The sequence below is a fragment of the Lactuca saligna genome, chromosome 2 (assembly GCF_052625555.1).
Source record: "Lactuca saligna cultivar CGN05327 chromosome 2, ASM5262555v1, whole genome shotgun sequence".
NCBI lineage: Eukaryota > Viridiplantae > Streptophyta > Magnoliopsida > Asterales > Asteraceae > Lactuca > Lactuca saligna.
The window spans coordinates 117,724,437-117,868,615 of record NC_136418.1 but is presented as its reverse complement, the minus strand read 5'-3'; the positions used below and the strand labels follow the sequence as shown (position 1 = coordinate 117,868,615).

Here is a 144,179-nt window from a genome sequence, read left to right as displayed (position 1 = left end):
GAGTTGGGGGCGGTGGTTTTCGCTCTCAAGATTTGGCGGCATTACCTCTACGGGGTTCGTTGTACCATCTACACGGACCACAAGAGTTTGAGGTACCTCATGGATCAGCCGAATCTGAACATGAGGCAGCGTCGGTGGTTGGACGTGGTAAAGGATTATGATTGCGAGATCCTTTACCACCCGGGGAAGGCCAATGTGGTGGCCGATGCGCTTAGCCGCAAGGCGGCACCGATCAGGGATGTTTGCATGAGGATGACCATGGTGACTCCTCGGTTGGAGCAGATTCGGGAGGCTCAATGGGAGGCCATCAAGGAGGAGCATCGGAAGAGCGAGTGTGTGGTGGGTCAGGTTTCCTCCATCGATTATGATAGCCGAGGGCTATTGACACTACACCGAAGGGTGTGGGTGCCATATCACGGAGGCGTGCGCCAGATCTTGATGGAGGAGGCGCATAAATCCTGATTCTCTATTCATCTAGAGGCGACGAAGATGTATAGGGATATTCGTCTAGATTATTGGTGGCCCTGCATGAAGCGGGATGTGGCTTGGTATGTCGAGCGGTGCTTGACCTGCAGGAAGGTCAAGGCCGAACATCAGAGACCGCATGGAAAGATGCAGCCGTTGGACATCCCGTTGTGGAAATGGGAAGATATCACGATGAATTTTATCACGAAGCTTCCCAGGACCGTGCGTGGAGTAGATTCGATTTGGGTCATCGTAGATCGATTGACCAAGAGTGCTCATTTTATTCTGATTCAGGAGAGCATTTCGGCCGAGAAATTGGCCGACATTTATATTAGGGAGATTGTGGAGCGGCACGGGGTGTCAGTATCTGTTATCTCAGACATGGATGTGTGTTTTACTTCCAGGTTTTGGAAGAGGTTTCATGACGAGTTGGGTACTCGTTTGCATTTTAGCACCGCCTTTCACCCGCAGACAGATGGTCAGAGCGAGTAGACCATCCAGACTCTAGAGGATATGTTGAGGGCGTGCATGCTAGATGATGTGTGTAAATTCAACTAGTTTTATCCCTACTTTTTATTAGTAATTTGAGCACACAAAAGCAGTGAACCTGTCTTTAAGTGGTATAGATTGATAAGTAAGGTATCGAACTCAGGGAACGGGCAATTAAACTAATAGCTAATTTTCACTAAAACAAATAATAAAAGCAAAGGGTTTTTCTCTAGTTTTGCAAGACTAGAAACTTAGACAAACTAAATTAACTAATTAACTAAAGCAACAACTATTCACCAAATTTGATAAAGATGTTTTTATTTAGGTTCAACCAATTCACTCCTATGGGTTAAGTTAAGGTGGATTAATTGCTATTGGTTACCAATGATAATAGTTAGGTTCATATTCATTACTCCTAACCCTTAGACAATTAACTAATTTAAGCGTTGATCAAGTGTTTAAACTAATTAATTCCCTAGATTAATTATTTGGATTAAATAAGATTTGTAATGGTTAATTAAGTTATCAATTCAATTAACCTCTTGTTGATGGTTTCTCAAACAAGCTCACACATTAATCTTCCTATTTTCTTATTAATCTTAGTTTCATACTCATTACTTCCAAGCATACGTTTTAGCATTCACATAGACATATGAGGTTAACAATTAAGTGATGTTCATGCAACCTAATTGCCTTCCAATTAACAGAAAATAGTAGTGATTAATACATAAGGTTCTTTAACAAACTTGATTTAATAAATCACCAATAGACAATTAAACAAGAATTAATAATTAAACCATAGGAGTTCTTTGGTATTCCCCAAACAGAAACAAAAATGAGTTTAGCTCATAGTTGCAGTAGAAACAAACACAAAAACAAAGTTTATGAAAGCAAACATGTTTAATTCCTAAGTCTAAGTGGTAGAATTAACCTAATTGCTTGAATTCTTCCAACTCTTGAAGCTTAGGGTTCCTTAGCGCCTTCTGAACCTTCTAGTCGCAGCTAATCCTTCAAAAATCGCCAGGAATAATGTCCCGTGGGATAAGGATTCGTCTTTTAAAGATATCCCGAAACAGAGGGTACTCGGCGAGTAGCAGAATCAACTCGCCGAGTAGGTCCATACTTATCCGTCTTGAATTAGCAGTCGTATTTATCTTCTGGCATATCGTCGTGTACTCGCCGAGTAGGGTCGATCTACTCGCCGAGTAGGTCCTTCATTCACTCTTTAATCTTCACTTGCTTTCCCTTTTCTCCTTTTTGCTTCCAAGCATATCTTTTGGACTGAAAACACAATTCAAAGCATTTTAAGTACCTTTTGTCCACATTATTCTCATAATTAACCAAAAATAACTAAGAATATATGTTAAATAATTAACTAATTATGCACATATCAAAATACCCCACACTTGACTTTTGCTTGCCCCCAAGCAAAACTAAATTTTAAACACATTAAAATCACATTAATAACTCCAATCCGACCCAGCCATTATGCCAAGACCGCAACGCATGCATTTGTGTCTAAAATTCCTAAAACCCCCCCATACTTCAAATACTCACAATCCTCATAAACATTCGCCCACTCACCCCGAACTATGCTCATTTTATGCAACCCTCCGAATCCATCCTCAGAAAATCTCTTTACCCTCAAGGTATTTTTAATTGAGCAACCCAAGCATACATAATCTAGAATTACAACTTTTCGACACCACTATGGAATTCTTTGAATTCTTCACTTTCTTGATAATTTGATCTTGGATATCTTTGAATTCACCAACTTGTATTGACTTTTGGTATCTTCAACTTTTTGGATTTCTTGGAATTTTGATCTTCAGATCTTCACTTCATTTGCTCCAAAATTCCTATAACTTTTCTAGCAATTCTTTTTTTTTTTCATGTATTTCTCATTTTTTTTTTCACTCAAATCCCTACATGCTTAAGCAGGGGCGCTCAATCTCAACCTTTATTGGCTAATGATAAAAACTTTCCTGGATACATTTCAGGTTTAGGCTGCTAAACATATTGCATCCCTCAGGCTGAGCAAGGTCGTGTTTTTGTCTCATGATTTCACTGAAATAAGGAAGCCACAAATGCACTAGAATGTGTATAGGCTCAACTAAACATTTGGGTTCTCATGCAATTATTAACACAATTCTAATATGGAATCCTAATTTTTACCAAAATTTTCTAATTTAAGACCTAAGCATTTTTGGTATGCAACAAATTTAAAAATTAGCCTAAATTAAGATTCTAAGAGTTCTAAGATGTGACTAACCCCCTACACCACACTTATTTTATGCAATGCCCTCATCGCATATTATAACAACTAAAAAATGCAAATAGAGAGAAAGTTGGAACAAACTCCCCTGGGGTAGCAGCCGCTAGGTTGACACTCTCTTCTTCAACTCCTTCTTCTAGTGACTTTAACCATGGGAACAGCTCATCCTTGGCACGGGCGTCATACGTCTCGTGTGGTTGATAGCTCGAAAACTCTAAGGGAAAAAGGGTTGTTGCACAATCCTCAGTAGTAATTCATAAAGAATGTATGAATGGCGCAGAAAAAAGTAGCCAGAACAAATCAGAAACTCCTCCTGCAGCAGGCTACTCGGCGAGTAGGTGATCAAACTCGGCGAGTAGAACTCGTTGGCAAAGTAGTTCGTGCAGAAGCAGATGTACTCGCCGAGTAGTATTAGTGCACTCGGCGAGTAGAGCGTATAGTTCCAGAATTTTTTTTTGAACCGCTGTCTCTCTTTACTCTAGTGTTGACATGGAAATATAAATGTACTCTCCCGTGAACTTCCTAAACAGCAACACTGTAATAAACTCTCGATTCATACGGACTCGATCCTAGGAACAAGACTCCATAAGCACTCATAAAGATTCTCATTCCTCTCTTGACCATTCCTAAATAGCATGCTTCCTAGCTTCAATACCTGAAAAGAAAACTAAAAGTAACACTAATATTCCAACCACATAGCCAAATTCAACATGTCCACAATTGTCTTAAAACAAGCATCATAATCAAACAAAACAAAAGCAAATAAAATCTTCATTCTTCCTCTTCCATCCCGGCTCCTCCAGCTCCACTACCTCCTTCTCCACCCCTTCTGCGCATCCTTTCGTCCCAATCCATAATGTAAGGATAGCCGGGTCCCGATCGCGGGTCAATATGCATTTGTTGGAAAAGATAGTCGAAGGATTGATTGGTGTAATTAACCCCTCGCCTTATATCATCCAAGTAGCGTCGATACTCCACTTGGTTCCATCCCTTGTTATCCTCCACCGGAATAACCGGTGGGTCTTCTCGTACCCGCTCGTATCTCGGCCTAACCCGCCTTCTCGGCTCCTCGGGGACCGCCGGCTCATCCTCATTCGGGATAGTAAAAGAATCACCAAAATTTTCAACTATCCGAGCCCTCCTATAAAGTGCAGTGTTGAACGAAGGAGGGTGGATAATCGTTAGCATTTGAGCTTGCGGCAATTCCAAGATCCCAAATGATCTCGCAAGCCGAGTAATGAACATACCCCCATTGATCTTCGAGTTTATTTTCTCCTTAACCGCTCCCTCCGCAAGAAATTTAGCAATGCAATATGGGAGGTTGCAGAAGACATCGGGAGTGATTATACTCCACAAGTAAAAGATATCAAGGGTGGGAACTTTATCCCCATCCTTCCGCATGTTGATCGTGCTTGCAACGAACCGGTGAATGAGTCGATGGATTGGAGAATGGATATGACCTTCTTGAGCAGTGGAAGGTATATAGACCCGGTTAGCAATTGTACTCCACCATGTCGACGCCACCACCCCCTCGGGAAGTTCTTTGTGGGTATTCTCCAAGAAGGCTTCAAAGTATTCCGTCATCGACATGTCTTGATCGTAGATGCCCAACCGCTAAGAGAACTCAACCATGCTGCATTGTCGCAGCTCTCCTCCCAAAGAAAACGAGATCGTGTTTGGATTGTAATACTCACTACCACCTCGGAATGAAATGGTAGCAAAGAATTTCCAACACAACTCCGCGTATACTGGCTCTTGGATTTTAAACAATTGCAACCAACCATCACAAGTGATGTTGGCATAACCCAAGTTACAATCTTTCACCAAATATGGAGTAAGTTCCTCTTCCAAGCCGACATTGCCCATCCATCCCCAATCCACTGCAGTGGGCAGGTGGATTTCTTTCTGTCGCAGCGCTTCCAACCTGTTTAGGGCTCGAGTTTTGGAGGATTTGGAGGTGATTTGTTGAAAGGCTAATCATGGCATATCACCATGGCCTCCTCCACGTGATGACTGTCCTCTCCTTGCCATGCTATCTGCATAAACATACCAAAAACACAGCAACAAACAACACCCCATAATTAAAAACAGGAAATTTTTTTATCTTTTTGGGACCTACTCGCCGAGTAGTATGAACATTCTGACAGATCAAGATCGGATCTGTGTAATCTGTGTAATAGTCCAATTTGTTCATAGGGTTTTGTTGTAATTGTTTATCTAACCATAGATCTTGAAGAAATTACTCCAAATAACCTCTAATTCATGAGTAAATCAAAGCCCTAAAAATTGCGAAAAACTCCCCAAATCCGAAATCATAACAATTATGGGGAGATATGTGATAAAGATTGGACCTTTCATAAAATTAAAGGGTAAAGATGTTACCTTGTTGCTTGAATGAAGAGAAAGAAGAAGAAAATTGAAGAGATCTTGAAGAACCCTTGAGATGCGGCTGAGAGGATATGCTCGACGAGTGTGGAGATGAAATGATGAATAATAATAATTTTTACAGGTTTTAATTTACTGGATTTGAACCGGCTACCCGCCGAGTAGACACGCGTGTTATCGACTTTTGGCTGTAAGTGAACATTTACTTGCCGAGTATAGTCGATATACTCGCCGAGTAGATGTCTCAGGTTGAAATTTTTTTTAAATTTGCCAATTTTACTATATGAATTCCTTTGTTTAGCCTTTCCACCCCACACTCACAGTATAGCTTGTCCTCAAGCACTTAGAGAAGTAGAATAAATGAAGAAGAATGAAAAAAAAACAATATGAAAAATAAAGAAAAGGAAAGAAAATGCAAACGTGAAACTCGGGTTGCCTCCCGAGAAGCGCTTCTTTTGATGGAGTCATTAGCTGGACTCCGTCCCGTCTACGTGTTTGCGATTCCGCACAGTAGCAGCTCCTCCAATCCTTCATTTCGGGGGACTCCTTCTTCATATTTCTTCACTCTATGACCATTGACTTTAAATGGTGTGCCGTCTCTTGAGATCAATTCTATAGCCCCGTGAGGAAACACCGTCTTGACCAAAAAGGGACCATCCCACCTTGATTTGAGTTTGCCCAAGAAAAGTTTTAATCGGGAATTGAAAAGTAGTACTTTTTGGCCTTCATGGATGTCTTTGCTTTTGATTCTTTTATCATGCCATCTCTTGGTCTTTTCTTTATAGAGCCACGAACTAGAATAAGCCTCATTTCGAAGTTCTTCAAGGGCATTCATTTGCATTAGACGGTTGGTCTTCAATTCTTCCATGTCAAAGTTGCACCTCTTTAACGCCCAATATGCCTTATGCTCGATTTCAACCGGTAAATGGCATTGCTTTCCATAAACTAACCTATATGGTGTAGTACCAATAGGTGTTTTGAAAGCGGTACGAAATGCCCATAGCGCGTCATCCAATTTATCCGACCATTCCTTGCGGTTGCTTCCCACCGACTTCTCTAAAATACGCTTCAAGGCTCGATTGGTCACTTCCGTTTGTCCACTCGTTTGCGGGTGGTATGACGTGGAGAACTTATGGGTCACCCCATATTTTTTGAGCACCTTTTCCAATTGATCATTTGCAAAGTGTGTGCCACGGTCACTAATTAGGGCCTTCGGAACACCAAACCGGGAGAATAGTTTTTTTAAGAATCGTACCACTACCCGTCCGTCATTTGTAGGTAAAGCCTGCGCCTCTCCCCATTTCGAAACATAATCTACCGCCACTAGGATGTATTTGTTTCCTTTGGATGTGGGAAATGGTCCCATGAAGTCAATGCCCCACACGTCGAACACCTCACACACTTGAATGCTATGTTGTGGCATTTCATTACGGGATGAAATGTTTCCCACCCTTTGACAAGCATCGCATTCTTTGACATATTGGGCTGCATCTTTGAAGATTGTAGGCCAATAGAACCCAATGTCAAAGATCTTCTTTGTGGTATAATGTGCTCCATGATGTCCTCCCATGGGCCCGCTATGGCAGTGTTCTAGTATTCTTCGACTCTCCTTTCCGAACACACATCTTCTTATAATTCCATCCGCACAGCTTCGAAAGAGGTATGGGTCGTCCCAAAAGTAATATTTGATCTTCGCAAAGAATTTCTTCTTTTGCTAACTACTATAATCCTTCGGGACATAATTGGTAGCTAAATAGTTAGCTATGTCTGCGATCCATGGCTCCTCTCCCACGGACACCATAATGTATTCATCCGGAAAGTCGTCTCCATCCTTATCTTCTTGCAATTTCGGGTTCTCGAGCCTAGATAAATGATCGGCCGCTACGTTCTCCATTCCTTTCTTATCTCGTATCTCTATATCGAATTCTTGAAGAAGCAGCACCCATCGTATTAGTCTTGGCTTGGCATCCTGTTTGGAAAACAAATACTTGATAGCCGAGTGGTCAGTAAAAACAGTGGTTTTAGATAAAACCAAGTAAGGGCGAAACTTGTCAAAAGCGTAAACTACGGCTAACAGTTCTTTTTCAGTAGTAGTATAATTCTCTTGGGCAGGATTTAAGGTCTTGCTTGCATAATAGATGGGTTGAAAGTGCTTATCAACCCTTTGTCCAAGGACCGCTCCTAGTGTATAGTCACTAGCATCACACATGATCTCGAAGGGTAAGTTCCAATTTGGTGCTATAATGATTGGGGCATTAGTTAATTTTTCCTTTAGAAAGTCAAATGCCTCTAAACACTCTTTAGTAAAATTAAAGGGTGCATCTTTTAGTAATAATTGTGTTAGAGGTTTAGTGATTTTGGAAAAATCTTTTATAACACGCCGGTAAAAACCTGCGTGTCCCAAAAAACTTCTAATGCCCTTTACATTAGTTGGTGGGGGTAATTTGGCAATGGTGTATATCTTTGCCCGATCCACCTCAATTCCCTTTTTAGAGACTTTATGTCCCAAAACTATACCCTCCTTGACCATGAAGTGACACTTTTCCCAATTTAGGACCAAGTCGGTTTTCTCACATCTAGCAAGCATTGAGTCAAGATTTGTGAGGCAGTCATTGAAAGAAGATCCGAATACAGAAAAGTCATCCATAAAGACCTCCATGAATTTTTCCACCATATCATGGAATATGGCGGTCATGCACCTTTGAAATGTCGCAGGTGCATTGCATAGTCCAAATGGCATGCGTCTATAGGCGAAAGTCCCACTGGGGCATGTAAAGGTGGTCTTTTCTTGGTCCATTGGGTCTATGGGTATTTGGAAATACCCTGAAAACCCATCTAAAAAGCAATAGTAGCTATGGCCCGATAGTCTCTCTAACATTTGATCTATGAAAGGAAGGGGAAAATGGTCTTTGCGAGTGGCATCGTTTAGCTTTCGATAATCGATGCACACTCGCCAACCGGTTACCGTTCGCGTTGGAATTAACTCGTTCTTTTCGTTGGTAATGACCGTCATTCCTCCTTTCTTGGGCACCACTTGGACCGGACTCACCCATGGGCTATCGGAGATGGAGTAGATGATTCCTGCATCCAAAAGCTTGACCACCTCCTTCTTGACGACTTCTTGCATGTTCGGGTTTAATCGTCTTTGATGTTGCACCACCGGCCTTGCTCCTTCTTCTAAATTGATTTTGTGAGAGCAGTAGGATGGGCTTATTCCCTTGATGTCGGAGATGCTCCATGCGATGACTCTTTTCCTTTTCTTCAACACGCGTACAAGCTCCTCCTTTTCCATCTTGGATAGATCCGAGGCTATAATCACCGGCTTCTGATTTCCTTCTTCCAGAAAGGCATACTCCAGATGGTCAGGTAGTGTTTTGAGCTCCAATTTGTTGTGCATAGTGACGGACTCGCTGAGTGCAGGTTTGGTACTCGGCGAGTTGGTGGCAGCATTCATGACTTCTGGCTTTTCTTCAGATGTACTCGGCGAGTAGATCGGGTCTACTCGGCGAGTAGGGCTTTCAGCTTGGTTCTTTATTTCTTCATACTCCGCTTCTTCCAACAGTCTTTCAATCTCTAATAAGTCCTTTTCTGGATCAAATACTTCGTCCAAAGCTGCAAACTTGCTGGAATCTTCAGGTATGTCTTCTTCCAATAATTCGTCAAGCATGTCGATTGAGAAAGCCGTGTCATCACTACTCCTTGAGTACTTCATGGCTTGGTCTACCCCGAATGTCACTGAATCGTCCCCAACTCGCAATGTGAGCTTAGAATCTCTCATGTCTACGATAGCGCTAGCGGTGTTGAGGAAGGGTCTTCCAAGGATGATTGGCACTTGCGGATCCGCCTCCATGTCGAGAATGATGAAATCAGCCGGGAAGACAAATTTGTCTACTTTCACTAGCAAATCTTCACAAATGCCTCTTGGGAAAGTAACAGTCTTGTTTGCCAAATGAATTGCCATCCGAATTGGCCTTGGCTCCGGGAGGTCCAGCTTCTTAAAGAACGAGTATGGCATAAGGTTCACACTTGCTCCAGAATCAGCTAAGGCATGAATTGCAGCCAAGTTGCCAAATTGGCAAGGCAAAGTTAAGCTCCCCGGATCACCCTTCTTCTTTGGTAATTTGTTTAGCATTGCGGCGGAGCAATTCTCATTAAGTACTACCTTCTGCACTTCTTCGATCTTTCTTCTGTTAGTGAGGAGTTCCTTAAGGAACTTTGCATACTTGGGCATTTGCATGACGACTTCAATGAAAGGAATGTTGATTTGAAGAGTTTTAATATGATCTAGAAACATCTGATATTCCTCTTCCTGCTTCTCTTTCTTGGCTCGGGCTGGGTATGGCATTGGAGGCTGGTATGGTTTCAAGGGTGGTTGTTCATTTGTTTTAGCAGAGGTACTCGCCGAGTCCATCGGTCCTACTCGGCGAGTAGGACTCTCAGATTGTGAGTGTTGGTTTTCGACTTGCTCTTCCGTTCCTTCCTTATGTGAGTCCTTGGTTGCTTCAGTTCGAATGGGGGCCAGGGGAGTAATAATCTTCCCACTTCTTGTGGTAACAATATTTACTTGTGCACCTCGTGGGTTGTTCTCGGTTTTGCTAGGAAGCTCACCCGGTGACCTTTGGTTTAGTTGTTGAGCAAGTTGCCCAAGCTGCGTTTCTATGTTGTGGATGGATGCTTGCTGGTTCCTGAGCATTGTTCTTGTTTCTTGGATAGCAGCATCGTGGTCACTATGTCTTTTCTCGGAAGCGGCCACAAATTTAGTTAGCATTTCCTCCAAGCTTGGCTTCTTCTCTTGCACCGGCCCCTCCTTTTGGTAAAAGCCTCTCCCTTTTTGTCTGTACTTCTCCTCCTTGGCCTTCTTGTACTCTTCGTAAGGCAGCCACTCCTTCTTTTGTTTGCGCCAGTCCTCATCATACCGGTCACCGCTCGAATAACATACTTGTGCCTTTTTGTTGCCGTTCTCATCCAAATCGCAATCTCTAGTGAGGTGAGGTCCATTGCAATTTTCGCAACCCACCCGTATGGCATGGATAGTTTGATCCATTTTGTCCATTCTCCTATCCATGGTTTTTAACATAGCCATGACCGCGGATAGATCTTCAGTAGCAGCGTATGCGGCTCCCCTCGTGACATCATTCCTAGGGTTGTGGTATTCTTTAGAGTGTTTAGAGAATTCTTCAATCAATTCTTTAATCACCGGGGGTGGCTTCTTTGTAAGTGGGCCTTGTGAGTCTAGCAACTGCCGGGTCGTGACATTGACTCCATCATAAAAGATGGAAACTTCTTGCTGGCTGTTTAGATCATGGTGTGGGCAATTTTGTAGCAGACTTTTGTACCTCTCCCAGGCTTCATATAATGACTCTCCAGCTTGTTGTTCAAAGTTTGCAATGTCCTTCTTGAGTTTGGCTATCTTGGATGGTGGGAAAAAGTGATCAATAAATTCTTCCTTCATTCTGGCCCAAGTAGTGACTGACCCGGGGGGAAGTGATTTGAGCCAGTCTTTAGCAGCACCCTTGAAGGTTACCGGAAGCATCCGAAGTAGTTGAGTTTCGTGGGTTACATTTGGAATGTTGAAGTAATCAGCAACATCATTTACTTCATCCAAATGTTTGTAGGCATCTTCATGATCCTTCCCATAGAAAGGTATTTCCTTGAGTGAAGCTAGGATATGACCTTTTAGCTCGAAGGTGGCAGTTGCGGGAATTGCGGGTTGCACAAGTCCCGGGCCATGGTCGTCGCGCATCCTCTTCTTCCATTCTCCCATGGGAATTTCATCAATGTTAGCCATAGTGAATGCTAACTCTTCCTCCGATTCGGTTTCTTGTTCGTACGTTGCCTCCTCTTCTTCCTCGGTTTCGTATCCAATATCTTCTTGAATTGGCTCCTCAGTTATCAAGGAAGCGCTTGAAGCTTCTGATTTACTGCTCTTCTTTTTCCCAAAAAGAGTCTTCAAGTTGGACAATGGTGATTTCTTTGGTGTGCTTGAACTCTCCACGTCCTTCCCTTTGTTTCTTTTCAATGCGGATTCGGGGTCTTCAAACGGGGGTACCAGTGGTGTGTTTGCTCCTCTGGTCATGAAAGTCCTGAAATTGATCAAATAAAAACGTAAAAAGAACAAAAGGATTGTAAACAAATAAAAAAAATTTGCTAACTAAACTGTTACTCGCCGAGTAGGTGCGAGTGCACTCGGCGAGTATCAGTGATATTTCAAAAAAAAAAATTATAAGTTTTAACCTAACTAAAACAGATACTAAAACCTAATTATCAGTTACTAAATTGCAATAAATGAACTTTATGCAAGTAAACTCACACAAAGGATCGAAAAAATTAGGAATTAGCTTAATTATTTAGAACCGTTCCCCGGCAACGGCGCCAAAAACTTGATGTGTGTAAATTCAACTAGTTTTATCCCTACTTTTTATTAGTAATTTGAGCACACAAAAGCAGTGAACCTGTCTTTAAGTGGTATAGATTGATAAGTATGGTATCGAACTCAGGGAACGGGCAATTAAACTAATAGCTAATTTTCACTAAAACAAATAATAAAAGCAAAGGGTTTTTCTCTAGTTTTGCAAGACTAGAAACTTAGACAAACTAAATTAACTAATTAACTAAAGCAACAACTATTCACCAAATTTGATAAAGATGTTTCTATTTAGGTTCAACCAATTCACTCCTATGGTTATTTAAGTTAAGGTGGATTAATTGTTATTGGTTACCAATGATAATAGTTAGGTTCATATTCATTACTCCTAACCCTTAGACAATTAACTAATTTAAGCGTTGATCAAGTGTTTAAACTAATTAATTCCCTAGATTAATTATTTGGATTAAATAAGATTTGTAATGGTTAATTAAGTTATCAATTCAATTAACCTCTTGTTGATGGTTTCTCAAACAAGCTCACACATTAATCTTCCTATTTTCTTATTAATCTTAGTTTCATACTCATTACTTCCAAGCATACGTTTTAGCATTCACATAGACATATGAGGTTAACAATTAAGTGATGTTCATGCAACCTAATTGCCTTCCAATTAACAGAAAATAGTAGTGATTAATACATAAGGTTCTTTAACAAACTTGATTTAATAAATCACCAATAGACAATTAAACAAGAATTAATAATTAAACCATATGAGTTCTTTGGTATTCCCCAAACAGAAACAAAAACGAGTTTAGCTCATAGTTGCAGTAGAAACAAACACAAAAACAAAGTTTATGAAAGCAAACATGTTTAATTCCTAAGTCTAAGTGGTAGAATTAACCTAATTGCTTGAATTCTTCCAACTCTTGAAGCTTAGGGTTCCTTAGCGCCTTCTGAACCTTTTAGTCGCAGCTAATCCTTCAAAAATCGCCAGGAATAATGTCCCATGGGATAAGGATTCGTCTTTTAAAGATATCCCAAAACAGAGGGTACTCGGCGAGTAGCAGAATCAACTCGCCGAGTAGGTCCATACTTATCCGTCTTGAATTAGCAGTCGTATTTATCTTCTGGCATATCGTCGTGTACTCGCCGAGTAGGGTCGATCTACTCGCTGAGTAGGTCCTTCATTCACTCTTTAATCTTCACTTGTTTTCCCTTTTCTCCTTTTTGCCTCCAAGCATATCTTTTGGACTGAAAACACAATTCAAAGCATTTTAAGTACCTTTTGTCCACATTATTCTCATAATTAACCAAAAATAACTAAGAATATATGTTAAATAATTAACTAATTATGCACATATCACTAGACTTCGGTGGTAGCTGGGATACTTATCTTCCCTTGGTTGAGTTCTCGTACAACAACAGCTACCACGCGAGTATCGACCGCCCTCCATTCGACGGAAGGAGGTGCAGGACCCCAATTTGCTGGGGAGAGGTTGGTTAGAGAGTTATGGGGAGCACCGAAGTGGTGCTCAAGACTACCGAGAGGATTCAACAGGTTCGGAGCAGGCTGCAGACTGCGCAGAGTCGGCAGAAAAGTTACGCCGACAAGCGTCGATCAGACCTGGAGTTCCATGTCGGGGATATGGTTCTCTTAAAGGTGTCGCCTTGGAAAGGCGTCATTCGATTCAGGAAGCGGGGCAAGTTGGGCCCGAGATTTATTGGTCTATTCAGGATTGTAGCCCGGGTGGTCAAGGTGGCATATAGGCTGGATCTACCAGCCGGGCTCAGCCAGATCCACAGCACCTTCCATGTCTCCCAGTTGCGGAAGTGTCTCGTGGATGATTCAGCGGTGGTACCATTAGAGGATATACAAGTTGATTACAGCCTGAATTACATTGAGCGCCCAGTCGCAATCCTCGACCGGAAGTCGAAGGATCTGAGGAACAAGAGGGTGGAGTTAGTGAAGGTGCAGTGGCAGCACCGAAAGGGGTCCGAGTGGACTTGGGAGCCGGTGGAATAAATGATGGAGCATTACCCCGAGCTGTTTCAGGATCGAGCAGCAGACTTCGAGGACGAAGTCTAAAATAAGTGGGGGAGATTTGTAGCACCTGGTTCATGGTATGTATTCTTGATTATTAACTCTCCTTATGTATTGCATTTTAATCTTGGACTCGGCGAGTTGAAGGGTTAACTCGCCGAGTAGAAGCAGGTCTAGACACGGGATCAGTTCTGTCTACTCGGCGAGTAGGCCTGTGGGACTCGGCGAGTAGACCCTATTTGGACTAAAACCCTAACCCGGGTGTTTGCACCCTATTTAAACGATCTAACCCAGCCTCCATTTCCCCTAGCACTCCCAGAGGTTTGTAGAACGAAACCTTAGCCCTTTGTGTCCTTGTGGGTGATCTTTTTAGCATTGTAAAGGTGGTTTGGAGCTTGGGAGAAGAAGGAGAAGGTTGAGGAGTGCAAGAAGAGAAGAAGATCCGGAATCTACTTTGTGAGGGGCTTCTATTCAGGTAGAAAAGTTCCTACCTTAATCTTTAGTTCATTGAACCCCCTTCTTGTCCCTAAAAAGAGGTTTTAAGCCCTAAGAACCTATATTTCTATGTGTTTATGGTTAATGTTCTACAAGGACTTCGGATTTGGACCTTTAGGACATCCTAGTAGCATAAAGTCTCTGTGGTTGAGGTGATTGAGGTCCCTATTGAGTGTAGGACCTCTTAAAGAGCTTGGAATTGCATGTTTGAGCTCATTGGGCCGTGCATGCACGTAAAGTTTGCAACTTTACGTGGTAAACATGCCGTAGGACCATAGATCTATGGTTTTGAAGCATTGCATCTCTCAGATCCGGCCCACTTGGGAAATGGGTCGAGGAACTCGGCGAGTCCCAAAGTGGAACTCGGCGAGTTCTATGAAGATGGTCTTAGACTCGGCGAGTTGGATGAACAACTCGGCGAGTCCTATGAAGATTGCCTGGAGCTCGCCGAGTTGTTCTTCAAACTTGGCGAGTCGGTACTCGATTCGGCCCCATAGTCCCGAGTGGTGAGTCGAGGGTGACTCAGTGAGTGGGGAGAGGGACTTGGCAAGTAGGACCGGATTAGTAAGGGAAGGACTCGGCGAATTGCTCGCGGACTCAGCGAGTCCAGTCAACTGGAAGTTGACTTTGGCTTGGATTTCGACTTGGTTAAGGGTAAAAGGGTCATTTTACCCTAAGTACATCTAGCAGTGTTTGACTGATCGTTTTGTGGGAATTATAGTCGGAGGGCGTCCACAGCAACAGCAGTAGACAATCAGTTTCCGATCAGATCAGCAGCTACTTTGAGGTGAGTTACCTTCCAGTAGCAGTGGGTCTACGGCCACAATGCCGGCCCACCAGTAGGAGTTGTATGTAGATGATTGTCTCTGTGATATTCATCTAAGGGATTACTACTACCTGTGTTGTATTTATGTGCTAGTGGCAATAGGGGGAGATAGTCCCCAAGATATCCGGTCGGTAGGGCCGAAGGGTTAGTCATACACAGCCATGCTAGATAGATTCTGATGTTGTGATACATGTTATATGGTAGTAGTAGAGGGGAGAAATAGTTTCCTCAGTATCCGGTCGAGAGGACCGAAGGGGAGGCCAGCACCCAGATATGCTAGGCAGTATCCGGTTGAGATGATCGAAGGGGTAGGTCGGGCACCAAGATATGCCTGGTAATTTATGTATGTTATGTGATTATATGGTATGTGGTACGGTGGGGGAACTCACTAAGCTTCGTGCTTACAGTTTTCGGTTTTGGTTTCAGGTACCTCTTCAGCTAAGGGAAAGGAGTCGGCGCGGTAGCAGCATATCACACACACTCTTGTTGCCGCAGTTATGAGTTTATTCTAGGATTGATACTCTGATATTTTGGTTGATTACATGTTGTGGATTTTAAATTTGGGTTTTCGATGTGAAATAGTTTAATTTAACAATGTTTTAATTATTAGTGTTTTCTAAGTAAAGTTTTAAGAAAACAAAATTTTTGGACGTGAAAATTGGGTCGTTACAGTTCAACTTGTACGCATGCTTCACTGAGTAATCATCCAGTGATTATGGAATTTGGTTAAATGTCGATGGTCACCTTTTGATTTTGGGGTCAGTCAATGGTTTGATGGTCGATGATTGATGATGAACAAGTTTTGCTTAAGAATGAAATATAGTTTGATGACGAACTGGAAAACGAAGTTCTTGATTTTGGATGTTGATAATCGGGTTTGAGATGATATCGATTTGTGATGTTGACGACGTTTTTGATCGATTGTTGGGTAAGACCTGAGACTAACGAATCGATGGTTAGTTAGATTGAAGAACAGTGAAACTACCAAGTTTTGATCTAAAATTTGATATTAGAAGCATCGATTTCGTGTTTGTTGACGGTTTGAGTGATGAATCAGAGAATTAAAGGCTGGAATCATTGGTTTTGAGTTGAGAACATGATATGGATGTCGAAATCTAGTCTAATTTGAGTCTAATTTCGAATTTTGGTTGATATTGTGTTCTTGATTTCGACGATTTGTGTATTGATAGCAAAGGAAATAGTGATGAAAAAGCGAACGCTTGTTGGGTTGATGTGCAAAGTACTATATGTTGATGTCGATGATTTGGGAACAAACAGATGAAGCAATTGAAGTTTAATTTAGTTTGTTGGTGGTTAATGTCGTTTTCAAAGGGTGATGTACTAGAAATCGACAATTTTGTAAGTCGATTGAGAACGAACCATGAATGGGTTTACAGTCAATAGTTGATTGAACGTGAAAGTTTGAGTTTGGGTTTGTTGTTTTGTGATCGATTGTCAAGGGTCGATGTTCGAAGAATTGATATTTGGAATTGATGTGCGAAAATCTGATTTTGGGGTTGATCGATTCGAAGTATGCCTGATGAATTAGAGAAGAACTGTAAGAACGAAATGTCGATTCAGAGGTATTCAGAGGTTACTATTCATTAAGAGGCTTCGAATTCGTGTGTTTGGAAATATGATTTCATACGAAGAGGAGAGAGAAGGGAAATCTTCGTGTGTTTGGTTGGAAAAAAAAATTCGTGCGTGCCTGAAAATTTTCGTACGAAGCGTTGCCTGAGAGTTTCGTGCGTTAACTGTATACTCAATTTGGGAAGAAGAAAACAAATACAATTTCGAATTGGGTTCCTAATCTTTAAACGAAATGACACAAATGGTCCAACTTCGTCTTTGGAGTAAAAAGCTGTGAAAAAGGCAGGATTTATCTTTGAGTCCCTGAAGTTCGACATTCTGGCAGTTTATACCCAAATTTTGAAAATGAGTTCATAATGCTGAGAAATTGAGAATATTCATTTCTGGTCCCTACAGTTTGTGCGAATTTACGCTTTATGCCCAGTTTCGCAAATGGGCTAGAGTTTCGCATATTTGGTTGTTTTGGGCGCAACGGGTTCCTGCAGAATTCAGAAAGTGATGATCTTTACCCGGTTTTTGAAAAATCTTGCAACTTTCACCCAAAAAGTCAAAAATTTTCATAAATTGGAAATTTTTTGTGGCTTTTTCGTGATTGTTTTTCCGTGCACGTTTTTTGGTGATTCATTTTTGGTACACATCAAGGGGGGTATTGTGAAGACTATGCCTCGGGCACTTCTCACCCTTAGTGGGTTTTATAATCATTTTTTTATTATAAAAAGGGGGAGAATGATGGATATTCGAAGCTTCTCGGGTTTGTCGAATATTAATTTGCGGATTTGAAGATCGGTGTTACTTCGAGGGGGGTTTGGTCTTGATCGCGCTAGCTCGTTGGAGATTGAAGCCGAACATCCAGTCCTAACTTTGAGGGGGAGAATGTTAGGGTGCAAAGTCACTCTTGGATGTAGTGTTTTAGGCTTTCCCCTTTGTATGTGTAACTGGGTTGAGTCTTTCCTCTAAATAGGAAGCAAGTGACTCCCATTATGCAAGGAACCATTTGGAGTGCTAGACTAGGGAGTGAAATTGTGTACAAACCCATTTGTATATCCTTTCTAGATCTAATATGAGCTTACACAAAATTATTTACTCATGGTGTTCTTGGGTTTACATGATGATTCACTAGATCTTTCATATTCCGCACATGTCATCATAAACAACACCACTACAGACTATATGAGCCTCATCACATGTGATGGTAGTCAGGTAATAACTAATTGACATTACAAGGAGGCCTTCAACAGCCGAGGACCGGTCTGGGTGGAGTTAGAGATTTTCCCTAGGGTGAGCTTAGAATGGGAATGGCAGAGAATCAGCAGTAGTGAAAGGGACTTGGTGGAGTCAAGGCAGTCCTTGAGGAAGGTACGGATAGATGTGGAAGGTAGTATGGGCCCGTACTACTGAAAGCAGAGGATCTGTACCTAAATTGAGGAAGGTTGAGACAAGACTTCTGAACTTGTAGTGGATGTGATCCCTCGAGATGTATCGGTATCACTAACGGTTGGTATTATGTTTTGTAGAATGGTGGTACTACGACAGAGGCCAGTGGTTGGCAGTTCAGGAGAGGGATCGGGTTCGGGTTCAGGCTCCGAACTAGTGGATGAGAGGCTACACGAGTTCATCACATCTAAGATCACCAGAGGCATCCTTGAGTCGACCCCCATCATCTTCAGGTCGATCAAGGAAGGGATAGTCGAGCTGATGGAGGATCGCCTCAAGGCGTTCAGGAGTGATATGGCGTATGGGCAATCAGGATCGTGCACACTGTCCTTTAAGGACTTCAAGAGCAGTGGTGCACCAAATTTCCATGGGGCGAAGGACCCATTGTTGCCAGACGATGGATTGCGGACATTGAGTCCTCACAGTTGACCAACTTCTGCCCCGAGTGGTCGAAGGTACGATTTGCAGCAGGGTGTTTGAGGGACCGGACTAGGGATTGGTGGGAGTCGGTTGGTGACTCTCTAGGAGCATCGGTTGTCGAGGTTATGACATGGTCAGATTTTGTGACCCGGTTCCAAGCAGATTTTGCGCCAGCTGTAAAGCTTCAGCATCTGGCCAAGGAGTTTTTGGACATGAGACAGACTATGGAGACTGTGGCGGAGATCACAACCAAGTTCCGAGAGAAGGCATTGTTGGTGCCCCGGTATGCAGGAGATGGGGAAATGAGGAGGACCTGCTACCACGACATGCTACGGGATGATATTCGGGAGCATGTTAGTTTTTCAGCGTGCCCTACCCTGGATTCCATGATTGCCAGGGCAAGGGAGAGGGAGATCGATCTGGAGCATGTTCAGAAGAGGAAGATTGAGGAGGTTCAGACGACTGGGGCTTCGGGGAAGAAGCCCAAGGGATCAGATGGTAGGCCGAAAGGCCAGTCAGGACCGGGCCGCTGCAGGAAATGTGGCAAGCCACATGATGGGGCATGTAGATTGGGATCGTCGGGCTGTTAAAAGTACGGCAAGACGGGGCACTTCATCAGGGATTGTACTGCCCCTGCACCAATTGTTCAGACGTCTGAGTTGCTATGTTTCCACTGCAACCAGAGGGGCCACAAAAAGGCCAATTACCCCCAATTAACAGGAGTATCAACGCTAGTGAGGGCGCCAACTCTAGCGACCCTACGAATCACTGATGGTCGACAGGTCAGGGCAGAGGCTCCAGTGGTAAGGATTAGGGCATTCCAGTTGACTACCGAGGAGGCACGCGCGACACCTGATGTGGTGAGGGGTATGATTTCTTATCGTTATGCTTTTTATGATACGTTGTTGTGGTTTTGATATGTTATGTATGTGCTCTGTTTAGGATCGTTTCATGTGAACGGTATCCCAGTTCAGGTATTATTTGATTCGGGGCTACCCAATCATTTGTCTCTCTTGCGCTTAGCAAGAAGTTTCATGAGTCTTCGGGCATGTTGGATTGCCCTTTACAGGTAGAGATTGCAGATGACCGATCGGTGTGAGCATCGACGGTATTCTGAGATTGTGTGCTGAGATTATTCGAGAGCGTTATCTGGTATACCTAGTTCCTATTCCGTTGAGAGGAAACAAGGTGATTATAGGCATGGATTCGTCGAGCCCCAATGGGGCAATGATAGATTGCGCACAACAGTTGGTTCGGATCAGGACCCCAAGTGGGGGAGAGTTGGTAGTTCAGGGCGAGAGCCCACAACAAGGATCAGCGATATGTTCAGCAGCAAGAGCTAGGCGTCACCTTCAGCAGGGTTGTGCAGGATATGTCGCTCATGTTATAGACACCTGGGAGGCGGGTAAGGCGACAGCGGATGATGTGCCTGTAGTATGAGAGTTTGCGGACGTATTTCTTGAGGAGTTTCATGGGGTACCACCGGAGAGGCAGGTGGAGTTCAGGATTGACCTAGTCCATGGTGTGGCTCCGATAGCCAAGGCACCATATCGGTTGGCTCCTCCTGAGATGCAGGAGTTGTTTACGCAACTGCAGGAGCTGTTAGACAAGGGATTCATTAGACCGAGTAGTTCTCCCTAGGGAGCCCCGATTATGTTTTTGAGGAAGAAGGACAGGTCGCATCGGATGTGTATAGATTACCGGGAGCTGAACAAGGTAACAGTGAAGAATCGTTACCCACTCCCGATGATTGATGACTTCTTTGACCAGCTACAGGTAGCATCTTGGTTCTCCAAGATTGATCTACGTTCAGGATATCATTAGATGATGGCCAAAGAGGAGGATGTATAGAAGACTAAGTTTCGGACGCGCTACGACCACTACGAGTTTGTGGTGATGCCCTTTTGGCTCACCAATGCTCCTGCCATATTCATGGATCTCATGAACTGCATGTGTAGACCGATGTTAGACCGGTTTGTGATAGTGTTTATTGATGATATCTTGGTTTACTCCAAGACACAGGAGGAGCACGAGAAGCATCTGTGAGAGGTTCTAGAGACTTTGAGGAGGGAGAACTTGTATGCTAAGTTCTCCAAGTGTGAATTCTGGTTGTGCGAGGTGCAGTTCCTTGGGTATCTCGTCAACCATAACGGGATCTCAGTGGACCCGGCCAAGGTGGAGGCCGTGATGAGATGGGAGGTTCCGAAGTCTCCATCCGAGATTCGGAGTTTCCTAGGATTAGCCGGCTATTATCGTAGATTCATCTAGGATTTCTCCAAGATAGTCGTACCCCTGACCAGGTTAACAAGGAAGGCGGTGGTCTTTTGTTAGGGTCCTGAGCAGCAGGCGTTCGAGACACTGAGACAGAGATTGTGCGAGGCGCCAATCTTAGCTCTGCCAGAGGGCATGGAGGATTTTGTTGTGTATTGCGATGCGTCTATCTCAGGTTTGGGCACAGTATTGATGCAGAGAGGACATGTCATCGCCTATGTATCGAGGCAGCTGAAGCCTCACGATGCGAACTACCCGACGCACGATTTGGAGTTGGGGGTTATTGTATTCGCCCTCAAGATTTAGCGTCATTACTTCTATGGGGTTCATCGTACGATCTACATGGACCATAAGATTTTTAGGTACCTCATGGACCAGCCGAATCTAAACATGAGGCAACGTCGGTGGATGGACGTGGTAAAGGATTACGATTGTGAGATCCTTTATTACCTGGGTAAGGCCAATGTGGTGGCCGACGCGCTTAGCCGCAAGGTAGTGCTGATCAGGGATATCTTCCTGAGGATGACAGTGGTGACTCCGCTGTTGGAGTGGATTCGAGAGGCCCAACAGGAGGCTACGAAGGAGGAACATCGAAAGAGAGAGCGGATCGTAGGGCAGGTTTCCTCCTTCGACTATGACAACTGAGGATTACTGACACTACACCGTAGGGTGTGGGTGCCATACCACAAGGGTGTGTGCCAGGTTATGATGGAGGAGTCGCACAAATCTTGGTTCTTTATTCATCCCGGGGCGACGAAGATGTATAAGGATCTTCGTATGGACTATTGGTGGCCTTGCATGAAGTGGGATGTGGCATGGTTTGTGGAGCAGTGCTTGACCTACAGGAAGGTCAAGGCTGAGCATCAGAGACCTCACGACAAGATGCAGCTGTTGGATATTCCGCTGTGGAAATGGGAAGACATCACGATGGATTTTATCACCAAGCTTCCCAGGACCGCGCGGGAAGTGGATTCGATCTGGTTTATCATCGATCGATTGACCAAGAGCGCCCGTTTTATCCCGGTTCAGGAGAGCATCTCGGCCGAGAAGTTAGCTGACATCTATATCCGGGAGGTGGTGGCGTGACACGGTGTGCCAGTTTCTGTGATTTCAGACAGGAATGTGCGGTTCACTTCTAGGTTTTTGAGGAAGTTTCATGACGAGTTGGGTACTCGTCTACATTTTAGCACCGCCTTTAACCCGCAGACAGATGGTCAGAGCGAGCGGACCATACAGACCTGGAGGATATGCTGCGAACATGCGTATTAGATTTCGGAGGTAGCGGGGATGCCTACCTTCCATTGGCAGAGTTCTCCTATAACAATAGTTATCATGCGAGCATTGATCGTCCTCCCTTCAAGATGCTATATGGGAGGAAGTGCAGGACCCCGATATGTTGGGGTGAGGTTGGCCGAGGGTAATGGGGAGCACTGAGGTAATGCTCAAGACGACATAAAATATTTAGCAGGTCCGGGGCAGGCTTCAGATTGCTCAGAGTCGGCAGAAAAGCTATGTCGATAAGCACCGATCAGACCTGGAGTTCCAGGTCGGGGATATGGTTCTCCTGAAGGTGTCGCCATGGAAAGGCGTTATCCGATTCAAGAAGCGGGGCAAGTTAGGCCCCAGGTACATTGGACCGTTCAGGGTTATAGCCCGGGTGGGCAAGGTGGCGTATAGGTTGGATTTGACAGCCCAACTCGGTCAGATACACAACAATTTCCATGTTTCTCAGTTGCGGAAGTGCCTGGTGGACGCTTCAGCAGTGGTACCCTTGGAGGACATTCAGGTTGATGACAACCTGAACTACATTGAGCAACCGGTGGCAATCCTCGACCGGAAGTCGAAGGATTTGAGGAACAAAAGAGTGGAACTTGTGAAGGTGCAATGGCAACACCGGAAGGGGTCGGAGTGGACGTGGGAGCCGGCGGACAAGATGATGGAGCATTACCCCGAGCTGTTTCAGGATCGAGCAGCAGACTTCGAGGACGAAGTCTAAAATAAGTGGGGGAGATTTGTAGCACTTGGTTCTTGGTACGTATTCTCTTATTTATATTTTTTCATTTTGGGCCTTGGACTCAACGAGTTGAAGGACCAACTCGTCGAGTAGAAGCATGATGAGGTGTGGGGATTAAGCCGTGGACTCGATGAGTCGGGTCCCGGACTCGGCGAGTAGGCCCTGTCTGGACAAAAACCCTAACCTGAGGGTTTGCACCCTATTTAAACACCTTAACTCGACCTCCTTCGTCCCATTTGCTCCCAGAAGACCCCCGTAGCAAACCCTAGCCGTTATTGAAGCAATTTAAGGCATTTAGTGTGATTTTGGTGTTTTGTGTTCCAAGGAAGGAAGGAAAAGCTTGAAGGATCAAGAGGAGGCTAGAAGGATCCGAGTTTGAGCATCATTTGCAGTCTATAGAAGGTATAAAGTCTATACCTTGCTTGTTCTTTTGATAGATCCCATTTTGTGGAGTTTTAGGTAGGTCTGATAATCGTGTCGTGTTCGGGTTGGCGTGTCGCGGGTTGGCGGGTCAAAATATGCCAACCCAAACACGACCCATTTAAATATACATGTCACGGGTTGGCGGGTTTGGAACATAAACCCATATATGACCCACTAACCCGTTTATTTATACGGGATCACATGTTGGCGGGTTCGTGAGTCAGATTTGGGTTCGTGGGTTAGATTCCATAAATAAAATTGACAATTAAACATAAATAATATTTTGATGGTTGATGCAAATATATCTAAATTTTAGACAGTTAACTACTTAAGTCTTAAAGATCCAAATGAAAATCAAAAACATTCGTAGAAACATGTTCAAATAAAAAGTTAATACAAACATAGATAATACTTATTAAATATTAATACTTGATACATAAATACACTTAAAAATAAAAAATATATATCTTTTTAATTAAAAAGATAAACGGGTTGGCGGGTCAACCCGTTAATTTTTTGAGAAACCCATGTATGACCCGTTTAATAAACGGGTTGGTAGGTTGGCGGGTTGAAAAACTCAACCCAAACCCATTTATTTCGTGTCGTGTCGTGGGTCGTGTCGAGAATTGACAACCCTAGTTTTAGGGCTTTTCTAAGCCATTTTGGTCACCAACCATGATTGCAAGCATGGTGTGGAGTTGATGTTTCGGATCTAGGTCTTTAGAGGGGTTGCAAGGCAGAAAGGAATGGCTCTTGCACTCAAAGATGGCCCCATGCATTGTTAGAGCTTGTTTAAGGACCTTTTGAGCTCAAAGTCCCATGCAAGCACGTAAAGGTTGTAAATTTACGTGCTAGATCGACTGTAGAAGCATAGATCTATCTTTTGATCAAGGGTTGTACATCAGAAGTCGAAGATTTAGTGAATGGATGTGACCAACTCGACGAGTCCATTCTTGGACTCGGCGAGTCCAAGGTTTTTGTCCCATATCAGTTGAGGGCCATAAGGACCCAGTTGAGTGTGGAAAGGTTCTAGGGAGTCCCGGGGAGTGACCCAACGTTCTGGACTAAGCCATTGTTATGAAAGTTCATAGGACTCGGCGAGTGCATGAGCAGACTCGGTGAGTCCAAGACAATCTTCTTAAGGATGAAAATGAACTCGACGAGTTGTTCATACAACTCGGCGAGTCAAGGATAGGATCTGTTTATCACTTGAAGATGAACTTGACGAGTTGTTCATACAACTCGGCGAGTCAGATGAGGATTCAGTCGATGTTCATTTGGAAGGAAAAACTCGTCGAGTCATCGCCTAACTCGACGAGTAGAGACGAGTATAAGGACAAATGGAAGGATAGGGACTCAGAGAGTTGGCGAGCCAACTCGGCGAGTCAGGTCACTAGAAGTTGACTTTGACTTTGTTTTGGTCAAGGGTAAAATGGTCATTTTACCCTAAGAACAGTAGCAGTGTTTGACTAAGTGTTTTATGGGGATTATAGTCGGAGGATTTTCAGAGCAACAGCGACAGGAGTCAGAGGATTCCCGCACAAATCAACAGCTACTACGAGGTGAGTTACCTTCCAGTAGCGGTAGGTCTACGACCACAATGTCGGCCCACCAGTAGGAGTCGTATGATTAGATGATTGTCTTTGTGATATCATATAGGTTTGCTACTACCTGATATGTTATATGTTGGCACGATATGTTATATGTGATAGTAGTAGAGTTCGATTGTTAGGACTGAAGGGTAGGTCAGACACCCAGATATGTTTGATAATATGTGTTGATATGTTTATATGTTGGCATGATATGCTATATGTGATAGTGGTAGTAGGAAGGGAATAGTCCCCAAGTTCGGTTGTTAGGACCGAAGGGTAGTTCGGACACCCCATATATGTCTGATAATATGTTTATGTTATGATATATGTGATAGTAGCAGTAAGGGGTGGAATAGTCCCCGAGGGTCGGTTGTTAGGACCGACGGGTAGGTCAGCACCCCATAATGGCTTGACATGGGTAGGACGGCACCCCATAATGGCCGCATGGGTAGGACGGCACCCCATAATGGTCGCATGGGTTAGGTCGGGACCCCATAATGGTCGTACCGGGTAGGTCGGCCACCCAAGAATTGCCCGATAGTATGTATGCTATGTGATTGTATGGAATGTGGTACCATGGGGGAGCTCACTAAGCTTCGTGCTTATAGTTTACAATTTTGGTTTTAGGTACCTCTTCAGCGAAAGGGAAGGAGCTGGCGCGGTAGCGACACATCATACACACACTCTTTGTTTTCCGCATTATGAGTTATTATGGGATTTGTACTCTGACATTATTATGTTTTTACGATCCGGTTTTCAGATACGAGCCATGTTTTATTAAATGATGTGATCTGATGATATTTTGTTACAAATGTTTTGTAAATCACTTAATCAAAAATGAAATTTTTGGACATGAAAATTGGGTTGTTACATATGAGCTATTTCAGAAGCTTAGAATGTTAGATCTTAACATTTTTTGAGGTTTTGGGTGCATAAAAATGTCATCTTGATGGGGTTGGTTGAATCATTCATAAGTTGGGGTTCATATTATGGGTTTAGATGGATAAAAACAGGTTTTGGGTCCCATTAAGGCATACAAGGAGTAGAGTTGGCAACTTTATGGATTAAGACCTTATTTAGAGGTTAGATCTAAGTTTAGACGTTTTGGTATGAAGCATTAAGTGCTTAATGAAGGATTAGTCACTTGGTAAGTACACTGGTCGTACATACACGTACGCTCAATGTAGAGCATGGTGTCCCTGTCCCCAGGCTTAGTGAGTAGTAGTACATTGTGCATTAGAAAACAATACATGGGGCGTATGAGTTCAATACGTAGGGCGTACTCCTGAGATGCTTATTTCGGGCCTTTTGGGCCTTGTGTCTTTTGAGGTTTGGGCCATAGGTTGTAGGGTCAGTTATGAGAGGGGTAAAATGGTCTTTTACCCATTGGAAGGATAATATATAGCTTAGACCTTGGATTTTGGGAAATACCTTAAATATTGGTTATGGATAATTTGGTTGTGTTTAGTGTGAGGATTTCGGTGGCAGCAACTCGTGTATTTGGTTATCTTGGATCAAGGTGAGTCTCCTCATTGTACCCGTGGGTTGAAGGCACCAATGCCGGCCCACTCAGATTTGTTATGCTAGTTGTCTTTGTGAATCTTGCATGGTATGTTGGGCTAGACCCACTATATGATGAGCTAGGCCCATTTGTATGTTGGGCTAGGCCTATGGATCAGGAAGGGCTAGGCCTAATGTATGTTATGTAGGATGCTAGCTATTTTGAAAAGCTCACTAAACTTTGTGCTTACGGTTTTTATGGTTATGGTTTCAAGTACTTCTGGTTCGAAAGGGAAGTGCCCGACTTGATCGGAATGTATCCACCTATGTTTCTACAACTTTATGATTTTGGGATTGTACTCTGATAATTGTTTTTATTTTGAAATACTTTTGAATAATTAGGAAAAAAGATAATTGATGTTTCCGGTTGAATTAAAAATGAAAATTTATCTTATAATTTTGGATCGTTACATTAGTTGAAACATGATGTGTATTTGACTAAAAAAACGTATTTAGAAGGTATCCAATCGTCCCATTCATTTTCATTATATTTCTTTATATGTAAGGGTTATTTTTTTTTTTCAAAGTGCAATTTAGTTTCATCATTTAGTTTTTACTGTTTACTTTATAAATAATAAATCCATATAGTATTTGGTTCAAACTAGAGAGAACAATAACTATATAAATTAATAAATCCATATGGATCAATAAGTTAAGAATATTAGGTGTTTTTTTAATTGAATATCCGGTATACCCAATTTTTTTAAAACATACATGATACCCGACTTATTTAAATATCGGGTTACCCAATTACCCAAATTTATGAACACGATACCTACTTACCCGACCCGATCTACTCGAATTCAAAATGGGTTAGGATGGGTAATCGGGTATCGGGTATTTTCAACGGACCTAGTTGCGGTGCCGTATGACAATATGATTCAACTACATATATACTACGTCAAACATCAAAGAGTTTATGATATAAGTTTTGCTTCATAATCCACACACATTTAGTACAATATACGAGATAGAATACACTACAAGTTCAGTGGATTTTTTTGTTTTTTTATTTTTTAAATTCTAATGATACATAAGAATCAAAGTCCGATCATGATTACATTTTTTGTTGATTAATCATTAATATACACGTAAATGTATATCTTCTTTTTTGGCTTTTGTTTTAATTGTAGTTTATATATAAGCCTTGATTGAAAAGAAAATGCATATGCGTTAGTTTTGAATTTTGATGTTCACAGGAGAAGGAAGAGGAAAAAGAAACGAGACTAGAATAGTGAACATGAATTTTTTTATGTGATCCCACATCGGCAGAGGATAGAAAGTAACAGAGAGATGAGGTGTATAAAAGGAAAGCTAGACAATTGGATTACTTACTTACCTGGATGGGGTCAATGGTTGGTCAAGATGGATCATGGCCTAGAGTAGTGACTTTCATTGCACTTTGAAGGGGTGCTGCTTTAAGGTCGGCCCAAGTGGTCGAGCCTACATCATAATTTGTGTCAGTGGGGGCTTGCGTTCGCGCAGCCCCTGCCAAATTCATCAGTTCTAGTTTTCTTGTAAAGATTACTCCTGTGATGAGCTATTGTGTCTCGATCCTTTTCAATATCTTGGCATTAACAATTTTAATTTATAATAATGCATCTCAAATAAGCGACAATATTTTATTCAACATCACTTGACAAAAATGATAAAATGATAATTTACTTCTATTTAGATTAAATTCAGACGGTTGGCCCAAAAAAAGAAACAATCTTTTACGTTGACATAAGGGTAAAATAGTCATTACTTATTTAGCAGCACTTGTAGAGATAAAAGGGTAAAAAGGTAATTTCTTACTCGGTCCAAAGATAAAATCATTTTTAAATATATCACCATTTGCAAAGAGAAGGGTAAAGTGGTAATTTACTCTAATTCAACATACTATACACCGTAGAGAAAAGAGTAAAATGTTTTTTTTTTCTTTCATGTTCTAGAAACCTATAGTTTATGTGATTGGAGCGAAGAAGTGTATATGGATGTTTGCATACTTTCATGAATGCCTACAAGAGTAAAGGGAATGTAAGTGTACACGATATGATAACTTAAAACCACCCTAACACTTCGATAGCAATGGGAAAAAGACACTAATACCCCCGACAAATTGTATTTAATTTCCAATTGTATGTTTGTTGTGTTATTGTTTACAAATAAGTGAAACATGGATGCATCCTCCATTACAGGACACAACTGAGGTAGCCGAGCATTGATGGAAATCACATCCATGATGTTTATCTATTTAGGCTAGAGAAAAATACATAAAAACACAACATACTTTCACCATTTTATCAATCAGGGTTTTCATTTTTTTTAGTGATCAAACCTTTGCATTTCATTTGTCTTTTGTCTTATTCAAAAGTATTTGACATTCTTGTGTTATTAGTAGTAAACTCAAATGGTTCAATGTGTTTTAGCTGTAATCACAATCTCTTGTTGATAAATTATCAAACTTCAAGGAACCTGATACACATTCAACATCTAGTTTTGATAAAGATAGAAGTTCAATGTGTGTGTGATAAGTTGAAATCAAATAGTGTTCATTTTTATCATTAGACAACGATTACTGGCTTTTCCATAAAGTAAAATTCTCTTTTGTTTTGTTTCACACACAGGATAATAATTATTTATTCATTCAACAAAAATGATGTCTTCAAAGTAAAAGGTGTGAAAGATTACGAGAGCTCAGAATTGTATTTGGAATGGAATATGACTTTTAATGTAATCCCACATCGCCAGTAAGAAGAAAAAGAAAGGGAGAGTTAGCTGTATAAAATAAGCACGAGGCAAACGGATTGCTTACTTACCTGGATGGGGTCAATGGTTGGTCAAGATGGATCATGGCCTAGGTTAGTGACTTCCATTGCACTTCGGATGGGTGCTAGCTTAAGGTCGGCCCAAGTGGTCGAGTTGCCTATTATAAATGGCCACTATTTTGACCAAAAGGATATTAACCTCCCTCTTTCATAATCAATGATAGCACGATACACATGCCAATTTATCATTTTCTCTGTGTAATATTTAGTTATTTTACGTTGGTTTACTGTCGTTATAACCAACGAAGTTTTTAAAAAAAATTAAAAGATAATTGAATTGATTTCTGTACATTTTCTTATGACATGTTTAATAAAAGGAAGAAAACCTTTTATTAATATGTTACCATGTATAACCTAATGAAATATGAGGTGACATACATATTTTATGTCAAACCACATAAATAACACATGTGAGATGATATGTCATTGAAAACTTGAAGAACTATATACCACCACCATCATTGTCCATATATTCCAATCACCACCACCATCCACCGTCCAACTCGAGTAAATTTGGCAACCTTCGTCTCCTTTCTTCCGACAACCACCCTATTAGTATTTTTTGGCAACCTTGTCCCACATCCATTTTTGCTTTCTTGAATAAACCCCAATTCATAGCTATTATGAAATAATAGCTTTCCCATGAGCACTTCATGAACAATATTTTGACACTAAAATAACATACCACTAAAACTCATTCACCAATAGGTAGGATTCTTTCATTTACTCTCTTGGGACCATAATCCAATCAATTTGATTGAGTTAATTCAGACGAATCATACTCAAATTCAGACAATCACATTACTAAATAGATGTAGCTTATCAAGCTTAACATAATCATTTCGAATCAATTACATTACTAATACATATCAAGCTTGAACTAATGACATTATTAACATATGATCTTTTGGTCCACACATAACTTACACAAATCAAAGATAGAATAATCAAATTCAAGATAACTTATCAAAATCCAATCACATTAGCAAATTTCTATATAACTTAACACATGCTCTTTTTGTCCACATAAACTTATCAAACTTAACAAAATCCAACCATTATTAATAGCAAAATGTAAGCAATAACACAAACTATTTTTTGAAATAAACCCAAATGTCATTGTCTCATTCTTGATGGAGCCTTAACATCTCCAAAAGAAGAAAAAAAAAATCATCAATTGGATGTTGGAAAATTTTGTCCTATTTTCCGAAGAGTTTTCCCCACTCACACCATCCTTATAGTTTGCATCCACGATATCTCCGGTAGAAAACGTAGTCATCATAATTTGTGGAGGAATTGATTTGATTTGGTTGACCAACACAAACTCAAAACCCGAACACGACCCACATAATAAATGGGTTGACGGTTCAAAAAATTTCGATCCAAACTTGTTTATATTCTTGTCGTATTCTTGTGTCGATAATTGATACCCTAAATATAATCAAAACGTGATTAGTTATTTAGTATAATATAATTATATAAACTTTTGTACTAAATCCAAAAACCCACCCGACTCTAAAAGGGTCGTATCCACCCGGATCCGATCGTCCTCCCAAAGGAGGAACCTGCTGTAACTAAAACCCTAGCAAAACCTCAACTCTCTCCATTACATACACACTAAAACATGCACAGAACTGTTAGGCGAGCTGTTATAATCGGAAATGGTTTCGCCGGAGCTGAGAATCAGTGTGTTGGATTGGTTCGAGCTTTGGGTCTATCTCATCGGCTTTCTTTGTATGTAAGCGTTTATCATTCGTATGCTTCATTACTTCTGTTTTGAGCCCCAAAAAACGGAAAAAATTATCAATTTCGACTTCTCATGTTAATACAAGCTTCTGCATCATCGAGATCATTACATTTGTCAAGCCATTTTTGTCGATATGCATTCGCATCAAATGAGTTTGAACATGTTAACCATCGAATTGGCAGATTTCATAACCTATTTCGCGTTGTTAGTTGACATCATTACAAGAAGTTGTTAACACTTTGGACGCCGATTTGTTCTCATTGTTTGAACAGCGTGTTCGTAGGCCAAAAAATGGAATCAATAAGTGGCTCAATTTCCTCCCTGTTTCTACCCACAAAAGATTAGATCGATTGAAAAGCCAAATCTTTAATCCACAGTCAATTGTTTCTAGTCATGGGAAGAAATCAGTTGCAAGAACAGGTAGCAAACTCTAGATTTTGTTATATGTCTATAAATCACAATAAATAACAGATTCATCAAATGGGAAATTGCTTTCTTTCATATCAATAAGTTTCTGTAGATTATATTTTAGGGAACCAATGTCTTATGATCCTAATGTTTATAGATCAATCAGAAATCTTGGAAGCTGATGCTAACCTAATCGCAACCAATGCTATAGAGACTTTTGAAAAGTATTCTTTCTTTCTTTCTTTCTTCTTTGAGATCATATCAAAATATATCATCATTATTAAATTTAAAATCATGTTTTTAACATCAAATTTGTTTCTTTTTTTGATAGAAATGGTCCATTGTTGGTTGTTGCATCTGGGTGTGATACAATCTCTGTTGCAACTTCAATTAAACGGTTAGCTCCAGACCATGTTTTCACTATACAGGTTTGATTGTGCATCTTTTATTTGTAAATTGTAAAGCAAATTACTTTTTTTTACAATTTTGGTCCTTAATTTAGAATCTTGTAACGTTTTTGGTCCCTGTTCCAAACAAAACGTATAATTAGTTCATGCAATTTTGCTCCCCACTTCAAACAAGGACAAAAAACATTACAAAAACCTCAAATAAGGATCAAAATTGCAATAGAGAAAACCTTTTGGGACCAAAATTGAAAAATACCACATCTATGATTCTATTATTGTTATAGATACAACACCCAAGATCAAATCTAAATAGATTTGATTTGATAATTACACCTCATCATGATTATTATCCACTCACTCCTGAAGGAAAGAAACACATTCCATGGTTTCTTCATGGATTATTTACTCCCAATCAAGGAAAAAATGTGGTGAGTAACATTTTTTTCTTGAAACCCTCATCCTCACACATAATAAATAAATAATAAAACTTAAATTTTAATTCCAAATATTATATTCATATGCAAATGCAATCCTAGATGCTAACACTTGGAGCCCTTCATCAAGTTGATTCAGCTGCATTACAACATGCAGCCTCAACCTGGCATGATGAGCTGGCATTATTGTCTAGACCCTTGCTTGTGGTCAACATTGGAGGACCTATTCGTGAGTTTTAATCTTTTTATTTTTTGTAAAAAAAATAAAAAGATTATTTAATTGTTTTGTTACAGGTCATTGCAGATATGGTGGTGATCTTGCTAGAGAGTTAACAACATCATTAATGAATGTTCTTCCAAGTTGTGGGAGTGTTAGAATTTCATTTTCTAGAAGAACCCCACACCAGGTATATTTTTATGTATATATATTTTTTAATCGTATAATGTATACTAATTTTTTATTTTTTATATATGTATGAATAATTTTATTTTACCAAATTACAGGTGTCTGAGATGTTGGTAAAGGAATTTTGTAACCATCCTAAGGTTTATATCTGGGATGGGAAAGGTGGGAGTGGGACAAGGACTTGCTCTTGAATCTTGATATTTTGTTTTGTGAAAAAGATGTGAATGCCCTTTTCATATGTTTTTGTTGTGTTTGTGTAGATCCAAATCCACATATGGGACATTTAGCTTTGGCTGATGCTTTTCTCATCACTGCTGATTCAGTCAGCATGATAAGTGAGGCTTGCACTACTGGGTAAGTCTCTTAATTAAGGCAGAAGGGTAAAACGGTCATTTACTCTCGTTCAGTCCAAAAATGTCAATTTACTTGTAGACATAATGGAAAACTGGTAATATGCTTCTAAACAATATCACTTGTTGAAGGAAGGGTAAATGGTAATTTATTCATGCAGCATCACTTGTAGACAGAAGGGTAAAATGGTCGTTTACTCATCCAGTACAAAAATGTAATTTTTTATCCAGCATCATTTGTAGACAGTTGGGAAAACTGGTTATACACTTTTAAGCAATCGATTGTAGACATAAGGGTAAAATGGTCATTTACTCATGCAACATCATTTGTAGACATTAGGGTAAAATGGTAATTTACTCTCATGCAGCATCACTTGTGGGAAGAAGGGTAAAGTGGTCATTTACTCTCATTCAGTACAAAAATGTAGTTTTTTTATCCAGCATCACTTGTAGACAGAAGGGTAAAATGGTCATTTACTCTCATTCAGTCCAAAAATGTTTTTAATTTTTATTTTTAATCCATCATCACTTGTAGACATAAGGAAAGCTTGTAATACAATTACACTCCTAAGCAATATGAGCCAATATCACTTGTAGACAAAAGGGTAAAATGGTCATTTACTCTCATTCAGTACAAAAATGTAAAATTTTTTTCTATCCAACATCACTTGTAGACATAAGGGTAAAATGGTCATTTACACTCACTCATTCAGTCCAAAATTAAAATCTTTTTAATCCAGCAACACGTGTAGACATAAGGGAAAACCGGTAATACAATTACACTCCTAAGTCCTAAGCAATATCACTTGTAGACAGAAGGGTAAAATGGTAATTTACTCATTTTTCTTCTTTTACATTCCAGGAAGCCTGTTTATGTAATTGGAGCCGAGAGGTGTACATGGAAGTTTTCATATTTTCATAAATGTCTGCAAGAAAGAGGGATGGCAAGACCATTCACTGGTAAAGAGAACGTAAGTTGAAACACAATATGATCACTTAAATAGCAAATGGGCAAAAAGACATCAATACCCTCGATCAATTGTATTTTATTTTCATGGTGTTACTATTTACAGATAACTGAAACATGGATCTATCCTCCATTAAGAGACACATCAGAAGCAGCTGAGCATGTGATAAAAGCACTTGCTGAACGTGGCTGGAAATTGCATTCATAATGGAGCCAAAATTTTATATATTTTTATCGATTACATGTTATCAAATTATCTATAGCATAAATCATCAATAACAATTATAAAGGCTTACATTATTTGTTCTCTTGATTCAAGTTAATAATATATGTTAACTAATTTGATTAGAATACTTTGAAACTTCCTCTGGAGTGCTTAATTCTAAGTTGATCAACACTAAACCATTTTGGTTTATGGTTTTACTCGAAAGGATAATAAATCATTAACATATTGTATCAAACTCTTATTGAAATTCATCAATCATGACTGAGCTAAAGAACTCGTTGAATCACAATGAGTTAATGCTTGTCACCATATGATTACTGCTCTTTGTCAAACAAAAAAATAAACGATCTATTCGATAAGAAGTTAAAATTACATTACTGTCAATATTTCACATGTAAAAATATATTTCTTTGTTTTGTGTTTGATTTGTTATGTTTTCTGGCTTATAACGATAATCATAAAAGAAAATTTATGTTTGTTAGAGATGAACGACTTTTTTTTAAAGGAACCAATATGTGAAATGTTCAAAAATTTTGTCAATGCATTTTGATTGGTGTTTTGAAAGCAAAGGTATTGAAGGAAAAGAAATATTTTCTCTACATTGAAAATTGTAGGTAGAATGGTCAATTTACATGTACTTTGATGGAGGGATATGAATGTTAACCAGCCAAGGGACCAAAGCTAACGAAAATTGTAATTTTTCCCACCAAAAATAAGGACAAAACGGTTTATTGATGTTTGTGTAAAAGACGTGAATCCCGTTATTATGGTAAGGATATAAATTGTTGATGAACCGATTTGTAGGATATTCACTTAACTTTTGTTGGTTGAGTTCCCGGTTTGATTCGATATCCTCTATATACTTCCATTTATCATATTATGGTATATATCCATCTATACATACATGTGATGAGGAGCAGATGAAAATATACGTAATACATGCATACAATTCATGTGTAATGTTGATGTGGGATTTAGAGAGTATTCTTGAGATTAACTGAAAAACTTATCATGTTTTTCATATTTGAAAATCACAACAAACACATGTTCTTCGGATTTGGAAATCACAATGAACACGAGTATGTAATCAATCTTTTCTTGTTTAAGTTTTTTTTTAACAGATTCGAAAACCAATATCTAAAGTTCATGTTTCTACAATTTATGTTTTGGTTATTATAATAACCAACACCAAGTAGAAAGATCCAAATCACACATCGGGCTTCCACCATGGGTTCATGCTTTTGTGGTCGTTGTTGGTTTAGTCATCATGCTAAGTGAGGCTTGCACTACTAGGTAAGTTTATTGAGCCTCTTCAATATTCGGACATCATATATTCAATATATAACAGTTTCCATACAAACAATCATTCCTTATTCAACATCATTTGTAGACATAATATTAAAATGGTCATTAACTATCATTTAAGAAAAAATGCTGACCTTTATTTTGCATCATTTTGGCTTGTTTGGGGTTGTTTCCTTCCTTTTTCCTATAACGATAAAGTAGCTTTAGGGGAAATGATGTATGTTGAGATAAAGTGTCCTATATGCAATATTTGTTTTGTTTGTCTAGATAAAGTGTCATGTACATAAGGTTTCTTTATTTTAAGAACTAAACAGAGTATATGAATAAATCTAAATAAACATTTACCATTACATTCCAATAAAAATGAAATTTCACAATATTCATCAATTTTTACACGAGAAGTTAAGAGAAGAAAAAGAAAAACTAGGTAAAGGGTTTGTATCTTAATACATTAAGCATATTTTTTTTGCTTAACCCATTAAGTCATTATATCCATATTAAGTAAAAATAAACAACCATATATAATTGTTTTGTATTAACCCATTAAGTTCAATAATTAAAAAAAAAAAGAAACAAATTGTTATTCTCATTTTGGTCCAAAAAGAAACTCAATATTTTTATTCAACATCACTTGTAAATAGAATGGTAAAATGGTAATTTACTCTATTGTACACAATATACATAAATGTGAAATTGTCATTTACTTTTATTATTATTTTTTTTTTACTCTTTTGTCTTCTTGGAAGCTAATTTATGCCATTGGAGCATAGAGGTCTACACGGAAGTCGACATACTTATATAGATGTATTTAAGAAAGAGGGATGGTGTGATCATTCTCTCGCAAAGAGAATGTAAGTTTGCAACTATTTATGCATAAAGAAACACAATATGGTAACTTAAGACAAACATATCACTTCAATAGCAAACTCAAAAGACATAAGTATCCTCCATAAACTGTATATAATTTTCGAATTATGTTTGATAGCGTTAATGTTTACATCTAAGTGAAACATGGATGTGTCCTCTGTTACGGGACATAGTTTTATGGAAATTAAAAATTATAAAGGCTCACACACAAGAAAAACCATTTATACCCGTACTAAACCTACTAAGTTAATCCAAACATTTTTTTAGTTTATGATTTATTAACCGAATTTTTTTTAATCCGAATGAGGCAATCCAAACACTTTTTAACTTATAGTATTTTGTAACTATAAAAACAAATAATCACTTTTATCAAAAAGTGTGTATTAAGTTAAATAAGCAATCTCAAACACCACCTTACCCTTGCACTTTATTTGTCTTATTTAAATTTGTTGAATTACTTGTGCTTTTTTATAAAACTCAAATGGTAAGTGTATTACAATGTGTATGTGAGCCTTTATAATTTTTGTGATGAAAATTTGTTGTAAAAAAACTACTTATTCACACAATTTTTGAAAACTAGGCTAAAGTCTTAATTTTCATATTGTGTTAACTAAATATACACTAATCAAAGATCAAAGAGTCTATGCTACAAGTTCATGTCTCGTTCCATACTCATCTCATAGTACTTCAATGTCTCGATCCATACTCATCTCATAGTAGTTCATTGTTTTCTTTTGTATGGTTCCAATGATGTGTTGAAATTAGACTATGTTCATGCTTATCACAAGACAATTAGTGACCTCTCCAAATGAAAAAAAAAATAGAAAAAAGCTTATCGTTTCAAGAAAAAACTTAAAATTATAGTCCCTAACTAAGATACACACAATCTATCTTTATTTTGGCTTATATCACATTTTATAAAAGAAACCATTGTCACGCTAATCAAAGATAATAAACTTCTTATTGAATGAAAAAAAATATAAAGTATTAATGCATTTTGGCAAACTAATTGTAAATAAAGGTGTATGAAGGCAGAGAGGCTCACTTTGGTGTGATCCCACATCGCCAGAAAGAAGAAATAGAAAGAGCGAGTTAGCTGTATAAAAAGAGAATGAGGCTCTTGGAATAGATACTTACCTGGATGGGGTCAATGGTTGGTCAAGATGGATCATGGCCTAGAGTAGTGACTTTCATTGCACTTTGAAAGGGTGCTGCTTTAAGGTCGGCCCAAGTGGTCGAACCTACATCATAATTTGTGACAGAGGGGGCTTGCGTTCGCGCAGCCCTCCCCAATATCTTAGTTCAAAAATTAGCTTAACAGCTACTGGTTTTTACGTTTGATTTTTGCTTCTTTTGTTATTCTGTAATTGCTTACTTAATCCAACAGCTTATTATACTTTCCCTGTTGTTCTAATTCAAGTTGATAGTAACTTGAATATGCGTACATTGCAAAAAATCTTTCAGCACGACTCTTTTTATCTGTCTATGCTTAGTGTAAAATACTGCTATTACTTTCTTAATCAGTATGACTATTTGTGATTTAAGTGGACAAGTTTGGACTGATGTAGCAAAAATGTTCTATATAACCCATCAACATAATTTTTTTTTATTAGATAGGAGGGTTGTGGCCTAAAATGTACTTTTAAGTGTCTTATAGATAAAATATAGATTACATGAAAAAGAAATAATGTAATGAACTGAATTGTAATTTGTTCGTTTAGTAGTTCGAACCTGGTACAAATATGAAGAATGTAATGATTCTTCATTCTCTTTTGAGTTGTTTTGTTGGAGAGATTGTTGATGATATACCTTAAGGCAGACATAGATCCCCACCTAATTGTCGATCTAAAAAACCTTCTCCTACGATGTTGGTCCGCTTGAGATGACACTTGTTGTCGTGTTCAGACTAAATTCTCCTTCAAAGTTACAAGGATTTAGGAATGGGTGTGCAAGGTGTCGTCGATAGATGCAACCGGTGATGACCCGAGCGTGTAGGCAGGTAGACTCAGCGAAGGGCAGGAGTAAAGGGCATGAAATGGTGTCATTTGAGTAGTTGTGTGATATGCAGAATTGCACCAAAACTTAGCAAGGTGTGAATAACGACTCCAAGTCTTTAGTTCATCATTTATGAATCAATGAAGACAAAACTTGACCGAACAGTTGAAGCACCTCAGTTAGAACATCAGGTTGTTGGTGCTACGTACTCACCAGATTAGAAGAGCGTCGTGTCGAGGTTTTTTTTTTTTTTTTTTTAATTAATAAACTCGTTCTAGAATCGAGTCTAGATCCGAAATAAATGAACAATGCAACCCATAAAGTTGATAGATGTTAGAGAGGAACATGTGAACAAGCATCGATGCCATGTAATTGGGTTTTGAGATCGATGAAGTCACTAAATTAATTTAGTTAGATGATCAACAATGACCGACATTTGATCGAGGATGGGAAGAGGTTCTAGAAGGTCATAGGTTTTCTTGGATGAATATTTGACTTGTTGACACGTGGTAAATGCTTGAATGAAATCTGCAACATTAGACCGCATGCTCACCGGTAAAATGATGCAACTAAGGGTAAGGGGGTGTTTGGCTTAGCTTTTCATATGCCAAAAGAACTTTTAGTAAAAGATCAAACCCAAAAGATGTTTGGCAAAAGACTTTTAAAACCAACTTTTGGATTTTGAATAGAAGAAAAATCAACTTTTTGAAGAAGTCAGGAAAACCTGATTTTTTGTAACTTTTTGGAAAATGACTTTTGGCTTCTAAAAAGCTAAGCCAAACATCCCCTAAGAGTTACATAGTAGCATTGACTCTCGAATGGCCCTCAGTTGGGGTAGTATGATGCTTAATGACGATGCGATGGCGTAAGTCGTTGAGGGGCGGAGAAACAAGGTGATTTTGGTAGTAAACCATGTCGCTATGCCCCAGTCAACTCCTTTTGTGGAATAATAAGAATGAATGTTATCTAACCATGAGAAAGTGGTATAAGTAATGGTCATATAGTGGTAATGGAGTCGACTAAGGGTTTCGGTGACGCGTTCCGAAGCCATACTTGGTGGGATTGTCTCCGATTCCTTTCGTTTTGTCTTTGGGTGTTCACGTCTTTCCAAGAAGATTAGGCTGCATTTGGTTGTGGAAATTTTTTCAAGAAAAACGGAAATTTTGAAAACACGTTTGTTTCGTTAAGTTTTTCAAAGTTTTCTAAGAAAATAAAAATTTCCAGTTGAAATTGAATGTAAATTAGAAAAGTTATTTTATAGGTTTTCCAAAATTTTACAATTTCTAAAATGGAAAATGAAAACTCTACTGGTTCCAACCAAACATTTTTTCTAATTTTTTTATTAAAAACTGAAATTGAAAACTCAACTTTATTTTCTGAAAACATTTTCTTAGAAAATGAAAACAGTTTTTCACAACCAAACGCACCCTTAGTATCCCAAATCTCTAACCTCGTATTTTGTTTTGATGTCATAGTAGTTGGTATCATGTGTGTGATGTCGGTCAATGCACATGTTAAGATGTTCGGTTGCGTTTTTGGAGTTATAGAGTAATCCCCATGTTCTTAATCGGTCCAACATGTTAAGGTAGTTTCAGTAGTTGAAATCTCCCCAAGGTGGGAGTAGAACTGGTATGGATTAATGGAAGTCGAAAAATCCTGATGTTTTTTAACTATCACTAAATTGCAATGCCCATCTCTTATCTCTATATGTGCGACACGTCGATGGGTTTTTGACGTTTACCATAAACGAGACCGTTGACTATGGGTTTTTGGCAGAAATTGGTGGACCTTGGACCGGATCGGTTGAGGCCAGTTTGTCCAGGTATGGGTTTTCCGGTTCTTGTACTCGTTGGATCGATACAATTTTAGGTGCACATGATACAACTAGTTGAATCCCTACCAAAAGTTAGTTTACCTATTACGACATAGGGTTGAGTATTAGTTTACCTATTACGACCGGTTGAGGCCAGTTGTCCAGGTCTGGGTTTTCCGGTTCTTGTACTCGTTGGATCAATACAATTTTAGGTGCACATGATACAACTAGTTGAATCCTACCAAAAGTTAGTTTACCTATTACGACATAGGGTTGAGTATTTTGAACCGGACCGGACAGAACAGACTTTGCAGAAATTAGTGGACCTTGGACCATACTTGTTGAGGCCGGTCCAGGTCCGGTCTTCTCCGGAGTTCCAAATGCTCATCCCTAGGGTAGCGTGTCCCATTATATGTGTGTCGCGCCTAATCAACAATTTTGTTTCATTTTTTTATTTTGTGTCGTTTTTCTTATCGAGATGTTTTGTTCTGGTTTAAGGTGCTTGATTTAGTTGACGGGGTGTTTATTTTCCTTTGATCATTGCCTATTTCACTTAGATCACAGGTGGGTAAATCCTTTTTCCAACTTTGGTACATTGTCGAGAACTACAACTTTTTACAACAAATCGAATGATTCGAATTAGTCTTTTATGTTAGTGAATCGTTATGCTAGTGTTTATGTGCTAGAAATACGTTATCTTGCTGTGATATGAGCTTTAGGTTGTCATGCATGCTAGATGATATTTATGAAGATGTGTTATGATATGTGATATTGGATTCATGCTAGACGATTTGGTGGTTTCACCTCATCATGATTATTATCTACTCACTCCTGAAGGAAAGAGACATATTATTCCATGGTTTCTTTATGGATTAATTTCTCCCAATCAACCTCCTGCGAAAAAATGTGGTCAGTAACATTTTTTCTTGAAATCCTTATTCTCGCTCATAATAAATAATAACTTAAATTTTAATTCAAAATATTTTTTAATACACAATCCCAGAATCTAACACTTGGAGCCGTTCCTTCATCAAGTTGATTCATCTGCATTACAACATGCAGCCCCAACTCTGGCATGATGACATGGCTTTATTGTCCAGACCCTTGATTGTGGTCAACGTTGGAGGACCTATTCCTGAGTTTATTTTTCAAATTTCATTTTTAATCTTTTTATTTTTTGTAAAAAAAATAAAATGATTAATTAATTGTTTTATTATAGGTAACTGCAGATATGGTGGCGAGCTTGCTAGGGAGTCAACAACATCATTAATGAACGTTCCTCCAAGTTGTGGGAGTGTTAGAATTTCATTTTCTGGAAGAACCCCACACCAGGTATATTTTTATATATTCTTTTAATCATAATATTCTATTTTTTTAATATAAATAATATTTGACAAAATTACAGGTGTCTGAGATGTTGGTAAAGGAATTCCGTAAACGTCCTAAGGTTTATATCTGGGATGTAAAAGGTACCCCACTCCACTCCACTCCACTCCACTATCTATCTGTAGGCCCCACTGGTTAAACATGACATAACATAACATGTTTTACTTATTTTGTGTTTGATATACTGAGACGGGAAATGTGATTGATATCAGTAGGATAAAAATAGTAACTTTTGATCCAGTCCCACACAAAAAGGTGGGAGTGGGACAATGACTCTTGAATCTTGATGTTTGTTTTGTGAAAAAGACGTAAATATCCTTTTCATACATTGTTTGTGTTTGTGTAGATCCAAATCCACACATGGGACATTTAGCAATGGCTGATGCTTTTCTCATCACTGTTGATTCAGTCAGCATGATAAGTGAGGCCTGCACTGTCGGTAAATCTCTTAATTAAGGTCAAAGGGTAAAATGGTCATTTACTCTCATTCAGTCCAAAAATGTCATTCACTTGTAGACAGTATGGAAAACTGGTAACACACTCCTAAACAATATCACTTGTAGACAGAAGGGTAAAATGGTAATTAATCTCATGCAACATCACTTGTAGACAGAAGGGTAAAATGGTCGTTTACTCATCAAGTACAAAAATGTAATTTTTTTTTTATCCAGCATCAATTGTAGACAGATGGGAAAACCGGTTATACACTTTTAAGCAATCACTTGTTGACATAAGGGTAAAATGGTCATTTACTCATGCAACATCACTTGTAGACATAAGGGTAAAATGGTAATTTACTCTCATGCAGCATCACTTGTGGGAAGAAGGGTACAATGGTCATTTACTCTTATTCAGTACAAAAATGTAATTTTTGTTATCCAATATCACTTGTAGATAGAAGGGTAAAATGGTCATTTACCCTCATTCAGTCCAAAAATGATTTTTTTTTAAAAATTTTCAAATCCAGCATCACTTGTAGACATAAGGGTAACTGGTAATACAATTACCTCCTAAGCAATATCACTTGTAGACAGAAGGGTAAAATGGTCATTTACTCTCATTCAGTCCAAAAATGTCATGTTTTTTTTTAATCCAGCAACGCTTGTAGACATAAGGGAAAACCAGTAATACAATTACACTCCTAAGCAATATCACTTGTAGAGATAGAAGCGTAAAACGGTCATTTACTCATTTTTCTTCTTTTACATTCCAGGAAGCCTGTTTATGTAATTGGAGCGGAGAGGTGTACATGAAAGTTTGCATATTTTCATAAATGTCTGCAAGAAAGAGGGATGCTGAGACCATTCACTGGTAAAGAGAACGTAAGTTGAAACACAATATGATCACTTAAATAGCAAATGGGCAAAAGACATCAATACCCTCGATCAATTGTATTTTATTTTCATGGTGTTACTATTTACAGATAACTGAAACATGGATCTATCCTCCATTAAGAGACACATCAGAAGCAGCTGAGCATGTGATAAAAGCACTTGCTGAACGTGGCTGGAAATTGCATCCATAATGGAGCCAAAATTTTATATATTTTTATCGATTACATGTTATCAAATTATCTATAGCATAAATCATCAATAACAATTATAAAGGCTTGCATTATTTGTTCTCTTGATTCAAGTTAATATATGTTAACTAATTTGATTAGAATTCTGATGTATAATTATGAATTTATAACTAGAATACATTGGTTTTTTATTGAACTTTTAACAAAAATAATTTTAAACTCTTACATTTCATTTGTCCTATTCGAAAATAGTTAAATTGTTGGGTTTTTAGCACCCTCAAATGATTAGAGTGTGGAATGTGGATCTTTATGCCGGATCTCATATATATACTTTTTAGTTGTAATAACAAATTCATGATGACAAATGCTTGTCTGAGAATAACTCTTTAATCTTTATTATTCACACAAGTGTCTCTAATTAGGTACCAACATGTTATGGATTTGTATTGATTTTCTTGACTATAAGCAAATGGATATAATTCAATCGAAAGTTAAAAGTGAATAATCAAAGTGTTTTTATGTTTATCTCTACATGATTAATGATTTTTGTCAAACAAAAAAAAAAATTTATTAAGTAATAAAAATTTAAAAGATATTACAATCAGTAAATGGACATATAAATTTACTTCGCTTTGAGTTTGACTTTTGGCATATGTATGTTATATTTTATATATCAATCTTCATAAAAACATGGTGTTGTTTATAACTTATAAGATAATAAACTTTTTTTTTCCAAAACGACAGGTCATCTAAAAGTTTTACTCCAAGGATAATCAATTCATTGACATGTTGTATCAAACTCTTATGAAAGCTCATCAATCATGATGGAGCTGAAGAACTCCTTAGATCACAATGAGCTAATGCTTAGCTTATCACCAGATGATTACTGCTCTTTGTCAAACGAAAAAAATAAAATAAAATATATCTAAAAATAAGAAGTTCAAAATGACATTACAGTCAAATAGTTGACAGGTAAAAATATTATTTCGTTTCGAGTTTTATTTGTTGTGTTCTCTGGCTTATAACAATAATCATTAAAGAAGATTTTTCCTGTTTATTAGAGATGAATAATTTTTTTTAAAGGAACCAATATGTGAAATCTTTAAAAAATTTGTCAATGCATTTCGATTGATGCTTTCATCTTAAAAAGCAAAGAGTTTCTGCAAAAGGTGTTGAAGCAAAAGAGTTTCTGTGGAAATATCAAACATGCAAGTCTAATGTGATCCCACATCGCAAGAAAGAAGAAATAGAAAGGTAGGGGAAGTATTATAAAAACGAAACGAGGTCATTGGATTAGATACTTACCTGGATGGGGTCAATGGTTGGTCAAGATGGACCATGGCCTAGGTTAGTGACCTCCATTGCACTGAGGAGGGGTGCTAGCCTAAGGTCGGCCCAAGTGGTCGAGCCTACATCATAATTTGTGCCAGTGGGGGCTTGCGTTCGCGCAGCCCCTGCCCAATATCTTAGTTTTAAATTTTTGCTTAACAACTACTGGTTCTTTTGTAAATTTTGTAGTTTGAACCCGTTACAAATATGAAGAAGTATCTTAGTCTTCTTTAAATTGTTCTGTTTGACAAATTTTTATCTAAAAAACCTTCTCCTACAATGTTAGTCTGCTTGAGATGACATTTGTTGTCGTGTTCAGACTATTCTTCTTCAAAGTTACAAGGATTTAGGAATAGGTGCGTAAGGGGTCATCGATAGATGCAGCCGGTTATAACCTGAGTGTGTAGGCAGGTAGACTCAACGAAGGGCGGGCGTAAAAGGCATGAAATGGTGTCATTCGAGTAGTTGTGTGATATGAAGAAATGCACCAAAACTTAGCAAGGTGTGAGTAACGCTTTGGTTCATCATTTATGAATCAATGAAGATAAGACTTGACAAAATAGTTGAAGCACGTTGGTGATACGTTCGCACCAGATTAGAAGAGCGTCGTTATGAGGTTCTAGAAATGAGTCTAGATCCGAAATAATTGAACAATGCAACCCATAAAGTTGATAGATTTTGGAGAGGAACATCTGAACAAGCATCGATGCCATGTAATCGGGTTGTCAGGTGAAGTGACTAGATTTAGTTAGATGATCTACAATGACCCATATGGTTGTCTTCCTATGGTAGACGATGAAGTCGATAGTGATGTCATCCCATACCTATGATACCTTCAATTTCAATAATTCGTTGACGTACAACAAAAATAATAAAGTAAATTGCTAAAACTGTATAAAGGCAAAAATAACGTATAACTCAAATGAACATGGAACCATCAACAGTTATCATTTTGAACATTTTTCTTTCATCCGATTGTTTAGAATAAAGATAAATAAGTGAAATTAGAAGCAATAGGCACTAACTTTGATTCATATGTCCTTTTCATTCTCAATAAAAAATTAAAAATTTTAAAAATATAAGTTCAATCTTTTATAACAAAATTTGTCATGAAAAAGAAACCAATTTTCATCCTGCAATAATGAAGACTGTTGGAATAGTGTCTAAGGCTATAACTATATTCGGTGGTGCATGGTCCTTTTGGGTTGCCTTCACCATAGCAACTTGAAGGATGATTTGTTAAGAGAGAGTAAATATTATAAGGAATAATATTTAGCTATTTGATTAATATAAGTCATAAATTAATTGGTATTAATTTGGTGACTTAAAGAGATTAATTAAATAAAAGGGTATAAACTGTCAATTGTTTGATAGTTAGACTTTAGACTATAAATCCATTAGGATGGACTTTGGACGGTTTCTAAGAGCTTTAGGATAGCTCAAAATAGTCCATAAGGATATCTATGAATGGATTTGGATAGCCTTAAGTGAAGATTATCCAATTAGGGTTTAGGGTGAAACCCTTAAGGAGTCTAAAGGTATAAATAGGCCCTTGGGGTGTGGAATTCGTGTACAATCTTTCAGAACCTAAAGCAAGGAACCTCTGGCCGAATTCCATCCCCTCTCCTCTCTCCTAAATCATCTTGCTTGCTATTGGTGTTTGTAAGCCATTAGAGGAGTGACAATTGTGACTCTAGAAGCTCAAAGACAAGAAGATCAACAAGGAACTCAAAGGTATGATTCTGGATCTGTATTAATGTTATTGTTTAACCTAATTAGCCATTAGAAGTCTTGGATTCAAAAGCATGTTTGATAGAAAGCCTAGATCCAAGCAATAGGGTTTTGCATGCGCACATAGGAAAGTTCTTATGGTTAAAACCCAACAGTGGTATCAGAGCCTAGATTGGTTTTCTACAAATTGTTGCTTGAATAACTGAAACAAACCTGCAAAATTCGATTTTTTGGGTTTTGAGTCACTGACTCGTCGAGTTCCATGGTGGACTCGGCGAGTAGGCCTGACTCGGCGAGTCCCCTTGTGCACTCGGCGAGTCCAAGCGTCAGGAAGGGCCAGATTCGGGATTTATTTGTGTTTATCTTATCCAAACTTACCATAAACTAATTAGATCAATATGAATCCGTTTTTTTGATAAATATAAGTGTTATCTTGATCTAGTTAAAGGTAATTATCAACTAATTAAATATTTAGTTTCTTTATATGATAATTAATTAATTGTTTTAATTATTTTTTGGTAATTATCCTCAAAGAAATCAAAGATAAATCAAATAAAAATAATTAAGATATTAATTGTTAATTGAAATTGTTTGTTATTTGATCCTCCATGTTTTTTAAATGTTTAAAACCTACCCTATAGTTTTGAAATTTAAATTTATGATTAAAAGCTTTAATTTAGACAACTTAAATTTCAAACCCTAGATTTTGAAAAGTTTAAAATACAACCCTATATTTATATGATGTTATTAGAATAATATATATATGTATAACTAAATGCTAGTCTTACCGCTAGTAGGCCTCATTCACGAAGCCGATCTATAAGGTGGGTATAAGGTTGCGGCCTATAAAATGGCGCTTAATGGGTGTACACTCACACCCACCGCTTGCTTGATTGGTGGAGGGTCGTTAGCCGAACGGGTAGGATAGGGCAACCTCATCCTCTCATTAAAAGTATAATAAGAAATACGAAGTAACTAAATTTTTTTTAAATTTCCCAATCTTAGTTACTTTAGGAAAAGTGAATTGATGCAATTCCATGAAATTACACTTTGCACCTTGCTAAGATGTTAGTGGAGCGTGTGTGGTTTACCGGCACACTAATTGGTTCTAAGCGAAGGTGGCGAAGGGTGATTCATTGTTTATCATAGTTCGGTGGAGCGTGTGTGGTTTACCGGCACATCGAATAGGTGATCGTAACAATGAAGGCACCATGTAAATTTGCATGGTAATTCACACCCGCTTTGTGATCCTCGGCATCCCAGTCACAAACAAGAGGGGCATATCGAGATTTAAACATGCCATTGAATAGTTCAATGAATCTCATCCGAACCTAGGAATTCTCAAAAACACTTAGGACCAAAAGTTTAAGTTTTGTGATGGAGAATTAGTGAATCGTCATTCACTTACCTTCAATTTATTTGCATGTTGGATTACGGCATCCCTTTTCTAGTGTGTAAATGTTATTGTTGGATCCTAGCCCTAATTTTTCTTATTGGGTGATAATTAGGGATTCTTGTTCTAATCTATCCTTGTCCTTTCTATAGATGTCAAACGCAAACAACGCTGCTGCTAGTTCTTTCACGTTGATGAGCCTTTGCCAAAAGGTCACCTTCGATGGAACGAACTTTGGTGAATGGATAAGATACATTCGCACCATTGCTCGCTATGAGGATAAAGAGTATGTCCTCGACGAGAAGCTCGAGAAAATCAACCCCGAAATTGCTACTCCCGCTGAAATCACCGCCTTTGAAACCCATGAGCGAGATGCGACGAAAGTACATTGCATCATGATCGCCACCATGAACTCCGAATTCCAAAAGTCCTACGAGGACATGTATCCATACGAGATGCATCAAGACTTGTTGGAGAGGTACCACCAAAACGCGAGACAAGAGCGTTACGAGATCTTCACCAACATGATTTCCGCTAAGATGGGTCATGGAGAATCTCTTACCGTGCACTTGCAAAAGATGCAAAGGTATGTCGACCGCCTTCGCAAGTTAAACGTTGACTTCGGCGAAGACTTGGCGATCGACATGGTGCTTCACTCTTTGCCTCCGATGTATAATCAATTTAGGATGACCTACCACATGAACAAAGAGGAGGTCACTCTAAGTAAGCTCCAAGGTCTCTTGAGGGTTGCTGAGAGCAATTTCAAGGACAAGTTTGTTGCACCAACTCCCAATCCGTCTGCTGCTCCTGTCTTGGCAATTGGTCAAGGGAAGGGAAAGAAAAGGAAAGCTTCTTCAAATAACTATCGAAAGGTGAAAGCCCGAGATGGTTCCTCTTCTAGTGGGACAAAAGTTGATCCCTCTAAGCCCTGCTCTAACCCGAAGGAGGCAGAGTGCCACCACTGCCACAAGATAGGACATTGGAAGAGAAGCTGCCCGGATTACCTGCAAGCCATCAAGGAAGGAAAGATCAGGCCATCTTTCGCAGGTATATATGCAATAAAATCTAACGATTCTAATCATGCTATTTCTTGGGTTCTTGACACCGGTTGTGGTTATCACATTTGTTCTAATGTGCAGGGACTAAAAGGAAGTAGGGATGTGGAGCAAGGAAGGATCAATCTAATCATGGGGAACAGAAGATCGTCGCCTGTGACCAAGATTGGAGTGTATTCTTTGGTGCTTAAGAATAGTTTAGTTTTAAATTTGAACAATTGTTGCTATTCGCCAGAAATGGCTAGAAACATCATTTCATTTCATGGTTTATATAGACAAGGTTTTAGATTTTCTTTTAATAATGAGAATGGTTCTATTTTGGCTTATCTAAATGGTGTCTTTTATTTTGAAGCTATACCATGTAATGGAATATATGAAACTGTTATGATTGTTGATAACTTAGGAAATGATGTTTTGAATATTGATTCTTCCACTAGTATGGATAAAGCATCTTTGTGGCATTGTCGTCTTGGACATGTCAACAAGAAACGCATAGCCCAACTCCAAAAGGATGGAGTGTTGGAGTCATTCGACCTTAGGGAAGATGACACATGCGAATCTTGTTTACTTGGAAAGATGACTAAGTCACCCTTCACGAGTACTTGTGAAAGGGGTGAGGGACTATTAGACCTAATACATACCGATGTATGTGGACCTTTTAGATCAACCACGAAGGATGGGAACCGCTTCTATGTGACCTTTACCGATGATTATAGTAGATATGGGTATATCTATTTAATCAAGCAAAAGTCAGAAACCTTTGAAAAGTTCAAAGAGTTCAAAAATGAAGTGGAGAATCAATTGGGCAGGAAAATCAAGATGCTTCGATCCGATCGAGGAGGAGAGTACCTAAGTCTTGAATTCCACGATTATCTCAAGGAGTGTGGAATAGTTTCGCAATTGACGCCTCCTAGGACACCGCAATTGAATGGTGTGGCAGAAAGGCGTAATCGAACCTTATTGGATATGGTTCGCTCTATGATGAGTCGTGCTTCACTACCTATCTTCTTTTGGGGGTATGCCTTAGAGACTGCCGCCCATATCCTTAACCGAGTCCCTACCAAGAAGGTTGCCAAAACACCTCACGAGATGTGGACGGGGAAAGTTCCCTCGTTGGCACATATCAAGGTTTGGGGTTGCGAGGCTTTCGTAAGACGAGATACTCACGACAAGCTTGAACCTCGAAGTGAGCGATGTATTTTCATCGGCTACCCGCAAACTTCCTTTGGATATCTCTTCTATAGACCGAAAGATAATGTTATCTTTGTTGCGAGGAGAGGAGTTTTCCGAGAGCGAGAACTCATAAGCCAAGGAGACAGTGGGAGGCAAATCGAACTTGAAGAGATTCAAGAATCGATAGATGAAGGAACCTCTACCGCTGGCGTTCAACCCGAGGAGGAAACTCCGGTTGAACCGATTGACGAATCCTTACCTCTTAGACGTTCCGATAGATTTAGAGTTCAACCCCAATTTTATGGTTTTCATATTACTACCGAAGGGGACACGTATATTAGTGATGGTACACTAATAAATCTTGATGAACCTAATAGCTATAAGGAAGCCATGGCAGGCCCGGAGTCTGCGAAATGGAAAGAGGCGATGGATAGCGAGATCCAATCCATGTACGATAACCAAGTTTGGAATTTGGTTGATTACGTGCCCGAACGTAAGACCGTAGGGTGCAAGTGGATCTTCAAGAAGAAGACCGACGTGGATGGGAACGTACACACATACAAAGCGCGATTGGTTGCGAAGGGCTTTACTCAAACTCCCGGAGTTGACTATGATGAGGCCTTCTCGCCAGTTGCGAAGATTAAATCTATTAGAGTGATGCTAGCAATTGCCGCATTTCATGATTATGAGATTTGGCAAATGGATGTCAAGACCGCTTTCCTTAACGGAAAGTTGGCTGAGGATGTTTACATGGCTCAGCCAGAGGGGTTTGTGGATCCGAAGCATCCGAATAGAGTGTGTAAGCTTGAGAAGTCCATTTATGGACTTAAGCAAGCGTCTCGCAGATGGAATCTTTGCTTCGATGAGAAAGTCAAAGAGTTTGGATTTGTACGAAGCGAAGACGAATCTTGTGTATATGTCAAAGCCAGTGGGAGTGTAGTAAGCTTCCTCGTTCTATATGTCGATGACATATTACTCATAGGAAACGACATCCCGACTCTGCAGGAGGTTAAGTCCTGGCTCGGGAAGTGCTTCGCTATGAAGGACCTCGGAGAGGCTTCTTACATTTTGGGAATAAGGATAGTAAGAGATAGAAGTAAGAGACTAATTGGACTTAGTCAGAATACTTACTTGGAGAAGGTACTAAAACGTTTTAGTATGGAAAACTCAAAGAATGGAGAACTACCGATACAAGGAAATGCCAAGTTGAGTAAGACTCAAAGTCCGAGTACCGAAGCTGAGATAGCAGAAATGAGCCGAGTACCATACGCTTCCGCAGTTGGCTCAATCATGTACGCTATGACTTGTACTCGCCCTGATGTAGCCTTCGCTTTGAGCATGGTTAGCAGATATCAAGGGAATCCTGGCAAAGCACATTGGATTGCGGTGAAGAACATCCTTAAGTACCTTCGGAGAACGAAAGAATGGTTCTTAGTCCTTGGAGGGAGTGATGACTTGAAGGTGCGAGGGTATAGTGACGCCAGCTTTCAAACCGACAGGGACAACTATCGTTCGCAGTCGGGCTGGGTCTTTACCCTAAATGGAGGAGCAGTGACATGGAAAAGTTCCAAGCAGGAAACCGTAGCTGATTCAACATGCGAATCAGAGTACATCGCAGCGAGCGAAGCGTCGAAGGAGGCAATATGGCTAAAGAACTTCATTGGTGACCTTGGAGTTGTGCCGGCCATAAAGGAGCCCATGGAGATTTTCTGTGATAACGAAGGTGCGGTTGCCTTGACCAAGGAACCGAGGGATCATGGTAGATCTCGACATATCGACAGAAAATATCACTTCATTAGACATCGTGTAGAAGAAGGACAACTCGTAGTGAAGAGGATATCATCAGAAGATAACCCAGCAGATCCGCTTACGAAGGGACTAAGTAGGGTTAAGCACTTACAGCATGCTAGGAGTATTGGGCTGAAGGATGATATTAGCATAGATTAGATTGTATTAGAAACGTATAATAGATAAATGTAATTAACATTTGATGATTAAATAAAGAAGTTTTATTTATGAGTAAAGTTACTATCACATGTTAGTTGTTTAACTATTGTTTCACTTTGCATGTTTTGACTTCCAGAATAATTGAGTTTATTAGGAATAATCGAATTATTCAAATGGTCCACAATCGTTCATATGTTGGGAGTAGATATGAATGAAGATTGTCGTGAATTGGTGTGTAGAGTGTCTAAATGGTGTTAGACATAGTAAGAGTTGCTGCAACGTTCATGAGTGCTTACGAACTGGTTTTGAGCATTGGAATAAACCCGCGCTTGCTGGAATCACCTTATGGAATACGATATAAAAGGTGATCGCAAGACGATAATATCATATGGTCTTAAAACCTAGATATATGGTTTATTATTTGTTATTTGATTGTGCATTGATAATGCGAAAACGCATCAGTAACTTGATGTTATAAAACGCATTGTTGTGTATAGTTGGTTAATGAATAAGTAAATGCATATAAGTCGAAGTTTATCTGTAAATTTTATCCTAAGAGGGTAGAAGAGATATCTTGGCCACTCGATGATTTGATTTGACTTATGTGCCGGGCCCGGTCAGAACTGAATTGATGTGTTCGATTAAGTTCTATGTCAAATCAATCGAAGATCGAGAAATCTAAATGCTAGACTAACCATTCCATAGGATTGTCAGCATGATATCTAACAGAGGACTGTACGATCCCTTATCTAAAGGACAAGATTGATTAGATCAGAGTTGACAGCGTCTTTGAGAGCTACGATTGCAAACCGTATTATACTTGTATAGTTACTAGACTTATCCAAGTGGGAGACTGTTGGAATAGTGTCTAAGGCTATAACTATATTCGGTGGTGCATGGTCCTTTTGGGTTGCCTTCACCATAGCAACTTGAAGGATGATTTGTTAAGAGAGAGTAAATATTATAAGGAATAATATTTAGCTATTTGATTAATATAAGTCATAAATTAATTGGTATTAATTTGGTGACTTAAAGAGATTAATTAAATAAAAGGGTATAAACTGTCAATTGTTTGATAGTTAGACTTTAGACTATAAATCCATTAGGATGGACTTTGGACGGTTTCTAAGAGCTTTAGGATAGCTCAAAATAGTCCATAAGGATATCTATGAATGGATTTGGATAGCCTTAAGTGAAGATTATCCAATTAGGGTTTAGGGTGAAACCCTTAAGGAGTCTAAAGGTATAAATAGGCCCTTGGGGTGTGGAATTCGTGTACAATCTTTCAGAACCTAAAGCAAGGAACCTCTGGCCGAATTCCATCCCCTCTCCTCTCTCCTAAATCATCTTGCTTGCTATTGGTGTTTGTAAGCCATTAGAGGAGTGACAATTGTGACTCTAGAAGCTCCAAGACAAGAAGATCAACAAGGAACTCAAAGGTATGATTCTAGATCTGTATTAATGTTATTGTTTAACCTAATTAGCCATTAGAAGTCTTGGATTCAAAAGCATGTTTGATAGAAAGCCTAGATCCAAGCAATAGGGTTTTGCATGCGCACATAGGAAAGTTCTTATGGTTAAAACCCAACAGTTAGAGCTACATAGAACCTTTCAAATGTATAAATTTTTTTTAACTAAAATAATACGTCTATTTTCAAAGTCAAGATCATCTAATTGCAAAGTTTTTGTTTTCAAATTTTTATAGATTATTTTTGTAGCAACATAAATAAGATGGTAAAATTATATTGGACCGAATAAATTCAAAGACTGATTTTTCCTGAAGTATTTTAGGGTGCGTTTGGTTGTAGAAAATTTTCCAAGAAAGACGAAAAATTTAAAAACGTGTTTGGTTCGTTCAGTTTTCCAAAATTTTATGTAAATTAGAAAAATGATTATTACAGTTTTCTAAAGTTTTCCAAATTTCTAAGATGAAAAATGAAAACTCCTCCGGTTTCAACCAAACGTGTTTTCTAAAATTTTCATTTAAAATTGAAAATGAAAACTCAACTCTATTTTCTGGAAACATTTTCTTAGAAAATGAAAACATTTTCCACAACCAAACACATCCTTAGGAATTTAACTTTGAAAACTTATGGACTTAGAAAATGCCATGCGCCAAGAATTGATTATTTTATTATATAGGGAGATCGGTGATAATTTAGGAAGAGAGAAGCAACATATTTTTTACTTTTAAACTGTATCTTGAATGTAACGAGCTATTTGGTAACCTCTAAATGAAATCATTCCGACATTCAAGCGTATTTACCACACTTGTAAATATGGTTTTAAGGCATTTGATCCAACACCTCGTCTATAAAGAAAAGGTTTATGTCCAATCTCATATTTTTTAGTTGTAATAACAAATTCATGATGATAAATGGTTGGAGGGTAACAACTCTAATCTTATCATTGACACAACCTTGTCACCAGTTAGGTACTAACACAATATGAATTTTTATTATTTTTTTTTACTATAAGCAACTGAATATACATTCATTAAAAGTTAAACAGTGCAATCAAAGTGTATTTATGTTTATCACTATATGAGTATTTCGGTCAAAGTAAAAAATAAAATAAAGTTCTCATTGAGTAATAACAATTCAAATTATATCACAATCAATAGATATGAAGAACTTTTGATGCAATAATGGGATCCCACATCGCTTCAAGGAAAAAACTAAACGCAGGGGAAGTATTATAAAATGGGAGCTAGGCAGTAGGTTTAATTACTTACCTGGATGGGGTCAATGAGTGGTCAAGATGGCTCATGGCCTAGAGTAGTGACCTTCATTGCACTTTGAAGGGGTGCTGCTTTAAGGTCGGCCCAAGTGGTCGAACCTACATCATAATTTGTGACAGTGGGGGCTTGCGTTCGCGCAGCCCCTGCCCAATATCTTAGTACAAGTCGTCCTCTAAACATACAAGTTGTAATCGGTTTGCTTGTTGTTAGTTTTATATTGTTATTAAATTTATCTTATTGCAGATATTAAGTTGGTCTCTTGTGTCAAAAAGCGTTAGTCAATCTTTTATTTGCAAAATGGCTTTCATGCATCTTTTGGTCCCTATGCTATCTCGACAAGTGCAGATTTTGTCCCTCGCATTAACTAAGAAAGACTTAAACTACACTTTTTGGATCATCAAATTTTTGTTTAGAGTAAATTGTAAATTGGTCCCTGGCATCATAAAAGTGTTCTTTGAGTCTATTTTTTTCATTAAAATGGCCTGTCCAAAATTGAAGCTTTCATGCTCTTTTGGTCCCTATGCTCTGTGCTCTTATTGTTGGATTTACTTATCCGATAGTCATATTGATCCATATATATTAGAATTATTGTTTCCTTATTTCTGGTCTTTTAGTTATCTTTTTTTATTGTTGGTTTACAAAGCTAGTTTTCCTTTATAAACCTTGGCCATTGTGCTTTAATAAAACGTGAACCTGGAATACAAATTTTCAGGTTGGATCCAAATATCATTTCTTTACAATAAGTGCATATTTGGTCCATCACATTAATTGTCGTCTAAAAAAAGACTCAAAATGCAATTTTGGGATACCACATATACCAAATTTGCATGGAAGATCAATTTTGGACTGACCATGCGAATAAAAACAAAATGGACTAAAGCGCATTTTTTGGGATATCAGAGGAACCAATTTTGCAATTTACTCTTTCATTTATAATATTTTTTTTTTGTCATTGTGATGCAAATTAGGTCGATTACAGTTTTGATATTGTGGGTGTAGGTGTTAGAGTGGACATATGGTCGTGGGGTGGGGTAAGGGTGAGTGGATGAGGTATGTGAGAGATGCCAATAATATGTTTTGATTTGATGAACAATGGTCAAAACATATAGGAGGTTGGTGGGTATTTTTGTATTTATTATAAAACATAAGGAATGAAATCTATTTTATTTATTTATTTATTTATTTTTTGCTTTTAGCCGAAGAATGACTAATTATTTCATGTGGAATCTAATGGAATTTAAAAAATTTAAGATCCTTTGATTCTTTTTCAACCAAACACAATTTTTATTGGGAATATACATTTCAATTCTTACAAATTCCTTTGAAATTCGTGAACCAAAATGCCTTAGGTTTGCAACTATTTATGCACAAAGAAACACGATATGATAAGTTAAAAGGAGCATATCACTTCAATAGGAAGCCAAAAGACACCAATGCCTTCCATAATTTGTATATAAAATTCCAATTTTATTTGATAGTGCTAATGTTTACAAGTAAAGCAGGTGTATCATCCATTACATAACATAGTAGAAACAACTAAGCATAGCCAAGGGTGTTCATCGGTTTAAATCCAATGAGTTTTGATATAACTGATCCAATCCAATTATCCATTAGATGTTGGATTTTGTCAACCGAACCGAATCAATCCAATTATACAACCGATTTGAATCAATCAAATTGAATATATTTGATTGACTATCCATTATGCAACATATTCTAATCCATTTTCTATCCAATAACAACCGAATATAATTATGATATTTAAAATTAAAATCGCTTACAATTATACTAAATAAAACTAACAAGCGACACTTCAAGTCTTCAACTTCAACGACCATGGTTCAAACATCTAAAATCATTAAGAGAAGGAGCTATATTTGTAATTTTCTCTAATATTAATTGGATAATAATATTGGATACCAGTTGGATATTCATTGGATTAATATTGGATATCTATTTGGAAGAACATTTGGGTAGTTTGGTTCGGTTATCCGGTGATTTTTCAAGGTGATCCAATAACCTATCCAATCCAATTGGATTTTGAAAATTCAAAACATAGCAATTTACTTTATTTATCTTATTCATAGCATTTGAATTACTTGTGTTTTTAGTGAACTCAAATGGCATGTGTCATACAATATGTATGTGGAGCTCTATAATTTTGTGATGAAAAATGATTGTAGGAAAACCAACTCCTTATTAACAAAAGACAACACCAAAAAATCTAGAAATGATTATGCATTAAGACAAGTGAATTGAACAAGAGCTTGACTTTTATGCTTTGAAAATAGGAGCTAAGAAAAACTGTTGTAGCCATAATGTGAACCAGTAATAGTCCCGATATTAACATCAACCGTGTTTTAGACCATTAAAATACATCGTCATGCACCAAAAAGTTCCAGGGGCAAAATCGTCTTAGAAAGGAACACCAATATATTACATTTTTTGGCAACTTGATAAAACCCTCAACAAAAACCATGAAGGACTTGAAAGAAGGGAACACCAATATGGCAAAGAGGACGCAAGTAGAAACACAATATGATAACTTAATTCACAAATATCACTTCAATAACAAAGGGTAAAAAGACATCAATACCCTCCATAAAGCTGTATTTTATTTCATGGTGTTGCTATTTATTATTTAGAGATAACTGAAACATGGATCTATCCTCCTCTAAGAGATACATGATGGAGGAAAAGTTGTATATTTTTATCAATCACATTTTTTTATTCATTTTTAATCAAATTATCTAGCATAAATCATCAATAACTTTATAAAGGCTTACATTATTTAGATGGGAGTTGTAGTTTTCTTTGTTCTCTTGATTCAAGTTAATAACGTATGATATAATTGTGAGAATATCGATTTTGATTAAATTTATAAAAAAAATTATGAACTAATTAAACTCTTACATTTCATTGGTAAGTTAAATTTTTTGTTGGGTTTTTAGTACCCTGAAATGGTGAGTGTTATAAAGTGTGGATCTAAAATTTGTTTTCATAACCAACTCTTGTAGTTTACTTTATATTTACAATTAGTGATAACTTAGGAAGTCTAACAATTTTTTGTCCTTTAAGTTGAACCTTGAATATAACGGGCTATTTGGTAACCTCTAATTCAAGTTTTCACTACACAAAGTGTTTCTATGTTTATCACTATATGATTACCGATTTTTGTCAAATGAGAAAATAAAATAATAAGAAAAAAAATTCAAAATATATTACAATTGGTAATGGAGACGAAAATGTAGTATGTTTTGAGTTTGATTTTTGTATGTGTATTTTATATCAAGATTCATAAAAACATTGTCTTGTTTGTAAATAATTAATAAAATATTTTTTAGAAAGATAGGTCATCCCAAAGTTGTAGTATGAGAGATTCGAACTCAAAGGCAACTCCTTTTGAAGTGCTTAATTTTGAGATGATCACCATTAAACCACCTTAATGATGATAACCATCAAAAGCATAACCATTCGTTAACTCATTTTTTTTTGTTAACTCTTGGATTTTGATTTTACTCTCAGGATAATCAATTCATTTACATGTTGTATCAAAACACTTATGAAACTTCATCAACCATAAGTTGAAGAACCTCTTGAATCAAAGCGAGTTAATGATGATTATGCTTTTTGTCAAACAAAATATTCATTCAATAAAAAGTTAAAATGACAACACATGTAAATATATCTCTTTGTTTTGGGTTTGATTTGTTTTGTTATCTGGCTTATAAACAATATTCATAAAGAAAATTAAAAAAAAAAAAAAAACAATATGTGAAATATATTAAAAAATTTCGTCAGTGCATATTTCGTTTTGATGCTTTAAAAGTACACCGGAAAGGAGTTTGTGTGGAAACATGTAATGTAATGGTATCCCACATCGCTTCAAGTAAGAAATATAAAGGCAGGGAAAGTACTATTAAAGAAAACAGAGGCTATTGGATTCGATACTTACCTGGATGGGGTCAATGGTTGGTCAAGGTGGACCATGGCCTAGAGTAGTGACCTTCATTGCACTTTGAAGGGGTGCTGCTTTAAGGTCGGCCCAAGTGGTCGAGCCTACATCATAATTTGTGCTAGTGGGGGCTTGCGTTCGCGCAGCCCCTGCCCAATATCATAGTTGAAGTTTAAGCGAAGTTTGTAGCTCTGGTATTATTATTGCAATTTTTTTGTATATCTCTCATGTCCTACTTGTATTTTGATTTTGAGTTAATTACAGTTTTGGTCCTTGTGGTTTGTGGTTTGCATTGCCTTTTTTTACTGGTTTAATCCTACTTTTGAGAAATTGATGCTAACAGTCTTTTCATGGTTTAGAAAACGCTCAAAGTTGGTTCTTAAGTCCGTAAGTCCCATCCCGTTAAATGACAAGACAAGCTTGTGTTTCGACTTTTATGATTTGTGTTTTCTTGTTACATTTATTTGAGTTTTATTAACTAAGTGGGACCCACCTACCCCCACGTTTTAACTCTCCCGTGCACCACTTCCACCAACGCCTAGTTAAGAAAAAGTGAAAACCCCCCTCCCAACATCACTATCTTCCTCTATCGTGATAACCATAAGTAGTGGTGGGAGAAGAGGTGAGGTGGCGAATGTTTAGTGGTTTTAAAAGGAGATAGGAGTGGCAGACGTTTAGCAGTGGAGTGAGAAAGGAGAGGCGGCGATAGGTTTGTAAATGAAGATGATAGATCTGTATTTTTTTTTTTTTTTTTAATTTTTTAATTTAATGGGTTGAATGAGTTGAAAAAGATAGAGTTTTCGTGTGTTGTGGGTTGGAAAAAATAAAAAGAAAAGACAAAAATTGATGTAACAGTGGATTCAATAGGTTGGGAGAGAATGATTCTCTTCCCTAAGGAGCTACTAGTTCAAACTGGTATTTTATCATGGATGTGGCTATTTTATCTAGTTTACGTTTACATAAGCGGAAGTGGCTATTTTTATCTAGTTTACATAAGCGATCCCTAAAATATATAAAATAATAAAATACTTAGAAATTTTAAAATAGTGGTAGAAGGGTCATTTACACATACTCAACGGAACGGAGAGGTATTGATGGTAATCGGCTAACAATATAAAACTATAAATAAAACTGTAAGGATATATAAAAACCATAGGGACCAAAACTATAATTTACAAATTAGTTTTATAATTTGATTAACGTGATTAAAGTTAGAGTAAATTACATAAATGATCCATAGTTGCCATATTGCCGTATAGTCGTGATCCAAATTTAAAAAATCTGACACATTGTCATATTATCTTGCACTAGTGATTCTTTGATCTAATTCTGTTAATATCACCTGTCAATAGATGTAAAATAAACATTCTTTTTATATTCTCCTTTTTGTTATTTTGTCATCTTTTGCGTTCTATTAACCATTTGTAAGTATCAATCACCCACCATCGCCCATCTTGCCTCCGACAATCCCCTCATCCTCCCTTATTGTCTTCTCATGCAACAAATTTCAAGATCTATACAAACACAAACCGATATATAAATAAACAAAATATAATGATTATATTATCCGATCAAACATCCTTGATGTTCTAATCGTTTTTATCCATTCAAATACAAATCTATAGACAAAATATAATGATTATATTATCCATAGACAGCTTGTCGACAAACACTATATTATGACCGAGACTAGTGACGGTAGGACAAATGTGTAATTTTTCCACCAAAAAGGTGGGACGGGATGGGTTCTTGATGTTTGTGAAAAAGATGCGAATGTCTTCATGTTCATTATAAAAGAAACAATTATGTGAATATTATGTAGTTAATTGATATGATGAATATATTATATTGGTATAATTGGTATGTAGATCCAAATCCATATATGGGACATCTATAACATGGGTTGATGCTTTTGTCTCTTGAGTCTGAGCAACATCTTGGCATCACAATTTCAATTTATAATCGTTTCCATACAAACAATCATCATTTATTTAACATGATTTGTAGAAGAAATGGTAAAATGGTCATTTACTCTCATATAATCCAAAGGAAGAGTTGTTGAATGGGTAATGATGTATATTTAGATAAAATATTGTATACATGAGATTTTGTTTTTTGCTAGAAAAAATGTTGTACATGTAATATTTGTTTCTTTTGTCTATAAAAAGGTTGTATACATGAGGTTTATTTCTTTTATGAACCGAATAAACAATTTGAAAAGGTCTAAATCTAAAACTATATGAGCATTTACCCTTACATTAAAAAAAATCATAATATTCATCACAGGAGAAGTTAGGAGGGGAAAAAGGAAAATGTGGTAAAGGGTTAGTATCCTAATACATTAAACGATGTTTTTTTTGCTTAACCCATTAAGTCATTATCTTCAGACCAAGTAAAAAATAAACACCCATATATAGTTGTCTATATTAAGTGTTTAACCCGTTAAACTCACTAATTCAAAAAAAAAAAAAAAAAAAAAATCATTACATCCAAAAATACAGTCATATTTTGCTTAACCCATTAAGTAACTATCTTCAGATAAAGTAAAAAAACACTCATATATAGTTGTCTATAGTAATTGTTTCACCTGTTAAACTCATTAATTAGAAGAAAAAAAAAACTTGCTCTCATTACATCTAAAAATACAATCATATTTTTATTCAACATTATATGTAAATAGAAAATAGAAGGTTAAGATGGTAGTTTACTCTTATTCATTATCATTTGTACACGAGACATAAGGATAAACTGGTCATTTATTGTTTTTCTTTTTCGTTTGTCTCGTTTACCTTTTAGGAAGTTCGTTTATATAATTGGAAAGGAGAGGTGTACATGAAAGTTTGCATACTTTCATAAATGTTTGCAAGAAAGAAGGATGATATAACCATTCATCGACAAAGATAATATAAGTTTGTAACTATTTATGTATAAAGAAACACAATATGATAACTTAAGACGAGTATATCACTTCAATAACAAAGCCAAAAAGACATAGGTTCCCTAAATTGTAAATAATTTTCAATTTTATTTGATAATGTTAATGTTAACATATAAGTGAAACATGGAGGAAAAGTTGCATCCATGACCGAGGAAAATTTGTTCTTGCTATCTATTTAGTATGAAGAGAAATACACAAAAAACACACATAATTTCACCTCTTTATCAGTTAAGGTTTAAAAAAAACTTAGTGATTAAACCCTTGCATTTTATTTGTCTTATTTTTAAACCAGTCGAATTACTTGTGTTTTTAGTAAACTCAAATGGTAACCGGCAAGTGTTATACATTATACAATGTGTATGTCGACCTTTATATCTTGTGATGAAAAAAGGTTGTAGGAAAAGAATTCCTTATTATTCACACATTTTTGTTTTCAATCAAGTACCTACTTATGTATTTAACAATTTGATTAAGGTCTTAAATTTTCTTATTGCGTTGGCTCAACTAAATACACAGTCATCAAACGAGTTAGAGTCTATGCTACCAGTTCAATGTCTCATTCCATACTCATCTTATAGTAGTTCCTTGTTTTCTTTTGTATGGTTCCAATGACGTGTTGAAATCATAGCATGTTCATGCAATCATGCTTAGCACAAGATGATTATGACATCTCCAAATTAAATTAAAAATACAAAAAGAAATTATCATCTAAAGAACAGTTTAAAGTTATAGTCCCTAGGATAGTAGGATATACTCCATCTATCTTTATTTTGGCTTTATAAAAGAAAACCTTGTCATGTTTATCAAAGATAATAAACTTCTTATTGAATGAAAAATATAAAGTATCATGGTTTGAAGTATTAATGTATTATTATAAGTAAATGTGTATGAAGGCAATGAGATTTTGCGTGGTAAGATATGCATTATGGTGTGATCCCACATCGGAGAGGATAGAAAAAGAAAGAAGGAGGAGGTGTATAAGACAGGAGCCATGCACCTGTATTAGATACTTACCTGGATGGGGTCAATGGTTGGTCAAGATGGATCATGGTCTAGAGTAGTGACTTTCATTGCACTTTGAAGGGGTGCTGCTTTAAGGTCGGCCCAAGTGGTTGAGCCTACATCATAATTTGTGTCAGTGGGGGTTTGCGTTCGCGCAGCCCTGCCCAATATTTGAATTAAAGTTTTAATCACATTGATTAGACAAAATTGCAAAATGGTCCCTGTGGTATGCAAAATTTCGGGGTTTTAGTCCAAACCATGAGTTTTTTGGATCCATGGTCCTTTTGGAGTGGTTTCTATGTGGTTTTGGTCCCTGGACTTAACTCCCGTTAAGTTGGATCTGTTAAGCTCCCTCACGTGCCTCACAAGTGAGGGTAATTTTGTCATTTCATATATTATGGACCATTTTTGCATAAACGTTTTTTGGATTAATTGATATTTACCCCTTATTTAATTTCCCCAACACTCGTCAACTCCCCAACTCCCTCCTAGTCACAACTAGCATTTTTGCTAGGAAATTCTACTCTCATTCAATCATTCACCTAGTGTAATAACTTGTACTCTAAGTGAATACTATACTCTATTCTCATTCAAATATATCTCATATGCTCAAATAAGGGTTGGAAACCCTAGGAATCCCGACTCAAGTTCTTTATGGACAATAATTCTTTTATCGGGTCCTATGGACCAATACACCTTCAACTTGAACTATTTTGGGCCTAAAGATCCTAATTGGGCTCTAATTGGACCCACACTCATAAAACTTCACATTTTGGGCCAAGTGAACCTAAAATGGTTCATTTTATTCCTAATGGGCCCAATGGGCCGAGAAAATTTATAATTAAACTTCATAAATTCGAACTTAGCCATGGAAGCCCAAACCAATTCCTCTTCATTCTCTTTAGCCCAATTCTCGGCCCAATACATATATATAAAAAAAATTAAGAAAGAATTAAGGGATGAGTGAGACCTTGTAAATACATGGAAGACATCCATGCATTGTCCTCCATGTATCTAGGCATGCAAGATTTACCTTCCATATATCAAGGCAAAGCCTTTCCCCTCCCTTTCTTCTATCGTCGGCCAAACACCCCACAACACCACCCCTAATTCTTCTTTCAAACTCTCTCAAGAACCCTTCATCCTCCTCTAAAAAATTTCGAGATTGTGGGCATTTCCAGGAAGCTTTTCCACTAAGATCATCATTTTTGGTAAGTTAATACTTTGATCTATAGTTTAGTTCTTGATTAGTTCAAAAACCTCTTCTTAACTCATAATTTATATTCTTAAACTTCATAGAATTCAAAAACTCCTTCAAGGAGCTTGTTAGGGCCGAGAATCACCTCACCTCCTACCATTCCTTCTTCAAACCATGAACAACAAAGCAAAGGTGAGTTCATACCCCTTGTTTTCTGTTTTTATATGATTTTGGGGGAGAATACAAGTTGCTTTGTGTAGATCTATGTGTATATGCATGATTATGTGTGTCTTCCATGAATTATTTGGTGATTATGTGTTGATTTCTTCACTAATCTAAAAATATGTTAAGAAACTTGAGGTTTATGACTTGGATCTTTATATGAATTTTGAGAGAAGTATGTTTTATCAAACATAATACATGTAAACTAGTATATACTGTATTTATACACTTGATATAGCAAAAATGAGTGTTGTGGTTAGAGATCTATAAACTAAACTCACAAAACAGCCTTTGACAGAAAAGTTTTGGTCCAATCTCGGACTGTTTTGACCATCCAAATAGAAGTATTTTTCAAAACCATTTTACATGGAAAAATTTGAGCGTTATACCTTTAAAATGACTACTCGCATGTTTTCATACGATGTTTCTACAATTTTTGGCGAATTTTACAAAACTGCCTATCATATTTGAAATAATTTCGGACCAACCTGTGAAGATGAACAATTTCACACTTGTTAAAGCCATTAGAAACTATTAGAAATTTTTTGAACAAAGTAGACAAAATTTCTAAACTTTGAGAGTTTACGGATCCAAATTTCAACTTACAATGATTTTCTACAAATTTTCAAACAACTAGGTCGGAAAAGCTCAAAAACCAGAAAATGTGTATTTTCACAAAAATCAAGCCAAAAATGTTAATTTTGACAAAAATGGGTTTTAGCATGTTATTTTTACTACAAAATAGTCATCAAAACAAGTTTTGAATAAAATGGAGACTAAAGTGTTATTCTTACAAAAATTGGGCCATAAATCCTAAATTTTTGACTTATTGGGCCAAGAACGTCATTTTTACAAAAGGTGGGCTTTTTATATCAACTTTGTAAATAATCAAGCTAAAATAAACAAAACAATAACAAACGGGTTAAAAACGATATTCATATCCTTATTGGGCCTGGAAATAATAGACACGTATAGTGGGCCTTAGTGGTCCATTTACATGTTTATTGGGCCTGGGAATGAGTTTTATATGCGTTCTTCTTTTTATGCTATTTTAGTGAATACTTGAACTAAACCAATGATAAACCAACAAACGGATTTAATTTGATCATTTTCTAGGTTATTGGGCCTTAGTGACCCATTTCTATGTGTGATAGGTCCTGTATACTATTTACATGTTTATTGGGCCTCATTGACCCATTAACATGTGCGACGGACCTTGGATACTATTTGTGTACTATTTGGGCCTGTAAATACTTTATATGTGAAATGGGCCTTAGTTGGCCTTTCATATATATTTCGGGCCCATGTTATATAATTTCATTCCATTTGGGTCTTGAAATGATTTACATGTTTAGCGACGCCTTAGGGGTTCACTTAAATGGATCATTGGTCCTAGAATGAGTTTATACATTTTTCTTCGCGTAAATTCGATTAAGGATCTAGCGAGTTTTTATCGGTTGGCACCTATTAAATGTACAATCGTAGCCTGTAGTTATAACCAGAGTCTCCTGGATGGAGAACGGGGATTTGTGTATAGATCTATACGGGGTTGACACCCCACACCTCAATTGTTCGCTACAGTTAGACTTACTCAGTCTAGGGTGACGAAAACCTTATTCTATTTTCCGTCAGCGTCCAACGACGCCAAGACAGGTGAAATTGTCATTATTTAGTATGGTTATGACGGCTCGCTTAGATGAATTAATGTTATGAAGTTTACGGAAGACATCTACATTTTTTTAGGCAACGTCGGGTTGTCTGGGAACATTCTCTTTACATGCTCTTACATTCTCTCTACATTCTCTTTACCTTTTTAGTCAAATAAACAATAGCATACATGCATTAATACAAGATCTAACACAAACACACTAAACAGTTTTCAGAAAATATCGGATTTTCTGGTGGTTTTCAAAGTTATACAAATCATTTTCACAAACATGCTTATGAACTCACCAACATTTTTATGTTGACCGTTTTCAAAATAATTTGTATTCTCAGGATACTGTTGAAGCAGGATGAACGAAACAAATTAAGGGATATTATGTGATATTTTGTTTCATCATACTCTTACTATTTTGGCATGTAATATTCAAATACAATACTCAATGTAAACAATGAATGTTGTAATATTACATGTGTGATGATGATGATGTTATGTTTCAATTATATTCACTGTAATGATATTTCAAGATGAAATCACGCGCAAGCCCCTAGACGTTTCCGCCGTCTGGTTCGGGTGTGTGACACTCCTTCTTGCTTCTGCTCCATTGAACCTGCAAAAAACCCTCGTTGCTTATCCAAACAAGATAATCGACACTACACATATAAGGGCATACGTTTAATACGAAAATGGTGTTCGTAATGTGGCACATCAAACCAAAACACGAAGTTGTTGATGTATCAACTGTATATGGTAAGTTGCTTTGTTTATTTAACTTTTATACTTTGCATTTTCTTATTGATTTAGAACAAAAAAAATGCAAAATTTTGACTTTGTTAATATGTACAATTTTAATTTTTAGTTGGTGCACCCACATGGTTTAGTAATAAGCTTCATCACGGTGGGAAATTTACTAAGTTACCCGATATAAAGTACATTAGAGGTGAAGTGCATTATGTTGATTATGTGGACATTGATGAGTTTTCTATGCATGAACTTGATGCCATAATGCTTGACCTAGGTTACCCAGACCCACGGAATTCTGAATTCACTGATGAATCCCCAGTTATATACTACCATTTTAGGATACCCAATGGTGAGTTTTAATTTGGTCTTAGAGCTTTAGGGAATGATCAGGATGTGATCAACCTTTCTAAATACATTACACATAACAAGCTGATTGAGGTGTACACAGAGCATGGAAAGACAAATTTACTGACTTACTTCATGTCACCAAATGCAAAGGGTAAAGTTGTCATTGAGGAATTACCAGAAAATGATGATCAAGGGGCTGAAGTTGAGGGTCAAGTTCATGCAGATTCTCCAATGAAAAATGTGAACCATGGTAATGGTGAGCCTATTGGTGAGTTCATGTCTCTGATTCTTTTTGGGAGTAAGAATGATAGTTTCTCACCAAAGTGTAGAAGGGGTAGGGTTGGGAATTCCAATATAGGTGAAAGTTCTTGTAGCAAGAGGCTTAATTTAGATTATATTGATGAGGGTGTTCACATTTCAAAGGAAAAGAATGATGATCAGGATGGTTCAACTGATGTTCAAGAGGCACCAACTTGTGTTCTTATTGATGAGATGGATGGTGTTAGGGAGGTTGCAACTATTGTTCAACAGGCATCAACTGTTGATGAAGGATGCTACAACACCCCCTGTTAATAATGCTGATTAACAATTGAATGAGTTATTTGATAACCTTATGGAAAATTTGATTAGGAGTGATGATGATAATGCAGAGTATGAAGGTGATGGAGAATATGAAGAGGGTAATCAAGAGTATGAAGAGGATGATGAATCTCAAGAAAGTGATCCAAATTTTGAAGAGTATGATGAATATGAAATAGTGATCCAGGGTATGAAGAAGATGAGAGACAAATAGAATATGAAGATCATGTGGATGACATAATGGATGTTGACAACAATATACATGATGTGGATGTGGACATAAGAGAATTCACTCTTAATGTTGAAAGTGATGTGGAAGGTTCTTGTATAAATGTTGTTCATGGGCATGAACCTGAAGATATGGAAGTGATCAACAGTGAGGAATTTGAATCTTTGGATGAAGGATCTGACCAAGATAGAGAAAGAAAAGCTCTTATCAAGAATCTAAGAAAAGAAAAAAGGTACAGTCTTGGGGTAGTACATAAACAATCATTTTCAGTTGGAGATAAATTTAATAGTAAAAAAGAATTAAAGGAGGCAATTTATTTGCATGCACTAGAATCAAGAAGGAATACTTTCTTTAAAAAAAATGACAATGTAAGGTTTAGGGCACAATGTATGGGAGTTGTACATGTCACCAATAAAGGCCAAGTGGGTAGTCAAGCTACTACTTCAAAAAGAAAGGGTAAAGAATCAAAGACACAAAAAGTAACATGTGGTTGGTACATTCATGCATCTAGGTCAAATCCTGAATCCGACTGGTTTATAAGGACCTTAAACCAAACTCACACATGTTTGCAAACAAGGAAACTCAGGGCTTGTACTGCTTCTTTAATCACCAAAAACATCTTTGATCAAGTTGAGGCGAATTCAGATATACCTTTGAGAGTCATACAAGATCACTTTCAAAAGACCTACCAAGTGGGTGTTATTATGGACAAGGTGTTCAGGGCAAAGGATAAGGCAAGAAAGCATATAACTGGGAACTACACAAAGCAGTATGAACTGTTGAGGGACTATGTTCTCGAACTTCAAGCCACCAACCCAGACACCACAGTGAAAATAGATGTATGTTCTGAGCCTAACCCTGATTCCCCAACCAGGAAATTTAGAAGAATCTATGTGTGTTTGGGTCCACTGAAAAAGGGTTCAAGGCATGCCTTAGGGACTTATTAGGTTTTGATGGTGCCTTCATGAAAGGACCATTTCATGGGTAGGTCCTTTCAGCAGTTGGTCAAGATTCCAATAATGGAATTTACCCATTAGCATATGGGATTGTTGAGTCTGAAAACTTAGAAAGTTGGAAATGGTTTTTAGATAACCTTGGGGATGACTTAGATCTTGGAAGACACTCAAATTTTACTTTCATAAGTGACAGAAAAAAGGTAAAGCTGGAAGTGGTTTTTATACATTTGGTCATTTAAAGTGTGGTTTTAAATTAATTCTAATGATTGAAAATTGATTTTTGCAGGGTTTACATACTGCAGTTGAGCAATTGTTTCCCAATGCTGAGCATAGATATTGTATCAGACATATTCATGACAATATGAGGAAAAGATGGAGGCAAACAGAGTACAGGGACCACTTATGGAGGTGTGCATCAACAACCACCATTATGAGTTTGAACATGTGATGAAGGAGTTTAGTCAGTATGATATGGACGCATGTGAATGGTTGAAGCAAATTCCTCCTAAACATTGGGCAAGAAGTCATTTTTCAGGTAAATCTATATATTCCAATTTGGTCCTTATGTCTTTCACTTAGTGAACCGTTTTACTTGTATGTGACTTTGTCACAACTAAAAATTCTATGTCTTGTAATCCCTATACTCAAGTAAATGTTGAAATCAAAAACTCAAAAACAAGTATGATGCTTACTCAATGGGAAACTAAACCCCAATTCACTACATCAAACAATTGGAAAACCCTAGAAGTTCTTGTTAAGTCCATTTTGGACTAGAACTTCCTTATTGGATCCAAATGGACCAATAAGCTTCCAATTGGACTATCATGGGCTTAGAACCCTAATTGGGATCTAATTGGACCCACATCTATTTATTTCAACATTTTGAGCCATGTTGGACCTAGAATGAAACAAATACAAAATTTTGAACCACGATTAACCTAAACTAGCCCAACAAAGTGTAAAAATCATACTATATTTCTTTTGGGACTAAAAACCATCCAACTTAACATCTACATGGGTTAGGACATTAAAGCCCAATTTTTTTTCCTTTCCATTTCAAATTCTCGGCCCAAAAGCCCAAAACCAAGAAGGAAGAGTTGACTTAGAGCCTTGCCACCTCACTTATATCCCACATATCTCCATGCATGGACCAACATGCATCTAGGATTGTCAACTCAACTCTCTCTCTTCTCTTCTTATTGAACTCGGCCGAGAGCAACACCCACACACACACAAAACACTCACAAACTCTCTCTAAATCACTCAAGGCTTCTTTCTTCTTCTCCATCCAAAATCTCGAGATTTAGGAAGCATTCAAGGAAGTTCTTCCACAAAAATCATCATCTAAGGTAAGGTTTTGCTTGGATCTATGACTTGTATTCCTTGTTTTATCAAAAATCTCTTCCTAATCCATGCAAAAATCGTGATCTTGCACTCTAGAAACCCCATAAACTCGAAAACTTCATCAAGGAGTGCAAAGGCCAAAAATCACTTCATTTCTTCCATTCTTTCTTCAAAAACCGAATCAACATCCAAGGTGAGTTTCATACCCCCTTATTTTCGGTTTTTATAAGTTTTTGTGGGGGAGAATACAAGCAAAAGTGTAGATCCATCATTATGTGTATGTTGTGGTTGATTTCTATGCTTATATGTATGTTTTGTATGATTTTGATGATAGATCTAGTATGAAATGCTAAAAACCGAGACATATATTTTGTTATAGCATAAAATATACTACTACATGCAAAGTATACTAAGAAAAATGGCCAAATGGCTTGACAACACTTAATTTGGGCTAAAAACTCATTTTTTTGACATAAAATGTTGAAAATACAAAGTTAAAGGGCCTAAAGTGAAATATTTCGAAATCTGATGGGTGAGATGAGTCAAAACAGTTTACACAATGTATTTTCTGAAAATATACTATTTAGAGGGTTAAAAACATAAATTCCAAGCTTATTGGGCTAAATATGACATTTTCGGCCCAATGAGGCCCAATATGCGAAATTTTCTAATTTGGGGGACCAAAACTGCATTTTTCTGTAAAACAGTGGACTATAAGTGTTCCATGTACTTTTCAAAGGTTTAAAATGCTTTTCAAATTTAAAAAGGACCAAAGTTGTAAAAATTTTCCAAATTGGGTCAAAAATGTAAAAGTTGCGAAAAAGAGGGGTTATAACCGAGAAAACTGCAATTTCAAGGACTTAAACTGTTTTCTATGATAAATATGCTGGAAAATACTTATTTCAATAATTTTTGGTATAAAAATGTCAAGAAAATTGATTTAAGGACCAAACCGGAAAGTTTTTAAATAAAGGGGTGAAAAGGGTAAATTCTACAATTAAGGAGGGGCTGAAAACAGAAAATCTTCAAGGCTAGTTAATACATGCAATTTGACCAATTGACGGTACCACGCTTGTCGACGAAATACAATACATTACAATACCAAAAGTCGTTGTTAAACGAATTGGTTCGGTCTCGAACCAATAAAAATCCAAAACCACTAACACGACGACGTTACGACATTACGATTCATAACTAATAACGATGGAGAATTCACTATACATGCGAGTGTGCACAGACGTCTATGCACCATCTTTGGGCCCCAAAAGTGTAAAATCTTGTTCGTTGAGCCTAGCTAGCCCAATGACCTGATCTTAAGGCCCGAAGATCTCTCTCTCTTACGAAGTGTTGGGTTTTACCGATCCGACATAACGTAACAGGACTTTCAATGGCAAACGTGTTGCTGGTCCCCAAGGGTCCTTCAGTGCTGCTAGTAAAGTCGGTAACTCACGATTGCGGGTTGGGCTTCGGGCCCTTCGCAATTGCATTAGTCTTGAACGACGCGGGGAAATACCGAGGGTTTCACACCTTCTCTCCTTCCCTCCGGTCGTGGGACTACACAAGTCCGGGAGGATCGAGTTGTGTGAAGAATTACGAGTGGCGCCTAAGGGATCGCTTGTAAGGTTGTCGATTGGACGTTTTCATTAACGTACGTCACAACACTTCACCACCCATTGTATTCTCGATGCCTTCGGAGTTCAACGATTCCCTCTAACGAAACGAAACAACGGTATACAAACTAAGTAATACAAAGTGATAGGAAAACGTCGGGTTTTCCTAGGGTTTTCAACAATTACAAATTATGAATTACCGGTCGAATTTTCACAACTCTTACGCCCACATCTATAGAATTCAAACATGCATACTCATGGATCAACACATATTTTTACACTATTCTATTTTGAGAAAATATCGGATTTTCTGATGGGTTTCAAACATTACATTGGATTTCAAACACTACTTATGAACTCACCAACATTTCGTATGTTGACGTTTTCAAAATACTTGTATTCTCAGGTAACAGATAAGGTGACGGATGATTTATACTCTATGATGTTTGCTGTGGTTTAAGTAGGTGTTGAACAATTATTTTGAGAATGTAACGTTTGAACAATGTAACGAATGTAAACACTATCGGTTGTATTATTCCAAATGTTGGTGATGTTTTATGTTATGTTTCATGTATATGCATTGTGATGGTATTCAATGAGTCACAATAGCCCTCGGACGTTTCCGCCGTCTGGTTCGGGGGTGTGACAGACTTGTATTAAATGTTTTTTTAATGGTAATGTACACACAGGAAGAGCCGTTTTTGATGTGTTGATATCAAACATGTGTGAAGTGTTTAATGGGAAGATAAAGAAAGGAAGGGATAAACCTGTCATTGGATGTTTAGAATACATAAAGGAGTATCTAATGAAGAGGATATGCAATGTCATGAAGGAAATGAAAAAGGCTAAAGGTCCACTAACACCCACAACAACAGACATCCTAGGTGCAAAAAAACAGTTGCTTCACAATACATTGCTAGGTGGAATGGGGGAGACAAGTATCAAGTCACAGGAGCTTTGCAGGATCAACATGTGGTTGATGTTAGGAACAAAACATGCACTTGCAAAAAATAGGAATTAATTGGAATTCCATGCAGACATGCAATTGCAACTCTGAATGAGATGAGTAAAGACCCAAAGGCTGAGCTTGACATTTACAAATGGGTTCACAAGGTGTATTTTCTAGAGACATGTAAAAAGGTTTATTCTTTTAAGGTGGAGCCAATTAAGGGTAGATCTATGTGGCCCAAAAGTGAATGTCCCACAAAGTTAATCCCTCTTCCACATCGCATTCAGGTGGGAAGGCCTAAGAAAAAAAGAAGACAAAGTGAGGGTGAAAGGTTAAGCAAAAAGCAGAAGGCAAGTCAAAGTGATGGAGTGAATGCTACACAAGAAGGAGGTTTCCAAAAACCAACAAATGATGTAGTGCAGAAGCTATCAAGGAAGCATATCAATGTTACTTGTAGCAAATGCAAGAACAAAGGACACAACTCTAGGACCTGTAAAGGGCAAGGTGGGAATTAGTCCAAGAAGTAATGTGTCATGCATGCATGGGGTTTTTTGTGATTTTGGTTGGTTATGAAAACTTGGTTGTTATGTTTACAATATTTTGTTGAAAACTTTTGGTTCGTTGTTATGAAAACTTGGTTGTTATCTTAGGTATGGTAATGTGTCCCTTTTGGTAATGTTTAGAATCTTTGGTTGTTATGTTTAAAAACTTTGGTTGTTATATTACAAGTCTTAATGAAATGTGCATTTTGGTTATGTACAATTGGTTCTAATACATACATTTTGGTAATACATTCATACCATTTCTATTCATATGTTAATTCTGATACATTCATACCATTTTGGTAAAACATTCATTACAGTTGCATCATAAAATTGTACATATATCATTATCATCATAAGTCACTACAAACATGATCACATAAAATTACAACAAAATGATCAAAACACCCTTCATAGTATACCCCTACACAAACCAAATACAGAAGGATACAATCACAAAGAAAAACCAACTTCCAAACATGTACATTTTCAACTTCAAATTGTGATCCTTCAATGCTTTGACATTTGCCACCAACATGTTGTTCCTGTATATCAGTCCATTGCATTGTTCCTGTAGCATGTTCATACTTCTAACCAACTCATTGCACCGTTCCTGCACTGAATTCAAATTTCTTAGCAGACCAGGTATGATGGCTTTAGCCCTAACACACATTAGGGGATAAAGCCACCCAATAAACCCACAAACGGAATCATTCATAGGGCATGCAAAAAATCTCCTTCCTGGATCCAGAGGGGTCCAAGACATTTTCACCACAACAACTTTTCCACAAAAACATAACACCATTTTTGTTGTAGCAGAGCTCAAGAAGAAGAAGGGTAGAAGAAAAGATACGTTGGGGAAGAAGATCACAGGAAGTGGGGGTATTTAAAAGGAATTAGTACAAAAAACGTTTATGCAAAAATGGTCCCTAATATATGAAATGACGAAATTACCTTCACGTGTGAGGCACGTGAGGGGGCTTAACAGATCCAACTTAACGGGAGTTAAGTCCAGGGACCAAAACCACATAGAAACCACTCTAAAAGGACCATGGATCCAAAAAACTTGTGGTTTGGACCAAAACCTCAAAATTTTGCATACCACAGGGACCATTTTTGCAATTTTGTCCATTGATTAATATAAAACCTACAATAAAAGATTGTCTAGTAGACTATTTTTATCTTTCTCTAGGTTAAAATGCAAATATAACATTAGCATTTACTACTTTTTTTTTTACGATATAGGAGGGTTGTGGCCTAACATGTACTTTTAAGCAAGTGTCATATAGATCATATATCAATCTATACGAAAAAAAACAAAGACATCATGTAATGAAGTGAATTGTTATTTGTACACTTGATACCTGGAACGAATATTAAGAAATTAACGATCGATTTTTTCTCTTCTGAGTTGTTTTGTAAGATCAATCACTAAAAATATTTGGTTTATGATGTACTCTATTATTCGAGATAGTTGGTCTCCACATAAAGATGATGAAGGTGACGTTTGGAACAAACTTTTTGATATGTTCCAAATGCAAATTACAAGTTTATAAAAGAAAGATGAACAAGTCACTGAGCCAATCAATTTTGTTATACATTTATGTTGGTTGGATATTTATATAGCCTGTGTAAGCAATGACGAAGACTTTGGTGGTTGATATAAGTATTAAGAGACAACCAAGAGGTTGTGAAACTCGTAATGATCATCAATTGTTCGAAAACAGTCTTCTCGATACATTGGGGGGGGGGGGGGGGGAGAGGGATCTAATGATAACCACCCACAAATTGATATTGAGAAGTATCAACATCCATGTAATTTGTCCAATAATAATTCATCCACAATGGGAATAGAAAAAAATGGTAGTGATACATAAGTGCCACATCTTGTCTTTTTTTTATTTTTTTTTTCTTAACGAGAATAATCGAAGATGAAATGGGTTGGTTTTGAGGCAGATGATACCCTCACGTAGCATCTAATGATCAATTTGGTCATGATAGTCTTTTGATAATGTGGGTAACGATACATTTTAACATTAACAAGAGATACATTGGTGAGAAAGGGAATATGGAACGTTTTTGAAGGGCGGAGGTAAGCTGATGAATGTCATGAAGATCGTGTGGAAACGTTTGAGGAGGAAGACAATGTAGTAGCATGGGGGTGTTAGGCGTGGAGGTAAAAATGATGGGGCCAACAAAGACAAAATAAAAGTTGTAATTGATTCATTATGTAGAAGGCATGGGTGTTATCCATACGGGTTAATTGGTTTTCGGGTAACTGAAACAAACTGTTTAAGGTTTAGATTATTCGAGTTCGGGTTGGGATAATTCGAGTATCGGGTATTTTGGGTATCAAATATTTTGGTTCAAAATAAACTCAATTCCATTCAAAATCAACTCAATTACATTCAAAATCAAAGATGTCATATAATCTAATAAATTATTAAGTCTATTTCAAGCTTCATACTTTAAAATAGGAGGTAAGTTGTCCTATGTCGTCCGGCAAAGAAAACTGAAAGTCATTTCGATAATTATGTGCTGTTGAAAAAAAATTTAAAAGCAAAGATTATTTTTCCTTTTTAATGTTTTTTTAAATAACAAGAATAAAAAGCATAAAGACCTTATTTTGTATAAAACATTTAACAAATAACTATGAACTTCTTGTTTAAAATATTTCAAAAAACAAGTTAATTAAAGTTAATTAAGCCTCATTGGACTTTTTAATGTTTGTTAAACTAATATTTTTGAGTTTTAAAATATAAATAAAAAATGAATTAATATTTAATATCTTATTTTTGGTTATTCAGTTAACCTGAATTAGGAAAAAAAAAATAACTGAACCCAAACCGAATAAGGTTTTCCTTATTTGGTTAACCGATCCGAATAATTTGAAAACCCAATAACTCAAACTTCAATTATTATTTCAGATGGTTTATTTGCTTTCGGTTTTTTTGACACCCTTAACATAAGGCGATGGGTGTCGAAGCAAGTTCCCCACAAAAAATATGAGTTTCGTAATGGATAAAGTTGGTGGTGATCTACCCAAGGGTGATAAACCGGTCGAGATCATGATCACCTTCAACACACTTGATGAGAAGGATGTCAAAATAGATTAGAAACATGACATTGGCTAGGTGAAGGGGACAATCAAGAATTTGCTGGAACCAAGGTTTTGAAAACCGGACTGGAGACCGAACTAACCGTTTTACTGGTTCAATGGTTCAAGCAGTTCGATTTTGGATTGGTCTCAAAAACCAGAAAAATCGGATTATGTTATAATTACATTATTATTAACTTTAATTATATAAAAAATACAAAAAATGAAAAAAATTATATATTTTTTAAGATTCTGGGTTTTGACCAGACCATTTTTAGTGGTTCACATGAAAAACAGTTTTTGGCCACTAAGAATCTGATTTGGGACCGGTTTCCAGTTAAACCGTTCGATCCATTTCGATTTTCAAAACATGGGCTGGAACATTGTAGGAAGGACCCGCTTTTTACTATAATGGGAACACGTGGATGTTAATGGTTGGTAGTTGTAAGAAAGAATTGAGATGAGATTTAGCTTTCTCGAAGCTTATATGGTAGGCAAAAACCAACCTTATATGGAATAATTTGAACATGGTTGCTTGATGATTTTCTAAGGATAATGGTCCACAATGGAGTTCCAAGGCATGAGGGAGATAGTGTTTGTCTTGCAAAAGCCAATCCAAGGGCATGATACTATCGAACATTACTAAGGTAAATTTAGGGGATTTGATGACAGTGGTAGAAAGTTTATTTTTAGAGTGGATCTAGGTGATTCATGTTAGTGATGTATTGTCTGTTGAGGCAAATAATGAACCTGATAAATGGAGATGGTGATGTTAACAAATTTAGTGGTGGTAGAGGTAGGTTGGCAATGAGAACATTCGGTTCTAGTTCTTGAAGACTTGAAGAATTTGGGTGAGGCTATCAATGATGGTGGCCATGGGTTTATTGAGGTCAAGGGTGTCACATTTAGGCAACATGGAAAAAATCAATGAAAATACCAATGTTATACCATATTCGATACGAGTGTTCTCCATACAAGTATGTTTGGAGTAAAAATTATGATATATTCCAAGTGTACATTACAAGCTCTAAAAATAAAACTAAACAAACCATGGATCATGATTTTAAGCAATTCTCATACTAAATACCAAGATCATGAACATAAAATAAGAATCCATGGAGATGAAGACTAAATAGCAATGCCCATTTGATTTATGCAACTATCGTTGGGCTAATTCTGGTAGTAGACTGAAATTATATGATTCCTTTTGGGCCGACTCTCAACAACTTGGATTGCTTAGTGTTCATGTCCACACCAATTTCTAGGCACCGTGAAAAAATTAAATTAAGGTTGCATATCTTTTTTGTAAAATATTATTAAGGAAATTTGTTACTGCTAAAGATAAAAAAAAGTTCACTACTTATCACAAATCAAAATTCTATGAAAAAGGTGATAATACTTTCTTTATGTTCCTTTTCAAAGATTGAACATTATCAAATTTTATAATATTATTTTCAAATACATTTTGCTCAAGAACCATTATGATGACATTTTGACACTTTTTTCTACAATATATCAAATTGAATTAATAATTTCATTTTTGTTGTATCCCTCAAAATTAAAAATCATATATTCAGTTTGACCTTATAGCTAAATACACTTTCAAAATTTGAGTTAGGCTTTGGAGCTTTAGTTTCGCATTGTAAATGTTTATATACGGTGTCAAATTCTAATTGATAGTGATAACGTATTTAACAAACATAATTTTTATTTTTAATAATACAAATGAGATTTGTAACATGCAATTATACTTTAATTTACATATTATTATTAGTTTCTTCTACTTGTTTGTAATATAATATAAAGAAATTTCTTAGCTGAAGGCCCCATGTGGTCGCACACCAACACGACCCGGGGTCGCCACTGACTCGGACCCAATGAAAAAACAAGATCAATCTTTATGAGCTATTTGAGAATGATTATGGTCTAGTCCATGCCCGCTAGAAGTGAAAAACTCTAGCGTGGTCCTCACATATAGTGAGTTTGATAAGATATAATGACATTGCTTCTTTGAGAAGAACCAAGGAATATCCTTTAGATATGATCAAATATTGATCTTATTTTATCTTTAAATAGAGATTTCTCAATGGCAGAGATGAATTAAAGTTTGAAGAGGGGTAGGAGAAAGATATCTTGATTGACAACAAATAGAGGAGGATTTGTTTAATCACATAACTTAGGCTCTTATATTTTGGTCTTAAAAAGTAAGAGCAGTAGGCATGGGTCACCTCCACAATGTTATTGTCTACGTGGAAACACAAGACACACCGCCCCCATTCTCGTTATGTGACATCCTGTTGGCGTTACAACATATCAAAACGGGAACTAAGAACCAATCAAAATCATTTTTCTTCATCGTTCTCTCTTTCTCTATCTACATTTTTCTATCTCTTAACAAGTTATAACATTGGAACACCATTTCCTACATAATGTTATGATGGTGTTAAGATTGATGTGACATGTAAGATGACATTATGACAACGGCCATACCCAATGTCCTAAGTAATTTCTAGTGTGTTGTCATCATTTTCTTAAGTTTATTAAGGTTGTTGTTGGTTAAAACCTTAATGTATTTTGGTAGGAATTTTATATGTAACCTTTTTTGGTCTTAGAAAATTGTTTTTTTTTTCTAGTGGATCACAAACATTTTTATTAGTTCTTGTTCATTGTGCACAATTTCGTGGGGGAATGTAATGTGGTGACGATCGATTTGTTAGAAAAAAAATAGAATATTATGCATCTTTTGCTGTGGATTTATTGGAAAAAACCGCCGTGTTCCTCTGATTTCTTATAAAATATATCTGGTTTATCAGAATAGAAGTTAAGGACAACAGTTCTTTCACCGTCATTCTTGATTCATCAACCTCCAACAACTCTTGAAGATGTATCAATCCTCACATATCTGAAGCTGTAACACGTTGACGTCTGAATAAAACGAAAATAGTGAAATACAACATTGTCATTGTAGTATCCAAGCTATATCTGACGTCATGAACAAAAAACAAACTTATTTTACGCCTTCTATTTAACAACTTGGACTTCAAATATGCATGAAGTACTGTCATTCCATATAACACTAGTAGCATTTACGTCTCACAACATAAGTAACACCACATCATGTTTTATGGCTTTATACCATCAAAACAGTATATATAGATCATAGCAGCTGCATTTCATATGCAACATCACTGTTGACCATAAATTCAAGTATTGTCTTAATTTCCTCGAAGTTTTGACTCAACTACATATCATCTCATACAATCAAGAATTTTCTATAACTTGTAATAGTTCGATGTTTTTTCTCTTCATATAATTGAATGATAAGTTCGAAGCAAAATGCTTCTATGAATAAACAAAATAATACACAACTTTATTCAATTAAGAACGTTTACATATAATAGTCATTAGTTTACATGTAAATGTATCTCTTTTTAGTCCCACATCGGCAAGAGAATAGAAAGAAATAGAGGGCAAGCTGAATAAAAAGGGAACGAGGCTATTGTTTTAAGTACTTACCTGGATGGGGTCAATGTGTGGTCAAGATGGCTCATGGCCTAGAGTAGTGACCTTCATTGCACTTTGAAGGGGTGCTGCTTTAAGGTCGGCCCAAGTGGTCGAACCTACATCATAATTTGTGACAGTGGGGGCCTGCGTTCGCGCGGCCCCTGCCCAACATTAGTTCGAAATTTTTGTAGTTTTTTAATTGTTTGTAATGTGTCGATACTGATAAAATGTCTTTATGTCTTTCTTTTCAATTAAAATTTTCATTATTATTATTAAATTATCTTTTCAAGAAAACGTTCATTCCCACTATGCCATTCATCTTCCATATTGAGTATTGACAACATTGGATCCGAGACAGCATCTAAAAAACTAGGATATGAATGATAACGTGAATTAGGGCGCCATATTAGTTCGAATCGAATCGATGTACTTGACTCCTTGTTAATCTCTACATCATCACATCAAATGACTTGAATCTTGATTCTCAACATGAGAAGATATTTTTTATTTTTATACTGATATTTTTGTTTCTGATTATCACTCTCGAATCGTGAATCTCGTCTTCCCCTCCTGCAATCTCTTCTTCCTTATATCTGCTTCTCACTTTGGAATTCGATGGACGTAATTTTTTTTTTCACTCTTGACCCCAGAAGACTTGATTTTTTTTTGTGTTATTTTTTGTTTATCGTTCCCGATTCTGATTATTCGATCATAGGCTCAAAGATTATAAGTTCTAATTGATTATTGTTTTGTATATTAGATTTCTGAAGTCGACTTGAACGTAACGCTCTAAGTTTCGGATTTAAGATGCTTTACCCAACCATCATGTTTGGAAATTTTAAAGTTTTTCATTTGGTTTTGTAGTCGATAATTTATGTCTTTTTCTTCAATGATATTTGTTCATGTCATGAATATGTCTTTGTTCCATCGTTAAATAGTTGTATTGATATGTTTTCATGGTGATTTATTTATATTTTATTGCTTACTAATATATGTATATATATATATATGTGTGTGTATGTCGATAAATTCTAAGTTTCTATTGGACCGATATATTTTTTATATATTTCATTGAGTTTGCACATCTTGTTTTGCATAACACAATTTCTAATTGGTTCTTACCTGTTTCCCCGTAACGCCTATTATTTCATACCACGTACACCCAAAATTTTTATTTATCATTTAAAAGTTTACAATATGGAATACAAGTAGTTATCATAATGATCGTACTGACCTTTAGTATAAGATCGAATCGGGTGTCAATAATATATCTGCAAAACAAATCATCATAAAAAATAAAGCTTCGCGGCTTAGTTAATAATAACTACTAAAACATAATTAGATAAATTAAATAAATCCTATAATAACTCATTTTTCTCAACAACCTTTAATTTATATCAACGAGTGGTGTTATCATAATTAACCTCTCAGTAATAATTGGACGGGTTTGGAGCAAATCGACCTTGATTCAAACCCTTTTAACAAATTCCAAAACCCGATTCAAAATCGCTCCATAACCCACAGAGTTTTGAATAATCAAACTCATACCCTTATCCACCGAATCAACAGATATCCAAACCCGCCTCGTAACCTGTATGTTTTTTGAATAATCAAACACATTTTACTTAAATCATAAAATCACATTTGTTAAATAAAACAAATGATGTTTTAGAAAACACATTATGTACTCGAAGACTTTCGATTGGAATTAAAATCATTATTGTAGTTACTTCCAATTGGTTTTTGACCCTCGATTGCATTGATAGAGAATAACAATTAGAAACTTTATTCCAGTTGATAAATGAATTTATTGATTTATAAATGAAATTTGTGTTTACATGTTGAAATATAAATGAAATGACATCAGGATTCTTGGGAGAAGACTCAAAGTCTTGAAGTTGAGTCCCCGAGTCCTATGTATAAATAGTTTAGTCTTTGGCTTTTTCTGTTTGGACTTTCGATTGGAATTTAAAGTAAAATTTAGGCAGTATAAAATATAAATGTATAATTCTAAAATTTATATGGGGCGGGTTATAAATGGAGCGGGTCGGTGATGATCCATACCTGACCCTTTTAATAAAATGGTTAACGGGTACGGGTCGTTAGCGGGTAAACGGATCAAAAACTACGCTCCAAACCCGTATAATTGTTAAGGGTTTGGATCGGATCATGGTCAAAACCCGCTCCATTGTCAGGCCTAGTAATAATCTATCACATTCATAATTTATCTCTAAATCAATAACCTATCTCTTAGTCAAATAATCTCTCTCTCAATGGTGATCACTTTCTAGATTTAGTATCTCTCTCTCTCTCTCTCTCTCTCTCTCTATCTCCCTCTCTCTATCAATATAAATCTTTCATTTATAATCAAACTATCAATTAAGTTTTATTTCTCAATCAATTATCTAATCTTTATTAATGATCTATCTCTCAATCATAATGTATATATTTCTCAATATTTATAAATCTCTCTATAATTAATTTCTCTTTAACAATTAATCATATGAATCATGTAATGTATAACACATATAACACATCAATGGATGTTAGAGTAGTGTTACTCACCTAGTTAGTCAGCGGACTAATACTAGTTCTAATTTCAATCATTCGCTGCCTATCAACTCGCCATATGGTAGCACCTAATCATCAAATAACAAGTTTCTCAAAACATGTAACAATTCATTACTAGCTATCCTTCGGGGCCTATTGTCACAAAACTAATCAAATCTCATAATTTAATCACAAAATGCTTAACCCGTAAGCCATCAGGTAAATATCATAATAACTATTTCTCCAATATCAGGGTTTATAACGCTTACAGTCTCGACTGAATCTTTAATAGTAAGATTTACTCACTGGTCTTACTAACGAGTTTGTAACAACACCATATCACGAATACCCGTAACACATACTCAGGTCAAATATATCTTAATAAATATAAATATCGAGATCATAAATTAACAGTGTAAAAGATACCCTAACGCATCTCGTACTTGACCCCAAATCACCCGTACAATGGTATAACATCTTTGGTATAATCTCCCAAGCAGCATCTCCGACCACGTGTGCCAAAACCCTCCAATTGCCTTCAAAATCACTCATATTTATACTATGGAAGACTTCACGTCGTGATAATGTATGTTTCATGCCATGACACCCAAAAGAATTCGATTCTGCCACGTGTCACACTCTCTCACCGCGTCGTCGTGAGGAAGCATCCTTTACATTGTGAGGATCATGTTTCATGTCGTGACAATGTATAGTCACATCGTGATGGTCAAGGGTTTGACCATTGACTTGACTTGTGTTGACTTTCTCAATATAGCAACGTACTTTATTCTGAACTTCAAACGGTCATAACTTTCTCATACGAACTCCGTTTCGACGATCTTTATATCCATGAAATCCTATTAACAAGCTCTACAACATTCCTCAAATATCTTTTGCTAAATAACATTTCTCAATTTAAAGTAACTCCGTGCTCTATTTCTCTATATCTGGTCATGAAAGACATGTATTACAGGACCGACCTTGAATCCAAACAATTCATTACATTTTTAGCACGTTAACATGGATTTTTCATTGAAATGCAAAAAAAAAAAAAAAAAAAAACATTAGGGATATTTTAAAACATAAATGATAAGTTGGTTGTGCTACAATGATGATACACCAAAACAAAATCACCAAAATCAATAAACCATAAATCGATAAAGGCATACGTTCATAATTAAAATCAAACAAAATTTAGCTTTTGTTTTTTATAGGACATATACAAAAAAGGGTTCCCCACCCCCCATTTCAGATCCATGAAATTGCGACGCTTGTGGAAGAGGATTTGCATTTGGCGATGATAGTCATGATACCAAGGAGCTCTTTCAAAATTATGAAATACATCATTCTTCAAGCCATCCCTTGATTGAAACCTCTGAAGGTTAAACTTGAGACATCCTATGAGGTGGCCAAGCTTTACACCAAGCCACCGAAAACAAAACACAAATATCAAATGTTGGTATTTTGTGTAATTTGCAACAAGTGTTGGACCAAAATTGAAATTTCCTAAGTTCTAAGGGACTTGTCTTGTATTTCTTGCTACGAGGTCCTTTGTTCGGTACTTCCTTCCCATTGGCGCCCCCATCCCAAGCCCTAAACACACTGTCCCGAATCAAAACAACAAAACACAACAGATACTATCATACAAATAACTATGGTGGCAGGTGGAAGGATACCAAGGACTATTCTGAGCAATCTCTTGTCACGAGTAACTACAGGGTCTCTATCATCATCAACATCATCATCATCATCATCATCGTCTTCGTTTGGACCTCCTTCTATCCTCATTTCACGAAGGGGCATAGCTTCCAAGCTTTATGTCGCAGGTTTGCGTGTTTTCTTCTTCTGGTAGTTGAAATCTTCATCTTATTTTTGAATCTTCATACCCGATCATGTTCAAAATCAAACTTCTGTTCTTAGATTATTTAGCTCCAAGATAATTGCCTTTAACAATTTCCCTACAGTTTAGTGTAAAGAGCTCATTCGACACTCGTAACGTGTAATTCTTAGGTTCAGATGTTGTATACTTGTATGTATCATTTAAGTAATGAGCATGTGGCATCTCAAATTGGTTTATGAATTAGGGAATATGGTAGTGTAGCCATTAATGGCGGATGATGCTAAGCTCATTGACAGAAAATATTGTGAATCGGATTCTATCTGTTATTGGTTTATGAATTAGGGTTTGGTGAATTTGAGGGCTGATGCATCAAAAAGTTGATTCTTGATCTTATATTTGCATTGCAGGACTCTCATTTTATACCACAGAAAAAGCATTATCAGATGTGTTTTCTCAATTTGGCCAAGTTGTTGAAGGTAACCTTCAACATTTCATCTATTTACACAATTATATAACTTCATTCAACTTAACTATAAAATCTAAAATCTTTACTATTTTCAGCCACTGTTATGATGGATAAAGTTTCCAGCAGATCAAAAGGCTTTGGATTTGTTACTTTTGCATCTGAAATTGAAGCTGAAAAAGCCATTAATGAAATGGACCAAAAGGTTTCAATCCTAAATCACCATATCTTTTAGAAATAGCAAAATACTTTCATTTATTTATTTTTATGTCATCCCACTTTTATTGGGTTTTATGCAGAAAAGTCCTATTTTTTGATAAAGCTCTAATTTTTTTTTGAACAGAAAAGAAAAGTCTCGATTAGTTAATATTTCCCCAAATTAACGAAAAAGTCATTATTTTTATTTTAACTGGAAATGATAGATTATTGTATAAAATTAAATAATCGAGACTTTTCCTTTTAAAAAAAGGACTTTATCAAAAAAAATTCCAAAATAATGGGACTTTTTTACATAAAACCCCACTTTTATTTTATCTAGAGTAAATTACTTATTTGGTCTCCGAGTATATATGATTTATTTTTCAATTTTGGTCCTAAAAAGTTGGATCTTGCAATTTTGGTCCTTACTTCAGGTTTTTGTAATGATAGAGTAAATTATTTCTTTGCCCCCTGAGTATATATGAAAATTTCAATTTTGGTCCTTATTTCAGGTTTTTGTGACGATTTTGGTCCTTGTTCCAAGTAAAATGACTATTTTCTCCTCAATATATCTAGTTTTTGAAATTTTAGTCCAAAAATAGCATTTTACTTGGAACAGAAACCAAAAGCGTTACAAAAACCTTAAAATAAGAACAAAAATTGCAAGATAAAATTTTTTAGGACCAAAATTGAAAAAATCAACTATACTCAAGGACCATAAATGTAATTTACTATTTTATCTATTACAATGCTTTACTTTCAACTTTTTTTCTTATTAAATCATTATACTCAAAAAAATCCACCCAATTAGAACATTGTAATTTGGAAGAATCAACCATTATATAAATCGCTATGTATTTGTATGCCATTGCTATTATTGTGTTGACTTTTCAAAGTATAATTATGTAATTAGAAAAAAAAAATGGAAGTAAATGCTATAAATTAAAATAAACAAAATAATGAAAGTACGTTGCTATTTCTTGTAGCCACTACACGGGCGTGTGATACATGTTGAGCTGGCAAAACCACGAAGGCCGTATAGTAGTGCCCCAATAGCTAGAGGACCCCCCGAACCACCTACAGACGTGCAATAAGCACTTGTACATTTGACTTCCATCTGAGAGTCAAACGTACAAGTAATCACAATAGGTACACCGATGCAAGTAGTAGTTACAACTTACAAAATATTAATTTGTTATTTGGGATAATTATGTGTCAAGTTTGAGGCTTTTCTACATAGTCTTTGTTTTGACTTTTATCTTAATATTAAAATTTTAGGAGTAATTATTGTTTTGTGGATTGTGAATTTAGTTATTGTTTGTTAGTTTTATTGATGTTTTGACTAAACTATATAATAGAAGATTGATACATCTTGTGCATGTAGTTATTGTCATTTAAAAATTGGACGCAACATTTCCCATGATTCATTTTGTAAGTAATGAAAGAAGAAAAACACACTTGTGTGAAGCTTCAAACAATCATAAGTTTTTGTGCGTGTTTGATAAAAGTAGCTGATAGCTGGAAACTTGAAGTTGTCAGTTGGAAGCTGAAAATTGTCGTTTTTATATTTGCGGAAGTGTTGGGTTTTCTTGAACATTTCTTTGTTCTTACTTACTTTACAAGTCATTTTCTTTCATAACCATCACTTGTGGTTTTTGTTTATAATTCTTAACGGATCATTTAAGAAGTTAAAACTAGTGTTTTGAGTTTTGAATGTAGATATGGTTTTGTGTATTTCCTCCTCTTACTATGACCAAACTGTATACTCGTCAAAAAGTCAATGAGCTACTATGCAAGTTCACTGTCCCAAGCTTTTCTCACATCTCATACTGGATAAAAATAAGATGAAATTTGTTTTTATGTATAATACGAATGTGGTGTAACCAAAATATGTTTAATCTTATCATGTGATGAATATTGATTTTTGTCAAACTAAAAATCAAAATTATTTTTTTATTAAGTATAGATTTTTTTATCGTGAGTTATTTAAGTCTTTATTTAAAAAAATAATAATAAGTGTCTAACCAAACCTAAGAATGTGGAAGGTAGTGAATGATATTGTGAAAATTGTACTATGCAATCCCACATCGGCAGATGATAGAAAGATAATGAGAGGAGGAGGTGTATAAAATAAACACGAGGTAATTGGATTACTTACTTACCTGGATGGGGTCAATGGTTGGTCAAGATGGACCATGGCCTAGGTTAGTGACCTCCATTGCACTGAGGAGGGGTGCTAGCCTAAGGTCGGCCCAAGTGGTCGAGCCTACATCATAATTTGTGCCAGTGGGGGCTTGCGTTCGCGCAGCCCCTGACCAATTCATCAGTTCAAGTTTTCATCTAAAGGCCGCTGCAAATTTGTGAGGGTAATTGTTTTTATATGCAGTCTTGTTACATTTTACGTTGAACCTGATTTCATGCATCAAAAAGTTGGTTCTTGAATCTCTTATTTAAATTGAAGAACTGTCCTTGAGTACCACAGAAAAGGCATTAATAGATGTGTTTTCTTAATCATGCTAAAGTAGTTGAAGGAATCTCCAACATTTAATGCATTTTGATAGTCGTATATCTCGAGTAAACTATAAGCTATTATCATTACTACTATCTACAACAAACCTTATGGTTATGATGAATTTTCCTATAAAAAAGGCTTTTGGGTTCCTTATTTATTTGTTACAACTTTGTATTTTTTAACATTTTTTTGTTAAGTCGTTATATTTTAAAAATATGTTCAGTTAGAGGCTTAGAGCATTTAATTTGTTTTCTTATCAATGCATTATACTTAAAAAAAAAATACTCGGTTATAATTCGGATGCCATTGCTAGAGTAGGTTGACTTTTCAGGGTCCAACGCCGTTATACCTTATAAAATATATTTGGTCAAATACTGAATTTTAAATCGTACAAACCTTATTACGGTATTTACAATCAGTTTATGCATTGAATATCATTTGGTCAACGTAGGTATGGATTTTGACTGGATCTCATTCCCTATCCCGTCCAACAACATTCCCAATATGTTGCCCTTTCTTTAGCCTTATAATGATATACCTCTATTAATCTTCTTGGTCATTTATATAGCACCTCCATTCTTCTCCATTGATCGCCTGCGTATTTACCATCCACCACATGCCCAACAAGAAGAAAAAAAACTAATTGCATCAAAAACAAGAAACTCTAACAACAATAGATTGATTATGTGTTTCTCGAAATTAGATATTTCGTTTCCACAGAAACCCACCATCGCCATTGCGTCTTATCATATTGAAGCTGTAGAAAAGAAAAATACGAGTGGTTTTACACATGACCAGGTAACTCTCTCACTATTAATAAACCCTAGCCGCTCTCTGATTTCCAAGGTGAAGACGAGAAAGCAGTTGCTAGTGAATCCTTCATTCTCTCCATCTCTTTCATCTACTATCGTCACCGTTTTCACCCAACTTTATCACTCCAGATACATGTATTGATGCAACACCCGCACCACCATCACCACGTCTGCTCACTTCACCAACCATCACCGTTTTCAACACTGTTACTGACCACCACCTACTTCATCTCCATAAACCACCAATATTTTCATCGATTTAGGTATGCTTTTCATCTTTATTGCATATTTTTGTACTTTGTTTTCCTCCATATCTCGCCTCTTCACTGCTTCAATTACCAAATATCACAATCTCCGTCTCTACTACCTCTGAGACTCACTACCATCGTCACACCACACAATTGAAACACCAGAGACCAGTCGTCGCCTACAAAAACCCTATGCTCACAACCACATCATCTATTCCCTCTCCCCTCAAAGATAAGAAAGTATTTGTTAGTTTTTTTTGCTGGATTTCTTACAATTTAGTTTTTTTTTTTTTTTTTTTTTCTATATCTGCATTCGCTTTTTTTTGGCAAGTTTATTTGAATTTTGTAGGTTTCTTGTAACATCCTATTTCGGATCGCTTGTGATTTAGGGTTTGTGGGCTGCAACTCGGGCATAAGGAAACCTTGAGGTTGCAACGAGTTACTAGAAGCGTAGGGCTTCTTGCCACCTTTTCCATGGATATGAGGTTTGTCGCACCCCCGAACCAGACGGCGGAAACGTCTGGGGGTTGTTGTGACTCAATTGAATACCATCACAATGAATATACATGAAACATAACATCATACATCACCAAGCATTGGAATATTACAACTGGTAGCGTTTACATTTAGTACATTGTTCCCTAACATTACATGCCCAAAAAGTAGATTGTTCGGTGCTAATTAAACAAGCAACAAAACGTCACTGAGTACACTTATCCCTTCGATTTATCTGTTACCTGAGAATACAAGTATTTTGAAAAACGTCAACATATGAAATGTTTGTGAGTTCATAAATAATGTTTGAAATCCAATGTTTGTATTGTTTTGAAAACCACCAGAAAATCCGATATTTTCCGAAAAGAGTTTCTGAGAAAGTTTGTGAAGATCCATAAGTATGCTTGTTTGTTTCTATAGTTGTAAAAAGTATTCGTTGAACTTGTGTACATTTCGAAACTGTATGTATTGAAAAACCCTAGGAATACCCGATGTTTTCCTAATACTTTGAATTCCATGTAGTTGTTGTATCATCGTGGCATGTGAAGTCATTGATCCCAGGCGACGTCGGATTATTGCGCATTGTGAATTATTATAAACACGCGTTACGCAAACGACCAGTTTACAATTATACAAACGATCCCGTGGGCGTCGTCCGTACTATCCACGTAATCCAACCGCCCTGACTTCTTGTAGTCCCGCATCCGAAGAGAAAGAGGGCACGAAGACCTCGGTAACTCCATTAACCGGTTGGGGATAAAAATGTACGAAGGGTCCTTGACCCGCTCGCATGTGAATGACCGACTTTACTAGCAGTACCAAAGGACCCTTGGGGACCAATAGTAAAAGCCATTGAAAGTCCTTTTACGCTGTGTTGGATCATGTAAGACCCAACAACTCGTAAGGTTGGAGTCTTCGAGCCTAAAGATCAGGTCATTGGGCTAGCTAGGCCCAACAAACAAGATTTTACACTTTGGGGCCCAAACATGGTGCGTCGACGTTTGTGCACTCTCGCGTGTGTATTGAATTACCAAATGTTTTTGTGTATGAGTCGAGTTATCGTCGTGTTAGTAGTTTCGGATTGTTATTGCTTCGAGACCGAATCAATTCGTTTAACAACGATTTTTGGTATTGTTGTGTATTGTATTACGTTGGTAGTCGTAGTGCCAGTGTTTGATCACAACGGATGTATTGAATTAACATTTCAACTTTTCTGTTACAGCCCCTCTTTTTGTTGTGAATTTACTTTTTCAACCCTTTATAAAAAAAATTACCAGTTTGGTCCTTAAACCATTTTTCTTGACGTTTTAACCCCAAAACTTATTGAAATTGATATTTTTCAGCATATTTTTAGTTGAAAACAGTTTGAGTCCCTGAAAATTCAGTTTTCTCGGTTATAACCCCTCTTTTTCGCAGTTTTTACATTTTTGGCCCAAATTGGAAAATATTTGCAGCTTTGGTCCTTTTTAAATTTGAAAAGCATTTTAAACCTTAGGAAAGGACTTGGAACACTAGTAGTCCACTGTTTTACAGAAAAACACAGTTTTGGCCCTTCAAAACATAAAATTTCACATTTTGGGACCTATTGGGCCGAAAATGTCATTTTTAGCCCATTAAGCTTGAAATTTATGTTTCTAATCCTCCAAAAAGTATATTTTCAGAAAATACATTATGGAAACTGTTTTGACTCATCTCACCCATCAGAATTCGAAATATTTCATTTTGGGCCCTTCAACTTTATATTTTTAACATTTTATGTCCAAAAATTAGGTTTTTAGCCCAAAGAAAGTGTTATTAAGCCATTTAGCTATTTTTCTTGGAACACTTTGTATGTAGAAATACATTTGATGCTAGTATCATTTAACATAAAGTATATCTCGATTTTTAGGGGTTTATGGCTAGATCCAACATTATAAACACACAAAAAAACACATATAAGCATAGAAATCATACAAGGCATACAAAACACATATAGATCTACATTTTCACTTGTATTCCCCCCCCCCCCCTAAAACTTATAAAACAGAAAAATAGGGAGTATGAAGCTCACCTTTGCTTTGATGTTTCGGTTTTGAAGAAGAGATGAGGAGATTTTTAGTCCTAGCAACACCTTGAAGTAGTTTTCGAGCTTATGAAGTTTCTAAGGTGTGATCATGGAATAAAGTTATGTAAGAAGAAGTTCTTAATGTTACATTGAAAGGAGATGTTGGTGTTTGATAATAACTTACCAAATATGGAGATTGTGGTGAAAAATCCTCTTGTAAACACCCTAAATCTCGAAATTTTTGGGGGATGATGGAAGAGTTGTTCTTGAGAGCTTGAGAGAATTTTTTGGAAGTGAAGTGTGTGTGTGTGTGTGTGTGTGTGTGTGTGTGCTCTTCTCGGCCAAGAGAAATAAGAAGAGAAAGAGAGGAGATAAGGAGTATTGCATGAAGGGTAATAAGTGTCTAGATGTATGTGATTATCTAGATATATGCTAGATAATCATGTGTTGGCAAAGTCTAAATCAATCTCCTTCCATTTGTTTATTTCTTTTTTTTTTTTGTTTTTTTTTGTTTTGGAATGATCTTGGGCCGAGATTGGGCTAATGTAAATTAGGATGAGGTGATTTTTGCCCATTTTTGGTCTTGATTGAATTTATGAAGCCCAAAAATCATTTTTTGGCCCATTGAGCCCTTAAGTGCATTTTTGGCCCACTTTGACATAAAGGAATGGATTTATAGCCCATTTGGGTTTCTAGGCCCAAGATAGTCAACTTGAAGGTTTATTGGCCCATAGGCCCAATAAGAGAATCCTAGGCCATAATGAACTTGAAATGGGATATCTAGGGTTTCCAACCCTTATTTGAGCATATGAGATATATTTGAATAGGAATGGAGCATAGTATTCACTTAGAGTACAAGTTATCACACTAGGTGAATGATTGCATGAGAGTAGAATTTCCTAGCAAATATGCTAGTTGTGACATCATCCCCCCGTTAGAGGGAATTTCGTCCCGAAATTCTTTTGAAAGATAGGTTCATGAATGAGAGAATAGGTACTTCATCTGGTCTTTGCACTTCCCATGTGAATTCCGGTCCACGCTTTGTGTTCCATCGAACCTTCATAATCGAAATGTGGCTTTGTTTTGTATGCTCTACTTCCCTATCTAAAACACCTCGACTGGTTCTTTGATGAACATGAGATTCTTGTTTATTTCGATCCCTTATAAAGGAATGATAAGAGTTTTTCCTAATAGGCACTTTTTCAGATTCGAGATGTTGGACACATGGTGTACGTTGCTGAGCTCTACTGGTAGCTACAGCCTATAAGTATTTGGACCAATCCGAGCAAGGTTCTCGAACTGTCCGATATATCGCGGGTCTAGTTTTATCGTTTCCTAAAGCGAATCATTCCTTTCCAAGGAGATTCCATTAATAACACGCGATCCCCGACTTGCCGTCCTAATGGCTTACGCCGCTTGTCAACATAGCTCTTTTATCGGTCTCGCGATGCTTGAGGTCCAGCTTTGATTTGGATTATCCTCTCTGTTGTTTCGCTAGTGGTTTCTGGTCTCATGAGAGTACTACCGAGTGATATGCATTTATGACTATAAAGAGTTTTCGAAAGGAGCATTCTTGATGCTCGTGCAATAGTTGTTATTGTATGAGAATTTAATCAAGGGAAACCGGGTATCCCCTGACTTGTTGAACTCAAACACCTAGACTTGTAGCATGAATTTGAGTGGTTGAATGGTTCGTTCACTTTGGCTATTGGTTTGAAGGTGGTAAGCAACGCTTATGTCTAGTTATGTGCCCATAGCCCTCGGAAGTGACTGCCATAGTCTTGAAGAAGATCTGTTATCTCGATCCGAGATAGTAGATACCGATATTTCATGGAGTCTCACAATCTCCTTGATATAAATCCCAACTAATCTTTCCGTCTTGTTTGATTTATGTATTGTCAGGAAACGGGCGGATTGGGTTAACCTATCGACGATCACCCGGATAATGCCCATCTCAACTTGCGTAAATATAAGTTCATTCCTCGACTTCAAGAGTTTTATCCGCCCATGTAGTGTTTTCTTCACGATATTCTCCGGCTTTGATGCCTTTAAGGCTGGTCGTAGGTGTTGACAGTGTTTGTTCTTGTTTTGTGAGCAGACGAGTATGCTATTGATAATAAAAAGGCTAACTAGGAGTGGTTGAGAGAACTTGGTTCATAGGGTCCATGAATAGCATGGGAGCATTCGTTAGACCGAAGGGTATCGCAATGAATTTGAAATGGTCGTGACGAGTTCAGAATGCAATTTTTTTTTTGGAATGTCGCCTTCTCGGACTCAAAGTTGATGATAACCGATTCTTAGATCTATTTTAAAGAAGTAACGAGCTCCTTGGAGTTGGCCAAATAGATCGTCAGTCCGTGGAAGTAGGCATCGATTTTTAATAGGGAGTTTATTCAATTTCCTAAAATCGATGTACCTTCGGAAGGATCCGTCTTCTTGAAAAACAAGACTGGAGCTCTCTAGGATGAGAAGCTTGGTCTAATGAATCCTTTGCGCAACAATTCTACTCAGTTGACAGGATAACTTGTGAATTTTTGGCGGGAGTCAACCTATAGGGTGAATTGGCAATTGATGTGGTTCCCGATATGAGGTTGATTCGAAATTCGACCTGTCTCTCTGGGATATTCCCGAAAGTTTCTCGGGAAACACATTTGGAAAAATCACATGCTACTGGAATACCTTGTATGCATACCTCTTCTTTGGTCTTGTCCACAACATGAGTGACGAGAACGTAGTTCTTTTGGCGCAGGCACTTCTGCGCCTTGATGCACGAGATAGGAAGAGGATTGGCGCTAGGTTTATCACCATGGATTATTAGAGTTTTCGTGATTAGGAAGGTGAAGGCAAACGGCCTTCTCGCGACACATAGTATCAGAACGGTGAGGGCTTAACCCAACCATGACGATTATCACATTAAAACTCCTAATATTTACCGGCAAGAAATCTATTTGTAATGAATGGTTGTTTAGTGTTAAGGTGTACTCCACATAAGTACCCTAGGTTAAATCAGTTTTCCCCATTGGCCATGTCCATTGAGAAGGCTTAGCTTAGCTTTTGGGGATGTTGTTTTAGTAAGTGTTTGAATATGTTACTAATCGAAACTTCACTCGGATTTACCATTGAATAAGAGGTGAGCGAAAGAGTTGTCAAGTGGTAACATACCAATAACAACCGTTGGGTCTTGGATTGCTTCGCCTTGACCCCAGGTCAGGACCATTTCTGATCTTTCTGTACCTTGATTGTTATCCTTGGGGCAACTACGTCAGAAGTGACCGGTTACTCCACACCCATAGCAGGTGTGAATGGTCTCATTATTGGTGTTGTTGTTAGGGTTGTTGCAATTTTTGTCGTTTTCATTTGGCTGACGCTTCTGACATGGATAAGTTCTACAGAATTTGGCGGGGTCATTCTTTCGGTTGCACTTGTCACAGTGCATCTCCCGGCAGGCTCCATTATGATGGAATTTGCACTGGTTGCATTTTGGAAGGATTCCAACATATGGTCTCCTGGTTGTTGGTGTAATAGGGGTCATGGTCTCATGAACAGCAACAACATGTTGCTTCCTTGAGAACCCTTGAGTGGGATGTCCCTTTCTCTTACTTCCAGACCTCAGCTTCCTGCTCTTAAGCTTGGGGTTTGGAGTTCCTTGATAGGTTATCACTTGTTGGTTTCCATGTTCGTCCCTTTGGCTGGAGTTGTCAATGCTATTCCCGCCTCCATTTGGGTTGTTTGCATCGATTTGTGCCATAGTAGCGGTTACTGCCGCCATTACAGCAACTTGAAATGTAGCAGAGTCCATCTGCAGGAGCGGTGTCTCGAGGGCGCGCTTGTTATCCTTGCGGGATGGCACTTTCCGGTGTTTCCATCTACATCGCTATGATGTGTTTGCGGTAGTACGTAATCACATATTTGGCATGATCGTTGCGTTTATCCTTAGAGTATATAGGTTGTTCTGGTTTTGAGATCCTTGAGTGTCTAGCAGTCTCGAGGGTTCGCTTGTGCATATTATTGAGTCTTTGCAGTAATGTGAAATCAATATAGCACCTAATTGTTTCAGGGGTAACTACCATCTCAGTACACGAAAGAGAGTCATGTCGGATAGTAGGGGGGAACTCGAAAAGGCTGATCCTAATCGTGGCGGGAAGTGTCTGGTGGTGGTGTTGGTGAAGTGGATGCACCTTGGAGACGAGCTACTTGTTGCTTGGTATCTCGTAGGCGTACCTCCCAAACTAACTGTCTCGCTCGAGAGTCTCCATTCACTTCCCGTGTTTGCCTTTCATCCCTCTTAATAGCAAGCCACATTTGTTTCGTTCGATTTGGGGTGTCCTGAGCTCGGTTATCAATACTTCGGGTGCGTCGGACCATGGTTGGGAGAGCCTGGTCAGCGGGTCCTTTATGGCCAATGGTCGGAGAGACCTCGGTTGCTGCCCTAGTGTGGTCGTATCCCCTGCTGGTGACTCTATTTCCAAATTTCGTATGCCCAAGGGGGGTATGGGGCCACTGGGGCCCACACGATAAGTCGGTATTCTGGCTTTTCATGGATGGTTGATGACATCGGATTCTGCATCCGAGTCATCATCATCTCTGCCCTTGGGCTCTTCCTCCTCGAGGTCCACTATTGTCTCAGCGGGTTCACCTGCGAGTTCTACTCCGTGTTCCTCCGGTGGTTCTTCCTCTGGATCGAGCCACCCTACTGTTCCTTGACTAGGGAGATAGGGTTTTCCTGACTAATGATACTTGTCTATAGCGCATTGCACGAAGGACTATGAATACTAGAAACAAATAGCATACCAATTACTCCTATAATTCTACAACTATTGCATAGATTTAGTTGGGGTTCCCTTCTTGGAGATTAAGGGGTATGTTTTTAGATTCCCTAGCTATCACGATTTCTTCCAGACATGTGATGGTTGTACCTTGGAGGGAATGTAGTTGATCAGGCTACATCCGCTCCTTGATACAACCAAGAAAAGTCCTGGATTAACCGAGATACTAGCATTATCTTGTTTGGTTCGGTGTTAGGTTCTCGTTCCTAATACAAGCAAGGGTGTTTTATAGTTATGTTTTACTTGTTTTGTTCAGAGTTATGTTAGTCCCTCTTTTGGTTTATAGTTGCATATCAATGTATGGTTAGATATGCTAGTTCACTATAAACAGAGCTCTGATACCAATCTGTCACACCCCCGAACCAGACGGCGGAAACGTCCGGGGGCTGTTGTGACTCAATTGAATACCATCACAATGAATATACATGAAACATAACATCATACATCACCAAGCATTGGAATATTACAACTGGTAGCGTTTACATTTAGTACATTGTTCCCTAACATTACATGCCCAAAAAGTAGATAGTTCGGTGCTAATTAAACAAGCAGCAAAACGTCACTGAGTACACTTATCCCTTCGATTTATCTGTTACCTGAGAATACAAGTATTTTGAAAAACGTCAACATATGAAATGTTGGTGAGTTCATAAATAATGTTTGAAATCCAATGTTTGTATTGTTTTGAAAACCACCAGAAAATCCGATATTTTCCGAAAAGAGTTTCTGAGAAAGTTTGTGAAGATCCATAAGTATGCTTGTTTGTTTCTATAGTTGTAAAAAGTATTCGTTGAACTTGTGTACATTTCGAAACTGTATGTATTGAAAAACCCTAGGAAAACCCGATGTTTTCCTATTACTTTGAATTCCATGTAGTTGTTGTACCATCGTGGCATGTGAAGTCATTGATCTCAGGCGACGTCGGATTATTGCGCATTGTGAATTATTATAAACACGCGTTACGCAAACAACCAGTTTACAATTATACAAACGATCCCGTGGGCGTCGTCCGTACTATCCACGTAATCCAACCGCCCTGACTTCTTGTAGTCCCGCATCCGAAGAGAAAGAGGGCACGAAGACCTCGGTAACTCCATTAGCCGGTTGGGGATAAAAATGTACGAAGGGTCCTTGACCCGCTCGCATGTGAATGACCGACTTTACTAGCAGTACCAAAGGACCCTTGGGGACCAATAGTAAAAGCCATTGAAAGTCCTTTTACGCTGTGTTGGATCATGTAAGACCCAACAACTCATAAGGTTGGAGTCTTCGGGCCTAAAGATCATGTCATTGGGCTAGCTAGGCCCAACAAACAAGATTTTACACTTTGGGGCCCAAAGATGGTGCGTCGACGTCTGTGCACTCTCGCGTGTGTATTGAATTACCAAATGTTTTCGTGTATGAGTCGAGTTATCGTCGTGTTAGTAGTTTCGGATTGTTATTGCTTCGAGACCGAATCAATTCGTTTAACAACGATTTTTGGTATTGTTGTGTATTGTATTACGTCGGTAGTCGTAGTGCCAGTGTTTGATCACAACGGATGTATTGAATTAATATTTCAACTTTTCTGTTACAGCCCCTCTTTTTGTTGTGAATTTACTTTTTCAACCCTTTATAAAAAAATTATCGGTTTGGTCCTTAAACCATTTTTCTTGACGTTTTAACCCCAAAACTTATTGAAATTGATATTTTTCAGCATATTTTTAGTTGAAAACAGTTTGAGTCCCTGAAAATTCAGTTTTCTCGGTTATAACCCCTCTTTTTCGCAATTTTTACATATTTGGCCCAAATTGGAAAATTTTTGAAACTTTGGTCCTTTTTAAATTTGAAAAGCATTTTAAACCTTAGGAAAGGACTTGGAACACTAGTAGTCCACTGTTTTACAGAAAAACACAGTTTTGGCCCTTCAAAACAGAAAATTTCTCATTTTGGGCCCTATTGGGCCGAAAATGTCATTTTTAGCCCATTAAGCTTGAAATTTATGTTTCTAATCCTCCAAAAAGTATATTTTCAGAAAATACATTATGGAAACTGTTTTGAATCATCTCACCCATCAGAATTCGAAATATTTCATTTTGGGCCCTTCAACTTTATATTTTTAACATTTTATGTCCAAAAATTAGGTTTTTAGCCCAAAGAAAGTGTTATTAAGCCATTTAGCTATTTTTCTTGGAACACTTTGTATGTAGAAATACATTTGATGCTAGTATCATTTAACATAAAGTATATCTCGATTTTTAGGGGTTTATGGCTAGATCCAACATTATAAACACACAAAAAAACACATATAAGCATAGAAATCATACAAGGCATACAAAACACATATAGATCTACATTTTCACTTGTATTCCCCCCCCCCCCCCCCCAATAAAACTTATAAAACAGAAAAATAGGGAGTATGAAGCTCACCTTTGCTTTGATGTTTCGGTTTTGAAGAAGAGATGAGGAGATTTTTAGTCCTAGCAACACCTTGAAGTAGTTTTCGAGCTTATGAAGTTTCTAAGGTGTGATCATGGAATAAAGTTATGTAAGAAGGAGTTCTTAATGTTACATTGAAAGGAGATGTTGGTGTTTGATAATAACTTACCAAATATGGAGATTGTGGTGAAAAATCCTCTTGTAAACACCCTAAATCTCGAAATTTTTGGGGGATGATGGAAGAGTTGTTCTTGAGAGCTTGAGAGAAATTTTTGGAAGTGAAGTGTGTGTGTGCTCTTCTCGGCCAAGAGAAATAAGAAGAGAAAGAGAGGAGATAAGGAGTATTGCATGAAGGGTAATAAGTGTCTAGATGTATGTGATTATCTAGATATATGCTAGATAATCATGTGTTGGCAAAGTCTAAATCAACCCCCTTCCATTTGTTTATTTCTTCTTTTCTTTTTTTTTTCTTTTTTTTTTCTTTTTTTTTTGTTTTGGAATGATCTTGGGCCGAGATTGGGCTAATGTAAATTAGGATGAGGTGATTTTTGCCCATTTTTGGTCTTGATTGAATTTATGAAGCCCAAAAATCATTTTTCGGCCCATTGAGCCCTTAAGTGCATTTTTGGCCCACTTTGACATAAAGGAATGGATTTATAGCCCATTTGGGTTTCTAGGCCCAAGATAGTCAACTTGAAGGTTTATTGGCCCATAGGCCCAATAAGAGAATCCTAGGCTATAGTGAACTTGAAATGGGATATCTAGGGTTTCCAACCCTTATTTGAGCATATGAGATATATTTGAATAGGAATGGAGCATAGTATTCACTTAGAGTACATGTTATCACACTAGGTGAATGATTGCATGAGAGTAGAATTTCCTAGCAAATATGTTAGTTGTGACAAGGTTCATCAGAAAACGGACTTATAGAGTAACGCCCCGATTCCCAGGTATCGTTTAAATAAGAATTTAATTGGTTTCAATGCTTACTCCACGAGTTGGTTACCTACTCGTCGAGTAGCAATGGGTTTGATTCGCATGTTTAGTGACCTACTCGCCGAGTCCATGAAGGGACTCGACGAGTAGGAGCTGGCAGATAAAACCCTAAATCCTGGGTTTTACACCATATTTAAAGGAGCCTCAGTCTCCTTTGGCCTTTTTACTGTCTTTGAGAAGTTTAGTGAAACCCTAATTCGTGTGGTACTCTTCTTGGTGTGATTTAAGCCTTGTAAAGAAGGTTGGCTAGGAGGGAAAAGCTTGAAGAGCAAAGGAGTTGAAGCAAGGAAGGTGTGGGAAGCAAAACTTACCTCAGCTAGTATCATCTGGAGGTATCAAGTTGCAATCTTTACTTCCCTTTCCTTCTAGATCTCTTTTCTTTTGGTTGAGTTTTAGGGTTTTATGGATTTTGAGTTGATATGGGGAGCTATGGGCTAGATCTGAAGTTGTAACTTCAGATATGGACCCTTCTTAAGTCATAAAGTTGCGGGTATAGGGGTGATTGAAACCCTCCTTGTGCATGAAACCCCATTAAGAGCTTAGAATTGCCATTAAGAGCCTTTTTAGCCATGCATACACATAAAGTTAGCAACTTTACGTGAAAAACATGCTCTAGAAGCTTGGATCTGTAATTTGGAGTCATTGCATGGCTTAAATGAGTATGTATGGCTTAAGTGCTGAAGGAACTTGGCGGGTCGCAAGGTTGACTCGGCGAGTCGTATGAAGATGGCCTTGAACTCGACGAGTTGGATGAGTAACTCGGCGAGTCCGATGAAGATTGTCATAGACTCGACAAGTTGTATGAACAACTCGGCAAGTCGGATGAGTTTTCTCCAGGATATGTATGTGTGTGTATCCGTTGAGTTGCAAGAAGGAAACTCGACGGGTGGCTTAGAAGTGTGATTAATAATCGGAGGAACTCGACGAGTCACCTCGATAACTCGACGAGTTGGATAGTGCTTTAAGGAAATCGGTGAGTAGCCGAGGGTGCTCGACAAGTTAAGGTCAACATGGATTGTTGACCTTGACGGAGGACTTTGACCTTGGCCAGGGGTCTACTAGTGGTTTATGGAGTACCTTATAAGGTTAAGGACTTATGAGTATATTGTACTACGGTAATAGGTGATCGAGCCTGTGTCAAGTGACTCGAGAGTTGGATTTTATCTTCCGAGTCGACATCTGTAAGGTGAGTTATCCTCCCTATATCGATAGGGTTTAAGGCACCAAGGTCGTCCCTTTAGTTGTTATCGTTATGATATGCTACATGTGGATATGATCCGTTAAATCAAAATCAGGATAGACTATATGTTATGTTCTTATGATCCGTAGGGATTGGTATGTTAGTGACCTGTTAGGTCAGTGCTCTAATTATGAGAGATTGCTATGTTTGGTAATAAGTGAGATAGACATGTTTGATGTTTTGTATATGCTAGTAAATGTTTGTTATGCGCACATGGTTATTTGCTTGTTGCATGGGTTGAGACGGTCCTGCTTTGTGCTGAAGGCCAACAAACCCTAGGAGTGATCCGGGAAGACTGTAGGCCCACATGGTGGTCCAGTCATGTCGAAGGCTCGATGTAGATCCAGTTGGACTGTAGGCCCTGTAGGGCGGTCCAATCAGGCCGATGGCCCAGTATGCATGTTGACTAATTGGTTATTATAGATATGATATTATCAATGTGGTATTGGTATTTTGGGGGTAGCTCACTAAGCCCTCGGAGCTTACAGTTTTTAGTTTATTGTTTCAGGTACCTCAAGAGTTCATGGCAAGGCGAAGGTGTGACCGTATCGCTCCTCATCCTTATGATCTGGCTGTTGGGCCACTCTGATTGAATAATGAATTGAAAACACTTTTGTAAACAATTACTATTTGGTTTTATTTATGTTTGAAAAGTTTAAATTTGACGTAAAATTTTCGGATGTTACATATAGCGAAGAAGCTATGATAGTTTGAAGTTTTGGCAAGTTTAGTCCCTTATTTGAGAAAAGGTGGCATCTGAGTACTTCGGGCGTATGCGTGTGTATGCTCAACGTACTCATGTGCATGATTTGGAAGCGGAGCCACCTACTACGCTGAGTGTACTAGGCTCAGGGTGAAAACCCTAAATGAGTGGTGTGTCCCTATTTAAAGAACATAACGGCCTCATTTCTGGCCACCATTTCCATCCATCAACTCTATTAAAACCCTGATTTCCATCCCTTGAGTCTGAGTGGCCATTTGTGAGCTTCTATGTGTTCTTGTGGGATTCTTTGAGTGAAGAAGGAGCATTGAAGAGAATGGAGTTGGAGTCCAAGATTTGGATCTGAGCTTTTCTGTGGTTGGAGCATCATTTGAAGGTATAAATCTCAAAGCTTTCTCATCCCTTTTGATGTGTGCATATTATGGTCCATTTTAGGGTTTCTGGTCCTAAAGCTTGAAGCTTTATAAGTTGTTGAACTCCATAGCCTAATATATGTCCCTTTGAGTGTTTTTAATGGTGTGGATTCATAAAAATGAGGTCTTGGATGCTAAAACCACCCCATGCATGAGATATGAGCATTTTTGGGAGTAAAGAGTGAGAGTTTTTGTGTTTGGGACTTCCCCAGCCATGCAAAGGCTTAAATTTATGAACTTTATGGAGTATGAGCCTTTAGGGAGTACATATATGAGAGTATAGCTATGATCTTAACGTGTTAAGAGCAAGAGAATGGAAAACGCAAGTCTGGATGTACGCCAAGCGTAATTCCAGTACGCCCCGCATATTGATCAAGTGTCCTCGATCAGGATTCGTGTGTACGTTGAGTGTGCCAAGGGAGGTACGCCCCACATAATCTTGCTGTGGGATTTTTGGTCAAAATCTCACATTGGGCCTGGATTTTGGGCTTATTTTTCTGGAGATTTTGATTAGAGAAATATATGTATGTGACATCCCCAAAATCACGGCCAGAAAAGACCGGTTTGTTTATGCTTTGTTTAAAAATCAGAGTAACATTTTAAATAAAAGTGTTGCGGAATTTGTCCCAAAACAATAATATGATAAAGATTTATCAAAAGCATTTTCATAGAAATGTATTTCATTAAAAGACTCGGGATGTCATGTTCGTACAGATCAAAAGCATAAACAGTACAATACAAGCCTTACTACATTATTTCATATCTACAGGCCTATATCCGTAATCCCTCGTCCAAACATCATATATATGCTCAAGCGCCACTACCTGTAATACATAAAACTGAGTGGGTCAGGCTTGGGAGCCTGGTGAGCACATAGGGTTTTCAACCCACAATAAATAGTTTATTAATTTCTTCAATCAACAATAACCCGATTACCCGTTCCCGTTATCCTCACTTTACGTCCCTAAACACCTATCATAAGGGACCTAGCCTAAGGATCATCATCGGGACGGACACTACTACTAAGGGGATTCCTCAGCAATAAATGTCCTAATAGGCAACCATGTGGGGGATGGAGTACATCTGGTGAGCACACAATTCAAATAAACACACAGCTCAAATAAACACCTACAGGTTGCGAGCCTGCTAGTGTTCCACTGGACTGTCTAGAATAGTCCGTGGTCGTCATCTATACTCCGCTAGATGACTGGATCATCAATAACATCTATAACGAGGCCTCTCATTATTTTATTTTGTCACACAGCAACTATTACATCTACCCATGTTTTACCCAACACATTTTGTAGATATAAAATACATATACAGTTTAAATCTTTGAAAACATGTATAAAACATTCATCCAGCATATATAGCAAGTATTCAGATAATATGCACAAATAGCACGTAATTTATATTAAATACTTCATATCTATGTGTAAGTTGAAAGTAAATATGCACTCACCTGAAAAGGTGGTGATTCCGAACTCAGACAGCGCTTCGCTTCTTAAAAAGAATTTTCTTCGACGAAACCTAGTATTATTACCACTAGAGTTTAGTTTATTATTCGTCGAGACTAATTAATAGTCTAGCTATTATTATTATTATTATTATTATTATTATATAAGCGTCAAAAAAAAAATACTTATATAACCCATAATAATAGCCCAAGTATTTATTATAAGTTCCTAATAACGTTACTATAATTAAATAAAAGCTATATTAAAAATAGCGTAGGCGTAGCTCACTTACAACGGGTTTTATAGAAAACCGGGCTTTGCTTGGAGCAGCGTTCCCGAGCCGAAAATCTCTTCTTCTCGGAGCCTTCGAGCACTCCGGGGCTTCCGCCTCGTGCTAGGGAGGTTCCCTAGGCTTTTCGGGGGATTTCGGGGCTAGAGAGAGGTTCTAGAGAGAGAGAGAGAGAGAGAGTAAAGAGAAGAAAGAATGGGAAAGGTGTGAAGAAAATGAAGGTGGGAGAGGTGGTATTTATAGGGTGAAATGTGGCTGAACTTGGTGCCACATGTCACCATTTGGTGGCAAGCCTTGGGGAGAAAGCAATGGCCAAGATTGTGCCACATCACCCATTTTCGCACAGCACACTTCCGACTTCTAAAATCCGTAACTTTCACATACGACCTCCGTTTTTGACATTCTTTATATCCACGCGTAGGTAATAATAAGATCTACAACCTTCATTTTGACACCGTCAGCTAATTCTCGACCGATCTTAAATTTAACAGTACAAGGAGATTATACTGTTAAACGTCTGCGTAAAATTAATAACTTCTACATACGGACTCTGTTTTTGTCTGTTTTTACCATTGATTTCCTATTAATGAGATCTTCAACTCTCATTTACGTTGCGTAAGCCAAAAACCGCTCGAACTAAAATTCGAGTTTCAGGCCGTGCACTGCTAAGCCGAATCTTAGAAAAATCATAACTTCTTCATACGAAGTCAGATTTGGGCGTTCTTTTTATCGATGTTCTTAGTTTAACATATTCTACGACTTTTGTTTAGATTGATAAGGCTAAAAAGTCTTCTATCGTAAATTCACTATTTACATCTCCCGGTGCCGTGCCGGTTTTGCCGTAAAACTTCGGCGGGCAATAACTTTTTCGTTATAGCTCGGATTTCGGCATTCTTTATATGTACGGCAACCTTGAGACGTATTCTACAACTTTATGTAGAGATATCGGGATTATCTCACACTTTAATTTTGACGCTCATTTTTATTCTTTATTAATTATACATTTATAATTAAATAATAAACACATAAACACACATAATTCACATAATACTCAAATATTTTATATTTATTACTTCAAAAAGAGTTACAATAGTTGACCTAGACTATTACATTGACAAAAATGCTTAGCCCTGAAAACCCGGGCGTTACAATTCTCTCCCCCTTAGGATGATTCCGTCCCGGAATCATGCATCAGCAAACAGATGTGGATAGCGACTCATCATATCCTCTGTTTCCCAAGTGAGATTCGGCCCATTCGAATGTTTCCATCGGACTAGCACCAAGTTGACCATCTTGCGTCGTAACTTCTTAGTCTTACGGTCAATAATTGCCTCAGGCTCTTCGATCATCCTTTTATTCTCATCCATCCTTAATTCCGAGATTGGAATTATGTCGGGAACATCTCCCATGAATTTCCTCAAATAACACACATGGAAGGTGTTATGAATACCATTGAGTTCTTCGGGCAATTCTAACTTGTAAGCTTGGTTCCCAATCTTCTGAAGAACTTTGAACGGTCCAATAAACCTTGGACTCAACTTTCCTCGTTTCCCAAATCGTATAAGTCCCTTCCACGGTGAGACTTTAAGTAAAACGGAATCCCCAACTTCGAAGGTTATCGGTCGTCTTTTCTTAATTGTCAGCATAGCTCTTCTGACGATCCTGAGCTGCTAACATTCTTTCCCTAATCACCTTCGATTTCTCAGCAGTCTCATGGACTATCTCGGGGCCCATAAACTGCTTCTCTCCGGATTCAAGCCAACAAGACGGCGTACGACACTTCTGTCCATACAAGGCCTGATAAGGTGCCATCTTGATGCTCGAGTGAAAACTATTGTTGTAGGAAAATTCTACAAGAGGTAAGTGCTCGTCCCAATTCCCTTGGAATTCGAGGGTACATGCTCTCAGCATATCTTCCAACGTCTGAATCGTTCTTTCACTCTGACCATCAGTTTGCGGATGGTAAGCAGTACTCAAACACAACTTTGTACCCAACTCCTCTTGTAGACTCCTCCAAAACCTTGACGTGAAACGACTATCACGATCTGACACAATCGTAAGAGGGACACCGTGAAGTCTTACAATTTCCTTCACGTAAGCGTTTGCGAGCTTATCCATAGACCACTTCTCGTTGGCGGCTATGAAGTGTGCACTCTTGGTGAAACGATCCACGACTACCCAAATCATGTCGTGTCCATTCTTCGTTCTGGGCAGTTTAGTCACAAAATCCATGGTGATGTCTTCCCATTTACCCATGGGTACAGGTAAAGGTTCTAAACTCCCATACGGTTTCTGATGTTGTGCCTTAACCCTCGCGCATGTTACGCACTCGGCCACATACTTCGCAACATCGAGCTTCATCGTCGGCCACCAGTAGTAGGGTTTTAGGTCCCTATACATTTTAGTGCTACCGGGATGAATCGAGTACATGGTCTTGTGTGCTTCTTCCATTAGAAGATCTCTTATTCCTCCCGTCTTAGGTACCCAGATTCGATCTTGGAATACCTTTAGTCCTCGACTGTTTGTACCGAACACTAACGTTTTTCCCAAACGTTCTTCCTTTCGGTCATTCTTTTCTAAGGCTTCTTCTTGAGCTTTCCTGATACTTTCCACAATCGTCGAGACGACTTCAATTCTTAACGCTCTTGGCCTTTTTCTTTCAAGATTGACTTTCCGACTGAGAGCATCAGCAACAATATTTGCTTTACCTGGGTGGTAAAGTATCTCACAGTCGTAGTCCTTGAGAAGCTCTAGCCAGCGTCGTTGCCTCATGTTCAACTCCTTCTGATTAAAGAGATACTGGAGACTCTTATGATCAGTGAAGAGCTTACACTTCGTGTCATAGAGGTAATGCCTCCATATCTTTAAGGCAAATACTACCGCTGCCAACTCCAGATCATGAGTGGGGTAGTTCTTTTCGTGCTCTTTCAATTGTCGAGATGCGTATGCTATCACCTTTTCTCTTTGGGTCAGAACACAACCCAACCCGACTCCAGATGCATCACTATAAACCGCGAAATCTTCAACTCCATTGGGTAGAGAAAGTATCGGTGCTTCACATAACTTCTTCTTTAGCTTCTCGAACGCCTCATCGTGTTTCTCACTCCATGTATACGTAGCTCCTTTATGGGTCAAAGCTATTAATGGAGCAGCTATCGAAGAAAAGCCTTGGATAAATCGTCGGTAATATCCGGATAATCCTAGAAAGCTTCGAACCTCCGTGGGACTCTTCGGACGTTCCCACTTCATTACAGCCTCGATCTTGGCGGGGTCAACCATTATTCCTTCTTGGTTAACAACATGACCCAAGAATTGGACTTCCCGTATCCAGAAGTCGCATTTGGAGAACTTTGCAAAAAGCTTCTCCTTCTTTAACACCTCCAACACTTCTTGTAGATGCTTGCCATGCTCCTCCTGGCTTTTCGAGTAGATGAGAATGTCGTCGATGAACACTATCACAAATTTATCGAGGAATGGTTTACAGACCCTATTCATCAAATCCATGAATGCTGCGGGAGCATTGGTTAGTCCGAATGACATAACCAAGAACTCGTAGTGTCCATATCTTGTTCTGAATGCAGTCTTCTCAATATCCTGCTCTCTCACCTTCAGCTGATGATATCCTGACCTAAGATCGATCTTTGAGAAGTAGCTCGAACCTTGCAGCTGATCGAATAGGTCATCAATCCTCGGCAATGGATACTTGTTCTTCACCGTTGCCTTATTCAGCTCTCGGTAGTCTATGCACATCCTCATGCTTCCGTCCTTCTTCTTCACGAATAACACCGGAGCTCCCCAGGGTGATGAACTAGGTCGAATGAATCCGCTGTCCAACAACTCCTGAAGTTGTGTCATGAGCTCCTTCATCTCCGTCGGTGCTAATCGGTAAGGTGGCTTTGCTATCGGTGTTGTTCCTGGTAACAAGTCTATACGAAACTCCACTTGTCTATCCGGTGGTAATCCGGGAAGATCTTCGGGAAAGACTTCCAGATAAACTCACACAACCGGTATATTCTGCACCTCTTTCTTTTCTTTCTTAGCATCGATTACGAATGCCAAGTATGATGCGCATCCTTTGGACAAACATTTCCTGGCTTTCATCAGGGAGATGATTCCAGAAGTTACTCTGCGTTTGTCCCCGTACACCATAAATGATTCCTTTCCGGGTGGGTTTATCCTAACTATCTTCTTTCGGCATAATATCTCGGCATCGTTGGCGCTAAGCCAATCCATACCCAAAACGATGTCGAAACCGTTTAACTCTATGGGTAATAGTTCCTCATGGAATTCGTTTCCGTTTAGGTCAATGACGATGTTCCTAATACGATTACTAACAGGTACGAGTTTGCCACTGGCAACTTCTACAATCAGAGCATTATCTAGTTTTTCTACAGGCAATGCTAATCTTCCACCAAATTTATGCGACACAAAGGAGTAATTGGCTCCGGAATCAAATAGTATATTTGCAGGCAAACCATTTACAAGAAAGGTACCTGAAGCGACGTCTGCTGCCTCCTTCGCAGCCTCGAGCGTCATCTGAAAGGCTCTCGCCTTTGGCTTTGGTGGTATGTTGGGCCTTCCCGCATCTTTCTTCCTTGGGCAATCCTTAGCAATATGCCCTTCTTCACGACACTCGTAGCACACCTTCTTGTTGGTGGTGCACTCATTGGCATAGTGCCCTGTTTTCCCACACTTGTAGCAGGTTACTTCATCGCCACATTTTCCCGAGTGCTTCTTCTTGCACTTCTCGCACCATTTAAATTCGTTTCCTCCCCCGAATTTTTTTGAACCGAACTTGCTCTTCTTTTTGTTGGGTTTAGCAGACCCTTCAAATTTCCTCTTCTCGCCAACCTCGATTTTGCTGGCAGCTCTTCCCTTAATCATGTCCTCCACAGACTTGGCAGCCCAGATAGCTGCCTCCAAAGTAGGTGCCTGACGTACTGGCACCGCGTACTCCCATGGAAGTCCCTTTGCGTACTTATCAATTTTCGTCAGCTCATCCGGAACAAGACGCAAGGCAAACTCCATCTTTTCTGTGAAGTTGTTCGTGTATTCATCGATTGACATGCTTCCCTTCTTCAAGGTTAGAAACTGGTTCTCTAACTCTAGCAGGTTTTGAGCCGAGCAGTATTTTCGTTTGAATTGCACCATAAATTCTGCCCATGTCAGTTGCAGGGGCTTGTTGGGGCTTAAAGTCTTCCCCAAGGTATTCCACCAACGTACAGCGCCTCCTCGAAACTGACGTACTGCAAATGTGGTCTGTAGCTTTCCTCTGCAACCGCACGTCATGAAAGCTAACTCCATCTCCGAGATCCAATCCATGACCCCGATTGGATCTTCTTTTCCCGTGAAAGTTGATGGCTTGCAAGTCAGAAAATCCTTGTACTTGCATCCATTCCTCTCGACTTCGTCACCTTGGTTGTTTTGTTGAACTATTGGTGGGTTGGCTTGACCAACGGTTCCACTGTAGTCTCCTTCCTCAGTCTGCCCTTCGTTCAACTCGGGCTGTTCGATTTGAATAGTCGCTTCCTCTCGATTTTGCTGGAGCAAACGCCTGGTTTCCTCCATTTGACGATCCAACATTGCCTGGATCATCGCTTGCACTCCGGCCATCGTTATTGGTCCGGCAGCGGCTTCCACAACTGGTATTTGCTCGATCACCGGGGGGGGGGGGGGGTGGTGTCTGTTCCCATTTGCGTTTACGTTTCCGCTACGGGTCCTTGCCATCTTGATCTATACACCGAATAAGGTGAATTTAGATCTTTATTTAGGAGAGACGTTTTAAATCGTCCTTATCACTCCAAAACATTTACATGCTAGTTCTAATAGCGTAGTCGTACGTTTAGAATCCTAAACACATAAGGTTTCCAGATCCGGTCGGCAACAGACCATAGATCCGAACAAAATAACAGCATAACATGCATAAAGCATTTAGCACATAAAAGCATTTTAGGCACAATTCCTAAAATAAGCTAGTGCTCACACCTCACAATCATCGCTTATCATTCTAAGTTTAAGTCTAGAAATCCTATAAATTCCTAGTTCGCTTAAACTAATGCTCTGATACCAACTGTGACATCCCCAAAATCACGGCCAGAAAAGACCGGTTTGTTTATGCTTTGTTTAAAAATCAGAGTAACATTTTAAATAAAAGTGTTGCGGAATTTGTCCCAAAACAATAATATGATAAAGATTTATCAAAAGCATTTTCATAGAAATGTATTTCATTAAAAGACTCGGGATGTCATGTTCGTACAGATCAAAAGCATAAACAGTACAATACAAGCCTTACTACATTATTTCATATCTACAGGCCTATATCCGTAATCCCTCGTCCAAACATCATATATATGCTCAAGCGCCACTACCTGTAATACATAAAACTGAGTGGGTCTGGCTTGGGAGCCTGGTGAGCACATAGGGTTTTCAACCCACAATAAATAGTTTATTAATTTCATCAATCAACAATAACCCGATTACCCGTTCCCGTTATCCTCACTTTACGTCCCTAAACACCTATCATAAGGGACCTAGCCTAAGGATCATCATCGGGACGGACACTACTACTAAGGGGATTCCTCAGCAATAAATGTCCTAATAGGCAACCATGTGGGGGATGGAGTACATCTAGTGAGCACACAATTCAAATAAACACACAGTTCAAATAAACACCTACAGGTTGCGAGCCTGCTAGTGTTCCACTGGACTGTCTAGAATAGTCCGTGGTCGTCATCTATACTCCGCTAGATGACTGGATCATCAATAACATCTATAACGAGGCCTCTCATTATTTTATTTTGTCACACAGCAACTATTACATCTACCCATGTTTTACCCAACACATTTTGTAGATATAAAATACATATACAGTTTAAATCTTTGAAAACATGTATAAAACGTTCATCCAGCATATATAGCAAGTATTCAGATAATATGCACAAATAGAACGTAATTTATATTAAATACTTCATATCTATGTGTAAGTTGAAAGTAAATATGCACTCACCTGAAAAGGTGGTGATTCCGAACTCAGACAGCGCTTCGCTTCTTAAAAAGAATTTTCTTCGACGAAACCTAGTATTATTACCACTAGAGTTTAGTTTATTATTCGTCGAGACTAATTAATAGTCTAGCTATTATTATTATTATTATTATTATTATTATATAAGTGTCAAAAAAAAATACTTATATAACCCATAATAATAGCCCAAGTATTTATTATAAGTTCCTAATAACGTTACTATAATTAAATAAAAGCTATATTAAAAATAGCGTAGGCGTAGCTCACTTACAACGGGTTTTATAGAAAACCGGGCTTTGCTTGGAGCAGCGTTCCCGAGCCGAAAAGCTCTTCTTCTCGGAGCCTTCGAGCACTCCGGGGCTTCCGCCTCGTGCTAGGGAGGTTCCCTAGGCTTTTCGGGGGATTTCGGGGCTAGAGAGAGGTTCTAGAGAGAGAGAGAGAGAGAGAGAGTAAAGAGAAGAAAGAATGGGAAAGGTGTGAAGAAAATGAAGGTGGGAGAGGTGGTATTTATAGGGTGAAATGTGGCTGAACTTGGTGCCACATGTCACCATTTGGTGGCAAGCCTTGGGGAGAAAGCAATGGCCAAGATTGTGCCACATCACCCATTTTCGCACAGCACACTTCCGACTTCTAAAATCCGTAACTTTCACATACGACCTCCGTTTTTGACATTCTTTATATCCACGCGTAGGTAATAATAAGATCTACAACCTTCATTTTGACACCGTCAGCTAATTCTCGACCGATCTTAAATTTAACAGTACAAGGAGATTATACTGTTAAACGTCTGCGTAAAATTAATAACTTCTACATACGGACTCTGTTTTTGTCTGTTTTTACCATTGATTTCCTATTAATGAGATCTTCAACTCTCATTTACGTTGCGTAAGCCAAAAACCGCTCGAACTAAAATTCGAGTTTCAGGCCGTGCACTGCTAAGCCGAATCTTAGAAAAATCATAACTTCTTCATACGAAGTCAGATTTGGGCGTTCTTTTTATCGATGTTCTTAGTTTAACATATTCTACGACTTTTGTTTAGATTGATAAGGCTAAAAAGTCTTCTATCGTAAATTCACTATTTACGTCTCCCGGTGCCGTGCCGGTTTTGCCGTAAAACTTCGGCGGGCAATAACTTTTTCGTTATAGCTCGGATTTCGGCATTCTTTATATGTACGGAAACCTTGAGACGTATTCTACAACTTTATGTAGAGATATCGGGATTATCTCACACTTTAATTTTGACGCTCATTTTTATTCTTTATTAATTATACATTTATAATTAAATAATAAACACATAAACACACATAATTCACATAATACTCAAATATTTTATATTTATTACTTCAGAAAGAGTTACAATAGTTGACCTAGACTATTACATTGACAAAAATGCTTAGCCCTGAAAACCCGGGCGTTACAATGTATATGTCTTGGGCCATTGTGTTGGGCTTGCCATTGGACTTAAGTTTAAGAATTAGGCCTTGGGAGAGCCCATTTAGTATTGGGCCTTGGTTGGCCCAATGGGCTTGGGTTATTTATGGGCCGGGAGTGGCTATCTTTAGACCTAATGAGTGAGGGTTTGGTCTTAGATCTTAATTGGGTTGATTGTGGGTTTTGGCTCAATCTTAGAGGCCGGTGTGCAGCAGCAGCATTATAGTAGTTGTTCATCATCCGAGGTGAGTCTTCTCACTATACATACCTAAGTGGTACTACTGAGTGACCAGAGGGTCTTATTTGAGTTATGTGATATTATGCATTTTTCTTCGTGATATATGTTATATTATTATGTTCATTTTGAGATTGGACCAGCGGGTCCAACCTGAGCTGTGAGACCCGAGGGTCCTCACTGAGATACAGGACTGGAGGGTCCAACCCGAGCTGCGAGACCGGAGGGTCCTCGCTGAGACAAATGACTGGAAGGTATATACCGAGCCATGATACCGGAGGGTCCTCACCAAGACGCATGATTGGAGGGTCCATGCCGAGCTATAGCCATGAGAGGCTTATTATTTGTGTATGTGGTATTTTTGGGAACTCACTAAGCTTTATGTTTACCGTGTTATGTGATTTGTGTTTCAGGTACTTCTCAAGATCGCGAAAAGGTGCCAACTTGATTGTACACACGATATGGAGTTATGTTTAAGGACCCTGGATTTTTATTCAACCATTATGGATATGTGTTTTGATAAATTAATACTTTGGGGTTTTTTGTGAAATGTGTTAATGAGAATTATGCGATTTAAAAATGAAATTTTTGTTTGAAAATGTATGGTGTTACATTTCTATAGGTGGTGAGTTGAAGAAGGCAAGACTAAACTCGGGCAGTACTTCGACTGGAAAGAAGCAAGTTCGTCAGGAACTTCGGGACTTCGGGCTTCCTTCAAGGTTTTGACATGTAACCGGGGCGTCGGGGTAGTCTCAGAATGCTTAACACTGTGTAAAAGTAGGAGAGGGGATAGAAATGAGCAGCCAAACTCGGAACCCTCAACTTCTATTATAAGGAGAACTTTTGGAGTTCACGTCGTGAACTTGGTTCTTATCCATCTGCTGACTCGACTTCTGACCGCCCGACCCTGGAGCTTATCCATAACTAGCTCACGTCGTGAGTCCTCTGACAGTGTGGGAATTCGTGTCCCGAACTTCAGAAATTCATATCTCTTGCATACGAGCTCTGATTTTGACGTTCTTTATATGCACGCGTAGGTGAGATTATGCTCTACAAATCTCGTTTAGACTTTGTTGGCTAATTTTGACTTTATTTTTAATATTACATTTTTAACAGGTCGGGACAGGAAAAGTCCGTTAAAAATCCATAACTTCTTCATCCGATGTCCGTTTTCGTCTGTCTCTTTACCGTTGTACTACTATTGTCGAGATCTTTGATTCTCGTTTAGTTTGCGTTGGCTAAAAGTTGCTCGATCTCTATTTCATGTTTTTAATTGTCTACTACTATGTCTGAAACTTCGAAAAATCATAACTTTCTCATACAAAATCATATTTGAGCGTTCCTTTTGTGTACGTTTACGGTTTAATGATATATAAAACTTTCATTTAGATACCTAAGGTTGAAAAGTATTTTATTGAAATTTCGTATTTTATGCTTAACAATATTTTACCGTTTTCGTCTGTCTCTTTACCGTTGTACTACTATTGTCGAGATCTTTGATTCTCGTTTAGTTTGTGTTGGCTAAAAGTCGCTCGATCTCTATTTCGTGTTTTTAATTGTCTACTGCTATGTCAGAAACTTCGAAAAATCATAACTTTCTCATACGAAGTCATATTTACGCGTTCCTTTTGTGTATGTTTACGGTTTAATGATATATACAACTTTCATTTAGAAACATAAGGTTGAAAAGTATTTTATTGAAATTTCGTATTTTATGCTTAACAATATTTTACCGGTTTTGTTGCGGATCTTCGATTGATCATAACTTCTTCGTTATAACTCGGATTTCAATGTTCTTTATATTTTTGGAAACCTAGTTACGATCTCTACCAATTTATTTATCCCAATTAAGGTTATTGAACAATTTATTTTTGACCTAAATTTGACTGGTGTTACAAATAAACGGTTTGTGTGTGTATGTGTGTGTGTGTGTATATATATATATATATATATATATATATATATATATAGAGAGAGAGAGAGAGAGAGAGAGATATTGAACCCACTGAACCCACTGCCACATCAGCTTTTCTCTTTGATTTTTCTTCATCTTTCCGAACCCACAACACACGGAAATCCTATCTTCCTCAACCCACTCAACCCACTTAATTAAAAAAATATACAAAATAATCTAGGTAAAATCTTAATTAGCAATAGAGTTACCGTCGGTACCATTTCCTTTTCGACGGATTGTTTAATTGGTTTCACGAACTCACTTCATCCTCTCTATCTACTTTTTCTTTCTTATTTTCTCTTGTACCATATGTTTTAAGACTTGTACTTTAGTTGTTTAGTATTTTTTTTAATTGAGTGGGTTGAAAAAGATAGGATGTCCGTGTGTTGTGGGTTCGGAAAGATGAAGAAAAAATCAAAGAGAAAAGCTGATATGGCAGTGGGTTCAGTGGGAATGACTCCCTCCTCCCTTATGAGTAAAATTTAGAGCATATTACCAAATTATGTTCCAATTTATGTAATTTTCCCTTTTGAATTTAATTTCAAATTCAAATCCAGGATACCAAGTAACTGATAAAAAGTGAATGAAACATTTCCTACAATTCATATGTAAAGTAAGAAAACAAGAAGAAAAATATATTGAAACACCCCTCACCCACACTCATTGAGAAGATCAACCAACTTCATAAAAATGCGGTTTTTGAAAAAAAAAGCTTTGTGGAGATCCAAGCCCTTAGATATTAGATGAAACATCGTAAATAAATAACCTGCAATGGTAACTCGTTGTATCACTAGAACTAAACATGTGTAAGTATAGTGTATAGTCTACTATTTCCAATAATAATGCAATTGCATCGACAAAATCTCTCATCATAATATCTTTATATCTTTACAACATTATTATTCTCAACACTTCAACACCTAATACAAAACAAAATAATATGTCATAATAGATGCCAAAAGAACCTATTTAAATATTCGATAACTCCTAAATTATCACTTAATTGAGAACTAAGTCACTTAGATGATTTAATTCACTTTGATCCTCCTATTAGCCCCTAATAACCTATTTAGATAAAGTTTTCACATTATAGGTCCAACAATACTTAAATAACTATAAGTTTAAAAGAATACGTCATACATATTTTATTTACAATGACAAACTCTCGTTATTCAAATTCTCTTAAAGCCCATACTCTAAAATCCATGATTTGGGTACAACTGAAATCGAGGCCTTGAACGATGAAATTTGGGACCTAAAGTGCTCGAAGTTGAGAATTTCTGATTAATCGGTGGATATGTAAATGTTAAAGTTGTAGCAGTTATTGATGTTGATGCATTTCCCACATTTTTTTGCTATTTTATAAATGAATCAACCAAGTGCTCAATCTACTTTTCCATCCTTAAGATACTGGGATTTGATATTCGATTCACTTTCACCCATAATTGTTGTGTTTTTTTAATTACCCTCAAACGCTAGACTTTTGGTTGATCAATCCACTATGTTGGAATCCTAATTTTCGTTCATATCCGGTTCTTATATAATTTAGAACCAATGATCATTTAGTTAGTGAGAAACCAAATTGTTTTGGCTTTTAAACGTATACATTGAATGTACATATGCTCTTGAGTATTTACTCCCTTAGATTGGTCTCAACACATCATTTACAAAGGAACAATTTTTTTTTTGTCCCATTTCATATTTCTAGTTTTAGATCTTGATGATAAATGGCTGATTGTGAGATAACCACTCCTTATCATTCACACAAATGTGTCACCAATTTTTTCTCATCTTATATGGGATATAATCAAGATGTCGTAGCTTTAGTACTAATAGAAATTCACTGTTCTTAATTTGATTTTATATAACTGGACTCTGTTTTGCCAAACGAAAAATTATTTCATTAGGAAAATATAAACTATTCGAATGTTATTGTGGTTTATATGAGTTTAACATCATTTAAACAAACATCATAACTCAACAATTGTAAGTGTGGAAGTAAAATGATACTCGGTGGAATTTTGTGTTTCTATGTTATCCCACATCGCCAGAAAGAAGAAATAGAAAGAGCAAGTTAGCTGTATAAAATGGGAGTGAGGCAATCGGATTAAGTACTTACCTGGATGGGGTCAATGGTTGGTCAAGGTGGACCATGGCCTAGAGTAGTGACTTTCATTGCACTTTGAAAGGGTGCTGCTTTAAGGTCGGTCCAAGTGGTCGAGCCTACATCATAATTTGTGCCAGTGGGGGCTTGCGTTCGCGCAGCCCCTGCCCAATACACGTTATTGCAAGCTTCCTATTAATCCTTTTTTGTCCGATAAATATGTTTGTTAGTTGATACTTTTTTTTTTTTAAAATATTATTTTTAACTAAAAGTAATTGTTTTGATAAAACTAGAGTTTGTGTATAGTTTTACTTTTCTTTTAATTTAGATCGAAGGCATCTTTTAATCTCTCTAACAAAAAGTATTCATCAACTATAGCACAGGCAAAACAACCAATATATCCTGACTTAGACCAGGTTATGTTTTCTTCCATTTTGGATTAATTTCAAACATTTTAAGGTTTTTGTTTTGCATCACCTAAATTCCTTATTAGCTCTATAATACTAGCATTCTACTTACTAGAGTGGTGTGTAGAATATTCAACTTGGGCTTGGTGAGATTTTGCAAATGGTTATATAAGAACTGATGTTGTTTTAATGCTAAGCCATTGAAAGGCGTAGAACTTGATCATTGTTGCTACGATTTTGTTCACAATCTTTTCATATGATTCATCTAATGAACAAGAATAGAAGAACAAGAACGTTTTTATCCGATCCAGATTTTTTTTAATCTGATGCGTATAAGTTCCACCTATAGCTCGTTGCCTATGACTTATCTTGTCGTGAATAAAATATGGTAGGAATAGAAAAGATATGCTCGCCATGTGGTTAGCTCAATGTGAATGAAAAGAACGTAGGAACAGAAACTAAAAACGATCATGAAGGTGCACTGTGTCTCAAATAAAATCTTACTATTAGTCCTCGTAATATTTAATCCATATATAATAGTATATGAGAAATGCCTATTAATCAAGTAATTAAAAATAACCTATAGAAACTTTTTTGTAAAACAAAAATAAAGGAAATAAAGGAGTTAAGTTAATATGTATGTTGATAGATCAATCTGGTAACTAGGTAACTGATTAAGCAAATAAAATTTAAGGAAAACAAAAATAAGAAAGTAATAGGAAGTTGTATTTGATGGACTATAATACTTTCAGACCCCATTTAGTAGGTGTAGGTGTAACCAAACAACAAACACAGTATCTATATTTAATTGACTGGTGGACATCTCCTTTCCCAACTGCAGATTGATCATGATGCAACTTTTTTGTTTCAGAATAATAACGTGAAACTATTTGATATAAACGTCTCAACAAAATAAAGCTTTTGTAATATTTGGAAATGCAATTGATATAAGAAAAAATGAATTGGCTACACACGAAAAATAAAAGAATTCATAAATTACGACAACAAATACGAGATTTAACATCAAGGAGTTGGATTTCAACTGGCCATTTTGATAAAATTTAGATAAATCCACTGAATTTATAAATGTAGAGTAAATTACGCGAATGGTCCATATGGTTTAGGGTAATTTGTGTGTTTGGTCACAAACTTAATTTTTTAATTCGGAAGGTCTTTACTGTTTGTTTTTGTTATAAGTTTGGTCATTGTTTCATCTAAAAAGACTACTTTGCCATTGATTTTTTAATTTATTTAAATAAACATATCCTCAAACCACCTCCCTCCCTTACCTTACCCATTATATCATTTTTTCATATTTAAATAATAGTTTTTTAAGTAAGATAGAGACCAAACACGTAACAAAAATAAAAAGTAGGGACCAAGTGCGTAACAAAAACAAACAGTAGAGACCTTCCGAATTAAAAAGATAAATTATAAATCAAGCGTGCAAATTACTCCAAACCATAGGAACCATTCGTGTAACTTACTCTAACAATAACTATAATCTTTTTGTCCACTCCAATCCAAAAAGTTTGAACATGGCCAAGAGTAAATATAACCATCCAAAATTGCTTATAATGACTGGTTTTAATGTTCTTATTTTTAAAAGTTCATGTCTCAACCTAACAATCTAAAACTTACTTTGATTTATTATTTTAGCATCCAAAATTTTCTCTATCGCTTTCTACCTTTTTTATATAAAGTCCAATTCGAGTATTGTAATTTCATCTATTTTTCATAAATTAAAAATTCACCCGACTCTATTATTATACTTACATTTTTTTTCTTATCAAGACATTGTATTTTGAAATAACTATCCAATTATAATAGTGGGTGTTGATGATGACAATACATTATATTTATATTTTTTACACACAAGTAAAAGTTTTAAGTACAAGTGGTTTATAATTAATAAAGAAGGATGTGTTGATGATTACATTATACACCATAAAACGCAGGATGGCTAAAATGGAGGGGGACGATAGAAGTTTTGTGTGATAAGAAAGTGCTACTGAATAGAGTGACAATAAAACCATCTTTGTTGTATGAGTCTCACTATTTGCCGATTAAGAAGGATCATGAGAGGAAAATGTAGGTCAAGAAAATGAGAATGTTGCGATGGTCATGTGGAAAGACTTTGTTGGACATGATACCGAACACGAAAATTAGGAATGCATTTTGTTTGGCATTAATCATTAAGATATTTATGGAATGAAGATTATGGTGGTTCGGGCATGTCAGTAATATACAAACTACCGCTGCAGTGAGGATAATGGAGATGATCTCAATCAAGGGTACAAGGAGGAGTGATCGATCGAGAAGGTAATGAGAAAAAATAGTGTTAGGTTTGACTTGAAGAGTTATCCCTTTCGAAGGACATGACCTTAAAAGAATGAAATAGGTTTTAGAAGGTACAAGTATTGAAAGAAATCTCGGTAGTTTCGCGAAGGTGGAGTCTAGAAAAATGTAACATTTGTCGACTCCTTTGCTTAGTGAACCCCACGTCTAAGTGTTGGTGCGTGAAATCCTGTCGACTTTGGAAATCTGACGATTATGTAAACCTAAAGGTTAACACTCACATTTTTTTTACAAGTCAAACTTCTCTTTATATTCAAGGGACTCAAGATTGTGCAATGAAGTCTCCTATTTGGCGAATGTTATAAGCGTACTCTAAGATCTTTGCACTTACTGGATGGATTACACATATTTATATATGTTTTCATGTTTCACTATTTCTTTCAGCATATGTAGTTATGTTTTTTTGCTTGATTCTTGTATATGCGTCCACTACTTTAGTATCGCCTATCATCGGGTTTGTTACGTGTCCGTTATTTCCAAGACATCTGGTTTTTTTGTATCACCTATCATCGTGTACATACGACTGGAAGTGTCGACTCAGTTTGTATGTATTGGTGTTGCTTTTTGTGGGGCCTTTGGGAGAAGTGGCGTGTTTCTCTTTGGCCATGGGTTGCTCTTGTTGCACGTATGTAAGCTTCTTTAGTTGTTGTGCCTTCCTCTTGCCTCATGTATCGTTCTACCCTTTCTTTTAATTTTTGCATGGTGGTGTGTTTCTTTCCTAAGAACTTCCAGGATAGTAGTCCTGGCAGCAAGCCATAAGTGAAGGCTCTTGCTACTAGCTTCTCGTCCCGGCTAGGTATGTTTAACGTCGCTTCATTGAACATTTTGAAATAATATCTAATGTTTTTCTCCCTCCCTTTGTTTGCGTCCTAAAATCTCTTGCACGTCTCCTCGGTGCTTTCGGAGTTGCATGAAGTTGGTAAGAAACAACTCTTTTAGTTGGGCAAAGTTTTGGACGTTGTTTGGTGCATGACTTTTGAACCATGCTCCCGCGTTACCATCAAGTGTGGTGGGGAAATGCGTGCACCAGAAACGTTCGTTAAGTTTAAGTGATTTCATGTGCCACTCATAGGTATCAATATGACTATCAAGGCATGTGGTACAATGGTATACCTTTAAGTGGGGTAAATGTGACGTGCTTGGAATATATCATAGTTCAACAATTATGGGACAAAAGGCGAGGTGTTTGTGTTTGTGAAGGGTAATTGTGTGCATGTTTGTGCAAGATTGTAAATGGGTTGTTGGGAGAAAGTTGTATTTTGTAGAAAAGCATTAAATATGCTTGCTGGAAAAAAAAATATTTTGGTAGATAGGAACGTTATCATGCATCCCATAGAATTTCGTTATATGCATGTGTGTTGGTGTGTACGACGACGTTTGTTGGTTGATATTCATTTGCGTAAACATGTTGTTGACTGATGGGATGGATACTGGCCGCTGAGTTATCTCGAATGGTGTCGGTTGGATCATTTATGGGTCTTGAAAGTGGACTGAGGGTTGCTGTGAGGTTGTGTTGGTGAAATGGGGGAAGTTGATAGAAGTTGGTTGTTCTCGTTTCATTGATTGTTTTTAAAGTTGTTTGCATTTGTGCTCCATTTGGTGGACTTTCCAGTTAAAAAAGTTGGGTGTTCACCGGTGTGAGTGGTGGAAACCATTGCATGGTGGTTAGCATGAATGGGTGTGGCGGAGCCATCATAGGTTGTGTGGTTGGGTGTGTATTAGTGGTGGTGTATGGTGTTAACGACACTATGGGTCGGACTTGGTGGATCAGAAGGACATGGTGTCATTTCTTATATCGCCATTGTTGTCGGTGATAACTTTGGTTTATCTTTCATTTGTCACAACACATGATGACGACAATGATGCAAAATGAAGTATATCTCTCTGGTGAGTCTCCAATTGGCGATCGAGTCCTGGAACACAAGGGAATAAATGTCAGTTGTACTCTGAGAGGAGATCCCGGGAGGATGCTCTGATGACCAAGTCAATGTGGTTATGGTGAGAGAATAACTCCTTGAGAGCGAAATTAGGAGCTTACCTATTAGAATGATGGTCAATGTCCTTATATACTTGGTGTGAAAGACGCTTTTCTCTCTCTAGGGACAAAGGTGTCAGTCCTGATCTGGGACATAGCTGATCATGGGAGGAGATATCCTCTGTTCTTTGTTTTGTAGTGTGATTGGTCTACATGAGGTGTTGGTGGTGCGTGCGCCACTAAGGTTGTCGGCTGACATTGTGTTGTCGTTAGGAGACTCTATCGCTGGCTGCAAGGACGGGGATTTGCTAGGAAGATTACTCTCGCGGACGTAGTTTCCCGAATGGCGTAGGATCGCTCACGGCCAGTCTCCTACGCTGCTTCCGAGGTGTCTCCTTCTGGCATGGACCAATGGTCCGCTATCATCAACCATCCTACTTCTCCTTACCTCATTTAATAAGATACAAGGGTAATGTTGTTGTTGATATGATTATAATAGTGAAAGTTGGATTGTAGCAAAAATGGCTTAGGGTTTCATGAACCCTAATCTGTTGATGTTCGTGCATGTTGCATCAAGGATAAGATTATTGCTATTTGAGAGTGATTAACATGTTATTAAGTAGAATCAACACAATTTAGTAAAGTTTAATACTTTAATGGTAATGACACAACTCACTTGTACAATAAACATTTGTATCTTACAACAAGAAATATTATGATTGTTGATACAGATGAGAAATTTGATATATTTGTGATTATAGAAAAGTTTGAAGTTACCATTAATAGATATATGAAGGAGATTCTTAGTAATGTAATTTTAGGGGGTAAGTGCTTATGTATGTTGATTGTAAGCTTATATACGAAAGGAATGATGCATGTTTTGGGATACACATTTTCCAAAAGTTTCATGTTTGTATGAGATGTTTTGTTGTCTACATGTTTTAGGAGTCTAAACACAATGATCATATGTAAATAATAGTAGCATCAACTTATGTTTATGTCAAGCATTTACTTAATACATGACATCCGAGTTGTAACTTTCAAGAAGGGGTTCAATTACAGTGGCAGAGCTATAATGAACGTCGGGGGTACTATAGCATCCCCAAAATTTTATTTTTATATATAAATTTTTTTATTTGTAAACATGTTTCATGTTATTGTACACTCAACTAAAAGGATTGTACTATCTTTACGTCGGGATATGCTAACTACATAAATCATAAGACTATATTCTTTTGCTATTTATTAAAATTAAATCCAATTCAACGTTGTGAGGCCAAAGACGACTCAGCGAAGACAATTGAAACATTTTTGTAAACTATGTTTTTGTTATTTATGACTTTAAACAGTAAATAACTCTTCGCAAATACTAGTTTGAATCTTGATGATGTTTGTATCCCATACCAAAATTCATGGTTCTGACACTAGATTCAAACTTTAAACCTACAAATCGTTAGATCCAGATCTTGAACTCTTTAGATTCTAGATCTCAAACTTCTAACATTCTCTTTAAATTTTGAGTTCTTAAACAGACATACATGAAGAGGTTCAAACTCGTAGCTCTTTATTTTGTTTTTATAAAGAAAATAAACACCAAGGGGTTATAAACCCATATTTTAAGCTCTTAGACACGCATCCACTAAATCGTGGGTCACTTTTTCATTCATTTGTTTCCAACCAAAAAAACAAAAAGAAAAAGGTGATGGATTTTTTAGGATAGATGGAGATGAAGATTTAAAAACCGGAGGTGAAGAACAAGGTTGTTGGAAAAATCATGCTTGTTGGAGAAGATAACCAGAGATTTGTCGAAGACGCAAACTGTAGAAACCGACTAAACCTGTAATACTTGATTATATAATGATATATTTTGAACACTATAAACAAATTCAATGATAAAATACAGGTAAAATTCGTTACCTTGTAAGTCATTAACCCAAATAAATATGAATTGTAAGTTTTCTTAACATTATCTGCTGAAAATCATGTAGCTACTTTATTGTTATCCGCCAAAGTCCAAACCACAAGTTACATTCCAGGAACAAAGAAAGTACAAAACTTTACTTACATGGTTAGGTTCACTAGAATAATCGAAAAGTAATGATTATATATATTTACTGAAATTAACAAAAAGAACATGTAAAGTGAACAAATAAGAAACATCAATATGGACATGTTAATATACAAACAACAAAAAATCCAACTATGGAATATAGTCTGTGATTATTTCCAATGGATTTAATCCTTTTAAATTATAGTAGTGATCATAAATTAGAATAATAAACTTCAAAATTTCGTATCTTATTTCATTCATCAACTTATATATTTAACATATTAAGAAAAGTTCACATTCGTACATTGTACAAGAGAACTTGTTTTATATACTAAAACCTCATATAGTAGTTAAAGAAAATGTAAATTGGTTAATGTTTTGATCCCACATCGGTAGAGGATAGAAAGTAATAGAGAGATGAGGTGTATAAAACGGAAGCTAGACAATTAGATTAGATACTTACCTGGATGGGGTCAATGGTTGGTCAAGATGGACCATGGCCTAGGTTAGTGACCTCCATTGCACTGAGGAGGGGTGCTAGCCTAAGGTCGGCCCAAGTGGTCGAGCCTACATCATAATTTGTGCCAGTGGGGGCTTGCGTTCGCGCAGCCCCTGCCCAATATTTTAGTACAGTGTGTTTGCCCCTGCCCAATATTTTAGTACAGTGTGTTAATACGAGGAATTGAAAGATGGATGCAATAATAAGCAAATTAATATAAGTATATTACTATTTTTTCCAACACATGCTTGAGAGTATAGTAAGGAAAATCCGGACTAAGTGACACAAGTATGCATGTTAGAACTAAAGTAACTCACACTTGTATGTATGACACAAGTATGCATGTTAGAGAAGTATAGATGTTATATGGGCGTAGGACTTAGTGACTTAAATCATACAAGATGTTCCACGAAAGTAGCAATTATGTATGTATGAAACAAATATGTATGTTACACTAGTATGTATATTTTGCAAGTACGTCAAATGCTTGATATGTATGTATGTACGTATAGCACAAATATATATTATACAAATATGCCACTCATGTATGTTTAATATAAGTATGCGCAACATACGTACATTTTAAACAAATGTGGCATGCTACACGTTAATTATAACAATCCATACATCAGTTTTCCTAACAATAAGTTTGTACTTGATTATTGTGTCAACAAAGGTGCCTACAGTACAAGTTCATCGTTCGAATCCATTCTCATCAACAAATTAAGATGCTTTTGTTTTAAAACCGTTCAATGTTCTTCCATTTTTGCTTTTGTTTTTTTGTTTTTGTTTTTTGTTTTTGTTTTTGTTTTTGTTTTTGTTTTGTTTTTTGTTTTTTGTTTTTACAATTTCAGTGATAGGTTGGAATCAAGGTGTATTCATGCATATCCTAGATGATTTTTTCTTTGCCGAACAAAAATTTAAGCCTTTAGAAGAATTATTCTTGTCTGGTTCAAGTTCAGGGATATATAGTAGACTTCTAAAATATCAAGTACCAAAGTTTGAAGAAAATGTAAATGCAATTTGTTAAAATGTTTCAAAAGCAAATGTGTGGAACGAAAGAAGCATTATGTGGAAATATGCCTTATAATGGGATCCCACATCGGCAACAGAAGAAAAAGAAATATGACCTTCATTGTTCTATTTTAGTATTTTTTTAGTTTATTCTCATCGTCCTCTTATATAACTGATTATCTTATAATTGATACGAGAACTTCTCATGTAACAAACAATATATAGATTATTATCAAACAAGAGGGCATAAAACGAGTACACCACTACACTAGGCCAAAAGAATATACAAAATACGTACAAATGCAAAATAGTCTTTAACAAAAATCACAACTATATGTTAAATCAGTGCAATTTAATTACAAAAGTTATAAAAATACTACAATAAGAATTCCATAGTGTTAAATGTGATTTACTATCATCCTAATTCTACAACTACACGGGTTAATTCAGATCTTCCACCCATTAATACCTTCTTCTAAAAGATCCATGAATTGAACCATCGTTGGTGCTTGCTCCACCCATAAATTAAAATGAACCACACTTCATGTCTCACTAAATCATAGCCCGAATTGGAGCCTTCGATAAACTTCTAAACCCGAATATGTAAATCTCATACATCTTTACTTTTCATCTCCATCACCTTATTGTTTTGAACCCACTAGACAATAGTTGAGCATAAAGAAGTTCGTTCCACGTGTCAGGGACACCAGGTAGACACCAATGGCTACAATCTTGTGGAGCCTTCAATGGAGTACCTGGTTCCCTATATCTCGAAGGGTGACCATCTTTTCTCATTGTTGTTAGATACGTAATGTTCAAGAATTGGACTTTGTGTTCATCAGTTTCCATCTCTTTGACTACATTTGAAATGATTTGATTGTTTAAATGTTCACTTTCGGGGTTCATGTAGTCTGTTTCTGGTGCTTTACTACGATCACAATGTCCACCGGTGTTCCATTCTCCATCCCTGTATTTACAACATATTAATTTGTTCTTTCTTATTTCACGTAAAACTATTAATCCAAAGGTTATAAATTCGAATGTTGGATGTGATTAGATCACCTGTAATGTACTGGTGAATAGCTTCGAAAGAAGATGTAGCTCCTATCGGAATCCTTGAAAGCCCACGACTTTAATGTTTGAAGAGACTTCGCAAATGCTTCCATCACGTCCATTGTCAAGTTCAGTGTCTTTTCTTCTTGGAAATACCACCCCCTAAACCAAAACCATGATCAGATTGTTAAAAATGGCGTCTTTTTGGATTGAATCGATGATTAGAAAGATGTTATTTGCTTACATTTTTAGGGTTTTGTCTTGGTTCCACCAGTGACCGGCGCTGAAGACAAGAATATCTGCTCCGGCCCACTTTGAAGAGAACCGGTGGAGCTTGTCAACTCTAATGGCTCGCAGGATTTCTTCCGACGAATTTTCCGGTGGGTCGTCGATGACTACCAGGAAAGGGACCCGGTAATACTCGATGGTTAAATTGTAGTCATGGAATCTGATTGAAAGGAAGCCTTTGTGTTTGGTTATGGGGTTTCCATGCTCTTCGTATATTGTGGAAAGGTTTGAGATTCCATGGGAAAGCATGCATAGTAGAGACTCCCATTGGTTTCTTCCGATGGAGTCTCCGGCGAAAACTATTCTTCCATTTCTGCTTCTTTCAAGAAAATCTCTCGCGTCAAATCTGTTCCCATTGGCATTATGATATTAGTTTCAATTCTTTTCTACAATCGGTATGAATATTAAAACACATACTATTTACTTTTGGACATATATAGAGTCCGAAGACACGACATACGATTGAGTGCGATAAAATGATTCATTAATCATAAGATTCGATCAAAATCCAAGATTTCAAAAGGGAACAGTAAGTTTGTCGAGGGGTTAATCTTTTGCCATGGTTGGTTGATAGTTCACTGTTCAAGTCACTAGTCTACGAAAAAGTTCTTCGTTTTGCGAGCGAAAATTCCCTTGAAAATTGTATTTGGTCGGCGAAAAATCTTATCCTAGGTAAGATCCACAGGAAGTATGCTTTTCTATACCACAAAGTTCCAAGAATATGAAAATAAATAATGAGAAAAAAACAAATGGATACCAATAATTAAAATCATTAGGATTCGGAGCTAGAGTAAAGGTTTCATATAAGTTTGTAAAGTTTTGATTGAACCGAGATAATATATATAAATGGAAAAAAACTATATTCATAACGTGCGATGCATGCATTTAATTATGAGCATTAACTCTTCAACCATGGAAACTAACAATAGCTACCTCGAAATTCATATTTTATACCAAAGAGAACTTTAAAACAATAAAAAAAAGCCATGCATGCAGTTTAATATTGCTTAATCTACGAGTTGAAAACTCTAAACAACACCCATACCTTGGTAGATCGCACCCATGCGGTTGCCATCGCCAATTGACATACCCAACATCCCGGCGGCCATTGCGCTGGCATCGGAATCCCGGATCAAGAAAAGGACAATCTTCGTTGTACTTTTGGTTAGGGTAAGTTTCATCCCAAACCCATTTGCCAAACGAATAATCGCAGGTGTTTGTGGATCCTGGAAGTTGGGTGTCGGGTAGGGTTTTGGAGAAGCTAAAAGGAAGAAGAAGACGAGGGTAGAAAGGGGTTAGGACGTTGCAGAAAACAATGGAGGTTATGATAAGAGAGATGAAGAGAATGAGTGCATAGGCCACGTCTTTTTTAGTGGGAAAGGGTAGAATGAAAAAATGGGGTAGCTTTTGGGGTTGAGTTTCCTGAGGAAGATCCATTAGAAGAGGAGGATTGGTTGAATGAGGGAAATATTAGGTTTACTTTTTGTTAATATTAAAGGGCTATTAATCGATAGGGGGGAGAGCTAGCGACATAGAGATTTGAGTAATGATGTTAGTTTTGCATTTATTGGAGATAATTTGCATCTAGGCCCTTTTATATTCTTACGTATTAAAATGATGCCTGAAACTTGTAAAAAGCTAATGAGTTAGAGTGGTAACGAATAATGAATTCTGAATTTGATTGATTAATACCTTGTGGTTAATGATACTCACCGATAGAATGTTATGTTATATCTAATTGTTCTTATGGATTTTATCTTTCCAAGTCTTTTTGTGGCAACAAATAGAAAAATTCGTAGCTTCGTTTAGGTCTGTTTTAAAAAATATTTTTGGTCCAGAACGACAGAAAACAAAAGGCCTTTAAATATACAAATTTCATAAACTATTTTATAATAACTTAATAATTGAAAAAAAATTATTTATACTAGCTTCTAAATATAACATTTTCGATTACAAAATCCATATATTTAAAGGATAAATATTTCTTCTAGCTGAAACTATGTTTTGGCATGATACTTGGGTATGCTTGTCACCCTTAAACTCACTCTATCCCAACCTGTATGTAGCTAAAATAGAGAAAAAATGTAAGATGGAGGACATAATAAGAATTTATGGTTTCACTTGGGTCAAGGCATTTTGGGTAGACCTCGCTCTATGTTGACTTGGGTAATCGTATTACAGTTATCGAATCGTTTCAACCTAACTCGGAGAGGGATTCTTGGTGGTACGATATGGTTCCACATGGGAGACACAAGGTAGATGCGTTAAGACATTTAATTAACAATTCTACTCTCTCTCTCTCTCTCTCTCTCTCTCTCTCTCTCTCTTTCCCAAACTCGCAAACTCACAAAGGAATAGGAAATCACTAGACATTTAATTAACAGTTCCACCCTATGTTCGTTCTGTGGGCTTTTTGACGAATGTGTTGATCATATCCTTATAGGATGTACTTTTGCAAAAGCTACTTTTGAACGGATTCTCAGAAGGTGTGGCATTTAGTTCCCACACCCGTATGCACAAGCACCATGTCTTACGATGGTCTTCTAGGAAATCACTAGACGTCAATTTAACTTTAGCTCTTTTTCCAACGATATTCTTCCAACCTAAAAGGCCATCACTATATTTGGGTACGGTTCACCCTTAAGTTCATGTTTCTACCCTTACCCCCTTCAACGTGTGCCCCTATTTTTAATTAATTTATAATGAATTAATTCACTTGCATCGGTCATACAGACACTTCACCATTCAACATTATGTAATCATGCTTGTTCTTTATTCATTAATTCAAGGCACATTACACCACATATCATAATAAAATCATGTAAATAAAATACACCTTTTAAAATCATATTCATTGCTAGCATGCATTCCCTAATTCCAAGATAAACATGTTATTTTAGAATCATAGCAAGTATAGACTTCACACTTTAATCATCAAATACAATTCTTACCACTAGCATGGACCTAGCCACTCATTTCATGCAAATTCATCATATCATGGTGTCTAGTAGATAAATTCACCCAATCACTTTTCTCACAGAGAAATGATAACATCTTACAACCTGTACTTCACATATAAACAAAACATAACATCAAATACAAAGTCCTAGACCAATAGATTGTACTAATACATACAAGTCTCCATATTTGTACTAGACAACAATAAGAAAGACCCACCTCTAATCCGAATGAAATGATGTAATGACCTAATTTTTCAAAAGAAAATTTTCATTTTTAAATAGTCAAAAACATTTTCAATAAACCATAAAATCTCAAGCACATTTGTTTTCAAATTCATAACATCAACAATATTATCCCAAACATCAGAGTGTCCCATAAAAACGTCTGAGAAAGAGTGCATGTTGCGTCATCAATCCTTGCCCTTGCCCTTAGGCTCAGATGTACCTGAAACAAATCCACAAAATGTATGCTAATGCTTAATGAATTCCCCAGAGCATACTCCACACAATCCACATAATCACATAATCATATTAGTTATAAAAGCTACATAAACCACATAAACCATACATACAACATATAGGGGTGTCGTGGGCTCCTCCCCATGGTCTTACTCCAAGATGCCATGGGTTCCTCACACGGTCTTACACCTAAGTGCCATGGGCTCTCCCATGGTCTTTAATAGGAAATCCATGGGCTCTCCACATGGTCTTACATCCGGGTGCTATGGGCTCTCCTATGGTCTTTAGTAGGAAAGCCATGGGCTCTCCACATGGTATTACATCCAGGTGTCATGCACTCTCTCATGGTCTTCCATACAAGCATACCACCTATACAACTAGCATACTTGCTAGCACATAACTAACTATCATGCCTTATAATATAACTTTAGCTAGTGTACCATAAAATGGGTCGGCCTTGGTGCCTTCGACCTATTGGTATGGTGAGGAGACTCACCTCTCGTGACTGCTGAACCGACAAGATAAGATCAGGTAAGTCCCAACGTGCAGCTCCAACTCAAGTGCCTATATCCATCATGTGAATAAATTGTCAAATCCCAAAATACCATAATTACCCTAAAAGTCAACCCTGGTGAAAGTCAAGGTCAACAGTCCATGTTGACCCTAACTCGTCGAGTGTATCTAGCAACTCGTCGAGTTCCTTTAGAGTCCAGAAAACTGAAGTCCCGAGTCAACTCGCTGAGTCCTTTAGTGTCCAAGGGCCGAAAACTCTAAACCGAAATCTCTTAATCAGCTAATCGAAATCACTCTGGATCTCGAAAACAGGAAAACCCTACCCGACTCGTCGAGTTAGCTAAGCAACTCGTCAAGTCCCTTCAGCCCTTTTTGTGTTAAGTCCTTTCTAGTGGAATCCAAGGCTCCAAACTACAGATCCAACCCCTTATGGTGTAGTTACCACGTAAAGTTGCAAACTTTACGTGCATCCAAGGCCTCAAATGGCTAAAATGCTAAACTAGGGTTCATACAACACTCAGGACATGGAAAAGGGCTTAGACTAGGTAAAGGAAGCAACTTTATGTCATGAAAGACCTAGAGATGTACAGATCTGGAACCATATCCTCATGACAAGTCTAAATCCAAGTATGACACCATTTTTGCACTATAGGTGACCATATTCTTCCATGAGATGAGATCTAAGAAAATATAGATCAAGGTAGGAACTTTTACCTCCAAATGGATGCTAAAAATAGGTAGATACCGGATCCAAAGCCTTCTCCTCACTTCAATCTCTTCAACCTTCAAGTTTCCCTCCAAAAAGCACAAGATTCACTCTACAAATCTCACATACACTCAAGAAAGCACCAAAACATGTCTAGGGTTTATCTCTGGACTGTAAGAATGATGAAAGAGGCTACAATTTTAAATAGGGTACAAACCCCTAAAAATTATGGTTTTCCTTTAAAGCGCCTGCTCGTTGAGTCGGGGACTTCTAACTCGTCGAGTAGCATCTAAATCCCGCTTTCTCATAAATGATCTCTACTCGACGAGTTGGAGCTCCCCAACTTGTCGAGTCCTAGCACAAGGCCTTAAAAACTTAGAGAATTAAATGATACCTAGAACAGGCATTACAAATGAACTAGGAAAAAAGGAAATCAGCCTTTCAAAAAACAATCTAACACCCCTACAACAGATTATAGCAACACGGTTAAGAAACGACACCAAACCAACGAAAATGACTACCCTGATCATTAGGCGCGTCACATTAGCACATGGCACATCACACTCACATTAAGAACAAGATGCGGGAAATGTGACTTCTAGAATTCCCAATTAGTTTTTAACCTTCTTTGGGGTGTTTTCAACCAGTAGAAACATACCTAGGATGTCTAGGTTGATATACAGCTTTGTAGTAATCGTTTAGTTGCTAAAACATCCAGAAAAACTTCTTTGAGTGCAAGAACAAGACCATCACCACAACCAACCGATTTGGAACATAAATATGGGTAAATATAAGTAGCGATGAGTCATAATAATTATGGAAATATGGTAGATTTATAGGTGAATGAAGAAGGGAAGAAGACACAATCTTTATAAGAAGATTCTTCACCTGAAAGCACCAAAAACACACCACCACCTTCTTGGATCTTTACCACAACTTCAAAAGTGGAGAACACACTAAGAAACTCTATTAAAGTGAGTTGGAAGTTGAAAATAGGGTTTGATTCTCATATTTTAGGGCTACATTAGTTTAAATACATGATAGATTTCATTCGAGGCCCCTAAATTTTGAGAAAATGACGCATGATCCCTATGTGTCACACCCCGGCCGACAGCGGAAACGCTAAGCTGTTCGAAGTTAGAATGTTAGGTATTAGGGAAAATACATACATTGAGTAATACACTGATATATTAAAAAACTTTTCTATTTATTCATTAAATAAAATATGTTACAAAGTTGTTCGAGGTACAAATAGGTCACAAAAGCAAAGCATCACTAGGGTTACCTCCTTCTTCAACCAGTTTCATTCTCATGAGAATACATGTGGTTTTTGAAAGGTCAACATAATGTTGGTGAGTCTACACGTCTTATTGTTATAAAACGTGGTGTGGTTATTTTAGTTATCTCGTTTATCCTAAACCGACTTCCTCGAGTTTGTGTGTACTATCACTACTTTCTTAGGTTATATCCTAGTTGTAGTCTAAGATATTTAGTTTTAGTTTAACAAAGTTACGATGAGTTCCTATGATCGAGCTCTGACTGTTGATCTCGAAATCCACAACGCTTCATCGGACGTCACAAATATGTTTAAATAGTTATGCCTGCTCCGACTTTCCATCAGGTTGTAGCTAGCAACCAGATGTGGGAGTTTCAATCATGTATAAATCTATACATATCTTTCCTGCTCACTTAAGCTTTAACGATTATAAGCTGGGTGCTAGTTGAAAATTTTTCTGCGTGCTGATGACTTATGTCTCATCTAGCTCTTGTTGTGTGGGGGCCTCCCCTGGTCGTTCATGTTGTTATAATTACGGTTTACTTAGTATTGATATTATTTATCTCATAAATATATATAATTAATGTGTTTTACATAGTCGAGTATTTGAGTAGAGTAACCACTAGGTACTAAGCTTATCCAAGGGGTGGCTATAAAAGCAACTAGAGTATCATCATTTCGTGGCAACTGGCCTGCATAATAAACATGTATGATCTTGTCTATCAGTGTGAATCAACATAACAACTAGACATATTATCATTATGATGTTATGAACCTAATTATCTAACTATAATTAGTAGTAACTAAGTAATAGTTGCATTTTAAAATATATTCCCCCCAAAAAGGTTTGGAAAATGGAGCCGTGAACTCACCTGTGAGTTATGATACCGTTGTTGTAGGGTGGAAACCAAAGCTCCAAACTTCAAGTGGTGCTCGAGGGCAGTAACATATAGATCGAGAGAGTGAGAGAGTGAATTAGAGAGGTGTGGAAGAGGTATGTCGAAATTGATGGGTTTTGAGCATTCTAACACTTCCTAAGTGTACATGAAACCCTAATAACCTTGGATCTATGTTTGTCTAATTATCATGCAAAGTTGAATTCCAAGGTTATATTCCTATCTAGCATACATGGGGAACAATTTTAACTTAAAGTATAGATAGAATAACTTACCTTGTTGTTGTTTGTGTTCCTTGAAACCTTGTAAGCCTAGCACCCCAAGTGTGATGCCTCAAATGCTTCACACAACACCAAATGCTCTTGGAAGAACTTATGAGAGAACACACACTTCTCAAAAATCGGCCAAGCCCTCTTGTTTCTTAGTGTGTAGCCGAACTTAGGTGGAGAACATGTTTCTTATATAGTGTTGACACATCTAGGGTTAAACCCTAATGTGTCATGACTCTTCATTTCCATGACCCATGGGTTTGTAACTCCCATGGAGCATCCATGGAGCATCCTATGGGTGGAACCCAACTTGATAATCCATGGAGCCTCTTAGCCCACTATACAAGATATGGATGATTTACATAATCAACCCATATATTTAATTAGTTATCTTTTGATCACATAATTAATTCTAAATTAATTCTTGATCAAACTAATCAAATAATATTATTAATATATTAGAACTTATAATATATTAATAATCTCCAAGTGTTATTTCTCTCATTTAGTCTATCCAATTGCACGGTGCCATGCAACCCAAATGGACCATGCCGGGTCGGGTCAAGTACATACCAGAAATAGTTATGGACTTAGACACCTTATCCAACAGTCTCCCACTTGGATAAGTCTAATAACTATTACTGCAAGTATGACTTCAGGAACCGATCGACAATCATAGCTCTTTACAAGGTTTCTCGGAACTGAGAAGATGATGGTACGCCATTTAAGATAAGTGATCATATAATCCTCTGTTCTAGATATCAGTCGGACAAATACATGGAACAATGTCTTACTTATTGTCCAACAGTTTGTTTCCCGATTTCTGATTTGTTTGACAAAGAACTTAATTGAACACATCAACTTAGTTCTGACCGGGCCCGGTACATGGGTCAAAACAAAATCATCGAGGGGCCCAGATATCAGCTTCTAATCCAAGAAGGAACAGATAAACTTCGACTCATATGTTTGTTCTACCACTCATTGAATTATACACAAGAGCGCGATTTATAATATCGAGTTACCAATGCGTTTTTCGTACAATCAATGCATAACCAACTTGTAAGTAACAAATCATATCTCTAGGTTTGAAGACTTATACGATATTACCGTCTCACGATCACTCGAGATAGAATTCCATGAAGTGATTCCAGTGAGCGTGGGTTGAGTCCAATGCTCAGAACTTTTGAGCACTCATGATTGCTGTAGCCTTGTCCAAGACCTCTACAACCAAACATGACAGTCTTGATTCATATCTACTTCCGACATATGACCGACTGTGGAGGTTTGAATAATATGTTATACCAAACAAAAATTATTCTGGAAGTCAAAACATGCAAAAGAAATATAGTAAACGATCGACAAGAGATAGCAACACTTTACTCATAAATAAAACACTTTTATTCATCATCAGATGTCAATTACACTTTACAAATTTCGAGGTTATCTAACTACTAAATCTAATATCATCCTTCAGCCCTATGCTCCGAGCATGCTGGAGATGCTTAACCCGAGTCAGTCCCTTCGTGAGGGGATCTGCCGGATTCTCATCTGATGATACCCTCTTTGCCATGAGGAGTCCTTCTTCGATCCGATGTCTGATGAAATGGTATTTTCTGTCGATGTGTCTGGATCTCTCGTGATCCCTTGGTTCCTTGGCTAAGGCAACAACACTTTCACTATCACAGAAAATTTCCATTGGCTCTTTAATAGCTGGTACAACTCCAAGGTCTCCAATGAAGTTCCTCAGCCATAACGCCTCCTTTGCCGCCTCGCTAGCTGCAATATACTCTGATTCACAAGTAGAATCTGCCACTGTCTCTTGCTTGGAACTCTTCCAAGAAATTGCTCCTCCATTTAGGGTAAAGACCCAGCCCGACTGAGAGCGGAAGTTATCCCTATCAATCTGGAAGCTAGCATCACTATACCCTACAACTCTCAAGTCATCACTCCCACCGAGGGTAAGGACCCAGTCCTTAGTCCTTCGTAGGTACTTGAGAATATTCTTTACCGCAGTCCAGTGTGCCTTGCCAGGGTTCCCCTGAAACCTGCTAACCATGCTCAGGGCAAAAGCTACATCAGGTTGAGTACACGTCATAGCATACATGATCGATCCTACAGCCGAAGCATAAGGTACTCGACTCATTTGTGCTATCTCAGCCTCAGTGCTAGGGCTTTGTGTCTTACTCAGTTTGGCATTACTCTGGATGGGCAACTCTCCTTTCTTGGAGTCTTGCATGCTGAATCTCTTCAGCACCTTATCCAAGTAGGTACTTTGACTAAGTCCAATTAGTCTTTTACTCCGATCTCTCAAGATCCTTATCCCCAAAATATAGGCAGCTTCACCAAGGTCCTTCATAGCGAAACACTTTCCAAGCCAGGACTTTACTTCCTGCAGGGTTGGAATGTCGTTTCCTATGAGTAGTATGTCATCCACATACAACACCAAAAAGCTAACTATACTCCCACTAGCCTTGACATACACACAAGATTCATCTTCACTCCTAGAAAAGCCAAATTCCTTGACCTTTTCATCAAAGCAAAGATTCCATCTGCGAGGTGCTTGCTTTAACCCATAAATGGATTTCTCAAGCTTACACACTCTATTGGGGTACTTGTTGCTGACAAAACCCTCTGGCTGACTCATGTAAACATCTTCAGCCAACTTTCCATTAAGGAAAGCGGTTTTGACATCCATTTGCCAAATTTCATAGTCATGAAATGCGGCTATGGCTAACAGAACCCGAATAGACTTAATCTTGGCTACCGGAGAAAAGGTCTCATCATAATCCACTCCAGGAATTTGAGAGAAGCCCTTTACAACCAGTCTAGCCTTATAAGTGTGTACTTTACCATCCATGTCGGTCTTCTTCTTGAAGACCCATTTGCACCCTACAGTCTTTCGACCTGGTACATTCTCAACCAAGCTCCAAACTTGATTGTCATACATGGATTGTATCTCGCTATCCATAGCCTCTTTCCATTTAGCAGACTCGGGGCCTGCCATGGCTTCCTCGTAGCTGTTAGGGTCATCTTGACTTACTAGTGTCCCATCACTAATAAGTGTCTCACCTTCTGCAGTAATATGGAAACCATAGTAATGCTCAGGTGCACTCCTAACTCTCGTGGAACGCCTCAGAGGTACAGATTCGTCAATTGGATCAACAGGAGTTTCCTCCTCAAGTTGAGGGCTAGAGTTTGAAGTTCCTTCACCACTTGACTCTTGAATTTCTTCAAGATCAATTTGCCTCCCACTGTCTCCTTGGCTTATAAACTCTTTTTCTCGAAAGACTCCTCTTCTTGCTACAAAGACCACATTGTCACTAGGTCTGTAGAAGAGGTAACCAAAGGATTGTTGTGGGTAGCCGATGAAAATACACCTCTCGCTTCGGGGTTCGAGCTTATCATGAGTCTCACGTCTCACGAAAGCCTCGCAACCCCAAATCTTGATGTGGTCTAGTTTAGGTACTTTACCAGTCCACATCTCGTGAGGAGTTTTGGCAACTTTCTTTGTAGGGACTAGATTAAGGATATGGGCGGCAGTCTCTAAGGCATACCCCCAGAATGAGATTGGTAGCGAAGATCGACTCATCATGGAACGAACCATGTCCAACAAGGTTCGATTACGCCTCTCAGCCACACCATTCAACTGTGGTGTCCTGGGAGGTGTCAATTGTGAGACAATCCCACATTCCCTTAGATAGTCGAGGAACTCTAAACTAAGATACTCACCACCCCGATCGGATCGAAGTATCTTAATGTTCCTGCCCAATTGATTCTCGACTTCCTGTTTAAATTCCTTAAACTTCTCGAAAGTCTCTGACTTATGCTTGATTAAGTAGACATATCCATATCTACTGTAATCATCAGTAAAAGTCAAATAATAACGATTAGCATCCCTTGTGGCATGTTTGAATGGTCCACACACATCCGTGTGTATCAGGTCCAATAAACCTTCACCCCTTTCACACGAGCCTGTGAAGGGTGACTTTGTCATTTTTCCAAGTAAGCATGATTCGCAACTATCATTTGACTTTAGGTCAAACGACTCCAAGACTCCATCCTTTTGGAGTTGGCCTATGCGTTTCTTGCTTATATGTCCAAGACGACAATGCCATAATGATGCTTTATCCAAGTTATTATTATTAGTAGAATCAATACACAAAACATCATTTCCTAAGTTATCTACAACAGACACAACTTCATACACACCATCACAAGGTAATGCTTTAAAATAAAGAACATTATTAAAGAAAGCATCAATAGAACCAACTTCATTATTAAACGAAAAGGTAAACCCTTGTTTGTACAAAGCATGAAAGGAAATAATATTTCTTGCCATTCCTAGCGAGTAACAACACTTATTCAAATCTAACCTAAACCCACTACTTAGCGATAAAGTATAAACTCCAATCTTGGTGACAGGTGAAGCTTTCCTGTTCCCCATGATCAAGTTTATTCTTCCTTGCTTCACATCCTCACTTCTTCTTAGTCCCTGCAAGTCACAACAAATATGAATACCACAACCGGTATCAAGGACCCAAGATTTCGAATGGGGTGAGTTATTAGAAATGATAGTGTAAATACCTGCATGGTTGGGTTTGACTTTCCCATCCTTCACATCCTGCTGGTACTTTGGGCAGTTCCGCTTCCAATGAGCTTTTTCATGGCAATAGAAGCATTCAGCCTCTTTTGGGTCAGAAGAAGGAGTAATGAAACCTTTCTTGGTTCCACTTGAAGAAGAGCCATCAAGGGTCCGAGCCTTGGTACCCTTCGAAGATCTCTTTCTCTTCCTCCCTCGACTTTTCCCGATTGCCAAAACCGGAGTTGAGTTTGGAGTAGGAGTGATAGCAACCGACTTCCCCTTAAGGCATGTTTCTGCAGTCTTGAGAAGTCCCTGAAGTTTGCTGAGAGTGACCTCTTCCTTATTCATGTGATATGTCATGAGGAATTGATCATAGCACGATGGTAGGGAGCGCAAAATTATATCTATTGCTAGCTCCTCAGGGAGGTTCACATTAAGTTTCAGCAATCGATCCACATACCTTTGCATTTTCTGCATGTGGCTCGTGACGGAATCCCCGTCCTTCATCATGGTTGTTATCATGGAGCAGATGATTTCGTACCTCTCTTGTCGTGCACTTTGATGGTATCTTTCCATCAAATCTTGGTGCATTTCATAAGGGTAGAAATCCTCATAGGACTTTTGGAGTTCTGCTGTCATTGTGGCCATCATGATGCATGCTACTTTCGTAGCATCCCTTTCATGTGCCTGAAAGTCAGGGATCTCCTGAGGAGTTGCAGTGGTCTCATCAATCTCCTTAAGCTCCTTGTCAAGGACATATTCTTTGTCCTCGTAGCGGGTAATCATCCAGATGTTTCTGATCCATTCATTGAAGTTGGATCCATCAAAGGTGACTTTCCCACACAAACTCATAAGAGTAAAGGAGCCATTAGGATTTGAGCCAGAAGCACTATTTGAAGACATCTGAAAGAGGAGAACAAGTTTAGTATAGATTTAAGAGAGTCCTTAATAAAACACCCAAATGTAATATTAAGGCTAGGATCCAATCACAATATAATATAACTTAGAAGAGGTATGCCGTAATCTAAGCTATACCATATTTGAAAGGTAGGTGAATGACGATTCACCAATTTCCACCACGAAAACCGAAATATTAGATATTAGGTTTTATTGGTTTTTTTTAGAAATTCCTAGATTCTTTGAGATTCAATGAACTTTTCAAAGGCATGTTTCAGTCTCGAGAGTGCCCTCCAAGTTTTGTGATTGGGATACCGAGGATCACAAAACGAGGTGTGAAGTAACCATGCAAATCACTCGGTACCCTTAAAGTTTATCACTCAATCGATGTGCCGGTAAACCACACACGCTCCACCGATACTATAATAAACCTTAAGTCACCCTTTACCTACCTTGTTAAGTCCAATTTAGTGTGCCGGTTAACCACACACGCTCCACCAACGACTTAGACAAAGTGTAAAGTGTAATTTCATGGATTAGCACCTTATTCACATTTTCCTAAAGTAACTAAGATTGGAAATTTAATAAAACATTTAGTTACTTTATAATATTCATCATACTTTGAATGAGAGTTTATAAGTCCTTGTCTTACCCATTCGGCTAACGACCCTCCACCAGTCAAGCAAGCGGTGGGTGAGAGTAGACACCCATTAAGTCACCATTTTATAGGCAACTACCTTATACCCACCTTATAGACCGGCTTTGTGAATGAGGCGTACTAGCGGTAAGACGACTTTATTCTTATACATATATATATATATATATATATATATATATATATATATATATATATATATATAATTATTAAATCATCATAATATAAGTATAAGGGTTGAATTTTAACTTTTAAAATTCTAGGGGTTGGAACTTAAAGTTTTAACTTAACTTTACTTGTTCCAAAACTTGAGGGCAAGTTTTGTAACTTTCAAAACTTTTCATTTGTTGTAACTTATGAGTTTAATAGAGTAATAAAATGAAGACTCTTCATTTTCTAACTCTTGTGTTTGTTTTAATGGTTTTAATTCAAGTGTGACTCTTGGTTTTCCATAACTTGAGGACAAGTTATGGACTCCATTAAAACACATTATGATCAAGAATTAATCTACCACATAGGTTACAAATAATTCCTATGATCATCTAAAACATCATAAGAACAATAACATGAATATGAACACATTCATAAATTACACTTAAAACTTTGTAATTTTGATAACTAGTTGTTGTAAATGAATTAACAAAGACATTACACCACCAAAAACAAGTTTTCAATTACCAAAACAGTTTAGGGTAATGTTTCTAATTCATTTCCAACAACTAAATCGAAATTCTGCAATCAGTCGACCCTACTCGCCTAGTGCATGAATTTACTCGCCGAGTTGGTTGAAGATACACGTGAACTCGACGAGTCCCCCCTATAGACTCGACGAGTCCACTCGCAGACAGCAAGATTTTCGACTTTTTTTTCAACTTTTATAGCACAAATAAAAAACAAACAAGCTTAGGCTCTGATACCACTGATGGGTTTTGAGCATTCTAACACTTCCTAAGTGTACATGCAACCCTAATAACCTTGGATCTATGTTTGTCTAATTATCATGCAAAGTTGAATTCCAAGGTTATATTCCGATCTAGCATACATGGGGAACAATTTTAACTTAAAGTATAGATAGAATAACTTACCTTGTTGTTGTTTGTGTTCCTTGAAACCTTGTGAGCCTAGCACCCCAAGTGTGATGCCTCAAATGCTTCACACAACACCAAATGCTCTTGGAAGAACTTATGAGAGAACACACACTTCTCAAAAATCAGCCAAGCCCTCTTGTTTCTTAGTGTGTAGCCGAACTTAGGTGGAGAACATGTTTCTTATATAGTGTTGACACATCTAGGGTTAAACCCTAATGTGTCATGACTCTTCATTTCCATGACCCATGGGTTTGTAACTCCCATGGAGCATCCATGGAGCATCCTATGGGTGGAACCCAACTTGATAATCCATGGAGCCTCTTAGCCCACTATACAAGATATGGATGATTTACATAATCAACCCATATATTTAATTAGTTATCTTTTGATCACATAATTAATTCTAAATTGATTCTTGATCAAACTAATCAAATAATATTATTAATATATTAGAACTTATAATATATTAATAATCTCCAAGTGTTATTTCTCTCATTTAGTCTATCCAATTGCACGGTGCCATGCAACCCAAATGGACCATGCCGGGTCGGGTCAAGTACATACCAGAAATAGTTATGGACTTAGACACCTTATCCAACAGAAATATGCTATTTCTAGGAAATTTTGGGGTGCGCACCATGCAATTTCACATGAACCACATGATGTTGCCACATGTCGTCCTCTCTGTGTGCCACATCACCCCATATTCAGATGTATCGGGTGTCAGTTTGCACGCGGCGTACTGTGCACGGGCGTGCATGACGGTAAAAATTCAACTTTAAAATTCTGTAACTCTCGCATATGAATTCCATTTTCAAGGACTCTTATATATCTATGTAAGTATCGACGTACACTACAACTTTCCATTTGGCCGTTTTGGCTAGTTTTTACTTTCGTTTTTCGATTGGTTTTTATTACCGTTAGGATTTTATAATGTTGAGAAATAAACACTCTTTGATCGATTAGATCTTTGCAACAAGTAGATAATGAAAGTAAAACAATGAAGCAATACTCAAGAATGGATTTGAATGTGTTGAATGATTAGAACGTTCAATCCTCAGCAGAGCTCGATAAAGAACTTCCGCTGTAGAGGATTCTAGGGTTACAAAAGAGATCTGCTTTAAATTACATGTAAAAACCAACGATCTATCAGTTATCAAAAAGATGCATGCTAGCATCTATTAATACACAAACCCTAGTAAAATAAGATACGGATGGACAGGCCCATGCCGTATACAAGATGGGCTAGGAAGCGAGCCCAAGACGCAACATCAAGTACCCAACAATCTCCCCCTTTGCGTCAATTGGGGCGAGACCTCACTCCAGCTTGCTTACCCCCGCGACACTGGCTTTCTTTACGGTCTTGAACAGGCAGGGGATGATAGCAAGAAGTGTTTGTCGGAAGTGAATGTACCAATTTATCATATCATTGAAGTACTTTTTATCACTATCCGAGTTTTGCTTGCACCGATTGATGATACCCAGAACATGCTCCAAACAGGTAGTGGTGTAAAGATGTTTGTCAGCCAAAGCAAAAAGGCATTTCTGACCTTCTGCCCTGGTGAACATGACTGAGTTCTGTTTTGGATCAATCTTTCGGTTTATATCGCTTGCAGAACCGACTGGAGTGATGATGGGCTTCTTCCACAGAACATTAGCAACCTCTTGATCAAGCTTAGCCACCTCCAAAATATAGCAAACTAACATTCTCTTGAAATGGTCTATGATCGGACCATATTCTGCTTCATTGACAAGAAGAATGTTGTGCAAGACAATCCAATCATGAGGGTTTAGGTTTGGAAGATCAGCCAGAGAGATGGAATGCTCAGATTTGTCAGATCCCCTCAAGACCTTGAATCTAACATTAACGAAATTGCCTTCATGAACAGGTTTGAGAACCCGAACGTTGGTTATCTTCTGTGCGCTCCATGTCTGGTACTGAGGTTGAGCGGTCGTTAGATAATAGTCTATAAGCTCCCTATCCACCTTCGGGTGAGGATGGGGAACTTCAGCTATATGAGCGAATGCATGGAAGATAAATGCCTTTTGGGTCAGGGGCATGTCGAACTGGGAATCGATCGAATTGACACGGTCTAAGGAGATGACCGGTTCTAACCAAAGAGTGCAAGGGGACTCAATGGCTTCTTTGATAAGCACTTTGAGAGTCCAAGGAGGAAACAAAGTTTTCCTGCTTTCAAGGAGATCATGAGCCTCCTTTATCCTCCTCTCCTTGGCCTCGGCTTCCCTGACGATGCGAGCGTTTTCATCCAGCTCTCTCTCTCTGGTCTGTTTCCTGACTAAGCTGACAATCGGTTCTTGATCATCACTTTCATCACTGTCGTCAGCAATTTGTTTGGATTTGGTTTGAGCACTCAAACCTGATGAAGGAACAGGTGTTGGTTTGGGTGCTTTCGGAGGGACAAGTGATGAAAATGGAAGTGATTGAGCTTTGGAACTTGGAGGGGGTTTCGGTTGAGCTGTGGACTTCTTTTCTCCCCCTTGTTTCGGATGGTCCTCCTGCTCAGGAATGCCTTCAATACGGCTAAGCAGGGAAAGAGCAGGAGCGAGCTTCTCTGCAAGAGAACGCCTCACCGAATAGTTAAGAATCGGATCATGGGCTTCGATAATATTAGACAAAGCTCCGTGGACATCTGAAACACAACTCCTGACCACAGCTTTCTCAGACCGAAGAGAATCGATCACCTTCTCGGCTTGGGAGAGCTGATGAGTTGCTAGAGTAAGCTCGGAAGACTTTCGAGCAAGCTCTTCCTTTGTGGTGGATTCGGCGGCAAGAGTGGCTTGGAAGGAAAGAAGACGATCCGCAACCGAAGACTGAAAAGATTGATTGTCTTCTTTGAGTTTCTGGCGGAAGCTGGCAAATTGGTCTTTTTTAGTTTCGAAGGAATGGACCAGCTTCTCCACAACGGTGCGGATCTTCTTAGTGTTTGTTTCTGATGCCGCCTGCAAAGACTCCAGCCAGATCTGGGCGTCTTGAAATAGTTTTTTGACTTTTTCGGTTGCAACAACATTAGCCTTCGTGGATTTATCAATAGCAGCAGCAGCTGAGCTGATAGAGGGTTCGTGTGCTTTGGAGAGAGACTCCACCATCCCCTGAATGGCAGCCTCCGAAAAGTGAGATGTTGAGGAAGAGGAAGAAGCCACAAGATTGTCAATCTTCTCGTGGAGTTCCTTGATGTGCTTTTTAGTTACTGGAGCATCATCATCATCATCACTTTGAAGTTGGTAGGGGCTGTAGTAGATGGAATCAAAAACGGTATCCTCCCCTCCCAAAAAGGTTTCGGTTTCTGCAGATGGAGTGGGAGATAAGGGTACGGTGGGTGGTTTGGTAGTGGTAGTGGGTTCGGGAACGGAAGTGGGTTCAGATTGTGAAGTTGGAACCCCCGTATCAGATACGTTGGTTGGAACCTCACTGGTGGTAGTTTTGGTGGCTTCTGTGAAAAGTGGTAGGGGAATGGAAGTTGTTGTGGTTGGAAGAGAAGTAGGGGTAGTTATGGGGGGAATAGAAATAGGGTTAGATATGGAGGGAATGGAAATGGAGGAGGTTATGATGGGAATGGAAGAGGTTATGGTGGGAATGGAAGAGGTGGTTATAGGAGAAGGGGAAGGAGGTTTTGATGAAACATGTACCTCATGAGCAGGCGAGTGAGGCGGAGTTTCACCTCTAGCCGACTCATCTGAGTCAGAATGGTTCTCTTCTGAATCGCTGGAGGAAGAAGAGAGAATAAGTTTCCTCTTCGGCTGTACTTTCTTCTTCTTCGCTGGTGGGGAAAGATCTGTTTTTGAGGGTTTTCGCTTCTTAGGAGAAGGACCCTTTGCCCCCTTTGCTGCTTTCTTGATCTTCCCTTTCTCGGGTTTCTTCCCTCTAGCAACAGGTTTATCTACATCATTAATGGACTGAACCATTTCTGCAAAAAGTTCCCTTGGACCCGAAGGACGAAAGTCCTTGTAGGCCTTCATTATTAAGCTCTCCTTGGACACCCCAGCGGACATAGAATCCGGAATGGATCCGACGAAAGAAAATTTAGTCGGATCGGTAACAATGATCTTGGTGGTGTGGAAGACACTGATGGTGGAGAGAAGGGAACCTGCAACAGTCGGAACATGAAGTTTATCCATGGCCCACTTGGTGATGAGCGTCCAAAATCTGGCGTAGGACACTTCAGTGTGGCGAGAGGAGGAGGTTAGGCTCTGAATGAGTTGCTGCCAGAGAACCGAGCCATAGTTGAGGTTGAGGCCCTGATATAGACCATAGAGAATGGTCATAAACAATTTGTTGGCCCCATCAGAGCCAGAACTGCGCTCAGAGAGCCCTTTGAATAGAATGGTGAAGAAACCATTCCATGGAGGAAGGAGACACGACTTCTTGAACTTGGTGACCGTCGTGAGAATCTCCGTGTAGCCCATGTT

General features: G+C 37.7%; 4 protein-coding genes, 11 non-coding genes and 2 pseudogenes across 17 annotated transcripts; 16 read left to right on the top strand and 1 right to left on the bottom strand.

Moving 5' to 3' along the window:
• The first annotated feature begins 10,911 nt into the window (after window positions 1-10,911).
• Window positions 10,912-11,018, top strand: LOC145033128 (small nucleolar RNA R71). Its single transcript, XR_013677367.1, has one exon. It is a non-coding gene; the product is annotated as a small nucleolar RNA R71 (small nucleolar RNA).
• A 16,960-nt stretch (window positions 11,019-27,978) lies between these two features.
• LOC145033064 (U1 spliceosomal RNA) lies at window positions 27,979-28,139 on the top strand. The gene has a single exon (XR_013677309.1). It is a non-coding gene; the product is annotated as a U1 spliceosomal RNA (small nuclear RNA).
• Window positions 28,140-29,440: 1,301 nt separating this feature from the next.
• LOC145033068 (U1 spliceosomal RNA) lies at window positions 29,441-29,569 on the top strand (annotated as a pseudogene).
• Window positions 29,570-30,924: 1,355 nt separating this feature from the next.
• LOC145031405 (mitochondrial fission protein ELM1-like) lies at window positions 30,925-34,539 on the top strand. Of its 3 annotated transcripts, none has more exons than XM_078979948.1 (11): window positions 30,925-31,195; window positions 31,477-31,624; window positions 31,779-31,836; window positions 31,944-32,040; window positions 32,304-32,447; window positions 32,556-32,682; window positions 32,748-32,860; window positions 32,958-33,021; window positions 33,120-33,213; window positions 34,072-34,180; window positions 34,283-34,539. In XM_078979948.1, the coding sequence occupies exons 1-11, from the start codon at window positions 31,082-31,084 to the stop codon at window positions 34,382-34,384; spliced, it is 1,170 nt and encodes a 389-aa protein (XP_078836074.1). In that variant the 5' UTR covers window positions 30,925-31,081; the 3' UTR covers window positions 34,385-34,539. The 3 variants fall into 3 exon arrangements, with proteins under 3 accessions (XP_078836074.1, XP_078836073.1, XP_078836075.1); XM_078979947.1 differs by having other exon boundaries at window positions 30,933-31,195; window positions 31,770-31,836; XM_078979949.1 differs by lacking the exon at window positions 32,304-32,447 and having other exon boundaries at window positions 30,938-31,195; window positions 31,770-31,836.
• A 3,164-nt stretch (window positions 34,540-37,703) lies between these two features.
• On the top strand, window positions 37,704-37,864 carry LOC145033061 (U1 spliceosomal RNA). Its single transcript, XR_013677306.1, has one exon. It is a non-coding gene; the product is annotated as a U1 spliceosomal RNA (small nuclear RNA).
• A 3,297-nt stretch (window positions 37,865-41,161) lies between these two features.
• On the top strand, window positions 41,162-43,369 carry LOC145030017 (mitochondrial fission protein ELM1-like; annotated as a pseudogene).
• A 1,218-nt stretch (window positions 43,370-44,587) lies between these two features.
• Window positions 44,588-44,748, top strand: LOC145033056 (U1 spliceosomal RNA). Its single transcript, XR_013677301.1, has one exon. It is a non-coding gene; the product is annotated as a U1 spliceosomal RNA (small nuclear RNA).
• Window positions 44,749-54,644: 9,896 nt separating this feature from the next.
• Window positions 54,645-54,805, top strand: LOC145033060 (U1 spliceosomal RNA). Its single transcript, XR_013677305.1, has one exon. It is a non-coding gene; the product is annotated as a U1 spliceosomal RNA (small nuclear RNA).
• A 3,800-nt stretch (window positions 54,806-58,605) lies between these two features.
• On the top strand, window positions 58,606-58,766 carry LOC145033062 (U1 spliceosomal RNA). The gene has a single exon (XR_013677307.1). It is a non-coding gene; the product is annotated as a U1 spliceosomal RNA (small nuclear RNA).
• Window positions 58,767-62,557: 3,791 nt separating this feature from the next.
• Window positions 62,558-62,718, top strand: LOC145033067 (U1 spliceosomal RNA). Its single transcript, XR_013677312.1, has one exon. It is a non-coding gene; the product is annotated as a U1 spliceosomal RNA (small nuclear RNA).
• Window positions 62,719-68,864: 6,146 nt separating this feature from the next.
• Window positions 68,865-72,910, top strand: LOC145030015 (uncharacterized). Its single transcript, XM_078978458.1, has 3 exons — window positions 68,865-69,027; window positions 72,136-72,427; window positions 72,484-72,910. Exons 1-3 carry the CDS (start codon window positions 68,865-68,867, stop codon window positions 72,908-72,910), a joined length of 882 nt encoding a protein of 293 aa, XP_078834584.1.
• Window positions 72,911-79,542: 6,632 nt separating this feature from the next.
• LOC145033065 (U1 spliceosomal RNA) lies at window positions 79,543-79,703 on the top strand. Its single transcript, XR_013677310.1, has one exon. It is a non-coding gene; the product is annotated as a U1 spliceosomal RNA (small nuclear RNA).
• Window positions 79,704-83,655: 3,952 nt separating this feature from the next.
• On the top strand, window positions 83,656-85,919 carry LOC145031404 (small RNA-binding protein 11, chloroplastic-like). The gene is made up of 4 exons (XM_078979946.1): window positions 83,656-83,914; window positions 84,336-84,404; window positions 84,490-84,596; window positions 85,576-85,919. The coding sequence occupies exons 1-4, from the start codon at window positions 83,743-83,745 to the stop codon at window positions 85,681-85,683; spliced, it is 456 nt and encodes a 151-aa protein (XP_078836072.1). The 5' UTR covers window positions 83,656-83,742; the 3' UTR covers window positions 85,684-85,919.
• Window positions 85,920-86,743: 824 nt separating this feature from the next.
• Window positions 86,744-86,904, top strand: LOC145033058 (U1 spliceosomal RNA). Its single transcript, XR_013677303.1, has one exon. It is a non-coding gene; the product is annotated as a U1 spliceosomal RNA (small nuclear RNA).
• A 28,909-nt stretch (window positions 86,905-115,813) lies between these two features.
• LOC145033066 (U1 spliceosomal RNA) lies at window positions 115,814-115,974 on the top strand. Its single transcript, XR_013677311.1, has one exon. It is a non-coding gene; the product is annotated as a U1 spliceosomal RNA (small nuclear RNA).
• A 7,077-nt stretch (window positions 115,975-123,051) lies between these two features.
• Window positions 123,052-123,212, top strand: LOC145033055 (U1 spliceosomal RNA). The gene has a single exon (XR_013677300.1). It is a non-coding gene; the product is annotated as a U1 spliceosomal RNA (small nuclear RNA).
• A 1,283-nt stretch (window positions 123,213-124,495) lies between these two features.
• On the bottom strand, window positions 124,496-126,945 carry LOC145029023 (protein trichome birefringence-like 8). The gene is made up of 4 exons (XM_078977676.1): window positions 126,496-126,945; window positions 125,407-125,796; window positions 125,172-125,324; window positions 124,496-125,076 (listed from the first exon to the last, which is right to left on the bottom strand). The coding sequence occupies exons 1-4, from the start codon at window positions 126,885-126,887 to the stop codon at window positions 124,746-124,748; spliced, it is 1,266 nt and encodes a 421-aa protein (XP_078833802.1). The 5' UTR covers window positions 126,888-126,945; the 3' UTR covers window positions 124,496-124,745.
• Window positions 126,946-144,179: the final 17,234 nt, after the last annotated feature.

Coding starts and splice junctions, on each gene's coding strand:
- LOC145030015 (XM_078978458.1), top strand. CDS start 68,865: ATGGAGGCAAACAGAGTACAGGGACCACTTATGGAGGTGTGCATCAAC. Junction 69,028..72,135: donor GGCAAGAAGTCATTTTTCAG/GTAAATCTATAT, acceptor ATGTACACACAG/GAAGAGCCGTTTTTGATGTG. Junction 72,428..72,483: donor AGGATCAACATGTGGTTGAT/GTTAGGAACAAA, acceptor AATTCCATGCAG/ACATGCAATTGCAACTCTGA.
- LOC145031405 (XM_078979947.1), top strand. CDS start 31,082: ATGCACAGAACTGTTAGGCGAGCTGTTATAATCGGAAATGGTTTCGCC. Junction 32,448..32,555: donor CCAATCAAGGAAAAAATGTG/GTGAGTAACATT, acceptor ATGCAATCCTAG/ATGCTAACACTTGGAGCCCT. Junction 32,683..32,747: donor CAACATTGGAGGACCTATTC/GTGAGTTTTAAT, acceptor GTTTTGTTACAG/GTCATTGCAGATATGGTGGT.
- LOC145029023 (XM_078977676.1), bottom strand. CDS start 126,887: ATGGATCTTCCTCAGGAAACTCAACCCCAAAAGCTACCCCATTTTTTC. Junction 125,797..126,495: donor CATGGGTGCGATCTACCAAG/GTATGGGTGTTG, acceptor CAATGGGAACAG/ATTTGACGCGAGAGATTTTC. Junction 125,325..125,406: donor CAAGACAAAACCCTAAAAAT/GTAAGCAAATAA, acceptor GTTTTGGTTTAG/GGGGTGGTATTTCCAAGAAG.
- LOC145031404 (XM_078979946.1), top strand. CDS start 83,743: ATGGTGGCAGGTGGAAGGATACCAAGGACTATTCTGAGCAATCTCTTG. Junction 84,405..84,489: donor ATTTGGCCAAGTTGTTGAAG/GTAACCTTCAAC, acceptor TACTATTTTCAG/CCACTGTTATGATGGATAAA. Junction 84,597..85,575: donor TTAATGAAATGGACCAAAAG/GTTTCAATCCTA, acceptor TATTTCTTGTAG/CCACTACACGGGCGTGTGAT.